The 142,585-nt window shown below is 37.1% G+C and overlaps 9 protein-coding genes across 11 annotated transcripts; 7 read left to right on the top strand and 2 right to left on the bottom strand.

Annotated features, from left to right (window-relative positions):
* Positions 1 to 15,269: 15,269 nt before the first annotated feature.
* LOC121727763 (fructose-bisphosphate aldolase) lies at positions 15,270 to 27,674 on the bottom strand. 2 transcript variants are annotated; one of them, XM_042115750.1, is made up of 9 exons: positions 27,544 to 27,674; positions 24,237 to 24,353; positions 23,413 to 23,504; positions 22,019 to 22,193; positions 18,519 to 18,722; positions 17,541 to 17,656; positions 17,142 to 17,241; positions 16,248 to 16,447; positions 15,270 to 15,794 (listed from the first exon to the last, which is right to left on the bottom strand). In XM_042115750.1, exons 2-9 carry the CDS (start codon positions 24,346 to 24,348, stop codon positions 15,699 to 15,701), a joined length of 1,095 nt encoding a protein of 364 aa, XP_041971684.1. In that variant the 5' UTR covers positions 24,349 to 24,353; positions 27,544 to 27,674; the 3' UTR covers positions 15,270 to 15,698. The 2 variants fall into 2 exon arrangements, with proteins under 2 accessions (XP_041971684.1, XP_041971683.1); XM_042115749.1 differs by lacking the exon at positions 27,544 to 27,674 and having other exon boundaries at positions 22,019 to 22,191; positions 23,411 to 23,504; positions 24,237 to 24,348.
* A 10,335-nt stretch (positions 27,675 to 38,009) lies between these two features.
* LOC121728135 lies at positions 38,010 to 38,965 on the top strand. The gene has a single exon (XM_042116249.1). The coding sequence runs from the start codon at positions 38,124 to 38,126 to the stop codon at positions 38,652 to 38,654; it is 531 nt and encodes a 176-aa protein (XP_041972183.1). The 5' UTR covers positions 38,010 to 38,123; the 3' UTR covers positions 38,655 to 38,965.
* A 3,924-nt stretch (positions 38,966 to 42,889) lies between these two features.
* On the top strand, positions 42,890 to 50,262 carry LOC121728130 (fructose-bisphosphate aldolase-like). The gene is made up of 9 exons (XM_042116243.1): positions 42,890 to 42,922; positions 44,267 to 44,382; positions 44,920 to 45,011; positions 45,291 to 45,462; positions 45,963 to 46,166; positions 46,671 to 46,786; positions 47,280 to 47,379; positions 48,076 to 48,275; positions 50,106 to 50,262. The coding sequence occupies exons 2-9, from the start codon at positions 44,271 to 44,273 to the stop codon at positions 50,199 to 50,201; spliced, it is 1,092 nt and encodes a 363-aa protein (XP_041972177.1). The 5' UTR covers positions 42,890 to 42,922; positions 44,267 to 44,270; the 3' UTR covers positions 50,202 to 50,262.
* Positions 50,263 to 51,955: 1,693 nt separating this feature from the next.
* Positions 51,956 to 66,552, bottom strand: LOC121728131 (alpha-tocopherol transfer protein-like). Of its 2 annotated transcripts, none has more exons than XM_042116245.1 (7): positions 66,262 to 66,552; positions 65,276 to 65,287; positions 60,212 to 60,368; positions 58,077 to 58,194; positions 56,199 to 56,333; positions 53,928 to 54,141; positions 51,956 to 52,158 (listed from the first exon to the last, which is right to left on the bottom strand). In XM_042116245.1, the coding sequence occupies exons 3-7, from the start codon at positions 60,322 to 60,324 to the stop codon at positions 52,004 to 52,006; spliced, it is 735 nt and encodes a 244-aa protein (XP_041972179.1). In that variant the 5' UTR covers positions 60,325 to 60,368; positions 65,276 to 65,287; positions 66,262 to 66,552; the 3' UTR covers positions 51,956 to 52,003. The 2 variants fall into 2 exon arrangements, with proteins under 2 accessions (XP_041972179.1, XP_041972178.1); XM_042116244.1 differs by lacking the exons at positions 65,276 to 65,287; positions 66,262 to 66,552 and adding exons at positions 61,296 to 61,476; positions 62,963 to 63,521.
* Positions 66,553 to 69,664: 3,112 nt separating this feature from the next.
* Positions 69,665 to 81,093, top strand: LOC121728233. Its single transcript, XM_042116374.1, has 6 exons — positions 69,665 to 69,815; positions 70,564 to 70,720; positions 71,453 to 71,570; positions 72,727 to 72,861; positions 76,740 to 76,953; positions 80,885 to 81,093. The coding sequence occupies exons 1-6, from the start codon at positions 69,665 to 69,667 to the stop codon at positions 81,037 to 81,039; spliced, it is 930 nt and encodes a 309-aa protein (XP_041972308.1). The 3' UTR covers positions 81,040 to 81,093.
* A 3,531-nt stretch (positions 81,094 to 84,624) lies between these two features.
* Positions 84,625 to 86,927, top strand: LOC121728232. Its single transcript, XM_042116373.1, has 4 exons — positions 84,625 to 84,775; positions 85,169 to 85,325; positions 85,869 to 85,986; positions 86,874 to 86,927. The coding sequence occupies exons 1-4, from the start codon at positions 84,625 to 84,627 to the stop codon at positions 86,925 to 86,927; spliced, it is 480 nt and encodes a 159-aa protein (XP_041972307.1).
* Positions 86,928 to 87,470: 543 nt separating this feature from the next.
* Positions 87,471 to 90,953, top strand: LOC121728136 (alpha-tocopherol transfer protein-like). Its single transcript, XM_042116251.1, has 3 exons — positions 87,471 to 87,595; positions 90,062 to 90,275; positions 90,797 to 90,953. Exons 1-3 carry the CDS (start codon positions 87,536 to 87,538, stop codon positions 90,949 to 90,951), a joined length of 429 nt encoding a protein of 142 aa, XP_041972185.1. The 5' UTR covers positions 87,471 to 87,535; the 3' UTR covers positions 90,952 to 90,953.
* Positions 90,954 to 99,913: 8,960 nt separating this feature from the next.
* LOC121728132 lies at positions 99,914 to 104,651 on the top strand. The gene is made up of 6 exons (XM_042116246.1): positions 99,914 to 100,232; positions 101,409 to 101,565; positions 102,708 to 102,825; positions 103,215 to 103,349; positions 103,827 to 104,040; positions 104,484 to 104,651. Exons 1-6 carry the CDS (start codon positions 100,079 to 100,081, stop codon positions 104,636 to 104,638), a joined length of 933 nt encoding a protein of 310 aa, XP_041972180.1. The 5' UTR covers positions 99,914 to 100,078; the 3' UTR covers positions 104,639 to 104,651.
* A 12,517-nt stretch (positions 104,652 to 117,168) lies between these two features.
* On the top strand, positions 117,169 to 138,016 carry LOC121728129 (odorant receptor coreceptor). The gene is made up of 11 exons (XM_042116241.1): positions 117,169 to 117,217; positions 118,270 to 118,369; positions 120,219 to 120,429; positions 126,610 to 126,746; positions 129,311 to 129,471; positions 130,504 to 130,690; positions 136,120 to 136,324; positions 136,701 to 136,800; positions 136,923 to 137,027; positions 137,427 to 137,582; positions 137,919 to 138,016. The coding sequence occupies exons 2-11, from the start codon at positions 118,270 to 118,272 to the stop codon at positions 137,967 to 137,969; spliced, it is 1,413 nt and encodes a 470-aa protein (XP_041972175.1). The 5' UTR covers positions 117,169 to 117,217; the 3' UTR covers positions 137,970 to 138,016.
* Positions 138,017 to 142,585: the final 4,569 nt, after the last annotated feature.

The raw sequence follows: 142,585 nt of genomic DNA, 5'->3' as shown, positions 1-142,585 counted from the left end.
CGCGCCACATTCGTGACTGCGCTCGATGCAGACTCAAATACGGCCCAATTGGGCCGTCTGTTGTTTACAGACGGCCCAATTGGGCTGTATTTGAAGCTTCACAACGCGCGCGGTAGTAACATATCTGGTTTGAGTATTTCATCATTGGCGTTTACGATAATCGCTTGCCATTTGTCTAGTAGGGTTGGGACTTGGGAGTACAGTGGACTCAAAGTATCTGTACCAAATTACAAAATCTACATCTGTTTAGCGCAGAGGTTTAAGAGGGATAGTCAGACACATTTTCGGATAAATAATTTTGTAAATGTTAGATTTCTGTAATATATGGTATGATTTATCTAGAGTCTACTTTATCTATGGATCTAGTAGAGTCCATTCGAATTTAATTCACCTCAAAGTTTCAATGAAAGTTATACATAATATCTTGTTGGAATATAAGGCCATATCAGAGGTAAATTAGTTCAAAACGAATGTGTATTTTATGTGATTAACTGATAAAGAACATGGACCTAAGGGGTAGCATCTTAAAAAGGTTAAAAAACATTGCAATAGTTAGATAATATTATTGTATGTACTATGTCGGTAAAAAACATATATTCGTGTACCTACATAGTACGTTCTTAACCTAAAACTAATAAACCTATTTTACATTCCTATTTAGGAATTAAGTATTAATTAAACGTTGCAGATGCAACTTGCAAGCCATTCCATGAAAAAATACTTGATTGGAATGTTGACGGGAGAAGAAGGATCCTACGTCATTTTCACCTGGCTCCAAAAACGCTCCAAGCCTCCACAAGTACTAGGCTCCCATGGGTTCATAGGAGACTCTCGCATTCCAACGCCTGCGCTATGTCCTTCGTAACGGATGCGCCAGCTGGCTACGATCAATGACCTGAGTGCGAGAGAGACAGAAACGGGACGCCCCTAAATACGAGACAATACCCCGATAAGGATAATATAGGCCTAAAATAGTAGACTGTAGAGTCCACTTTCGTGTAACCTCCACGCCGGCTGATCGTAAAATATTTAGAGGAGCCTGATTCTAACAGCTGATTATTACATATTTTAATCATTTTCAAAGCGCGTTGCATTATGGACTTTTTGCAGTATATCTTAGAGCTTAAACCGTTTCCTCCCAGCGGGTTTCTCTCCATAAAATAGGGAATGGAACCGTGAGAAATTCGGAAACTAACTTCTTCGGTGGAACCAGGGTCGCATAGATTGGGTGGAGTTGGAATTCCCACGTTCGTTGGTTCCACACATAAGTTAAAGCCGACTTCCTTCTTTTTCTTTGTAACCACAACACCAAAATAATTATGGTGAGAACTTTTAACTGACATTCCATCGTCAAAACTTGAAAGCAAAAATTGCTCGTTCGAAATCACAATTTGCTAATACACAGAAAATAATACTTAGCTTTATTTCCATTTCAAGTTTTTTCACTTTAATTTTTAACGTGATTGAAACAGTGTGTTGACTGTAAAAAATCGGCCAAATGCGAGTCGGACTCGCGCACGAAGGGTTCCGTACCGATACAGAGCAAAAATAGGCTAAAAAATGTGTTTTTTGTATGGGTGCCCCCCTTACATTTTTATTTTATTTTTATAAGTATTATAATTAATTATTAAAGTACACAATATGTACACAACAAAGAATGTGTGAAAAATTCAAGTGCCTACCTCTTGCAATTATTGATATAGAGCAAAAAAGGCAGAAAAAATCACGTTTGTTGTATGGGAGCCCCCCTTAAATATTAATTTTATTTTGTTTTCAGTATTTGTTGTTATAGCGGCACAATACACAATCTGTGAAAATTTCAGAAGTCTAGCTATAGCGGTTCTTGAGATACAGCCTGGAGGCAGACAGACGGACAGACAGACGGACAGACAGACGGACAGACAACGAAGTCTTAGTTATAGGGTCCCGTTTTTACCCTTTGGGTACGGAACCCTAAAAGCAAAATATGTCTTTTATTAAAACATATTTTGTTCGATATGCTAATAGTTTAAAATGTTTATTAATTATTTAGTTAGTTACTAGTAAATTACCTACTAATATTATTTACAGTCTACAGACAAAAAATTTAAATGCTAATTGATATTTAATTAGAATAGCATGTGGTTTAATAACATTGAAAATATGTAAACATTATGCGAACAATAAAACAAAATCGGACCCCTGGAACTAAAAAAAAATATTGGACTGTATTTTTAACTGACTTCAAAAAAAGAAGTTATTTTAATAACCACTTTTCAATCACCACAAAAAGCTAAATAGACTCTCTAATAACGCGTAACGGACAAACAGTAGGGGTGCGAATGGGCACACTTTGGGTTATTCGAATATTGGGAGGGTATTGGAAATTGCCGATAATAGAAAAAGTATCGGAAAGTACCAAGTTAACATGGGCTTGCAGGCGGTGGATCGAACCGTTCAATTTATTGATGGGTATTCCAACAGGTGTGAAGGGGCGCGTGCTAGAGATATCATTTTACTGGAATGTGGAACGGTAACATAAACCTCTATAATAGACTTACTACTTTTTTTTGTGTGTGCGGATAGGACAGTTGTTTATAATAATAATTAATTAATGTGAGAATTGCCAAAAAATTATGCTAAATTAAGGATCCACATAAAATTACAAGAATAAATTCTTAGTGCTAAATGCTAATCTTATATCTTTAAACGAGCAATTCTTGTATATATATACCTATATATACACAAATCTCGGAATCGGCTCCAACGATTTTCATGAAATTTAGTATATAGGGGGTTTCGGGGGCGATAAATCGATCTAGCTAGGAATCTTTTCAGAAAAAGACTTTTTATTCGTGTTTTATCGATAATCGATAAACTGAAAAATATGACTCTTCCTGACATCTATTGGCGAATAATAACTAACTAATTGTTTTAACGACCAGCAGATGGCGTTATTAAGTAACACGAAGTCAATGAGTGTTTGCTATACCGAGCAAAGCTCGGTCATCCAGGTACTAAGTTTTAATAGGATAACTCTACAAACGGAACTAAACAATAGTCTTGACTCTTGACTCCTGATTCTTGCATATTAGTTATTACAATATTATAATATTATTTCAAAGGCTAAATTCAAAATTCAAAGGCTAAATTGTGCTATTCTCTTTCTCTCTACCTCTATCTGTTACCTCTTTACGCCTAAACTAAAACTAAACTGAGAAGTAAATCTTTTGCCTCGGCAAGGACTTATTAGTTTAATTAACGTAACATTATTCTTCACGTGAAGTATTTCGGCACAACGCACAACATCTATAGAAATAAAAAATATTTTTGTTAGTCTCCCTACCTCCTAACTCGAGAACGGCTGAATCGATTTGGCTGATCTTAGTCTTGAAGTATTTGTGGAAGTCCAGGGAAGGTGGAGAGGGAGGAGAGTGATACGAAATTCACCGAGTCGTCTAGTCTAGAAATGACACGCGCAACTCTATTGCACCAAAATTCGTTTATCGCTGGGGAATCGTAAATTTTTCCGGGATAAAAAGTCCCCTTTGTCTTTTCCTGGGAATCAAAGTATCTCCATACCAAATTTCAGCTAAATCAGTTTAGCGGTTTGGGCGTGAAGAAGTAACAGACATACAAGACATAATTTCGCTAGCGCATGGATATAAGGTGTGTCGACAAAAGTAATTAAACGTTGTGACACAAATAGCTATTTCCTTACTAGATTTAGGCTGTGGGCTGTGGCTAACAACCTGTATCGGGAACTTGTATCGGGACCAATACTGACCCATCAATTACCTAAATGAGATTACTATCTTATTTGCAACTAGAGATACCATCAAAATTGATAAGATGGGATAGGACACTTCAGGTCTATCTCTTAAGAGCGGACACAGGCCCGGATTTATAAATAGGCTGTTATAGGCACAGCGTCCTAGGAGCGACAGCGTCCTAGCCCCTAGAGGACGACAGCGCCCTAGCCCCTAGGGGGCGACAACGCGTCCATAGAGGCCACAGATTTCGTATATTATGGGGCGGCGGAAATAAAGTGGCCTACTCTCATAAAAATATAAATCCGGCACTGGACAGAGTGGACGGGTACAATACTTTTTATCCCGGAAAATACATCTAAACTTTATGGCCTAGGATCTCTTCACCGAGATGGCTAATGGATGAAAAGTATTTTATATTCATTCACGTATGTCAACAAATTTATTGCAAGTGGGTTGCCTAAAAATTTTCATTCCAGAATTAAAAAAAATATATATTTTTTTAACATTTTGCTGGTTTGGTTAATAGACAAATTCTATACCAATCGAAAGTATGGAGCCCGTCGATTGAACGATCGTCACTCACTCAACATCCAACTATAATATAGCGGAGTGCGGACATGAAATCAGTCAGGTAATTGAACGTATTTCACTTTTTTCCACTGCAGCGCTAGTAGTCACTAAAACAAACATGGCGTCAAACAGCTCGCATAGCTGATAGCGCTGTGTTGATATTTTGTCGACCAGATTTACTTTAAAGTGCTTTATTTGTAATAAAATAATATGACAGCGTGGATTTACCTATTACTACCTCGTCAACGGCTACTTAAAACAAATTATAGCATTACATTTAACGACTTCACTGTATGACTTTTAGTCAAAACGTTAAACGTCACAGTCAACTTCTTGACGTTCCTTTAGTCGTTCAATTGAATGGTGTCAGTCAATGAATGCGCTAGTCATTCTATCGAATCGCAGATATAAACCAGATGACAGCGACATATAAAAGAAAGAACTGAAAGACCTGTCAGTATATTAACATAATATTTTAGCGATTACATAAAACTATTGTTCTATACGTTTTTTATCGCCTATTGTTTCGTAATAACGATTATTTAATATTATTAATATTCATTTTATAATACGCGTGTATCTTTGATTTCTAGAACAGCTGAGAACTTTACCTAAGATTTATAAAAGTGGCGGCCGCAACTCCGTTGCGGCAAAATTAATTTATCCCGGATGAATCGTACCTTTTTCTATGATAAAAAGTATCCTTTGTCCCTTCTCGCGACTCAAAGTATCTGCACAATTCAGCGTTGCCAGACGTCCCGATTTTGGCGGGACGTCCCGATTTTTTCATCAAAATTAAATGTCCCGCGCGGGACAGGCTCAGTCCCGCTTTTCGGGGAAAGCCCGAACGTACGTGTACGCTGAGAAAGGTGCGTAATGAAGATAAAAGTACGGGAGGTAGAGGAGTGGATTTTCTTTGGCTACTTTAGCTATTTTTTGTCACGTAAACGTTATTATAACGCAAATAAAAAGATAAAAAATAAAATAAAAAAAACTTTTGTTGTGTCCCGCTTTTGACTGAAGAATCCCGCTTTTTTTCTCAAAAAGTTTCAAAGTCCCGACTTGGTACAAAAAAAAATCTGGCAACGCTGCTGCACTCCAACAAAATCGGTTCAGCAGTTTTGATGGGTGTGCAGATATTTTGAGTTTTGAAGGTTTTTGCCAGACCCAAGAGGTTGTAGGTGTAATGGCCGGTTTACATTATTCCAATCCAATTCTGCACTGGATTACTATTGGAATACCGAATAATGTAACAGCGCTGGAAATTCGAGTGTACTGGAAATTGGAATGCAATTTTGCAAAAAAAATCTCTGGATTGGATCACTGGATTTGAATAATGTAAACCGGCCATTATTCGGAAAATCCCAAATAACCCAGAATCATTGTCTCAGTGCATTTCGGCCCAAAAGTAGAACAATTAGGTGACATACAAACATAATGCTATTGTGATTCTAGAGCAGCAGTGTTCAAGAAATGGGATTAGTAGGAAATATCAAATAACAAATAATATTATGCTCTTACCTACTTTAAATATTAAGGTTAAAATAACGAGATAATGTGCGAATACGAATAGTAAATACCTATTCTTTATTAAGACTTTTAAGCCGGCAACGCACTTGCAGCTCATCTAATGTTGCGAGCACGGGCGTATATATATAGCTTTGATAAGGGACCCTTAACCCTAACCTAACCTAACCTAACGTAAAAAAGCAGCCAAGTGCGAGTTGGACTCGCCCATGAAGGGTTCTGCAGCAGCCTAAATACCCACGCTCCACATTATATTCATTATTATTATATTGTAAATAGAAAAAAATACATGTACCTCGCCGATGAAAATCGGTGGGTATAATATATTGTCGATTGGGCAAGTAAGATGAGAGAGTGGTGGGGGGGCCCAGACCATGAACTAATTAGCTTCATGGTCCAGACCCCCAGGACCCCCCCCCCCCCCCCCCTTATATACGCCCATGGTTGCGAGTGTCCATAGGTGGCGGTAGTGGCTTTCAATCAGGTGATCTGTTTGCTCGTTTGTGCCCTTATTTTATAAAAAAGCCAAAAATATTGATTATTGAGATAAGTACCTACCTAGGTACCATCAGTTTAAATAGAAGTCTTTACCTGTTTACTTAATTTTTTTATGGACTAGCTTGGAGTTTGGACATTGCGCTTGGGAAAGTATCTTAATATAGGTATATAGTTACTTTACCCAAAATTATTTAGGCGATGGATTGCTAAATGCTAAGTTGCTAATAAGCTTGTTAAACTTATAGGTACCATGTATTCTGTGCTTGTACTTTATTAATATTATGTTTTAAGTTGTTGAGCTCATCCACAACTTAATAATAAAATAAATAACTCAGATAACTATTGTCCTTAGCGGTTAGCCACAACTAAGAACAAAAATCCAGTAGGCATCAGAATGGAATGGAAATTGTTTTAGGTACCTACGTTTGTCCTTTGCCACATAGACTACGAACAAAAAATCAGGTGAGCATTTGAAAAACGTAACACCTACACCTACCGTAAGATTATTTTAAGCCATGACAGATAATCACGAGTTACGATGTGGTGATATAATTTAACGATTTTAACGTTAATAACAAAACAACATCCGACGGTCCAACAACAACAAATACGAGAAGGTAGGAGGAATCGTAAAAAGGGAATGTAAAATCTAACCTACACGAAATGTGCAAAACATTGTCATTAAGCCCGGCCTCACATTATCCGGTGATCAGAAAAATTTGGACGCCCCGCCGCGCTTATACATTTTGACGTTCTAAAAATTGAATATTAAAACAAACAAATCTAATAAGTAATAATAAAAGACAAAATGTCATCAAAGTATCGTTTAACGGCCGTTCCCAATATTTGATCTATCTCTGGTTTTGCCCTACTAGAGATAGGAATAGCTCACAATTGACTTTAGAGACATATATTTTATGTCAATTGTGAGCTATTCCTATCTCTAGTAGGGCAAAACCAGAGATAGATCAAATATTGGGAACGGCCGTTAATGTTGCAACTTGCAAGTTGCAGCTAATAACTTTAATGGTCCAAGAGCCAGCGACAATCAGAATTTCGTTTAGGGTGTACTTATAAATAATAATAATATGGGTAGTTATTGGGTACCCAATATCGAGTTACTGTAAAAAAATCATTTTTTTTTCCACACGACGTATTTATTGCGCACTGAATGACGACGCGACGCGCGTTTCTGATGCGTCCGCGTCGTGTGGAAGGGCCCTAACTTTTAAACGTTTAAGTATAAGAAAACTCATGACGCTCGGGCGCTTGACCATACAAATCACAACTCTTTCAACGCTGCTTCTTTTACAGTGAACTGTATACAGTGTGTAACAAAAATAAGTGATAATACTTTAGGGTGTGTACGTGTTCCTTGTAGACTGTGAAAGTAGCATCGCTGAAAGACGATTTTTTTTTACTTTTGTATGGGCAAGGGTCCGAGCGTCACGACTAACGAGTTTCCCCATACAAAAGTAAAAAAAAAATTGGTCTTTCAGCGCTGCTACTTTCACAGTGAACTCTCTACAAGGAACACGTACACACCCTAAAGTATTTAATCACTTAGTTTTATCACACCCTGTATAAAGTTATGTCTGCCGTCTACGCACGACATGGACTAAAATATGCGCAAACTTTCCTCGGGATTCCCCGGCCACGTAACCAGGTTAAATTATGAATTCCGAGCGACAAATAAAATGCAAATTAGGTATGAAAGTTGAACGCACCCACATAATAATTTGTTTGGCTCCGGTACATTTCCGATGCGGAAAAATTGCACTACAAAAGGTTAGGATACCTAAGGTATATTATAATTTATTTACGTTCATCACACAGTATCGGGCGCCAGTCAAAAACTGTGGCATTTAAAGAAGTACCTTCTTGTGTAGAATATAAAGTACAATTTAGATTAGTTGATAGCTGTTTTTAAAAATGCTGTGCTGCGTTGCGTCTCCCGTGTTACAAGCTTCAGCTGATCTTAAGGCCTCTGCCTTAAATCTGGAGGGCGGCGGAGCGGCGAGAGCGACGCGGCGGCGACGCGGTTGCGCGAGCGTTATATTACTAGCTTTAGTTTATACCTATAGTTGTTCCCGTACATCGATTGAGTCGTTTACGCGCAAATTAGAAAAGTATATAGTGTGGGAACCGCACATTTTTCCGGGACAAAAAACATTCCTTGTCCCAGATTCAAATTAGTATCTCCAATCTCCATGCCAAATTTCATCAAAATAGATTGAACAGTTTAAGGCAATAATCATAAAAGTTTATTGTGTGGGAACCATACATTTTCCGGGACAAAATTAGTATTCCTTGTCCTTTGCCGAGACTCAAACGAAATCCATATCAAATTCCATCAAAATAGATTGAATAGTTTACGCGCAAATCATAAAAGTATATTGTGCAGTAACCGTACATTTTTCCACAAAAAATAGCCTATGATCCTTCACGTGGTCTACTTCTTATCTGTTCCATATAACAGAAAAATTGCTCCAGTAGAGATAATCCCTTTCAAATAATTTCCCCCGGTTTTTCCACATTTTCCTCTATTTCTTCTCTGCTATTAGCAGCTGCCCTTTTTATGCCTGCGTGGCCGTCGCCACCGCTGCCGCCTTGCCGCCTCCGCTCCGCTTTCCGCCTTGTTCAAGGTAGAGACCTTATGCTTTTTAGATAATAGACCACTCACAAGCTTACCACCATTTATCCTACTAATACGGTTGCCCATTCAAACACCATTACGTTTTTAGGCTGATGACTTTTACAATGGAGAATGTAAACAAACCCTGATGATAACGTGATCTACTTTTACACATAGCTTCGTCATCATGAGCTGTCCCGATCGAAAAACCTTTAAAAGTTACAATCTACAAGACTGAGTAGGTTTTTCTAGATGACACCGCTACAGCGTTTTTGATGAAATTTGGTATGGAGATCCTTTGAGTCCCTGGAAAGGACATCTAAGGATACTTCAATTCCGGAAAAGGTACCTTTTTATGTTTTTCGCCGATAAAATGCTATGCGGGGGATGTGGGTCCTGCCCGCAAGTATGTGGGTCTCTGCTGCGCCCGAAAGATGGTAGTGGACGTAGCCCCTACCCACTAAAAACTCGGCACTCCACTATTTGCCCTAGGCGGGCCGCGGAATCACATGAGCGAGCGAGTCCTTCTGTGTGGCACAAGGGCCTTCCACGGCCGAACAGAGGCCTCATGAGGCTTGCATAAGCCATAGCTATGCACAGGAGTACATTGAATTTAATGAATGAATGAATGAATATACTTTATTGTGCACACAGTTACAGTAACAACATACGACAAAAACACATAAAATGACGATTACACAAAGGCGGTCTTATTACTAAATAGCAATTTCTTCCAGACAACCTTTTTTTACATTGTGTATCACGACCAACTCGGGGGCTCGGTACGATGGATGACGGCGTCCCCACAACGCCACCCCGAACTCCCCTGCTCCGGAAAAGGATACAGTTTCCGCGCGTTAAACGAATATGAGTAGTGGTTTGAGTTGCGGGCGACATTTAGTATCTTTTAGTAGAGAAATTAAACTCGAAAATTGTTTGCAAAACTAATAAATAGTTATTAGAATCGAGTCACTAATATCTGATAGTCATAAATTATTACTTTGGTATATTACCCAAAATAGCAATAACGCTTATAATGGGTTTGTAATGTCGAGGTGGTTGAACTCCGAATGTATGAAGTTGGATGAAATACGCGATATTCACTGATGTTTACATCAAACTCATCACACACTCAGTGATTGTGATAATGACTATTAGTTATGGGTACATATCAAAGTTCAATGTTTTGGGCCCGAGAATTGCCAAACTAACAAATTGAATAAGTTATCTCCATACTTTGGTTATAAGCTGTTGAGTTGTGGTAAAACCATGAAGCTAATATTTAGCTTCATGGGTAAAACCCTCGAAAGTTTTTTAAGCGTGATTACTTCTAAAAAAATACTGAACACAATTTGATTTTCACATGATGATAGTTTAGCCTCGGTTATAGTGCCTACTACTACTAGCTAGTGGCTATAATGTGGCTATAATAATATTATTCTTGAAATCACAAGTGAACTCTAGTCTCTACAATGTAGAGTCTACGATATTGCGAACGCTATGTTTATAACAATATACTAGCTGTCCCGGCAAACGTTTCTTTGCCAATATAAAGTATTTCGCCCGTATTATTTTATTGAAGTGACTAAATAAGTATGTCACCATGGCAAGATCCATCGCTATCCCGTCGCACAAACAATGGTCGCCGTCAGTCTCGAGTTGTATTACTATTATTTATCCAACAAATGCACTTATCAATATAATAAGTACCCAGTAGCCGATTCTAAGACCCACTGAATATGCATATAACATTTGGTTAAAATCAGTAAAGCCGTTTTGGAGGAGTACGGGGCCTAACATTGTGACACGACAATTTTATATTATATACTAGCTGTTGCCCGCGACTTCGTCCGCGTGGACTTCAGTTTATAGCGCGCGATGTCAACAAAATTCGGAGTTTTGATACACCAGCTTCCATATCTCCTTGGATAAACGCCTGGTCTTCCTCATCCAAGATTAGGGCATCTTTATCATCACTGTTATCAGCCATAAGATACTCCTCCACATAATTATCGTTCGAGGATACTTTTTATTATAAAATAATTTGTATACTGATGACGCCCGCAACTCCGTTACGCCACAATTCGTTTATCGCGTGAGAACCGTACATTTTTCCGACATAAAAAGTCTATGTCATTTCCCGACAAAATACCTCTTCTATACGAAATTTTAGCAAAATCGGTATAGCGGTTTGGGCGTGAAAAGGTACCAGACGGACACAATTTCGCCTTTACATGGCCTAAAAGAATGAACATTAATATAAAATACGAATAACATTGAATAAATAAGCCATAAAATAATATCAGTAATAATATAGGAGTACGACCTTTTACGCATATTGGGACAGCAGTGTCCCTTGATGTAAATATCGTGTTTTAGTTACTTTATTTTCATAAAATCTAAAAAATAGTAGTAAATTCACAACTTTTACTTACCATTCTCATGAAATGTTGCACAAGAAGTTAGTAATTACCACAGAAAACATAAATAAAATCACTTCTGAAAAATATCAAAGAAGCGCGCCAAAACACCGAAAAGTAATAGGAAACAATTTAACTTTTTTTCGCGCAGAGCTACCAACTAATTAAAAACAACTAAAGGCACGTTCAAAAACTGTGATTTGGAAAGATTATTTTTTTCAATAAAGTTATTATTTGGATAAAAAATTACATTAAAAGTTGGGGACACCCATGTCCCTTATACGTCAAAGGGTTAAAGGTCAATGTATACGCCTTTACAATAAAATCCCAGAAAACGTTCAAAATCTTTCCATAAATAAATTTAAAAAAGTAGTCAAAGAGCGTTTGTGTGCCAAAGCTTATTATAAGGTCAATGATTTCATAGAAGATGGCACATCTTGGGAGTAGGATGGCTTCTTGCAAGGCTACTTCTACATTATTATATTATGACTTACAATTATGTATGTTGACATTGTATATAATATAAAGTTACAAAATTGTAAACTTTATTTTAAAAGAATAATTTTTCTCTCACTTTTTTGGTAAAAAGTGGAACCCGTGCTAGTTTCTTACGCCGGTTCTTCTCGCCGGGGTAGTTCCCGAACCGGTGGTAGGCATCAGGTAGACATTCTGAAAAAAAATTAATTCAAATTTACTCAGAAATAAAACATTTTTTATTTTTATTTTATAATAAGTAATATAATTAGATTATTTAGAAAATATGTATTTATGTAATAAGAAATTTTATTATTTTTCTTTAAATATCATATTATATTCATTCAGTGTTATTTAAAATGCTTTCATAGAAAGCAATTATTTTGTTTTTTATTCTAATCTACAACTTTTTTGCTAGCCCTACGGACATAAGCCCAAAAGTAATAAAAAATAATTACTTGGGACCAATCGCCAGATGAAAAAAATGTTAAAAATTCATATCTGGTAATTGGGCCCACTGGGCCCAAAAACCTTGGTTGGGACGAAACACCACAGTACTCGATCGGATGGCAGTTCATATGTTTCTGATCAGAAATTTCGGACAATTTGCGGCCGGCCTAAATCAGACGGTTCAGGCCCATAGCCCATAAGATACCTGCAATGATTTTCCATTTATCGTAAGAAAGATATAAAAAATATGCAACATTATATTCATTGAGGAAAGTTACCTTTTAATCAAAGTGTCGCCGTCATTTAAATGCAACGATACGATATCGTTAGCACAGAGGCGGATTTACAAATTTTCCGCCTGTAGGCTATTTAATTTTTGCCGCCCGGCCCCTATAACTAACCTTTGAAATTCAATACAATATTAGTTTAGTTCACAATCATATCCCACCAAAAACATTTTTTGAAAATTTTTGCTGAGACGAATATACAAGGTTTCACTGGCATGTAGAATTTGTTTAAGTTAGGGTCAGTAGAGTTAGGCCGTGTTTCAGGAGCTTGACTCTACATTAGATCTCATATCTTTTTCACAGGGTAAACCGTTAACCTTATATTGTGGTCGGCTCGGCAATATTTTACAAGAAATGTTTTTGGTGGGATTTTTTATTTCTGTAAGATAATAAAATGGGGCTAAATTTGCCGCCCCTCTAAATCTGCCGCCCAAGGCTCCAGCCTACTTAGCCTATTGGTAAATCCGCCACTGCGTTAGCACTTATGACAATTATTTCTTCAATGAACGCGTTGACTTATTAGGTTTATCACAGGTTAGGTAATTACATTTTAACGAAGAAAACTTGTATTTTTGTTATTACTTATAAATTATAATATTTTAATTTACCCACCTATAAAGCCCGGCAAACCTATTGTCTATCTCGTTATATCAATAATATTATATTATCTAAAATAGCAAAAATAAAAACAAGGCTACAACAAGACTACATAACTACATACAAGAATCAAGACCCTTCAAAACTGAAAATGCATGATCGTTCGCGTCGCGCCATACCATCTGCATCGCGCCATATTATCTTCAGAGATTTATTTAGACCGGCAATATACCTGCAGCTCTTCTAATGTTGTGAGTGCTGTCCATGGGCGACGGTAGTTGCTTTTCATCAGGTGATCCGTAACCCGTTTGCTTGTTTACCCCTTATTTTATAAAAAAATATCTCGAGACCCGCCATAATTATTATTATGGGATTATTGGGATCGTACAATGTAAACGTCCTTATATTTACATCGAGCTCATCGAAGACGCCACGCGGTCGGCGACATTGTATCGGAATTTGCATACTGTTCGCCGCGCTGGGTACTGTCTCGTCTCGTCTCCAGTCTAGTCTCATGGAAAATAATATTAGCATTCGTCTATCGTGTTATTGTTTACACGTTTACCGCAGTATGTTGCACTTGTACCATCAAATACTTCGATAATCGATCCATAGGCATGGCTTAATTTGGTGGTTGCTTTTTATACTAACAAACATAAGTAATATTGTTTACTAGATATAGTCAGGTCTGAGGTCGAGTAGCTAGAAAGAAATTCGTAGACCTATCTCTTTCATTCCCATACCAAAAAAAGCTATGCCATAGCGTGGAGACGAAGACATACAAGAGTTGAGTTTTGGCAACGGGTCAATGTAAACTAGGACGAGTCGGCGCATGAGTACCGAAAACTATTCCACCCACTGAGGTAGTAAGTATACGTAGTACATACTATGTCAGTGATTCCACCTCAATTTTTTTATGCGATCCTCTTCAAATTGCCCTCCTGATGATATAAATGCATGTTGCCAGGGCGCAACCCGGTGCCATATTGTTTAAACAAACATTGTTTAAACAATTGCAAGGAATTGCTATTTTTCAACCGAACAAAATTTTTATAAGTATATTCTTTATTGAAATAGCAATAAAAAGGTCCTATGACTTTTTACGATAAAGTTAATATTTTTAAAGATATGAATTTTTAAAGGTTCGATCACAAACCTCAAATTTAGGTACTTTCGACCGATGAAAAATATATTAAAATTTACCTTACGTTATACCACGATAGGTACTGTCTATTGTAGGTAAGCGTTTAAAGTTTAAACTCAACTTGGTCAGGGCTTGCCATGCTTGATCCCCTCTTATCTACGTAATATAGTGATAAGGGCAGTGTGGATAAGAGTTTCGTTTAAGAAAATTGTAGGCTCCTGTAACTATACAGCTCCAGGTTGTGGAAAATTAACACTACATTCATATTCCATACAAATATATTCATAAATGCGACAGTGTGTCTGTCTGTTACCTCTTCACGCCCAAACCGCTGAACCGATTTCGCTGAAATTTGGCATGGAGAAAGTTTGAGTCCGGGGAAAGGACATAGGATACTTTTTATCCCGGAAAAATGTACGGTTCCCGCGCGATAAACGAATTTTGGCGCAACGGAGTTGTGGGCGTCACCTAGTATTTTATATTTTTGCCATTGAACTAATGCAAAAATCGGACAAGTGCGAGTCGGACTCGTGCACGAAGGGTTCCGTACCGATACAAAGCAAAAATAGGCTAAAAATTGCGTTTTTTGTATGGGAGCCCCCTTTAAATATTTATTTTATTTTCAGTAAGTATTTGTTGTTATAGCGGCAACAGATATACACAATCTGTGAAAATTTCAGAAATCTAGCTATAGCGGTTCTAGAGATACAGCCTGGAGACCGACAGACGGACAGACAACGAAGTCTTAGTAATTATAGGGTCCCGTTTTTACCCTTTGGGTACGGAACCCTAATAAAAATTAAAACATTCTACATATTGAATGATTTCTATTGTCTCTATATTGAACTTTTTACAAGTGAATAGTGATAACTAAAATAACGTGGCATGGGGTTCCAAAATGAAACTACACGATTTATACAACACATTTCTTAATTATCAAAATAAATTTAATACCTAAAATAATAAAACATTTCATCTCATATAAATAGTGTAGGTATAGTATTTCTGATTCCATATAATTTCTTTACATGATGCACAAATAGATGAAGCTACATGCGTCTAATTTCAAAGTCAACACTTCTACAAAATTACATTCGAGAAAACATTTAAATATTGTAATTTAAATTTGTAACATAGACTGTGACGTAACGGGCACCCTCTTGTTTTGCGAGCGCGCCAATTTGTGGCTCTACGATATTTGTAGACTGTGACGTAACGGGCGCCATCTTGTTTTGCGAGCGCGCCAATTTGTGGCTCTACGATATTTGTGCTAATATTATCGTCAATGAAATAAACTTTCTTTTTTGTAATATATTGGAAATAAATATGTAACGAGTTCATAGTTTAGTAAGCGTGGTTGGCGACGAAGAGGCCGGCCTGTGCGCCGACTCCCGCTACGGAGCCAGCCACGTACTTGCCCTGGGCCGCTTGGCCGTTGGCCTGAAAAAAAGAAAACAAATCGTTATTTAGTTTCAAGTCACTGAAAACGGTAGCTGAAATTAAGCGGAATACATTTCAGAGCTGCCAGCTCCAAAATATTAGTCTACTTGATCTAATCGTATTAGAACATGGAACATTTTTAGTTAAAAATATATCATCTCTATCGTCTCGTAAATCTGCGTAGAGATGGCGCTTATGTTTTCTGCAAATTAGTTACGCAGCGGCGTAAAAACCATTGTAAGCTGTTTGCGCATCTCACCTAGGGATGGCGTTTACCTCTCTGCTTTTATTTGTCTCAAAATATTATATATTTTTTAATGTCAGTATTTTCCCACTGAGGTTCGCAGAAAGGCCTGCAATAGCAGCAGCAGCTGGCGTCAAGCGAGATTCACTCTTATTGCACAGTCCTCGTGACTGTGCAATACACTTTACCTCACTCAAATCACACTTTACCTTAGCACGCGCGATGAGCTCGTTCTGGCCAGCGGCCACATTGTCCTTCTTGCCGGCCCAGGCGCGGAGCACGGAGGCCTGGAGCGCGCGCCCATAGCTGAAGGTGAGGGCCCACGGCCGCTTGAGGTCCACAGAATTGATGGCGTTCAGGTGGACTGATGCCTCCTCCTCGGATTGCCCACCGGACAGGAATGTGATGCCTGTAACATATAATAGTTATTTATTTTATTTATTACCATTTACCACCATTTCATAGACGCTTTTCCTGTAGTGCGGGCTACACGCTCGCGGCCCGGAGCATCTTGTCTTGTATGTAGACTAAAACCGCGCGTGGGTGGCAACTGGCAGCACGCATAACAGGAAAAGCGCCACAATACGTATGACAATTTTATCACAACAAGCTTAGCGTAACCACCAAAGAAACGATTTATTTTTTTGAATAGACAATGACAGATGGATTTTATTATTGTTTGGTTTTCGTATTTAATATCATAAATACATAATTGTAATGTCCAGTGCCGAATTTATATTTTTTATGAGAGTAGGCCACTTATTTCCGGCGCCCTATGTATGTAATCTGTAGGGCCTCTATGAACGCTGTCGCCCCTCGGCCGTGGCCTATAACTGCCTTTTATAAATGCGGCTAGCTAAGGCTGCTATTAGACAATTCTAAGGCTGCGTTTCCACCAGAGCTGAGCGCAGCTGTGTTGCGAGGAATGTGTTTTTGACAACCAATAGAATCGCTTCATTGACATGACTTTGCCATGACATCGCTCAACGCGACGATGCTATTGGTTCTCAAAAACACATCCCTCGCAACACAGCTCCGCTCAGCTCTGGTGGAAACGTAGCCTTACAGGTTAGAGTTATTTGAACAGTGGTTTGAGCGCTCACCGGGCACGGCGGCGGGCACGGTGCGCAGGAGCGCGGTGACGGTGGCGCGCGCGACGTCCTGGGGTGTGTACTTCTTGGGGCAGCTCTGGCCGGCGGTCACCTGGAATTGATGAGGAAATGTTAGTTACTACACAATTACATATTTGACAATATGGTAGGTACTCGTACCTATAGATAACACATTTTACAATATGCAAAACCATAAACAGTAAGAGCCAGTCCACACTTCGCGTTGCGTTGTTTTACATACGAATAACCAAGGTGGTTTCATCGTACTAATTTGGTTCGAATCAAGATCCTGAATGACGAAAGACGTCTACTTCAGACGTATTTTCCCTGATCGAATGTGAAATCACACCCAAGGTCCTGGTATCAAGATACCAGGGCTGCAGCACTCACCATGTTGGGCTTGAGCAGCGTGCCCTCGAGGTATACGTGGTGGTCGTTGAGCGCCTTGTACACCGCCGCCAGCACCGTCTCCGTCACCTTCTGCGCGCGCTCCAGGTCGTGCTCACCTGGAGGCAGGTGGATAAACAAATTTGAAATTAGTATATGTGTATAAGAGTAGAGAAATTAGTGAATAATTCCCTAAGCCCGGGCGCGTACTAGCGGCCAGGTCGCGACGGCCATCGAGATAATCACCTTAGTATAAAACCGCCATAGACCACGCTCACCTGGCCGCACGGCGGCCAGTGGCCACACCATACTTTCGATGGCCGCCGCGACGTGGCTGCTAGTGCACGCCTGGCCTTACAGTTACACCTAGCTTGTAATAAAACTCTCGAAAACGCTGTGAGATCGATGGCGAATATATTATATTATCAAACAACAAGTCATCAGTGGGATGTAAGTGTATTCACAATCTGCTCTTACAAATGGAGCAGCAGCAATGGGGATTGTCCATTTTTTTTTTAATTTTGCTCATTACAAAAACATTTCGAGGAATAAGGTCAGTGATCGTTTTTCTGTATATAAACGAAAAAAATACCCATTAGTTACTTATATTTTTGAACAAATATGTTTAACCTTTGTTTGACCTTCAATGGCGTTAAATAAGCAATAAATTCGTCCAACATTACGTTTCGAACTTTTGGTAAGCTTCTCGTATCAGCTTTCACATAATGAGAACTTGCATTTGACGAACCAGCCATTATAAATAATATTGAAAGGAAAAAACATACTGCAGAGGTCAATTATTGGCCGCCGATGATGACGTCAGAGCGAAACTTTAAAAATTTATTGATAAAAAACTAGCCAATGAATTTCAAAATTATTTAATTTATATTCTTAAAATACCCTATTTTAACGAAAAAAAATATAAAAAGTACATGTGATTTTTTTTGGACAATGCCCATTGCTGACATCAGAAGTACTCACCATCAGGCAGCACCTCGGGCTCCACAATCGGCACGATGCGCTGGCTCTGGCAGATGGAGGCGTAGCGGGCCAGCACGTTGGCGTTCTCGAGGATGGCCTGGTACGAGGGGGTGTTCTTGCCGATCTTGAGCACGCAGCGCCACTTGGCGAAGTGGCAGCCGTCCTTCTTGTACTGGGCGCAGCGCTGGGCGAGGTCGTCGAGACCTAGAATGAGGAATAAAGGAATTTTAGTCGGTTCATAAAAAACGTAAAAAAAAAACTATCCTGTCTTTTTCTGGAAATCAAAGTATTTATCTCCATATTAAATCTAAATTGGTTCAGCGGTTTTTCCGGGATTCAAAGTATTTCAGTTTTTAAGGGTGAAGTGGCAACATATGGACAAACATTTATAACAAGGGACCTTAAGAGGAGTCCACACCGCCCTTTTTTCCATACAAACGTTGTCCCCTGTTTCCTCCCTGGATAATGCTAGTAGAGTTATAATTTTTTTCCTGAATATCTACGGCCACTAATACAATGTCCCTATGTTTTCTTTTTTTTCATAATTTAATTATTAAATAAGATATGAATGTTCAAAAACCCAAAAAAATGGCCAGATTTTCCGCTGTGTTCAAACGTCCAGAAAACAGATTTGGCTAGATTATACAAAAAAAGCAAAACATAGGAACACAGCTCAATCCTTTTTTTAATCTTTAATGAAAAAACTACTTAAATCGGTTAATTTTTGGAGAAGGAATCAGGGGACAACGAATCGTTGATTTTCTGGATTTTCTGCAGTTGTCTCTATCGCGTTCTGCGGTATAGGCTTGAGGTAAGGGAGACAGCTATAGATATTACACGTACTTTTTTTTCATTTCTCTAGCCCCTGGTGTATCCTCTTAATATGCTACGCCAGGCATGTAACGCATCGCACATTGAAGAAAATTTCCTATTTCAAGATAATTTAATGAGCATTACTTGTATGATGTTCCTCCGAAAATATTCCACAACTTAGCAACAATTTACCTACATCAAATTCTATTTAACTTAATGAATAGATAACTAATAGTGTACTTAGTTTAAGACGGTCAAAGTACAACACTTTGGTCTTTGAACGTCCGTTGACTGTTTATTGATAACTAATGAATCATTGATAACATTCAAGATAATTCAAATCGAGACGAATATAACTAAAACCCTTTATAACAACGAAAATTTATAAATACTTATTCTTAACAAAAATATTTAGGCGGCAAAAATCTATACAATAGGCCTGCTTGATTTTTTCTGGCGTATTGGTAACATCTCATGGCAGACAAAGCCGAAGAGCTGGCCTTTAATAGTTAAGTAAAAATTTTACTAGCATACCTAAGTGGAAGGGGCTTTAGTTCTATCACTTAAGAAAGTTATAACGACCATTAATTAGAAGTCATTACATGACCATAACATAATCCTATTTTGGTTCTAATATATTTTCACTATGTTACATCCAAGTTAGGTTTCTTGTTGCTGGGCTAATTTTATACCACTCAATGACTTGTGATATCCATATTTTTTTTCAGATAACATTGCAAAACATGTGCTTATCACAGAGCAGTGTTAATATAGTGTAGATAATGCTGCCGAGCCCCCAGTATCGTGATGATAAAAGGTCTTGAATAATGATGTAAGAATTTCGACATAATATAAACAATTAAATAATATTATAATATTCTACACATAATATTATGTTTCCAATAATTCATTCCCACGAGCGTGAAAATCAATATAATGTAAGCACGGCTTAGGAGCAACTGAAATTGGAAAGTGAAGAGGCAATACAATGCATTTTGAATGAGCCATTCAAATTCATAAGCCCAAAACAGCCTAAGTGGCAAGTTTGTAACTTTTATGTGTCTTCATTTGTGGTTAATAAAGTTTAGTATTAAGAGTCCGGGTGCCATCGAAATTCTCATACAAACGTAATACCAAGATTATTTCCTATACGAGAATATTTACCATATTTGAGTTATTATATTCAGCTTAAGATAGTAATTACCTAAGTAGTAAATATTCTCGTATGGGAAATGATCTTGGTATTACGTTTGTATGAGAATTTCGATGGCACCCGGACTCTTTAAATGGTTCATTTATATTGCTACTTGCTAAACAGTAAACATCTATATTGGACTTCATCACCGCGAATTTATTTGATCAATTTAGCCAGTATCAAAGTTCATATTATTTAACTTTGTACACTTGTTTGGTGTTAAAATGGCGAATACTATTCAGGTCAACGTAAACAACTATTTTTATCATGGTCAATGAATACAAGATCACTTTAAAAACATGTTTATTTCTCTCTAATAGGCAAAAATGTAGGTAAAGTATTATTTAAATTCAGTAGATTGTACCTATGCCTAGCACAGTGGAATAGTCAAATGTATAGACAAAGGAAAACAACAGATCCTAAGTACCTACCAGAATTTCACATTTTTATGGATTGTCAAAAATGAAAAATAGAATTTATAAATCCGGAGTTACTGTGAACAAGTTTATTTTGTACCTTATTGCTGAAATAGCAGTAGGGCATTGCTGGTATAGTAGTAATGGTACGTGTACCGCATTTGACAACGATTGGGAGAGATTACCAAATGTATCTTCCTCGATTATCTTTGCACACGATATTTACGTGTGCATATTATCTTGTCTTATTCACATAATAATATAATCTTTGGACTGTCATCATAAGGATAATGTCTTGATATTGTCACAATAAAATGCTTTTGATCCGTTGCAAGATGCCGACAACGTGGTACTGTGGTGGTCCGTTACAAATTACAATCTGTTAACAACTGTCAGCCATTCAAATAAAGCACTGACCTCCATTATACAAGTAGGTACGCTGGACTTATGATACCCATATATTTCCAAAGAGTGGCATAACACCACACAAACATAACTACTGACTTTATTTCACTGACCTCCATTATACAAGTACGCTGGACTTCGATACCCTTTGAAATGACTACTGTTTTTTGTGCCTATTTGAAGCGGAATCAGCGCCCCCAATGCGGGGGAAGAGAACTAAACCTGACTTAACTTGCAAATGGCCACTTAATCGCTATTGGTTGTAGAAACTAGTATTAGTTCCAAGTACTCCCACTACTGCTATCAGCGCCAATATGGCGACTATCAAACGTCACTTTTACGTCAACTACTCACTACATTGCCTTGAAATAAATATAATTAATATTTCATTTCATCAGTGGCGGTCCTATGAGGGTGGCAAACAAGGAAATCGCCAGGGGCCTCGCAAAGAATTGCCGCCCGGGGCCTCGCAAAGACCTGCAGCCCGGGGCCTCGCAAAGACCGGCAGCCAAGGGCCTCGCAAAGACCTGCCGCCCAGGCCCTCGCGCAAAGATTTGCTGCCCAGGGCCTCGCAATGACCTGCCGCCCATCAAGACCTTCCGCCCGAGGCCTCGCAATAAGTAAGGCGGCCACTGCATTTCATTACATGTTTCATTTCATCATCCACCCACCTTGTGTGGTGCACTCGTCCTCCGAGCCGAACAGCGGTACAACACCTTTGTCGACCTTGATGCCGGGGATGATGCCCTGCTTCTCCAGCAGCTTCACGAACGGTGTACCGTCGTCGGCCTTCTGGTACAGCGTCTCGTGGAACAGGATCACGCCGGAGATGTTCTCGGCTACGCACTGGGAAGAGAAGACAAGTTCAGAAGAAGTGAAAAAAGAAAATACGTGTGGCAGTTGGACTGCCGCGGTAAAGCTATTGTATAGAATTTTTTAACAACTTGTGCAATCAAAATTCGCATACCTACGTATAGTCGCACGCACGCAAACACCGGGGCGAAAGCTGGCAACGCCGCACCGACCGGCACAGCGGTGCGGCGTTGCCGCTTGGAACGCCGCTTGGTCGGAGTGGGGTGTGTTAGGATTTTTCGTTATGGAATTTCTTGATTCGGTCGCCGCGATCAAAGCCCGCCATTTAAAAAGCTATGCAATTTGCAACGCCGCAAAAAGGCGAGGGAAATTAAATTAAGTAACCATTAAAATATGTCCCTGAGTGCGGCCCACTGAGGTAGTAAGTACTACGTAGTACATACTATGTCAGTGGTGCGACAGGTATCTTTTATATTATACCAAAGTAGTACAAAACATTTCCATAATTCGTAATCTAATAATATTGTAGAGGGTTGTGAATACCAAATATTACAAGCCTTGCCAAACTATTTGAGGAAAAAAAACCACAAATTTTAAATGAAATGGACTAAGAATAGAATTCTAATTCATTTATTTTAGCTTGCAGCAAAATTATACGTAAGGATGAAAACGCAGCGTAGATATGTGACCTGTTAATTGCTATCAAGTAAATAAACAGTAATTCACTTCAATCTTTACAATAAATGTAGATTATTACGAAATAATACTTCAAAGTTATCAGAGGGTTATAGGATAATAAAGTTATACAATTAATATAAATTGTAGGACTAATATCATGAAAAAAACGTAATGGTAAATTTATAATACTGAATTTTGTAGTCCTGCACTTAATTGAAGCAAAAATAGTAGTAAAACAATATATTGTTAGGTCTGTTATCAGCTTAGCAAGTCTACCAAAACTTGTGCAATTTTAAAACCGCGCACTGTAGCTGAACGATAAAATTAGACGTATAATAACCGATTTCTGGGATTACTGAATTTTATCTATTGGCTAACCTGATGAAATCTAATCAAGAACACTGTTCAAGAGTGAAGACATAAACTCCTGTCAAAAATCCTCGGAAACCGGGCTTAAGTTTTACTTATGTAAGAAAGTTTTAATGTTCATTAGCTTCGAAAAGGCTCCAAACATACATACCCTGTTTTGAGGCACAATTGTTCAGACGCTAATATCTCGGTGTTCAACACTCACCGCATTGGCCGTGAAGAGCAGCTGGCGGTACTGGCGCCTGTTCTCCTCCGTGTTCTCAACACCGATGTCCGTCAGACGCTTGCCCATCGTAGCTGAACAAGTAAAACAAGGGTAAATATTGGCACCAAAACTGATCCTTGTAGTACACCCATAGACTGACCCACCATAGTAGCAAGATTCTCGATAAGATAGAATATAAAAAATAAACAAAATTGGCCCTAAAATTATCCCTTGTGGCACCCCCAATACGAAGAAAATAAAAAAATAAGATTTGAACAATTTTGGGGAACAACAGTCTAATATAATATTATTTTATCAAAATACAAACTAAAGATTTTACTTTCTTCTTCACTTGGACACTGTTGCGCACATAACTGTTTTTATTTCATTGTTATACTATTTTAAAATCAGCTGTGAGGCCCATATTATGTCAATGACCTTCTGTGCAATGAACATTGAAGTATTTTAGTTTGTGATTTTCCTTCCACATTCGTACTACCTCAAATTTAAACCTGATATAATGCAATAAGCTATAGAGCAGTGTTTCCCAACCTTTTTCCGCCACGGCCCCCTAGAAAATCAGGCAGTTTTCACGGACCCCCTTAATAAAATAAACAGCAAAAAAATTGGTTTATGTATGGTCTAGAGATAACACTTCGGATCCTCATAAAGAGGTCTGCGGACCACAAGTTGGGAAAAACTGATATAGAGCATCAAATAAAGCCAAGTTTTAGAACCTGGCTTATGGCATGGTATTAGTACCATGTCCATTCTGTGTATCAAAATCAGAAAGCCAAAGGATTCTGGATGATACTGGTACATACCAGTGGACTCATCAGCAGCGAGGATGCCCTTGCCCGGAGCCACGATCGCATTGGCGATCTTCTTCAGCTCCTCCTGTAGCTCGGGGGTGGGGTAGTTGAAGTAGGTGGTCATTGTGGCTGTAACACGAACGTGATTGTAAGAGATGTTACATTACTAATAATTATAACTCCCATACCGGTTTCGGTGATGGTGGCCGGTTGTATTGAAACCAGGCCAGTTACGCAGGAGTAATTTTATAGTGCCCAAGTGCGTGCGCAGTACACAAATTACAATAATTACTGTATGGTTGCCTGCTGTAAGTTGTAACAGTTAATAGACTGAAGTCTGAAGTTCTGTTTTGCCTTGTGCTTGTCTATATTAGCATACTATAGTTCCATAGTTTGACGACCTCTGTGGCTCAGTGGTGAGCGCGTCGGTAGCTCAAGCCGGGGGTCGCGGGTTCGAATCCCGCCGACGGAACAAAACGTTTTCAATGTTCCCGGGTCTGGATGTGTATTAAATATGTGTATGATATAATAAAAATCTTAAATATAATAATAATAATAATATATAGTATAATGTATAGTATAAAAATATTAAATATTTCCGTTGTCTGGTACCTGTAACACAAGTCCTTTAGGTACTTAGCACGGGGCCAGACTGACGTGGTGTGAAGCGTCCATAGATAAAAAAGAAAAAAAAAAAGATAGTTATTATTATTTCATAGACACCTACTTTTAGAATTGTCGGGCTGATAATGATAATAAATCTGACCTTTAGTATGTGCCCAAAACAAGATTTGGTGAAAAACACATTCTTGTTTTTGAAACAAATATGAACTTACATTTTAAATGTTAAGGATTTAAAAAATTTACAGTATTCAAACTGGTTTGAATATACTTTATTTGGTGGGTGTGTAACAATTTATTTATTAATGAAATTCAAGTTGCTGACGTAAACGGTAAAACAGACACACCTTTGTAGTTTTGTGAGATCAGTTATCGCCAAGAAAATTTACTACAAAGAATAAAATCTAAGGAAACGTAACTCCCATATTTCAACCGTTTTGAACACATTTTGTAAATTCGTGGAACAAATTTTTTGATGCAGTTACTCTTATTGATAGATAAAACCTTAATAATTTTAATAGTCAGTAAATTAAAAAAATATATATAATACTTATATTAAAGTAACACATTATGCTGATAGTTAAGTATGTAATAAATGGGAAAACTATGTCTTGGTAATTAGATTAATAATCATAATTATTGTGTTTATTAGACTACGAATAATAAAAACTAGAAAATCATAATCAATATGAATAGAAATATGAACGGAATGTTTACCATTCTAGTACAAATAGAAAATTATAGAAGCATTTTTTACCCCTTGTCCCAAAACCTGGCATCCATCCTGATTCTGCAGATTTTTTTGCCTTCTTTTTTCCTTTTGCCATTTTCACAGTTAATTTTGGTGCCTCTAATATTTTAGTCCTGACTTTACATATTTTTATGCATCTTTGTTATTTAATTATTGAAACATGTTTCTCAAAATTGTTAATTTTGGACTGTCAATTCTGTTTTCAACATTTGACAGGTAATTAATTTTCCATCAAAGTAGGTTTTATTCATGAATACTCATAGTAGAGGAGGGGAGGGTGCTATTTTTGTAGTCAGTTGAGCGTCATGGAGACTAAGTAGGTTTTGTACATTAGATAAAACTGATTAAAAAATAATAAGAGCATTTTTTATTGTAGTGGTGGGTTCAGAAACTGCAGCCATTTTAAAGTTTTGAAAAAGAAAATATATTCAGAAAATTGCTTATTTAAGTCAGTTATAAATAATATATTTTAGACAGCAAGGACTAAATCATTTAGTGTGGTGGAAAATATGAAGCTTTACCTACTTTTTTATATTTTAAAATGTAAATACAGGCTTACCAAACCTTTGAATCGTCAGTGGCTAATTGGCTAAGTATATATATGGAAGCTTCTTTGGGGTATACTAAACATCCAGTATCTTAATCTGACAGATCCAATGACATTCCAATGTAATAAAAAAAAAATTGAACCCACCACATGAGAAATCTGATTTCTATACCATGATAACTAGACACATGTCGGAAGCCTATACAAGCTTAATCTGACACGCTGGAGAGTGGAGCTACTCCCGAAATCCCCTCCCCAACTATCAGAAATATTGGTTTCAAGTCACGAGTCATGACCAACATTTGGATTGATTTAGTAAACTTAATTTTAAAGACAAGAAATTAAATGTACAATAATTTATTGCATTCTTATTTATAAATAATTAAAAATATTAGAAAAATGTGATAGCTATTTACTACATTTACTTCATTAATTTAATGATAATTATTTTGTTTTATTGCAACTGCAACCTAATACTGTTTTTGTCATTATTGCTTTGAATTTCATCATCTGAATTCGTCATCTTTGATTATTAAACAATCAAACTTCAAAGTTCATCATAATAATTATTTAAGAGATTGCTCTTAGGAAAAAAGTAATTTAGAAATTCCCCTTTTAAGTTAATACTTACATATATTACTTATATAATATCATGCTTGTAATAATACAAAAGGTGACAAAGTTAAGAACTTCAAGTAAATATTATTTCATTCAGAATACTACCCCTTCTTTATTTCATGAATTTATTGATAATAATTAGTACTAAGTTTTTTGGAATTAAATCCTAAACGGCAGACTATTTTTGTTTCTGAAAAGGTCACACTGACCTTGAAAGGTCACAAAAATACGCCGCAAAGAGATGAAGCACGTTTTACAGTGAATATAGTACAAACACATTATGAATTTAGCCTTGGAACACAACCAAGTTTCTATACTATAGTATAAAGAGACATTTGTAAAGTATTTACTCTATTAGCTTATCTATTCTAATAACTAATAATGATGTAAACATTTCTGCAATTAGATTTTTATGATATCACTGTAGGAACCTAAGTTTTGATTTCATGAACTTAACTTTTTATAGAAGAAACTATTAAAAATAACATTTTTATTCATTAGAATTTTCAAAGATTTCTTAGAATTTTCTAAATGTTTTCCATGTTTTTTTGGTGCAATAGAAAACAACACATGTAATATTGAAAGAATATTTAGCATTTTTGTTCATTTCTAAATACTACAGATATTATCACATAAAAGATCATAAAATAACATTTTTTATTATTACATCACCATACTCACATAAGCTTTAAAAACTTGAAAAAGCACAAAATAACACAGATTATTATCAATTATTAACATAAAAACACATAATTTTAATTAATTAAATACTTATTACTTACATTTATTATGTTTTTAATTATGAACTCTAATCACTCCTCTACTGCTCTACAGTGATAACTGTCAATTGTCAAAAGTATCGGGAAATTCTACTTGCACACGAGGAAAGGTCAAATGAAGGTCTTGTTAATCATTGATGACAGTTGACAGTGGGTATGACAATTATTGACAGCTACAATAGGCATTCCACTGACGTGATTCTACTCGTATAATCTATCTTTTTTATTGATTTAGTTAAAAAGTTTTAAGTAACAATAATTATTATTTTGTTTTTATTTAAGAGGTCCCAGTCTCTGATAACAATCAACATAAAATATAACTGCTACTGCCATCTAGCGGAGTAAACGTGAATCTTTGAACCAAGCGTAAATCTTAGATATTTAAAGAGATGTCGCTTTATTTATCGTAAAGCGCCATCTAGTATTGAATAGAATAACCATAATTTGTAGAGTTTACAGCTCAGAAAGATAGAGCATTCAAATCCTAAAAATCCCCATCCCCATGTGCGTGGTTTTTTAAAGAAAGACCGGAAGTTGCAGCGCCGTAGTTATATTTTTATGAGTGTAGAACAATTTTAGCTTGGCTGGGGCACTGCCGTGTCCCCAGATTTCCGCCGCCCCAATGTGCGACATCTGCCAGGTATGACGCTGCTAGTGCTGCCTATACGGCCTATTCATAAATCCAGGGCTGGAAATTTGTAACAAAATAAAAACATGTTTTATGTAAAACAAAATTTATTATACGGTACCAACATGGAGCTACGTACCTTTAATTTGTATCGATATAAGTACTACTTAATTACAGTGTAAACTCCATGTAACGTCACTCTATTTAACGACAAACTCTCTAAAGCGTCGAAATCAATTGACTTTGGTTGGTTTAGCTTGTCTACCATACAATGGCATCTCTACATAGCATCACCGTAAGTATATTGACGAAAAAGTATTGATTTTTCTTCTCTCCATTTAACGACAACTCCAATGTCATAAAATGCACGGTCCCTTCAGTGTCGTTATACAGAGTTTACAGTTTCGTTATTGTAATATAGCCCTCTATAATTATCACAATAATGATGACGTCAGTGGATGAAGCAGGTGAATAACAATTTAAAATTGCGTTTTTTTCGAATAAATGGAGGCTTTAGGACCGGGAACATGATTTAAAATAAAAAAATGTGGATTTTATGTAAAGCCAGATAATAATAATACTTAAGATAATAATTATATTATACCTGAGTAGGTAGATGATGAAGTAGGTAAGTTATAAGGTTTGATCAAATTATAAGAGAAAAAAAGCAATAGGTAATTGTTCGTACGTTAGTTGTTACAAAATGTTAGATATCTATTATCTGGTCTGACCGTCTTTAATTATTCTATAGAAAGCTTTATTGTGAGTTGTAACCTAAAATCTGTGGTTGTAACAATTACAACTATTCTGGATAATAAATATTAAATACCTACGTTTACATAGAAAAGTGTTGCGGCGTTATAATGTGATAAATTTTTAAATGAATCCCTCGAATCTGAACTTTATCTGCTACACAAGAAAACACATATTCGTCAGACTTGGAATTCTATATGGCATATTAATCCGGCGAGATGGCCTCCAGTGCGGTCCTCCGGTGCGGTCCTTCGGTGCGGTCCTCCGGTGCGGTCCTCCGGTGCGGTCCTCCGGTGCGGTCCTCCGGTGCGGTTCTCCGGTGCGGTCTTCCGGTGCGGTCCTCCGGTGCGGTCCTCCGGTGCGGTCCTCCGGTGCGGTCCTCCGGTGCGGTCCTCCGGTGCGGTCCTCCAGTGCGGCACCGCACCGTGTCGTGTGGCAAGGCTGGGATGTCAATTACTATCGTTTCCCTCATCTTCAAGTCTCCAACAATGTAATTAAATGTCGTATGTCCACCTGCCTCCTGTCAGTATTTTAACAACCTTTTAATAACACCATAATATCTTGATCACGTAGTTAAATACAAAAGGATCCTTTCCTCACTTTCCCAGCGGGACAGACGTTTGAACCGATGCCAGTCCTCAACAAATAATACCCAGGGACGAGACCAATTCTTGAATATAATATAGACCTCGATTTTCTAAGCGGGGGAGGCCAGCCTTTGAAGTATTGTATATCATTCGACGCTGGTAAATCATAATATACCAATCTTCGATCACTATTATCCACTGATGTATCTTTATTAACATATTCTGGCAAACTTTTTGGTCCTCTTTTAGTAGCACATTGTACGCATAACACAGCTGCGAGAAATAAGAATATGGCAGCTGACATGGTTACACTCGTTAAGGTGAGGATCACAACTGTTTTGGTTCACACAAAACTGGATTTTTATATGCTAATGTCGGTATAACTGCACCCACGTGACACGTCAGTCTATAGCAGTTAGAGGTTATATTGTGTAATACATACCCATAAAGCATCGATTTAAAAATATATCTCTTTGAGGCCTTCTTACACAGAATTGATATACTTAAGTTAAAGTAAGTAAACCAGTAAATCGAGGATGTATTAACAAGAATTAGGAAACTAAAGTGGAAGTGGACCGGTCACATAATAAGAGGCACTGAAAAGTAGACCAAAAACGTAGAGAAATAGAGGAAGGCAGTTCCAGAGGTGTCATTAAAAATGACAGCAGGAAAAACTTGGACAAGGACAGCGCTAAACAGAACAGAATGGAAAGAAATGGAGGAGGCCTTTGCCAAAGGGCAAACAGACCGAGTGGTACTACTGACCCGTTAAGAGTCAGCGGGTTAAGCTAAAAGAAAAATCCAACAAGTCTGAAAATAAAGCCTATAAATATAATAAGTATACTTAAGTAAACTTGGGTTAAAATATAATATCAGATTATGTCACAAATATTATAATTCTGAAAAACAAGAGCGACAACTGCATGATATTAAAACCAGGTTTTATTTTTACCTTTTTTTCACGGGGATATGTTTTATGTATCCTCGGCAGATTGGGGATATCGGCCGGGGTATGTGGGTCTCCCCTGGCGGTCTATCCACTAAAGCCCCATGGTGCTTTACTTACCGCTTAAGGGGAAGCTGAGGGTACGATAGAACCTACTGCAAGTCTACAAGCGGTTGTATTTTTAACCTAGATCCGTGCTAGTCGCCCCAAGGTCCACCTGAGCCATACTAGATTAATTTACATTAAATCGCCCAAATCGCCCGCCTCCATTAGCGTAATTTAAGAAAACTTGAAGTAGCAAAACAGTCATCCCGTAACGCGTGCTGAGCTAGTTTGATTAGGCGAAGCCAAACGAGCGTAATTTGTGAGTTGTGACTTGTGAGTCGCAGAATTTCGGCTGGCTGAAATTCTGCTGCATTCAGTTTCATACAAAAGTCCTATTTAATTCACACGAGCGCAATTTTGTGAGTCATGATTTGTATGCATGGGCGCCGGCAGAAATAATTTACAAGGGGTGCTGATTTTAGTTTTCTTTCTTTTCTTTTTACTTTTTACGAACAACAGTGACTGTCTATTTACGTCAACAGAATACATATTTTAGAAACTTGCCGAAAATTTACGAACTATCTTTGTACGGCATAGTAATAGGGTTTTATTTCAATAATTCCTGTTGATCCCGAGATTCCCAAGGGGTGCAAGTGCACCCCCCTGCCGGCGCCCATGTTTGTATGATAAGCTATTTATGCGACAGAAATCCTGCGACTCACGACTCACAAAATTACGCTCGTTTGGCTTCACCCTTAAAGGCTGACGCTACAGCAGCGGTTCTCTAAACTATTTTGGTAGCAAAACTCTTTTAAAAAGTGAACATTTGACGAACCCCAAAAATATTAGTTTTTTTTTTATTTGAATGAATTGTCTCCATGCTAAAGACATTTCTAACAACAGTTTATGTATCGCTAGCGGAGTCCGGGGGCTCCACGGAGCACACTTTGGGAATGGCTGGTCCACTGTACGATGTCAATTACGTTGGGGTATTATCATTTCGTAACATGTTGTGTCATCAGTCGCAACCAACTGGTGCAGTGGAATCCCCCAAGAGACGGACCAACGTCATTTAATTCAGTAAATAAAATAAATTTAAATGCAAATCTGTATATATAAAACTCAAAGGTGACTGACTGATTGACATAGTGATCTATCTACGCACAAAGCCCAAACCACTGGACGGATCGGGCTGAAAAATGGCATGCAGGTAAATGTTATAACGTAGGCATCCGCTAAGAAAGCATTTTGATAAATTCCAACAACAAGGGGTTCAAATAGGGGATTAAAGTTTGTATATAATAATACTTAACGCGAGCGAAGCCGCGGGCAAAAGCTCGTAATTATAATAATACTATATGATGCCCGCAACTCCGTTGCGCCAAAATTCGCGAGAACCGTACATTTTTTCGGGATAAAAAGTATCCTATGTCCTTTCCCGGGACTAAAAATATCTCCATACTAAATATCAGTAAAATCGGTCCAGCGACTTGGGCGTGAAGAGACCTTACAGTTGTTAGTAATACTAAGTGTTCGCGTGCGCGCTTACGAAATTGCTGGCCTTTCCTTGATGCATTTTCTGTTGCCTGATATTAATTCCAAAATCTACTTCTCTAAATACCTCGACGTATGTGAAAATAATAGTTTGCTGTTTGACAAGAAAGGAACGAGATAGAACAGGGAATGAGATGGAAAATTATCTAAAATTATTCATACGATTAGAGATTGGGCTTGCTTCCTTCTCAGGGTTTTAGTTAATAAGATTCCGGTTTGGTCCCGATTCCGGAAAATCGTAACAATTTAGATGCTACTGAGTCACAAAGATGAATCATACTTTCACAATGTTGTGATTATTTGTGATGACGCAGAGAACCTGTCGCAGTAACCCTATTCTGCCCACACCGGTTTCTGTGACGGTGGCCGGTTTCATCGGAACCATGCCAGTAACGCAGGAGTAATTTTATAATGCCTAAGTGTGCGCAGTACACTTTATCTCCTTTTACTCTCATAACGCAGCGGGACGGACGACCGAAACGACTGGCGAGAGATCAGTCACAGGACCGAATTTTTGCATGCTTTTCGTCGAAGAGGCATGGATTATTTTACTTAACCAGACAATCAGGTGATCAGCCCGCATTGTTGTAACCAAACTTGGAGATTATGTTTCCAACGCGGAAATCGAACCCACAAGCCACAATCTCTGGGTTAAGAGCTGTCCTCGAAACCACTGGACTACGGAGGCGTGTCTTCAGTGTGCACACTTTCCGTTTCGTCTGTATTTGCCCAACAAGGACCTACGTGAATCGCATTTGATGCAGCCTCGGAAAAATAAAAATAACTATGGACGTTTAACACCACGTCAGTCTGGACTCTGGCCAAGCATCGTTCAACACATTCTTATTGGCCGAAATGTTTAGCTTAAACAAATCCAATTTGATGTTTGACAAAATTCGGACTGGGCGTAAGATTGTTGGATTATGGTAGCAGAATCGCGGCGCTTGCAAGCCTACATTTTTACTCCCTATGACTCATAATATTTATTATGTGCCTGGTTCTAAGGATGTCTGCGAGTATAAATTAAAATGTCGGGTCGCACGACAAAGACAGTTTATAATATAAAACTAGATGAACTCGTTGAGCAGTAAATTTTCCGGGATAAACAGCTTATCCTATCTATGTCCTTTTCCGTGAGTCGTGACACAAAGCATCTCCATAATATCAAATATTAGCAAAATTGGTTAAACGGTTTGGGCGTGAATATTTAACAGACACATCTAGACAGTAGACAGACAGAGAGACAGAATATACACTTTCGTATTTATAATATTATTAAGCATGGTTATTGGTATCAGACTCTCATAGCTAATAGAGTAGCAATGTCTTACAAAAGATTCTCAGAAATGCGTAACCACTTTTTTGTTCAAAAGACAATGTCAAGTCATATATTCGTTATGTCATTATGTATGTGAGATATGCCTGCAGACATCTTCGAAGTGGCAACGCGTTGCTACCGTAAACTTCCAATCTAGTTACGTTAGTAACATAGAATATCATTGATAAATTATGCTTGAAAATGACGTGATATTAATATTTTAGTGTGGGGATTTGGGGAGTCTATATCAACTAATGGCTATATCAAATAATATATATTATTAAAAAAAAAAAATGGCGCATTTTTATTGGTCGTGGTATGCGTTTCAGAAATCTCCCACACCCCGCATGCGAGCCCTATCGACCAGTGAAAATGCGCCATCAAAGTGATAGATAGGCGATGTACTTATATACGAATTTAAAGAACATGTAAATGAAGCAATGAGCATTCTATAGCAAATTTGAACCAGAGTTTTGAAGGTAATGCATCCTACAATGACCCATAATGAACCAATACAAGTTTCACGACCGTTTAAGGAAACATATTCGTCTATGATTTCTCATGATTGTTGTCCATTGTGGATGCTACAGGCAGCTTCACAAACACGATAGGTAACAATCATAGTTTGCCATAATGGCAAACGTGAAGGACCCTCCTTAAGGGTATTTCTACTCACAATGATGTCCACTGCAGCGCTTGCACGAGGTACACATATCCTTGCGAGGACACGGCGATTTAGATGCCATAGCTAGAAACCACGCTAAAAAGATGCGAAACCGACACTGCTACCACGCTAAAACTATTCAATGATATTTTTTTTAACAATGTCACACAGTTTGATCTCTTGATTGAATCAATGATTGAACAAATATGTCACCATAATATGTCACGTTAGATCAAACCTTTTTTTTTCAAACTTAAAAAATTGCATTTGCAACGTACCTACAACGTGAAAGGAAAAATATATTTTGTTCATCAATAATTATTTATTATTGTTACTAGAGATCGCCCAATGGTCGAAATTCGACTTTAGTTCAACGACATTAGGACTTTATCATATATTTTTCAACTCTTGTCTCTGGGACTCAGCTGATCCCAGCTCCTGATACGTGGGAGAGCCATGCTTCGGCACGAATGGGCCGGCTCGACCGGAGAAATACCACGTTCTCACAGAAAACCGGCGTGAAACAGCGCTTTCGCTGTGTTTCGCTGAGTGAGTGAGTTTACCGGAGGCCCAATCCCCTAACCTATTCCCTTCCCCTCCCTACCTTCCCCTGTTCCCTTCCCTTCCCTCCCCTATTACCCCATTTCCCTCTTAAAAGGCCGGCAACGCACTTGCAGCTCTTCTGATGCTGCGAGTGTCCATGGGCGACGGATGTTGCTTTCCATCAGGTGACCCGTTTGCTCGTTTGCCCCCTTATTTCATTAAAAAAAAAAATCTCAGACTGACCGTGTAAGCACTTTCTAATAGTATTTAAGACTAGCTGTTGCCCGCGACTTCGTCCGCGTTAGCATAGTAGATGACATCCCAAGTATTATTTATTGTAAGTACAAAATATATTCAATATACAGAATTGACTTTCCTACGATTTTATTATATATAGATGTTCCGCGCGGCTTCGCTTGCGTAATTTAGGAATTTCACGCAACCGTACATTTTGCAGCAAAAATAGTCCCTTCACGTGGTCTATTCTTCATGTTTGCCAAATAACATAAAAATTGCTCCAGTAGTTCATAAGAAAATAAGCAATTCCATATAATTTCCCCCGTTTTTTCCAGATTTTCATCTATTTCTTCGCTCTTATTAGTTTTAGCGTAATAAAATATAGCCTATAGCCTTTCTCGATAAATGGGCTATCTAACATTGAAAGAATTTTCTAAATCGAACCAGTAGATCCTGAGATTAGCGCGTTCAGATAAGTCCTTTCAAATAATTTCCCCCCCGGTTTTTCCACATTTTCCTCTATTTCTTCGCTCCTATTATACTTAGCGTGATAAAATATAGCCTATAGCCTTCCTCGATAAATGGGCTTTCCAACAGTAAAAGAATTTTTCAAATCGGACCAGTAGTTCCTGAGATTAGCGTGTTCAAACAAACAAACAAACAAACTGTTCCCAATTATAATATTAGTATAGATTCAATAAAAAAAACTATAAGCCATTCTCAATTTGTTACCTTGTTGTCAACAGACTTCAACCATAAATAAAAGAGTATTTAAATTCGTATGTATAGGCTTGTCACTCAAAAACCTGTCATTTTCCTAGTGCGTGTGTAATGTTTTATTTATTACAAAAATGTATGATAAAAGCATAATTTCAAAATAATATTATGAAATAAAAAAAATTATATGATGCACTCCTTCACCATATAAACTATAACTGTGCAAAATTTCATTCACCTATGTTTCCCCATTTCTTCGTCAATCAAAAGGGTTACAAAGTTATAAGTATATATATATATATATATATATATATATATATATATATATATATATATATATATATATACTTATAACTTTGTAACCCTTTTGATTGACGACAGGCTATCGAACCATGCAAGTAACATGCGCGTAAGACTGGAAAATATTAAAAAAATGTTGAAACTCAAGAGTCGTAAAAGGTGATATTTAGAAAATCGCATTCAAACTTAACGTACACGTAATAATTTAACGACTAAAATCACACGAGCCGCGCCAGCTCGAGTGACGCATTTGTTTCACTCCCACTAGTGCCCGTGTGGGTATTAGAGCGGGCGAGAGAAATGCGTAGCTCGATTTTTATTCGGCGGTATCCGCTTTTCTGACATTTCACTAGATTAGTTTAGTGAAATGACATATCACTAGATTTGTTTAGTAAGAAGACGTAAGAAACAAGAATATTCGGTATCTACCGCGATTTCGTGATATCCCTAGGGATTTCGGGATATCCCTGATATCTTCTTTTCCCTGCGACATATATATATATATATAGAGATGATGTAGAATAGTAGATATATTTTATGGTTTTAACTTTCATAGTCAGGCCGCTCGTTGTTTTTGCTAATATTATCATAATATGCATAGTAAAAAGTTAACAACATTCTAAATAAGTACTTTAAATACTAGGTAATGTAATAACATTACCTAGTATTTAAAGTAGTAAATGGTATAACAACTTAAAGTACGAGACTACCAGACAATGGCCCAAGGCAAATAGTTTTTTCCCGTTTTCAATAACCACTATTGGTGTACCCTATAGTCTCATGTCATGTCCTTTACGATTTTACCATGATTTTACCAACTTTTATACTATGTTACCTAAATCCATAAGGTCTAAAAAATTATGTTACATAATATAAGTTTTGAAAAAATTTAGATAATATTTATCATCAAGAGATACAATGCCCCTAGAAGACGGCTAGAGGACACTCGGGGTAGGTGAAAACGGGCATAAGTCATAGGTGCATCATCCGTTTTTGTATGGGAGTGTAAAAAACACTTAAGTAAATCGTTGCTCTTGCCGTTGGAGAGGCGCTCAGATAACTGTGCAGTTTCATCATTACATGATGTTTACATAATATATTTAACACACCAGTTAAAGCTCTACCATTTATTATTATTATTATTGTTTTATTTATTATTATTATTATTAACTCTGCCATGAGTTCAAAGCTATAATATTTATCGATACTCGATACCGACTACCGTAAATTTTTAGTACCGTATGGCAAATTTTACAGCGCCTCTAGCGGTTACTTGCGGAACTAAAATCGCCATATTAAATAATTAATACGTAGTCAGTATTGAGTATCGATAAATACTATAGCTTTAAAGTCATGGTAGAGCTATAACAGTTATAGGGGAGATCAAAATACTATTCGTGCACATGTCAAAAAGATTAGGTAAGCTATAATTGACGAAGCGTTCCTTTATTTTGGTACAGGAAGTTCCTTTCATGGTAGACCGGCTGGTCGTGGACGGAGTCCTACCCCTCCATATACGGCTGATGGTAAATATTGCAGGTGGTTTTAGTGGGTATGCTCGGCGCTTCTCGTCGGCCAGACCCACATACAGCTGCTTCAGCTTAACTGGGGCACAGCCCCAACCCGTGGCACCCATAAAGGGTTTCCCCTCTCTTTAAATCTTCAGTGTATCCAAACTAAGGATTAAATTAAGGTGAAGTGGATACTTAAAATATTAATGAGTTTACTAACAAAACAACTTTAGTTTAATACAGCAACCAAAAGTCAGATTTTTTAAATTTAATAACGAGTGACCCGTGTGGGTCGCTTGTACTAGCTTAATCTGGTATGCTTGAGTAACTAGGAAAATCCTTTTGGGCCACTACCATAGACCAAGCCATAGCACCACCACCACCAAGCCGTGCAAAATACATAATTATGTAAGCCATTCCATTCTTACCACCAGACACAACATGCACAAAAAATTACAATGAATTCATCTCAAATTACCGAGAAAATTCCCAACGTATTGTATAATATTATGTAGTTTATTCATATTATAATTACAATATGCAAATTTTAGTCTGGGATTCCTCGCTGAGGATTAGTGTCATCGGTGTTATGACGTCATTTATACGAGTTCATTCATTCATAGTACAGCTTGATCAAAACGAGGAAATGTGAGGTATAAATTAACGGTGTACAGGAGTAACTGACACAATCTTCCAAGACTTTGAACCGGGCGGTCACACTCGGGACAATAGTTGAAGAATTTATAAATCGCGACGCAGCAGTTCTCTAAAAACCACACCATGTCTTTTAAGTGTCTAATTCTCACCGCCGTGGTGATCACTGCTCAGTGTTCAGTGATAAAAATACAGGAGATACCAATAAGTGACGACATGTTGATGAAGATCGTGATCAAGGAAGGATCGAGTGATCAGAGCCATAAAATCGCGTCAATCAAGATTGATTTGGAGAAGATAGAACCAGAGGGACCACCTAAATACACTAAATATGATCCAGAACAACCGATACACGACTCGCAACCGAGATCTGAAGATGAAGAGATAATTCCCCCGCCCAATCACCCCGGACTACATCTAGGTAACCCATTAAGTGAATCACCAAAACCTCAGGAATCTAAAGAAGTGCCACCAATAATAATTTCTGAAAGCAAAATTGTTACTCCTACGACTATAGTTACTGAAGACAGAGGAGAAGAAACGACGCCTAAAAAAGAAGTAGTTCCCAATTTCGAAAACAGATTTGGCATAGGAACCGATATATGTGGGAGTGGAAGAATAAGAAAGGGTCGCTTTTGTATTCCAGCTGGAAAATAAACAGCAGAAGACTAGATTGAAAAATCTATTGGGTGAATAGAAGAATTTGAAAAAATAATGAAAACTGGTATTTTCAAAAGAAAATATATGCTGTTAAAAATAGGGTTTTCTAATAATAGTCTAGGCAATGGCAAATCATTATTTTTAACGAATCATAGAAATGGGGTATAAAGTTGTCAGGTTGAATTTGACAAGAGCTTATGTATTCGCTATTGTCAAACGATCAACTGCTCTGTTGAATTATGAATAGATAAACTGCTGTCAAAATTTAAAAAAAAAACAAGGGTGAGACTTGCAGTAATACTCAAAGACAGTAATGATCATGTTGTAATGTATCAGTACTAATCATAGATCTATAATAATTAATGTGAATGTGTTGATCTACAGGGTGTAACAAAAATAACTGATAATACTTTAGGGTGTGTACGTGTTCCTTGTAGAGAGTTCACTGTGAAAGTAGCAGCGCTGAAAGACCAATTTTTTTTTCACTTTTGTATGGGGAAACTCGTGACGCTCGGGCCCTTGCCCATACAAAAGTGAAAAAAATGTTTCCTCTTTTAGCGCTGCCCCTTTCACAGTGAACTCTCTACAAGGAACACGTACACACCCTAAAGTATTATCACTTATTTTTGTTACACACTGTATAATTAATGTTATTGTGATATTAGGTAGGTTGTATTGATATTAATTGGGAATGAAGTTGGCTGCTTTAAATACTTTGTAAATAAATATTTAACTGTTTCCTGTTAAAAATATTTGTTAATAGGTTGAGCGCATGTAACATCACGGCGTATAGTTTAAGCAAATGTATATTGTAATTTGTATGGCATAAAAGTATTAAATAATATAAGTGTTATTTCCGTTGTCTAGTACCTGTAACACAAGTCCTTCGGGTACTTAAATATCTAAATGTTCTTAGATTTGAATTTAATAACACGACGTTCGCGTTGTAAGATTGAAGTTAAAATACTTTTTATTTTTTGTTTGTTTCAACAAAAGAAGTAAGTGGCTATGAAAATTTGAGTAGACCTTATAATTATGTATGACCTTATAATTATGTATGGTATTTATCATTAAAACTTGTTATATTATTTTAATTGTTGTATTTAAATAAATAACGGTAGTTACATAATATTTCGTATTTTACTGGCTTTCCTCTTAGAAATATTAATTTCATTTAAATATACTAAAATATTATTAAGACATAGTTTTGTTTAATAATTAATATATCTATACGATGTTTTAAATCCATATCTTCTGGAGTCATTAGTTTGAAATCACTTGACATTTAAAATTAAATTCAAATTTGTTAAAAATAAATTGAATTTCAAAAATACTTAGTAAATACATACAACTCATACTCATATAATGAGATTAGCTCCTCATATTAGAAGAGATGTCAAAGATAAATTCTATCGTTAAAGCGAGGAAAAGTCCCTTGGCAGGCATTAAGGGTACCTAACCTTTAAGATTAATTATTCATCAAGACCTGAGGACTTAGATGAAAATTGGTGAAAACTTTTTTGTCTTAAGGGGGCTATTTGCCTAACACTAGCACCATCCACAATTTAGTTCTATTTCTAGAAAACCAGACCATAATTAAAAAAAATCTAGTTAAATTTTTCCATTCAAAAAAGTTGGCCATTTTTCTTAACGTGAAATTGCGCATCCCCGGTTGATCGGCAACATCAGCCAGGGTATGTGGGACTCCCCGTAGGATCTACCCACTAAACCACAAGGTGCTCCACTCCCCGCTTAGACACAGTTTCTGGTACGATCAACCCACCGCAACTATACCAGCGTTTGCCCGCATTTCGCAGACTCATCATACGGTAAAGGCTTTTCTGGGCCCCTAGGAGTGGGGCGGTCTCTCTTCGTCGGTGTCCCCACACCCTGAGTATCCCAGCTAGGTTGACCTAGTATGGGACCTGAAAAACCGCTAAGGAAGACTTAGAGTAAGGGAGCGGTAGACAAAAACAGGCACTAGTCTTAAAAAAATGGTTAAAATCTTGTATTAGCAGTTTCGGAGTCAAAAATACCCAAGAAGTAATTATACCGGTATGTGGGTCGCGTGCGAGCATTGATGCGTCATTATATAAGTTTGGACAGGAAAACCCTTCGTAATAATTATTGTATCTACAGCTACAAGGCACAGGCCTTGGGGTTTTGAACGCGCGTTATAAGTGAAAATAAATTGTAAATAAACAGTAGACAAATTATATAATAATTAAAATAAATTCATATTATACACATTAGTCATTGCACATGGTACAGAAAACGAAACTTCACACTAAATAGGTAAGTATTGTGAATCTTCAGTAAAATCCATACTGTCCATACTAATATTATATATGTAAAGAATCTGTCTGTCTGTCAGACAGACACACTTTCATATTTATAACATTAAACCAAGTGATAGTACAGTATGGACCTATGAATTATGAACATTGAACAAATACATGATTTGTAAAAAATTTAACTAGCTATACAGGGTTCAATTAAACCTTCCGGCCAAATTGCGATACGTTGATCCTTGTTAAAAATAAAAATACCCTTTTTTTATTTTCTAATCACTCAGTACTAAAATGTTGAAAAATAGCTTCCGAAAGTTTTCCTAAATTGCTACTGTTTCTAGGGTAGGCAAGCCTTTATTCCCTAGTGTTTCTATGGTAGGCAAGTCCTTATTTGCTAGTGTTTCTATCGTAGGCAAGTCCGTATTTCCTAGTATTTCTATCGTGAGTAAGTCCTTATTCGCTAGTGTTTCTGTCGTGGGCAAGTCCTTATTCGCTAGTGTTTCTATCGTGGGCAAGTCCTTATTCGCTAGTGTTTCTATCGTAGGCAAGCTCTAACTTCCTAGTGTTACTATCGTGAGTAAGTCCTTATTCGCTTGTGTTTATATCGTGGGCAAGTCCTTATTCGCTAGTGTTTCTATCGTGGACAAGTTCTTATTCCCTAATGTTTCTATCGTAGGTAAGCCGTTTTTCCCTAGTGTTTCTATAGTAGGCAAGCCCTTATTCCCTAGTGTTTCTATCGTAGACAAGTCCTTATTCTCTAGTGTTTCTATCGTAGACAAGTCCTTATTCCCTAGTGTTTCTACCGTAGGCAAGTCCAGTTTTCGAAAATCTATTCCCTTATTATTATAACTGTCATCATTTACCGGTAGCTCTATATCATGCCCTGGTGGTTCTTATCTTATCACTGAGCAGTGCACCATCATTATCAACGCGGTCACGACCAAGGTCTTTAATGATGGCATGTTGAATAACAGTAGCGGCAATTTAGTTGCCGCTACTGTTATTCAACATGCCTATGTTTACTGTTATTCAACTGTAGAAAATTTGATGTGCGAAAAAACAACGAAAATCGATTGTTCGACGATGTTTCCCGATGCTTATGATGTCCTGACAATTCAAGTTAATGTGATCATTGTCGATTGAAATTATGGACCAAGCACCTGGCTTTTAAGTACCTATCGCTTAGCTCTTTACCTACTACTTAAAAGTTAAGAGATGATAGCAGCGTAATATGAATAAAGACCAGCAAGCATGTTTTGGCCCGTCAATAATATTGTCACGGAGTAGCAAATGTGAAGCAGCTATATCATTTTATTGTACGCCAACGATTATTATATTTGCGTTTTTCATTCGGACTATCACTTGCAAAACGATATTTAGATAATATTGACAGGAAAACCCTCTCAAGAGTCTCATGTGACGTTGTAACGCCTCTATGGTCCAGTGGCTTAGAGCGTAGCATTTGACGTGGGTTGTCTGTTCGATTCCCGCGTTAAGACCGTGTTATTACTTATTACTTACTTCCAAGTTCGTTTAGTACAATGCAGGCTGATCACCTGACAAGTAAAGTGATTTATGCGTCGGATGAGCGTAAAAAAATGGGCCTGCGCCTAGGCGCATGAGATCGCATTAGATCAGATAAATGAGAAATCAGTCTCTTGTCAGTCGTGTCGGTCGTCCTATCACTGGATTATGAGAGTAAAGGAATTGAATGTGCTCCTGGGTGCTACGCACACACGTGGGCACTATAAAATTATATGCGTAACTGGCCTGGTTTCAATTAAACCGGTCACGTTTACCGAAACCGGACGTGTGGGGGGTATTGTCACTAACAATAATGTGGTGGCGTTAATTACGATAGGCGCCAAAACAGCCTTGTTAGTCTGTAGATAACCTCCACATCTGTCAATTTAAACAAATATTCATATCAGAGAGATATTTGTATTCATAGTGTCACCGACTCTGCCACTTAGTGTAAGTGTTAAATAATCTGCTACAAACATTCGGCCATCTTAAACAAAGTTAAAGTCATTTATTTCATCAAAATGGGTTTTTACAATATTCTCATAATTCTTTCTGAGGTCAAAGTACAATTTTTTGCTTATCCATTTATCTTAAATGTTAACACAATTTATTATTCATCATGTGCTTTCAATAGGCAATTAGTGGTGGTCCTACTTTCTGGTCAGGCTACGTCAAACCTAGCGAATTGACCAAATTAATGTAGGTCAGTCAGCCTATAAATTAATTTTCTCTAAAATGTACTATAAGAGAAGTTGATTCCTAGGCAGATAGGTGACCTACGTAGTTTGCTCGCGTTATGTCAAACCCAGCCGACAGACCACAATTATTTAATTTACATCGAATTTACATGATCCAACCATATTATGATCAACTGCCTAGGAATCAATTTCTTTGGATATACATTATTTAAGTATTATCTTATTACCTATTTCATTAACTATTTCTGAGACAAGTAAAGCGCAGATTTAGATCACACCTATACATCTAGTTTGTCATTAGCAAGATCTCTTGTATCTTAAAAGTCACAACAGGCTTTAAAGAGTAAGAGCCAGCGACGGCTAGACTTTCGTAATTTTATAAAAGCTGAAAGTTTACTTGTATATAACCTCTATACCAACGATCCCTATACAGGTAAAAACGACCAGAAACTATGGAGTTTCAGTCGCGGTTACTTTAGGACTTCCAGTTCTGAAGGTCTACCTAGCTTTTGTAGTACAAAGCTCTATCTGGTTTGATTTTTCTTATTTTATTCGGGGTAACTATAGAAATCTGGTCTTCCAATTTTAGTTTGAACTTTGTATTATTACTTGTTAGTATAATTCTTGTGAATGAGCTGATATTTTACAATCACGTACCTATACGACCTGCAAACCTTCAAGAAAAGAGCGTATTCCCTCTTAAAAGGCCGGCAACGCACCTGCAGTTCTTCTGATGTTGCGAGTGTCCAATATCCATGGGCGACCATCTAGTTGCTTACCATCAGCTGACCCGTTTGCTCGTTTGCCCCCTTATTTAATAAAAAAAAAAAGGTTTGTAATTTTTTTAACCGGCTACCGAAAAGAGGAGATTTTATAATCGGCTGTGGACACTTTTGTATACTTTTGAATATTCGATACCTTTGCTGCTTGAAATGGTCTTAAGGCAGCAAAAGTATCAAATATACATTACATATTTCATATTTTTATAGTTGTTTATTAAATTATATCTCTCCCTTATCACGTAAATGCAAGAGATCATAAATTATGACTTTGGTGAAATAATTATTAAACACGACGAAGCAAACGTAATTTTCAGAATCATGGCCACCTACTTCTCGTATCCTGACGTGAGCTTGCAGGAGGAACTGAAGAGAACTGCCGAAGCCATTGTCACGCCTGGCAAGGGAATTCTGGCTGTTGACGAAACTAATGGTTTGTATATCTATATATATAAAACTCAAAGGTGACTGACTGACTGATTGACATAGTGATCTATCAACGCACAGCCCAAACCACTGGACGGATCAGGCTGAAATTTGGCATGCAGGTAAATGTTATGACGTAGGCATCCGCTAAAAAAGGATTTTGATAAATTCCAATCCCAAAGGGTTCAAATAGGGGATGAAAGTTTGTAAATTTTAATAATACTTCTTAACGCGAGCGAAGCCGCGGGCAAAACCTCGTTGTATATATTGTCCATGATATTGTAGGTTCTTAGTGGAAATTCGTATTTAACACTGATATAATACAATTTTCTTGAACTGTTTCAACCATAGCATTCAGTGATCAAATATTGAATGCCGAAGTGATGAAAAAAATAATGCCATAACTAAATCCGCATTTGTGCAATAAAGAGATGAAAATAATTTTAATAATAATTTTTTTTTTTTAATATTTTTTTTTTTTTTTTTTTTTTACATTTAGAGGTACCAGCATTGCTTGTTATTAAAAAATCAATCAAACTTTCAGATGGAATCGGCAAGCTGCTGGCCTCAGTGGGATTAAACAATAGCGATGAAAACCGCAGAAAATATAGACAACTCGTCTTCACTACTAACAACGTAAGTCATTTTTAAAATACTTTCAAAAAGAATGAGGCTTCTCAATTCGACCATATTATAATATATGTTACTTTTTGTATAGGGAAAGTGACAACGAAGATGCTGCTGAGTAGTTAATCTTTTTTAACGTTATCTATCTTGCTTAATCGCTCATTCTACCTTTCTTTAATGATAACAATAATTGGTCAAGGTTAAAGAATCACTCCTCGAGCAAAACAAACACAATTCTAATTTGGATTCAATAGTATATCCTTACTTACTTCCGAAATATTCTGTTAGCTTTCAGAACATGTATCAGCTGTGATACTATTTGATGAGACGGTGCACCAGAAGACTGATGATGGTAGAACCTTCGTAGAAGTTCTCCAGAAAAATAACATAATACCGGGAATAAAGGTTGATAGAGATGTAGTAGACCTGTTCCTGTCTGCAGACGAAGTGTCCACGCAAGGTACTTATAACACTAGTGTTATTTAAACAAAAGTATAGGCCGCACACAACTTTAAGATCATTTAGGAAAATTAGCGTATGCGAATGCGTATAATATCTACCAATAACGTATCACCTTCTAATCGCAATCTACCAATAGCAATTGAAGTTTTACCAATAGCATGTAATCGCGCACACTCTTTACTTGCGCTATCAAAGAGGCATAATGTTTGAAAGAGCATAATATGCCTTACCCTTCCATTTTTGCGCTAGGCAGAAAAATGATCTACTTAAAAGCTTACCGCGGACTGTACCCGGCAGTCCGACTTCCGAGCCATGCTTGGAGTTCGATAAAAGAAGAAACCTAAGCTAAGCTATATGTCGCAGACAACACAAACAAAAGTTGGTATTTAAAGTATATACTTAAATGTAATAATAATATTATGAGGGGGTGAAAATTCTGCCTAATAGTACCGCGTAATAATGCGGATAGGAACTTTATTTTTGTTGTTTTTCTTTCAGGCTTAGACGATCTTGCCAAACGCTGTTCCGACTACAAGAAGTTAGGTTGTAGATTCGCAAAATGGCGGTGCCCGTTGAAGATATCGGAGCACACGCCATCGGTCAGGGCTATCAATGACACTGCCCAGATCCTGGCGAGGTACGCCTCGGTATGCCAGAGCCAGGGTCTGGTGCCGATAGTGGAGCCAGACGTACTGTTAGATGGTAAGCATTTTGAGATTACTGGTGTCTATACGAATGCTAAGACTTTTCTGTTTGCCTTATTATCCCTTCATGCATGAACTGTAAGTCCCAGAGATACTTTAAGTCCCGAGGAAAGTCCGAGGATAGTTTTACCGGACGTACTGTTAGATGGTAAGCCTTTTGAGGTTACTGTTGTCTATTATTAATGCTTAACCCTTTCTGCCTCTCTTATTATCACTTAATGAATGAACTGTAAGTTCCAGAGATACTTTAAGTCCCGAGGAAAAACCAAGGATAGTTTTTATCTCTGTAAAATGTGCGATAAATAAATATCTTGACTTGCAAGTTGCGGCTAACATATTTTAGTATTACGTACTTAAGCTAAAGTGTTTATTTGTCTGTGCATTATCTCTTTACGCTAGAACTCATTTGTAAAATACAATTTTCTTGTACGTCCATGTGTCCAAAGATAATAAAGTGCTACGCATACTATAAAAATTTACTAACTTTCTTCTGTGGTACTAGGTGATCATGACATCGAGAGGACACAAAAAGTGACGGAGGTGGTTCTGGCCACCGTGTACAAGGCGCTGCTTGATCATCATGTATTTTTGGAAGGAACCCTCTTAAAGCCTAACATGGTGAGAAGAATTTTTTAAGAAACTGGTGGCACAAAAGATATAAAATCCTATAGTGACTATTATTATACAATTAAAATGCAACACTTATTTTCCTCTTCTGAGGTTAGGTCAGTTGCTATTATTGTCAGTTGTCAGGTCAATGGCTGACAAAATACACCTAGGAGTCCCTTAGTGAATCACTATAAAAATCCCAAAACAAACACGACATAGTTACTATGACTAACGTGTTTTGTAACATACATTCATACACTCACCGATGACCAATAGGTTACTAATAGGTCCATATACGGTAATGTTACAGAGGTTAAGGTCTCTATTATTCAGGTGCTCCTGTGCTTATAGATAATTCCAGATAGGTATATAGATATAAGTAGATAGTTCCAGGCGCTACATTATTTGAAGAGTTACTTACCTATAACTTCTCTCGGAGAATACTATAATAAATGTTCTACGACGGACGTTACGGCCCTAATTTTTTTTTCCTAAACCATAGGTGACCCCAGGCAAGGAATGCAAGAAGAGAAGCACCGCACAAGAAATCGCCGTAGCAACCGTCACTGCCTTCCGGAGAACCATCCCAGCTGCTGTACCAGGTCATTTTCAAGCCTAGAATTTGGCCCATTAATACGCCAGTCTAGCGTAACATTAATCGTTTCCCAAAATGTCATAATAATATAGAATTACTAGCTGTCCCAGCAAACGTTTTTTTGCCATATAGAGTATTTCGCATGAATTATTTTGTTGAAGTGACTAAATAAGTATGTCACCATGGCAACGTCTATCGCTATCCCGTCGCACAAACAATGTTCGCCGTCAGTCTCGAGTTGTAATAATTTACTATTATTTATTCAACAAATGCACTTATCAATATAAAAAGTACCCAGTAGCCGATTCACAGACCCACTGAATATGCATATAAAATTTGGTTAAAATCAGAAAAGATGTTTCGGAGGAGATTGTGAACAACATGAGAGAACATTGTGACACGAGAATTTTATATATAAGATGAAGAATGAGAGCTTAATTTAGCTACTCGGTCAATCCAAGTAGATAATTCTGCTAAGTTAGTCATAATTCTGTTTGTTTATGCTTTTGCAGATAAATTGATTTATAGACAGATGTCAGCCTACATAATATGGTCAGCTTACATCAAGTCCAGCAGATGGATTATAGCATAATCCGTCCAAATAAAATATGCCTAGCAATCTGCTTGAGAACTAACTCTGGTGAAGTACCAGAATCTGGTGTACAACAAGATACTATACCTAACCCATATCTTTACTTTTCAGGCATCGCCTTTCTATCTGGTGGCCAGTCAGAGGAAGAAGCTACTCTGAACCTCAACGCCATTAACCAGGTGAAGCTGTACAAGCCCTGGGCTCTGACCTTCAGCTACGGAAGGGCTCTCCAGGCGTCCGTCTGGAAGACCTGGGCTGGCAAACCGCAGAACGTACCTAAAGCCCAATTGGAACTGCTGAAAAGGGCAAAGGTATGGAATTATCATAAAGTTAATATAGCTAGCGGAATAGAGAAACAAAGGCCTGAGCAAGAGAGATGTCACTATTAGTAAAACTGCATGGTAAAAAGAGACGTGTGATACATGAAAGCATCACCCTTTTTTGACGTCCAGTCGGCACGTGCCGCACGTTGACAATTTTATCTCATAGAAATCATGTTCAATCATGCTTGTGTAAGTGTATGACGTATTACGTAAGTACACATATTTTTACACACAGATGAAACCAATTTCGGTTTCGTTTGACAGCTCGAGATTGTTGCTCTATTCCGCTAGGTATATTAACTTTATGGGAATTATAGATTAAATATTGTTCGAAAGTTTGTTGGCAAAGAAACTTGCTTAGGGTGCGGGAACTGTAAATGTTGTTGTGTGACAAACTATCGACGTCCTTTTTCGATACTCAAAAATTTCTATCTCTCTAAATCTCTCTCTCCGTGTGTTTGTTGTGAAGTGGTTTGAGCGTGAAGACGCAACAGACAGACATGAGTGATGAGATGACAAGACTTGAGAATCATCAGTATTTCATCAAGGACATTGAGTGAACATACAAATCAAACTAAGCCATTTTAACATTTATTGCAAAACTTGCGAACAAAATATTGAACATGAAAAATTTGCGCGCCTTGCTATGTATTTCGACACATGGTTCGCTGCTTTCAATGTTTAAAATCTGCTAGGCGCAATAAGGGTGAAGCCAAACGAGCGTAATTTGTGAGTTGTGAGTCGCAGAATTTCGGCTGGCAGAAATTCTGCTACATTCAGTTTCATACAAAAGTTCTGTTTGATTTACACATATTTACGCGACCGAAATTCTGCGACTCACAAACTCACAAATTACGCTCGTTTGGTTTCACCCTAACATTTGTACTATTGTACTATAATATTATAATAGTCAGATGGTTGACATACGTAATTTAGTTGAGTAGTATCCAATTGACATAACCCGACTAAATAACGTAGATAGCTTTTCTGCCTATGATTAATTATTTCTGACTGTCCGTTAACGAAATTATAATATATTTTCCTGTCTGATATAGTATTAACTGTAGCAAAATTATTATATTTACGTTACGTTTGCCTTGTACTAAATGTTTCCTTGTTTGTTCATAACAAAAATCATCATATTGCTATAAATAGCTACGTAAATAAAGCATTAACATATTATAATGATGACATATTGTCCTGTCTCTGTCCAACATAAGTCGTCCAAATTAGGAGTAACCCGGATTTCCCTCGGGGTTCATGCGTCAGTCCTCAGCATTCTGTACCAATAAGCTTGCCCAGTAAAATCCCTTGTGGCTAATATTTTTTCATCACAATCGGCTAAGTAATTCAAGGTACATGGATTGTATAAGTAGAAACCTATATTTTAAACAAGAAAGTGTGTATGTTCGTCTGTCACTTCTGCTTCAACTGCTGAACCGATTTTTATTTTGGGAACTGTGTTTATGAACGCTCTTCGCCATATTAGATAATATATTACTTACTTCTTCCATAAATTAATATTATGCAGATGTAAGATGATAAGAAGGACCTTATTTTGCTTAATGATACTATTGGAACTGTTTAACATGGCTTATAGGTAGTAAGAGTAACCTAGAAAAGAAATCATTTCCTTTATTATAATGGTTATCAAAACTAAGGTAAGACAAGTTTAGAACTCTAGTGCAGTTTTACCTTTATGGTTTTAGCTTAGGTCATCTGCTAAGGAATATTCATAAGTCATAACCTACTACCCTTTAATAATTAATATCAAGTATTACTCTGAGCCTTTCAATTAATTAAATCCTTTTTTTCCAGGCAAACGGTTTAGCCTCGCTGGGGAGGTACGAGGCGGGATCCATCACCACAGCAGCCGGTGACAAGTCCAACTTCAGTACAAACCACAAATACTAAAGCGATTAAACATTAAGTACCTGGATGACCGAGCTTCGCTCGGTATAGCAAACACTCATTGACTGTTGTTGTGCTGTTAAAGCAATTAGTAGCTCACAAAATAGTATTAGTATTCGCCAATAGATGTCGATGTTTTATTGATGTATGATTATCGATAAAACACGAATAAAATGACATTTTCTAAAAATGATTCCTAGCTAGATCGATTTATCGCCCCCGAAACCCCCTATATACTAAATTTCATGAAAATCGTTGGAGCAAATTCCGAGATTCCAATTATATATATTAAATTAAATTGCTCGTTTAAAGATATAAGATAAGATTATTCAGGTAAAAATCTACAAAAATGTATATTCAGAGAAATTGATTCTTAGGGAGTCAGTACATAATTTGGTCGCGTTACGTCAAAGCTAGCCGTCAGATTACAACTTGACATAATCCGACCAATATTATGACGTAGGTCCGTCAACTGCCTAGAAATCTATTTACAAACATATTGTTATCATAAAAGCTACAAAAACTAATGAAAATGAATTAATTTTCAAAGAAATGTTTCTATTTAATGTTATTGATTCGTAAAATAAACAACAGTTGTGACTGTACACCGAAATCAAATAAGGGACTGTTTCACCACTTCCTGATAAGGCTATCCACCAATTAACTTGACAGATCAAGTATGAAGAATCTGTCAAAAAAGTTGTGAATAGCCTATTAGGCACTTTATCAGAAAGTGGTGAAACAGGCCCTAAGTGTTGTTTTACTAACAAAGGTTTAAATAATCAAAATAATAGTCAAAATTAATATCTATATATTTTATTAAATAAGAACTTATTTTTAACATTCTGAAGGTACTGTTGAAAAGCTACATACGAGTACAACAATTTATTTACACTATTTAAAATACATGGCCTAGAGATAATGTATATTTTTCAATAAGAAAATTCAGTATCTGAAAGCCAAGAACAGCCTTTATTCATCTTATAGCATAGCAGGGGCAATCTAATTATATCCAAGCAGGTAAATATACATTTTAGATACCGATTAAAAAGTAGAGTATAGGCTTATTATAGAATCTTAAAATTCCTGAAAATTTAGCAAACCCATTACCCAACTCAAGTCCATCGGCAAATCACGTAGGTACTATGAAAAGCATCTACCCATGAGTCCATGTGGTGGGCCTTCGTAATTGGATAAACCACATCACGACTATTGAATTGTCATAACCCGACCGCATGATGTAGGTCCATCAATCAATTTCTAGGATGGTACAATGATATAAGGTAGGATATGACGCTTTTGTCTTCTTCTTTCAATGATGCTATCTCGTTCCTATAGTTTTAAAACGCTTGAACGAGAAAGTATTATTTTCATACATGATTAAAAGAGACAAGAGCGACTACAGAGATAGGTCAACGTTCAAATTTCTCAGTGATGGGCTCTTTCAAAAGTATCATCATTTATCACTTATCTAGCATAAAACCTTCTCCCTGGAATTCACCTTAATCCTCATGCCATGACCACGCCCACCGACTAAGCTACGGTGGCAAGACAATGCTCTCAGCCGAGCACTCGTTTAATATGGACATACTCGATCGAAGGCACTGTAATTAGAGCCTGTAGCCAAGACGTTTTCTTTATCGCTTCTCTATAGAATTGCTGATCAAAATGTATGGAATTGACATAAGACGAGTCGAACGTCAACGTCATATTGTCGAACGCATCTTATGTCAATTTCATACATTTTGATCGGCGAATCTATAAAGAAGCGATAAAGAAAAAGTATTGGCTAAATGGGTAGGCTCTTAATCGATATGCAGGTATTTGAAGGTACCGGGCATGCCGGCATAGTTCTGATTAAAGTCAGCCCTCAGCCGCAGCGCCTCGTTTGTCTTTGCCGTGTTCATCTCGCGGAGGTATTCCAGAAACTCCTGCTCCGATAACGCGTCCAGCCAGAGATCTGAAAATAAGTAAAGTTAAGCATTTGTGTATTAACTATTAACCCACATTTTTTTTTTGTTGAGTACTAATATATATTCTGTGGTTGAGTTATGAACGCAGTCTTGTTCTTAAATATATGGTTGTGTTGCACCAGAGGCGTGGTTAAAGTTAAAGTTATGGTCAAAGTTATGGTTATAGTTAAGGCTAATTTAACTTTAACCTTAACTTTGACCACAGAATTTGACAGAACACGTTGCTGGTCCGACAAGGCTTTATAAGAACGTGGGCGGGGGCGCTGCTGGTAAAGGAGAACTGTCAAATATGGCGTTTTTGTGTGATGACAGCGTGAGTTCCTTTTTCGCCACGTGCATTTAAAGCCTTGTCTCAAAAGCAACTCTATGGTGATGGTTAAATATAATAATATATCTTGATGGCGTCAATTTTTAACTTTAACCAAAGATTTGACATTTTGCATTGTAGTTAAAGTTATAGTTAAAGTAAGTTGGTACAACCCACCCTAAATGATCTAAAGAACACGACTACATTCATAACTCAATACGTAATTTTTTGTGGGATGATACACAAATAATTAACTGGTCCAATTATTATTAAATTTACTAAATAGTTTCTACATAAAATTTGCTAAAGATTATACAAGTCATATTTCAACGTTACAAGACGAGGTGATTTGTGGCTTTTCTGAGCGTAAAGATCATAATCAAATAGCAACGTGCAGACGCAGTGCGGTGTGTTTTTAAATGACCCATACAAAAGTGATAGCTAAACAAAATATGCATTTAGGACTAGAAGTTGTTCGCAACTTTCTTTTCGACAACATCGATCAAAGCATACCCATATAATACTTTATTAACAGCGGTTTAGCTGTGTTCAGTTTTTGCTAGGTGCGAAAAGTATGTTTCATGATTCTTTCAAACATTCCTTTAAGATTAACTTGTTAATTTAGTATAATTATACTTTTGTTTATAAATTCCAAAATATCAGGTATTTTATAATCGTTTTGTGTAAACAATGCAAAAGTTACGTTATTTAAAATGCATGAAACAAATAGTTACCCGAGCGTACCATTACAAGAATTACAATTAAATCTGCAGACAAAATTCCGATGGTGAAAAAGTATGCACTATGCAATCCCACCGACATAATATTTATGACGTTATATTACCAAGAACCTTATTGTACAAGTATATTGTATTTAAAATGGCTTTTGCTAATAAGTAATGACAAAAAAATATATATTTTTGAAGTGATATATATTTTTGAAGCACTCCCAAAGTTTAACTTGTTTCTACTTTCTTTTCACTTTGACTTTGCGTATTATTATGTCTCACGAAGGGTCACCTGTTTGGCTGGCTTATTTATTATGTCTGCAACAAAATGTGCTATCAAAACAACTATTTTAGCAACAAACGCCTCCGTGATCTAGCGGTTAAAGCGTTGCTCTTGACTCAGTCGTGGGCTCGATTCCCGCGTTGGAAACGTGTTATTTCTAAGTTTGGTTAGGACGTGGTTAGGACAATGCGGGCTGATCACCTGATTGTCTGACAAGTAAGATGATCCCTGCGTCGGATAGGCATGAAGAAAGTCGGTCCTGCGCCACACTGTCCCACTGGGTTATGAGAGCAAAAGGAATAGTCAATAGAGAGTGCTCGTGTACTGCGCGCGCACACACTTGGCCACTATAAAATTGCTCCAGCGTGACTGGCCTGGTTTCAATGAAACCGGCCACCGGCACCGAAACCGGTGTGAGGGTATTATATAGCAACAAACCTTGAATATCCCTGATGGACTCCTCTTTCCCGCCGTAGTCCATCGGCAGTATCTCCCTCGGCAGATGCTTGTGCAGCTCCTCGCAGCTCTTCACCACCTCCATCCGTGACGCCACCTTCTGCTTCACCGCCGACTTCATCAGCGTCATCAGGGTGCAGACCAGCTTGGACGCTGTTAGGACGTACACCTTCTGGGGCCGCATGCCGAAGCCGTCCTGAAAGGTCAACGCTTACATATCAAAGATCTTGCAATGATAGAATTTTGTACTGTCAGCGATCCTACGATGATGACCTACGTCATTTGGTCAAATTATATCAATCTGTTGGCTGAGTTTGACATAACGCGACCAAACTACGAAGGTCCCCCATCTGCCTATGAATCAACTTCTCTGATAGTACATTTATAACAGGTTTTTCAGTGACGGTTTCAAGTCTTTCTATAAAATTTTGTGAGGACGGGAGAGGGGTTTCTTTCGAAGACGACATATTCTTGCTAGGTCTTACTCTTAGGACGGGGCGGTTTTGTGGGGCCACCGCCGCCCATTGCACCGAGTCCTAGAGAGAGAGCCGTGATGCTCAAGGTGTTCCTGCGCATCGCGGCCCCCCAAGTAGCGGGGTGGTTTCAGGTCTGTAGATGATCGCTGGTAGAATTGCGGTAGGTTCTATCGTACCCGAAACTCTGCCTTAAGCGATGAGTGAACTACTTGACCGATTGAAATAAAATTTGACACAGATATAGAATAAGCCACGGAAAAGGACACAGGCTACTTTTTATAACGGGAAAGTGTACGGGTCTTGCAGGATTTCACTTTGCCCGAACAGAGTTTCGAGAAACGACCAGCACAAAGTTTTAACTTATCGTTCTTCAAATTACTAGACTTCACCTTCAGGAGGACTATAATAGTTAATTCTTTGCGACGATTGCGGAATCTTATGGTCTACTTTTATAAAAATTCCACATTGTTTCATGCAATACTACCTATATATTACATACATATCTGATTTATACATTGCGAATTCGAAAGTATCATGTCCTCGGAAAAGAAATCGCGTTTGTTAAGTAATTGCGCTCATATTATGAGCAGATTAGAGGTATTTCATAAGTTATTCTAGTATAGTTTTAATTAAGTTTACGAAAAATTTAGGCAACATTTTTTGTAATTCTAATTTACTAATCTTTCGCATTTGACCGCACGTCTTTAGATGTTGCTACGTAAAGGAGAACCACGCTGAAACTCTACATGCTGACCGAAATTAATGTAGCCTATGTCTATGGTCTACCTTAACTAGGCCTTTACATCCGTTGTGGATGATCTATACAGTATTTTTCAGAGCGAAGTAACCACTCCTCAAATAATTGCCTGGGACAAGATTTTTAAATGTCCGTATGGTTGCCCAAGCGCATACGGCATTCTCGCATCATAGTCGGTCTAGTCCAGAGGAAAGAACTAGTCAATACGTCTGGGACCAACTATGTGCGGGTTTCCTCACGATGTTTTCCTTCACCGTACGAGCGTCCGTATTATGTACTTGAAATCAGAAAATGTCTCATTGGTACACGCCTCCACCCGGGTTCTAACCTGCACCCTCTAGGAGTGCGAACGGAAGGTCTACCCATTAGGCCACGGACGCTCCGTGAGCGTCCGTGGTCTACCTTATGACTAGCCTAAATTTGATACAAGTAATTTTTCGATAAAACTCTCGACTGCATGGCTTCTAGTTTCACATGTAAATTATTTCATTCACGAATGCAGTCATTGTTACTTTGTGTTTAAATATATCATCCGTAGTGAATACGCGGTGTGTTCGAATGTTGAAACAAGGAAATGATTAATTATTAACTTTATCGATATTTTATACCCTTACTAATATTATAAATGCGTTAGCGTGTCTACTTGTCTGTGTTTGTATGTGTAACCGTCAATAGACTGTACACAAACTTTTCATCGATTTTGATAAAATTCGGTATGGACGTACTTTGAGTTCCAGAAAAGAACAAAGGATATTTCTTATTTAGTAAAATACTCGCGGGCAACATCCCTACTATAATAATATTGTAAACGCGAAAGTGTATCTGACTGTCTGTCTATCTGTTACCACTTCACGCTTAAACCACTGAACCGCTTTTGATTCTTTAAATTCCGGGAAAGGACATAGGATCCTTTTTATCCCAAAAAAGTGTACGCTTCCCCGCGATGAACGATTTATTGTGCCACATAGTTGCGGTTGCGGACATCAATTAGTCCAGTATCTTTATTTTTCATCAACTCACCATGATGATGGAGGAGTGTCTTTTGATGTCCACCACGTCTATACCCCCGATGAGGTCAGACAGGTTGGCGTCCATGAGGTCCACGATTACGATGGCCTTGCTGAGGTAGTCGTTGAGTTTCACGTAGTCTGCTAGCTGGAAATAGGAAGAATTTCCGAAATTAGAAAGTATAAGATCATTAAGAATACTAGATGAAGTCTGGAACTCCGTTACGCTAAATTATTTTATAATAAAATAATTTAGCGGGATATACAGGGATAAAAAGTATCCTATGTCCTTTTTTTAGGCTTGAAGTGGTAACAAACAATAACATACAGCTGATAGACACTTTTACATATTTTATAATAATATTTGTATGGAATAATATTGTACCATAGAGGAAATTGATTCCTAGGCAGTTGACAGACCAACGTCATTTGGTCGGATCATGTCAATTTAATGTTAATACTTAAGGTACGCGCAGTTTATCGGCGCGTGCCGGGGCGTGTCGGGGCGGATCGGGGCTCAGCGCAGCGCAAAATGCGCTATAGCCTATAGCACACCATTGCCGGGCCGGGTCGCATCGCATTGACGGATTTTGAGTATTCACTCGATATATCAAAAACGTTGCTATATTCTAGTAAAATCTACTAGACCGTGTTTTAGCTTCTACCGAAAATCTACGTTTATTAATCAATGTATTCTACGTGGTTAAAACTAAAATAAAACTAAAATGTTTATATTATGTACTGTCTTCATTATGCATTTTAAATTTTTATATTATTTGTTATATAATATCGATCTTCTATTAAAATTTACAAAAAATTTTGGACTACTAAATCGACATTCATTCATTTGACCTCAAATCTACCAAAAAGTGGAAATCTATGTGAAGTGTGGTCACACTGTTGCCGGGGCGTAGCGGGTTTGTCGGGCCAGGCCGGGCCTTGTCGCAATGACGAAAATCCGCTGCGCCCCGACACAGTGTGCGATACGCGCATCTGCTTCCATATAAATTGTATAATAATAATAATATATAATATCTATGGACGCTTCACACCACGTCAGTCTGGCCCCGTGCTAAGTACCTAAAGGACTTGTGTTACAGGTACCAGACAACGGAAATATATTTAATACTTTTATACTATACATATATTTAAGATTTTTATTATATCATACACATATTTAATACACATCCAGACCCGGGAACTTTGAAAACTCTTTGTTCCGTCGGCGGGATTCGAGCTTGAGCTACCGACGCGCTCACCACTGAGCCACAGAGGTCGTCAAATGGAGGCGGATTTTTGCGATGAGCCCCGCTGAGGTGAGTGCCGGGGGCACGGCCCGTCTCAATATGCTCACTCCTTTAATTGTCATCTGTCGGTTGGGTTTGACGTAACGCGACCAAACTATGTAGGTTCCTCATCTGCCTAGGAACAAACTTCTCTGATAGGACATACCAAAGGCCACACATTTGTAATCGACCGTTATGGTCGTCAACGATCTGTCCTAATTCGTAGCTTGAAAATTCATACCCACTTTATATTCAAACTAGTCATAGTACTATCAGAAATAGATTCATAATAACATGTAGATGGTGGACCGACATTATCTGGTAAGATTACGTCAGCTGACAGACCACCATTGCCTTGACATAAGTCGACCAAATAACGTAGGTCCACCATCAGTCCATGAATCAATCACTGATAGTACCATCGAAGAATTTGTTTCATAGGCAGTTGACGGACCTACGTCATTTGATCGGACTGTCAATTCCATGATAATAGTGATCTGTCGGGTGGGTTTGACATAAATCTACCAAATAACGTAGGTCTGCCATGTGCTCGTGAATCAACCTTTCTGATAGTACATACAAAAGTAGCCTATGTTAAAACTCACAATGGTAAGATATCGGAGGGCGTTCATGGCGTGTTTCTTCATGGAGCCATTGTCGTAGATCTTGCAGACGTACACGCGGCAGAGATCCGCAGTCGGCTTTGGCAGGAGGACTGTGACACTGTAGATAATGAAAGTTTAAATTATAACATCTTTAAGTACTTACAAAAGTTTGAAAATGCAAAGGCTTTTTTTAATTTGCTTACAAAAAGATTTGCAGTGCATAATGTGTTTACAGACGTTTGGTCCTTGTCTGACGCGTTAGAAATTAGACTTTAAACCGGGAAAAAATTTAAGAACTATGACGCCGAGTATACATAATTGTTGTGTAACTTTTTATTAGTAAGGGTGCAAGACTACCCACACTAGCCTAGGGATAATATTATAACGAACAGATTGAATGAAGATGTCATTAAAATCGGATCAGTAGCTTCAGTAGTACGGTAGAACATAAATGATAATGTCACAAAACTAGAATGAGTAAAATATATAAATAAAATTAATAATATTAATATTTTGCTTGGCGGTTTTAGACATAAGTAATTAAAAAATTATCTTATAAATTGTAATTTCATCAGATGGTAAAGAATATCTCAATTTTAGTGCCTAGATTTTTAACTGATAAGTTAAAAATCTAGGCACTAAAATTAACTATTTAAGTATCGGATTTTATTGATCTTTGCAGTTGGCTTTGGAGTAGTATTTTTCCTGATGACCTCAACCTGCTACCTAACCTAAGCAATAAATTATGGAACCTAAAACTCAAGTTATTTTTATTGCTTATCCCACGGTAGCATATTATTTGTAAAATTATTGATGTTAGTATAACAACCGCTAAAATCATATTAAAATTTGACTAGTAACTACTGTTAGAAACTGTATGTTAGCTTTCATCAAAATAAAATGCAAGTATCAGAAAAATTGCTTCATAGGCAAATGGAGAACTTACGTTATTTGGTCGGGTTATGTCAACCCATATTTCAATATCATCTAACAGATCACGACTAGCACTGACTTGACATATTAAGTCCACCGAATTACCTTGGTACGCCATCAGTCTATAAATCAATTTCCTGACGGTATACCGTACGAAATAAAATGTCTATAGTATGTGAAGTGCCTTTGCTTCCATCATATTACTAGCTAAAAGCCGAGCTGGACTTTGTGAGGAATCGAGTCGTCACACCTTGACTGACTGATAATAACACATCTACATAAATATAAAAAAACCTTGACTGACTGATGATACAACATCTACATATAAATAAAAATTACTATGTTAAGCACAAATCAATAGGCGTGATAGTTTTTCCGTAAAGTGTACCACAAAATGTACAGGTTGTGGCTCGCTTCGCTTGCCCTGTCAATTCAGTAAAACCTTGCAAAATAAACTTTATGAAATCGATGTAGCAACAGTAACAGCTAGTAAATACAGCCAATGGCGTATTGATTGCTCTGATCCGTGCAAAATTATAGGAAATACGTCTATCCAAATTACAGCAATTATTCGAGAGCGTTTTAAGGCGGTATCTTTACAACTTCCGCCGAATTGCATACATCTATTAAGCTTTTAGATAAATTAAACCAAGGTAGACGCCTGGGATAGACGATTATCTTTCTTTATAGAAAAGAAGGCATTTATAGACATTTATTTTGTCCATCTCTATTTAGGCGGCGTCATTTGCTATGCGTTTAAATACTACTATACTAAAAATACTTAGATCAATACTTGATTTATATTGAGAAAGTATAACCACAGAAAAATCAGACACTGCTGTACCTCTGGTTCGTGCTAGTAAGAATAATTTAATTTATTTAGATTTTCAAACACAGATTAAAACTTCTACTAAATAATGTTTGTTGATCACAAACTTTTTGAATTACTGTTTTAAAAAAACTACCGCGTTTATCACAAAAGGACAAACAAACGGGGATCCTTAGAGTTACCTCGAACAAAAATCAACTCACAACCTCTCACAACAGGAATAATCGTCAGAAGAAGTCGGTTTCAATTGGAAAGGAAAGAACTATGGTTCCTTGGAAAAACTTAAAACAGGATCAGTCGTCAGGAGAAATCGGTTTCAACGGGACAGGGGAAAATTATGGTTCCTTGGAGTTACCACGAAAAAAAAACTCACAAATAATCTCTCAGCCCGGGGAAGTCCCTCTTCACGTCGTACTCCCCAAAGAACTCCGGCACCAGGGTCCTCATGGTGCAGATCTTGTCCAGCATCGCCTTTGACCGCTCCATGGAGCCCTTGCACGTGATCAGCGTCGTCTCCAGGTAGTGACGAGCTACAAGCAGAGGATGATGGTTTAAAACAAGGAAGGGCTAAAACCAGGACATTTAGGGAGTGATGGGTTAAAATCGGAGAAAAATTTAAACTGAAGATACAGTTTTAAAAATTAAAGCAGTCAGAGGCGAGCTCTGTCCACACTATGCGCTTTCGTCTTCAATTTTCGTCATCTTCTTTCATTCACCTTTCATTTCGTTTTGGCGCATTCAATAATTGAATGCGTCAACGAACGCAATGCCAACATTGTCATTTTTGTTTTTTGGATACAGTCAGAGGGCATGCATCGCGGGCATGAACAGAAAAAGGCACAGTGTGGACAAAGCTAATCAGATTTAAATATGAAGCTTCTTTCAAGCAAAAATCAATTCTTTGCTATTTTCCAAGTTACGGTTCCCTCGAGGTAAACTCAAAGAACAAACATAAAATTTTTGCGAGTACGTAATAGAGGGATAGATAAGATATTTAAGGGCTCTACCAGCCCTTAAATATCTGATCTATCCATAATGTTATGAGGCGAGCTAGAGGCGAGGCATATGCACTGACGATAGCACAATTTGGTAAGTATTAGAAGAAATGAGTGTCACGCAACTAACATTACGACTTTGTTTACATAACAATGAATGTGCTGTGGTCACGAGAGCCGGTTTCAATGGAACCAGGCTGCTAGTAAAATATTAAATAGGTACCGTAGATTTCCATTGAACTTAAAAATATAAGTGAAATCACTGAAAACCACTCAAAACATAATATGACTATATAAATAGTAATTAGAAACAGAAAATTACTGCAGTAATTAGGTATTCCTAATGAAAAAGAAGTTAAATATTTATAGTAGGTTCTGGATACTTTAAGATATGACCAAGATCATATCCTAAACTATATCAAAACTACCAGGCACCCATAAATAATAAGCATCAAAACTTACGAATATCATGTTTAGTAAAGTGTCTCTGCTTCTGCACCCATTCTTCTAGCAGGTCTACTGCTGCCTCCATCCTCCCTGGTCCTTCCAGGTTAAACGTCTTCCGAACCTCATGTATCATGTTCGGTTTGAATAACAGCAGCTTCTTTTGACCCATTTTGATTCGAGAGGTGCGGCAGCTTGACTAAAGCGTTTAAACAAATTTTATATTTTGTTGCAAACGTGTTTTACTTAAAGAAGGGCTAAGAAAAATATTTTATCTGCTTGTATGTTAAATTTTTTATATCATTTTTCATCTTGAGTAATTTCTCCTAAATCTATTAAAAAACTTAAATCATATCAAACTCATATTGTATGTTGTTAAGAAAAAATAATCATAATTTTTTAGAGAACTCACCCAGACAAATAGCAGACGCACTATGCAGTAATTCCTAAGTAACTAAGACTTCATAAAAATAACACAATTATTCTTGTTTCGCGAAAACCGTACGTGTAGTCTCGGCAAAAATTTTAAAGATACAAATTCGTAGCGTTCTTTATGTTGTATAATAGCACAAATAAATAATATTTTAATAATATATAATAAATAATAAATTATACACAATATTTACACACCAAATATAAAAAAATACTAAAGCTTGATTCACAAAAACGGTGAAAGGATTTGAAAGTTTTTCGGTGGCGGGGAGAGGGACCGAACTTTAATTTTGAGTTGAACTTCGCAATGTGCGATGGAATCTTTTTATTACAAAATGAAATAATTATAAGAAAATATATAAACTTCGTTAATTTTAATTGCTATTAATATTAATGAACAATAATATTCTGTTCATATTAGAACAGAATATTAATTAGAAAATATTACGACTCTACAAACAACAGAAAGCGGTTGCTTTTTGATCTAGGTCAAAAAGCAACTTTAATCACTTATTAATACATAATATTATATAAGTAGTTATTATCTAACATCTATTCCATGTTTGGTTATAATCATACTATTATTATTGAGTGATACCGAATAGGTTTAAAATATTTCATTTTTAGCAAGTGACCGTTTTTTTCATAGAAAGTTCTTTCCTTTACCATTGCATGAATCGAATTACCAGATAGGCAGGTGCATTCCCGGTTTTTTTTAATGAAATAAGGGGGCACACTAGCTCACGGGTCACCTGATGGAAAGCAACTTCCGTCGCCCATGGACACTCATAATTCATGATTCATTTATTTCATACCATTTTACATTATCAGACTTAGTTTCTACTTTGGTCCTACACTAGGCACAGCCTGTCTTGCAGGTCCCCAATATTTACGGTTACGTAATATATTATTTTACTTATGAACATACATGAATTAATAATTTACAAAAAAAATGAACTCGCAGCATCAGAAGAGCTGCAGGTGTGTTGCCGGCCTTTTAAGAGGGAATAGGGTAATAGGGGAGGGTAGGGATGGGAAGGAATTAGGGGAGGGTAGGGAAGGGAATAGGGTAGGGGATTGGGCCTCCGGTAAACTCACTCACTTGGCGAAACACAGCGCTAGCGCTGTTTCACGCCGGTTTTCTGTGAGAACGTGGTATTTCTCCGGTCGAGCCGGCCCATTCGTGCCGAAGCATGGCTCTCCCACGTATAAAGTGTGTTTATCCTAGGCAGCGAATTACGTACATTACTTACCTCTCCGCAAAACGTCACTGCGAATTGTATCAGGCAACTTGGCTCCTTTTAGGTTTCATTGTTTGTAGAATTTGAATAAAAATATCGATCGCTATATTTTTTCCTGACGAGAGAAACGTAAGTAAGTCAATATTACTGTTTCATGGCCTACCGTTTTAGCCTACTTTACACTACACACGTGCTTAGACGAGTGCGATAATATGAGATAAATACACCCCAAATAAATACACCAAAATGGAATTTCACTAAATTTTATACAGGTGTAAATGTATTCTTTTGATTTTGTATAAATATTTTTGTTATGTTGTCTCCTCACAAGACACGGCGGTTTTTAAGACGGCTTCGCACTGTGCCAGTTTGTCGTTTGTTATAGTGAGAGTAGAGACTCTCGACCTCAGGGTCGTGATTTCGACCCCCGTCGAGTACAATGATTGATTGATCACATTCTTATTAGATAGATCATCTATCTCGAGTCATGATGAATGGAAACGTATGTTGGCGGGTTTTTACGTTATCGGTCAAAGATATTATAATACGTAACATTGATACGCAGACTCTCTCGAATAGGCATGATGACAATTTTTTTTTCTTATCGGTAATTGAAGGACACTTAAAAAATAGAAACATCGTTGAAAGAATGACTCTGATAGCTTAAAAATTCATAAAGATATGACAATTCAAATATCTCATAAAAAAGATCTGCCCGAAACGCTCCATACAAAGTGCTACGAAAGACTGACGTCAGTCTTTCGTAGTTTGTACGCATCGGGTGACAACTTTGTTCGATAGGTATATTAAATATTGCGTTTATGAAAGTGGTTTCATATCAAAAGTTGCTTTTAATTGCATAAGTTATCGAATTGTATACAAATATTAAGAAATTTAATTGAGACAAAAATCCACTTGAATATCCAACTTTAAAGGCGCATAACAAAAAAAATACAAATGCTATCAAGCTGAAATTTTGGGAACACTTACTTTTTACCGTGATTTCTTTATTTTATTAACAAAATTCGCTAATCTTTGACCTTGTCATCATCCCTATTGTCGTTAGCTACTGTCACATAAGTTTTAAAATATTCATGAAGAAGTTATTGTATTGATGATGATACAAGCACAGCATCTACCGTAGCATTGTGTTTTGCTTACACAAGAAGATACTGACAGTTTTAGCGACAATATTTTAGAGTTTTTTTTTTTGTTATAAGTAGACTGTATGTTATATAATTTTGTCTTTTCTCCTTAAAAATTAGCAATTTCTTTGTTATTCATACAGATATAAGCTCTACATAGTTTATGAAATTCTACAAGGATACGGAACCAAAATATCCAAGTTTACGTTTTTGACCTTATGCTCTGGCGCAGTGTAAACGCACTTTAGTAGGTGTTGCAACAGAAACTTGACGCAAGCCGGACAGTGGACACTGGTTAGGAAATATTGGCCAACGCTGCAGGTGCTATAATATCGAAATTAATGTGATTTACCTACTAAAGTACACCGGTAGATTATTATATTGATTACTAGCTGTTGCCCGCGACTTCGTCCGCCTTAACATAATAATATAATATAATAACAATGTTCGATAATTTTCCCCTTTTTGTGGTTCCTACAAAGGTTAAAACGGGACCCTATTTAAGCAAACGTCAAACGCAAACGTCAATAAACTTTCATGTTTCTAACTCAAGAAATGACGGACTTTCATTGAAATTTTCTACGCCAATTTCACCCCTTGGGGGTAGAATTACCAGAAACGCTTAAATACGTATCCATTCATTTTTAATCAGTAGCACAAAAATAAAGTTTCATGTTTCTAACTCAAGAAATGACGGACTTTCATTCAAACTTTCAACCCCAATTTCACCCCCTTGGGGGTAGAATTTCCAAAAAAGCTTCAATACCTATCCATTCATTTTTAATCAGCAGTCCAAAAATAAACTTTCATATTTCTAACTTAAGAAATGACGGACTTTCATTTAAACTTTCAACCCCTATTTCACCCCCTCGGGGTAGAATTACCAGAAACGCCTAAACACGTATCCAATCATTTTTAATCAGTAGCCCAAACATAAAATTTCATTTTTCTAACTCAAGAAATGACGGACTTTCATTCAAACTTTCAACCCCTATTTCACCCCCTTCGGGGTAAAATTTTCAAAATTCCTTCCTTAGTGGGTGTCTACTTAATAAAACAACCCTACTCACCAAATTTCGTGGCTGTAACTTTAACAGTTTTTGCTCAGCGATGATGAATCAGTCAGTCAGTCAGTCAGGACATGTAATTTTATATATTGATTATATACTAAAGAGTTTATGAAATTATTGTATTACAATTTACACTGTAGATCTGTGCTTGTTGCTACGTTTATCAAGAGCCATACATTTTTCCGAGATGAAAAAGGCCTTTGGCGAGACTTAAAGTATCTATTTCATACCAAATTTAATTAAAATTGATTGTGTCTTTATTGTGAAGAGGCAACAGACATGCATACATACTATTACATTCATAATATTAGTTTAGATATAAATAAAATAAACTATTTCGAATCAAGGCACTCTGTAGGAAGTAATAGTATTGTATTCAATTACTATTATAGGCCCTTTATGTTACTTTTTAATTTACCTTTCATATTTGAAGTGCCACAAGGGTTAGTCTTCGTGTTCCTGTGTTCCTGTTATTGTATTTTTTCTTAAGATACCCAAAGTACTCGAAAAGTTATATAGAGACGTGAGTTTGCACGGAACGTAGTATAGAAATTATTTTATTTCAGGCGCTTTTTTTTTATGAAATAAGGGGCCAAACGAGCAAACGGGTCACCTGATGGAAAGCAACTTCCGTCGCCCATGGACACTCGCAGCATCAGAAGAGCTGCGGGTGCGTTGCCGGCCTTTTAAGAGGGAATAGGGTAATAGGGGAGGGTAGGGATGGGAAGGGGAGGGAATAGGGGAGGGTAGGGAAGGAAATAGGGTAGGGGATTGGGCCTCCGGTAAACTCACTCACTCGGCGAAACACAGCGCAAGCGCTGTTTCACGCCGGTTTTCTGTGAGAACGTGGTATTCCTCCGGTCGAGCCGGCCCATTCGTGCCGAAGCATGGCTCTCCCACGTTACAAAACGCTTGTTGTTATATTTGGAAAAGTTTTATGGTGTATACGCCTTCTGTAGTTACAACTTACAAATAATACGACATACATTATATAGAAGATAACTATTATAACTCGACACATATTAATATTTATGACAGTCGCAGTCGCAGACACAAGTAAAACACCAAAGAGTTCAAGGCTTTGTCATAGTTTTATTAGATTTATTCTTCTTCACTTCGATTGATTTTAATACACATATTTCCAACTCTTCTGTACCCATCTGGACATCTTCCATAGCCAATAACGCATTCAGTATCATTCTGTTTCTTCGCCATTATCACTTCTTCTACGACTTCTTGTTTCGTATTTTCTGCAACTGTATTTTTACCATCTTCTTCTCTTTTTTCTTCTTCTGTATCCATTATTATGAACTGTATTTCACTTTAGTACTGACGCTTATCTAATTTCTATTATACTACAGTCTTTAGAGTAATCTAATGAACTGAATCACAAGACGTCTTTATTTTCAGTGTTGCTACGTCATGAGTTAAAAATATATTGGGCATACTGGTCACATCAATACATTTTTGCTCGTGTGTGATATAAACTGTGGATATAAAGGAAATCCCACGGACACCTTTTCCTACTAGTGTCTATATGATGATATAAGGTACTGTGCTATGGATGACGACGACGACGTCGGGCGCAGTTGCAGATAAAAACTTTGGTGATAATCACGGATATTACACATGCACACATGCATACCCAAGTCGAAATAAATTTCTTAAAGGTTTTGACTTTTGCGGGTTCCTGGAACTCGAAAGTATCACCATATTTTTCATCTATGTAAATCGGCTAAGTGGCTTATGTGTGAAGAATGAAGATATTGAATACATGACAGACATATTATCGAATTTATTTTATACGGTTAACGACCTTTAGCCCGCGGCTTCGCTCGCGTGAAAAAGTATTATTATATACAAGCTTTCATCCCCTAGTTTTAACCCCTTGGGGGTAGAATTGATCAAAATCCTTTCTTAACGAATGCCTACGTCATAACATCTACCTGAAGGAGGACCACCGAGGTATATGGGACTCCCCGGGGCGGACGGAAGACGCACCCGGGACTACCCACTAAAACCCAACGGAGTTCCTGCTCCTAAAGGTGGGACTACGGGAAACGCGTGATATACCACCGCAGCCCCACCACCTCTGCCTCTTCAGGCTCAACTCGTGGACACCATTCTACATTACTCCGCGACGATGCGCTGGAACACCTAGCGCATCGTGGCCTACCCGGGACTCGATGTCATGGGCGACGGCAGCCCCATGTTGACGCCCCGAGCTCCCCTGCCAAGGTGGGACGTCGTGACCATGTCTGGCACTTGGTCTCCGCCTCGGCCTTCTCCGAGGATCGAGCGCCTCCGCCTCTCGCCTGCGATCCGCCTCCTCTTTCGACGACATTACCACTTCGGCGAATGTCTCAACTGCCCTCCAAGAGTGTTGGCTGTCCAGCGTCGCACGAACGATGGCTGGTAGCGTGATGTCTGGTCCAAAAGTGGCCTGTAGGGCCGCTCTTTGTCTGCTCCAAGCGGGACAGACTGGGACAGACGAGCAACGTGTGCTGCGCCGTATCCCGGTCGTCACTGCAGTGATGGCAAGCAGTGTTTTGCTCGCGTCTGGTCATGTCGCACAGGATACAGATGGTACGACAATGCACCGTTGTTTCTGATATTATTAATTTTGTATCGGTTCTTTGGGGTACGAACCTTTGTGGCATAGGCAATCTTGTTTTTTTTTTTCAAAATTTCCGAACACGATAAAAGTAGTATATTTGGATAGAGTACACTTATACAAACAGAAAATGTTATATAACATGGTATCCTAATGTGTCACGTTTCCGAGATATTTAGAAGTAAATATCGCCATATAAGTCCAAAAGACACAAATGCCGATCTTTACTTCCAAATATCTCGGAAACGTGACACTTTGCGATATCATGTTATATAACATTTTTTGTTTGTATAAGTGTCCTATATCCAATTATAGCACTTTTATCGTGCTCGGAAATTTTGAAAGAAAAATCAAAATGGCCGGCGGCTAGGTATGCCAGGCTCCATACAAAAATGTTCGAACCCCTTTGGTCTATTGCATTTTTTGCCGGTTTTCAACGTTTTATAAAGTAATTATTTCACAGTGCCTTTAAACCTGACAACACCTTAACCCTAGCCGATATGCTCGCTAAGATTCACTAAAAATTAGTCGAGCCGCTTCAGAGGAGTTCAATTACGCACACCGTAACACGAGAATTTTATATATTAGATTATAGTGAAAAATCATTCCTAACCAGGGTTCAAGTTAAACAATCCGCCAAGTGCGAGTCGGGCTTGCGCACGTAGAGTTCCGTACCACTATTAAACAAAATATATAGGAAAAATAATCTGTTTTTTTGCTACGAATAATAAAAACTAAGGAAAAGTAACTCCGTCAAAAAACATGCTCTACAATACTTGTCAAAAATGTGTACCAGGTACACATGTCAATACATTTGCGATATTTAAGGTGGCCTTGAGTGGTATCAGGCTGACGTTACATGACAGTTCGAAAGTGAGTTACGTTTCCTTAGTTTTTATTATTCGTAGGTTTTTTGTGTGAGTTTCGAACAAGAAGTTTACACCCTTTCGAACCCATCAATGACAAAAATAATAGAAGTAAAAATAATTCGTCAATAAACAAGATTATTTTTTTATAACTGATGATAAGCATTTTAATATGACGTTATTTCATCAAAATACAACTGGAGTTCTAAATAAGATTGATATCTTGCAACTAGTTCTAGGTACTACACTTAAGCCAAACCTTGGTGGTATTCGAATAATATGCCTAACCGAAACATTCATGAAAAAAAATTAGAAGGCAATATAAGGATATATGATTGTAAACTTACAACTTGCTTCTCACGCCATGCGCAAAAACGGGTGGATCATAAAATTGTATTCTCCTAAGAAAATATTTAAATTACAAATAACACATTTAAATAACAAAACTGACAAGAAAATAATTGCATGCGGTGATTGGAACGTAAATATATTAAAGGAATGAAATAAATATAAAGATAAATAATAATAATAACTTACCTATACTCTTGGTGTTTCCTCTATAGACCAAATAGCAAGTAACATTAACATAAATATTATGACTTAATAATATACTACAGGTATAATATTATAAAATGACATTAGTAATAATTGATAAGGTAGAACCAAATGACTAAAATAATTTTAAGGAAGCTGTGTGATTATTTTAAATTAATTGTATTATTTGATTAACTGAAATGATTAAATTTCTATTATAAATTAATAGTAAGTCCTGATTCCACACATCATTGAGGTAGAAATTGTAAAAACATAAACCTGAGAACATAATTGTATCAATTTCTTGGAAATAAAGGATATAAATATGAATATATGAATATAAAAATGAGCAAAAAAATTACAAGCACACCAGCGGAAACATAAATAAGGTGTTCTCAGAGTTTAAAATATTTAGTTGTAGATATTCTGACAAAATATGTAACAAGCAGTTCAGTCTAGGACTTACACGGAGTTAGTTATTAGTCATGGAGGACGGTCTGGTGGAGTTGAAGCCACATACCCTGGAGAAGCTGAGAAGAGAAGTGGACCTAGATGACCCTGATAGAAGAAGAGAGGCGATAGATATTCTGCGAGAGTGGATAAAGAAGCAGGATCACTTTTTAGTGAAGGATTTTAGTAAGTCATGTATAAAACATTTTTAGGTTACTATAATGTGTATTATCCATATAAAATAAATTAGATAACATGCCTGTCTGTATTTAATATCTTCATTCTTTACACATAAGCGGATTTACCTCTTTATGGTAGATTTCTGGAAAAAGTAAGTCTTCTTAAGACAGCTGTCCACTTTGGGCCTGAAATGGGCATTCCCCTTTGGTATGAAGAAATCAAGATAACGTCTCCTGGGAAAGGACATAGGATACTTTTATTTTTTAATAAACGGTACGAACTTACACGGAGTTAGTTATTACTTTATACGTGGAGATAGAGAGAGCGTTAGTTAGGTTTATACGTGGGAGAGCCATGCTTCGGCACGAATGGGCCGGCTCGACCGGATAAATACCACGTTCTCACAGAAAACCGGCGTGAAACAGCGCTTGCGCTGTGTTTCGCCGAGTGAGTGAGTTTACCGGAGGCCCAATCCCCTAACCCCTACCCTATTCCCTTCCCTACCCTCAACTATTCCCTTCCCTTCCCTACCCTCCTCTATTACCCTATTCCCTCTTAAAAGGCCGGCAACGCACTTGCAGCTCTTCTGATGCTGCGAGTGTCCATGGGCGATGGAAGTTGCTTTCCATCAGGTGACCCGTTTGCTCGTTTGCCCCCTTATTTCATAAAAAAAAAAGAACTAATTTCTGCGACAACGAATTTTCGGATGTAATTCAGTTACATAAACACAGACATTTAAACCAGTTGTTTTCAGGTGACTATTACTTGGAATGGAGGCTGCTGACCAACGGAGGTTCTATAGAGAAGTCCAAGATTGTGATAGACCGGCTGTGCACATTAAGGACCCTCAACCCTCACCTGTTCGGTGTTTATAATGTGAAGGAGGACTTCGCGCATGTGTTCGACAACGGGTAACTTACATCCATGCTAATATTCAAACTCGAAAGGGTGTCCGTCTGTTACCTCTTCACGCTTAAGCCGACCGATGTTGATTAAAGTTATGCAAATACTTTGGGTCCCGGGAAAGGACATATTATAATAGTGCCGGTTGTCAGCGGGCGACATGAAGCAACCGCAGACGACGTGTCGTCGCGACACTACTATGCCCTCTTAGCCCGGGCGCGCACTAGCGGCCAGGCCGCGGCGGCCATCGAAAGTATGGTGTGGCCGCTTGCCAGCGTGCGTCCAGGTGCGCGTGGTCTATGGCGGTTTCATACTAAGGTACCTATCTCGATGGCCGCAGCGGCCTCACCGCCGCGGCTTGGCCGCTAGTGCGCGCCCGGGCTTAGACAAAGTATCTTTCGTTAAAAACGATGACGAAATTCGTTATCAAAATGACATAATTCATCGCTAAATGACATTTTGCTTGCGAAGACCAATGTCAAATCCCACGAATAATAAAAACTAGTCAAATCCCATACATTTTGATAACGAATTTCGTCATCTATTTTAACGAAAGGGACTCTGGCTACGGCCTCTGGTTTGTATGTATTTCTATGAAATACCCTCCGCAGCTAGCGACACAGCTTGCGACATTTTTCATACAAATACATAGAAACCAGTAGTGTCGCGACGACACGACTGCTGCCGCTTCGTGTAGCCGGCATCCAACTTGTACCTTTAATTACACATCCTCATTTCAGAATATGCTTTGCATTGCCGAAGGTCATGGAAGAGGACATCCGAGTCAGTTTCATCAAGTTCTTCAAGAAGGATCACATCAAGACATATTTCGTGGACTTCCTACGATACATAGTCGTTGTAAGTTTTAAATGGGCCGGCTCGACCGGAGAAATACCACGTTCTCACAGAAAACCGGCGTGGAATAGCGCTTGCGCTGTGTTTCGCCGAGTGAGTGAGTTTACCAATCCCCTACTCTATTCCCTTTCCTTCCCATCCCTACCCTCCCCTATTACCCTATTCCCTCTTAAAAGGCCGGCAACGCACCTGCAGCACTTTTGATGCTGCGAGTGTCCATGGGCGACGAAAGTTTTTCGCAAGTCATCATCATCATCATCATTAGCCTAAAGGTGATCGTAGATCTTCCCCTACGGGCGCTTTCTATCCTGATCTTGTGCATCCCTTATCCAGCCGTGGTGTCCAGCTTTTTTAACGACTTCAGAAATTATTAACAGACCTCAAAAAAGGAGGTTATCAATTCGACCCCGTATGTATGTAATACTCGTATTTCCATAACTGCCCAATATTCGTATATATTAGTGTATATCAGCGTCTAAACAAATGTGCTAAATTTCAAAAATGTATGTATGTATGCTTTTATTTTTGTGTTCGCATAATTATCTCCAAAACTGCATGTCCGATTTAAGTGATTCTTTTTTTGTTGTTCTAAGTATTGTTCAACTTATCCTAAGTTAATGCTGCAAGTTATATCAAAATTGGTTCAGTAGTTTTTGAAATCGGGAATTTTGATTGTCCTACATACAATTTTGAAGTCAGTTTTATCTTTTTAAAATACTATTTTTAAATATATATATATAGTACTAGCTATTGCCCGCGACTTCGTCCGCGTCAGCAAAATGTGATAAAAAAAGAAAATGAATAAAAAATTCCCACGAAAGTTACGCGTGGAACCATTTTTGTAGAATCACTCAGAACCTGTTTACGCGGCAAAATAAAATAATGGTAAACCGAATAATTCGGCCGAATATTCGGTTCGGTAAAGGCTAAACCGAATAATATTCGGTATTCGGTTATTCAGCTAAATCACTATTCGGCGCATCTCTAGTATAGATGTATAGATGTACAGCTTTGTATTATGTTGTGTAAATTAACTTAAATCTATCAGTAAACTAGTGTCAAAACACCTCAGAATCCGGCCACTAAATCCAAACGGCACAAAACTCTACGAAAATCCGTGCCGAGTCTCATCATTTTGATAGTCTCTTTATGTCATCAGATGGCAGAGTACATGACGTACCACGACTACTTGCACAAGACGGTGTTGGTGTTCGACTTCCTCGACGTCAACCTCAACAGCTTCGTCACTGACATGGACTTCATGGAGTTGAAGCGGCATTCCACCGTCTTGCTGGTAAGTGCAAAGGCTGTTCAATCAGTATGTCATGATGTCGAGTCATTTATAAATGTGTGATCCTTGAGAGAAGAGAGGTAGCTCAAACTATTTGGTACTGCTAGATATTAGGGCCAACCCACACGTACCACAACCACACTACGTCGACGCGACAAAATGCCTTCAAGCAGTGGTTACGGTAGTTATGTGTATATGACTTACATATGGCTGCTGTTAAGCATTGGTGTTTCATCCCACATAAAATCGGGTTTTGAGTTAATAATGCAGTTTTGTTCTTTATAACATAAGGTTTACGACAGTGAAATCAATTTTTTTTAAAACCAACTGTAGCATATTCTAGAGTAGAAAAATGGTTAATGCTTATTCCTGTACGTGATGTTTTGTATATAGCATTTATGTACTATGTTTCTAAAATGATTTGCGCTTAAACCGCTGAACCGATTTTGATAAAATTTTGTATGCAGATACTTTGAATCAATTAAAATGACATTAGATACTTTTTTCCGGAAAATGTACGGTTCCAGTCAACAAAAATGAATTTGGCTTATGATATCGATATAGAGTACATGTAGATATTACGTAAGGTTTTGGAGAAGGACATAGGAAAATATTTTTTATCATGGAAAATGTTCGGTTTTCACGCAATAAACTTTATTAATTTGCGTTTAAACTGCTGAATCGATTTTGATTAAATTTAGTTAATGTAGAAATAATAAGTTTATCACGTGCAGAGTTGGGTAAAAAGTAATTAGTAATTTTAATCAGATTACAAATTAATCAGATTGATGAAGTAATTGTTGTGCATCTGAAATTACCCGTAAGTTAATTAATTAATAATATGTATAAAATGTATTCTAATTTTAGTTTGCAATTAGATTAATAATTTAATTAGACTAACGAGTATTTCAATAATTATGCCCAATGTCCAATGCTGGTAATTATAATAAATAAAAACCGGCCAAGTGCGAGTTGGACTCGCCCATGAACGGTCCCGCAGCAGCAATAAGGTTAATTTCTATGAAATAAAAAGGTTTTTGATTTATTTTTATATTTCAGTTCATTTAATGAAAGGTTTACCATTTATGACCTATAAATAAAACTACTTGCTAGATCTCGTTCAAACCTTGCTAGATTTCGTTGGAAGTTTTTATAGTAATGTACATCATATATTTTTTTTTAGAATTATCATTACTTTAGAAGTTAGGGGGACACACATTTTACCACTTTGGAAAAGTCTCTCTCGCAAACTATTCAGGTTACAAAGAAATTGTATTAGAAACCTCAATATGATTTTTGAAGACCTATCCATAGAAACCCCACACGAATAGGTAAGACAAAAAAAAAATTGTTTAAGTTGTACCTAGGGGAATCCCTAAAATTTTTGATCATTTTTAAATTTTTGTATCAAAATCTTAATGCGACACACATTCACAGTTCACAGACTACATCTACTTACCAAGTTTCAATAGTATAGCCCTTATAGTTTCGGTGAAAAGTGGCTGTGACATACGGACAGACAGACAGACAGACATGACGAATCTATAAGGGTTCCGTTTTTTGCCATTTGACTACGGAACTCTAATAACTCCCACACTGGTTTCGGTGGCGGTAGCTGGTTTCAATAAAACCAGGCCAGTTACGCAGGAGTAATATCATAGTGCCCAAGTGTGTGCGCAATACATAGGAGCAATCTGCGGGAAGGGAAGAAGCAGCGGGAACTCTCTGTCTTTTCCCGAGACAGAACGTATATCTGCATACCAAATATCATCAAAATACCGCTACAAAGTAGCGGTATAAGCAGAAATCATTTTATTTAACGCGTGGGAACCGTACATTTTTCCGAGATAAAAAGGATCCTATGGCCTTTTCCGGGACTCAAAGTATCTCCATACCAAGTTTCTCTGTTCAGCGGCTTAGGCGCAAAATAGGAAACTTTATAACGCAGTAACCGTACATTTTTCAAGACAATAATTATTTTATGCCCTTTCACGAGAGTCAAAGTATGTGCACACCAATTTTCATCAAAATCGGTTCAGCGGTTTAGGCGCAAATCAGTTTTGTTTATCATACGGGTACCGTACCTTTTCCCCGGATGTAAAGTATCCTATGTCCTTTCCCGACACATAACGTACCAAATATCATTGAAATCCATGTAGCGGTATAAGCAGAAATCATTTTTATTGAATATCTGGGAACCGTACATTTTTTCGGAATAAAAAGGATTCTATGTCCTTTTTAGGGACTCAAAGTATCTCCATACCAAATTTTGGAAAAATCGGTTCAGCGGTGGCCGGTGTGGGCGTGACGAGGTAATTTTATATAATAGGACATTAATGTTATATGTAATAAGCCCTATAGCAATATAGCATTAACCATTTTTATACTTTTTCTCTTAAAAACGAATGTAAAATTAATTTCTTTTTTCATAATCATAATCTACGCATTTCAACAAAAAAAAAATGATACCGCAAAATAACATTTTTTTGCTTAAAATAAGCAGAAAATAAAGATTATTCCAAAAAAACTTAAAACGCCGATTACTCAAAACTAGTCCGATGTGGGATGACACACCAATGCATAACAGCATCCATTATTATTATGTCTGATGTATCATACTAGGAAAGAAATTTATTTATAGGCAGGCACATAATTTGGTTGGCCTATGTCAGTCGATTTCTCTGATTCTACATTCATTAGAAAAATTGATGTACATACAGAGTTGGCGGACCTACGCTATTTGTTTGGGTTATGTCAAATCAAGGTTAGTCGAGAATCATGAGTCATCGAGTGAGTGTTTGAGGGTCGTGACCTCCCCCCCTTTTTTTTTTTTTTTTTTGTGCGCAGGGGAAACCCATCATGGGTGCCCCGGGTTGGGGATGTGCCTCAGTTAGCTGAAGCACCCCGGGGGTATGTGGGACTCTTACCCACTAAAACCACCTGTGATTTGCCTTCAGCCATATACGGAGGGATATCCTGGATCTGTCTAACACAGGACTCCCTCCATGACCGGCCGGTCTGCCTCAAAAGAGACCGGACTTCCACCAAAGTAAGGGAACACTCCGGCAAACTGAAGCGTTCCCCTCCGCGTCGTGACCTCCCCCTTCCATGACCTTCTTTATAATGGTCTTACGCCAGCTGTTCCTATCCTCGGCCACTCAAAGAGCGTCGTAGACGGTGGACTCAAGTGTGGTGCGGATTTGATCGGACCAACGCATGGGACTGCGACCTCGTGGTCTTTTTCCCTCAATCTTGCCAGTTACCATCAGTTTTTCAAGATTGTCTCCTTTTTTTTTTCTGGCTGTGTGTTTTTTTTTTTTTAGAAAGAAGGGGGCAAACGAGCAAACGGGTCACCTGATGGAAAGCAACTTCCGTCGCCCATGGACACTCGCAGCATCAGAAGAGCTGCAGGTGCGTTGCCGGCCTTTTAAGAGGGAATAGGGTAATAGGGGAGGGTAGGGATGGGAAAGGAAGGAAATAGGGGAGTATAGGGAAGGGAATTGGGCCTCCGGTAAACTCACTCACTCGGCGAAACACAGCGCAAGTGCTGTTTCACGCCGGTTTTCTGTGAGAACGTGGTATTTCTCCGATCGAGCCGGCCCATTCGTGCCGAAGCATGGCTCTCCCACGTATAAAATATTTAGCATATTTCGGAATACGTTTGAGGCAGACGGTAGAGAGCCTTGTTTTTATATTTAGTTGAGCCAGAATGGATGCGTTGGTTCTGAATGCAGTTCATGGGATTCGGAGCATTTTTCTCCAGCACCACATCTCGAAGGCGTCGATACGTCTGCGGCTTGACATAAGCCAAACAAATTACGTAGGTGCTGCTTATGAACAAATTCTTCAACATTAGAAATATCAGTCTCCCAATTCCATAGGAAGGCTTCAGAATGAAACCGCAGAAGATACTGCTGATGACTGAATCTAATCTGGCGGCAACTCTGCTGACGATACTGAAGACCCTCCTCAAACCGAAGATCATACAGAGGATACAGGTGATCAGGAACCACGAGGAGCTGAGCGAGATCGTCCCACGAGAGATCCTGCCGAAGGACTATGGTGGTGATGAAATAGCTTTCAAGGATCTAAAAGGTATATTTGAATTTAGGCTACTGTTTTGTCAGAGAAATTGATTCATAAGTTATCTGGTGGATACTAGGTGGATATCTATGTTTGGTCGCGTTATTTCAAGGCAATGTCAGTCGTGATCTGTCGGTTGGGCTTAACATGTCCCAACCGCATGCCTTAGATCCACCAACTATGCTTTTATATAGTCATGTTTCTAATTGGCATAGATATTTAAAATATCGATATAAAATTTATTTCTGAAACATGTAACTCCCACTCTACCTACCGAGTAAATTGGTGAGACAGTGCCCTCGACGAAGACGAGCACGTCCATACTAAACGCGCCGAATGATGGGCCGAGGCCACTGTCTCGACTCTCGATACTCTACAGCAGGGGTCACCAAATGGCGGATCGCGATCCGCATCCGGACCGCCGACCCATTATGTGCGGACCAAGCATGTTCGAAGATGAACTTCAAGCTAAAAATAAATGTAGGTCTCGACTTACTGATCTCCAGGACTTAATGTCAATAGCTTGCACCAATTTCACTCCAAACAAAGCAACGAAAAACCGACTCTTTTCTCATTGATATGTAAACTAGCTGTTGCCCGCGACTTCATCCACGTTAACATAGTATAATAACAAAGATGGATAGTTATCTCCTTTTTGTTTTTTTGGTTCCTTATACAAAGGGTAAAAACGGATCCTATTTAAGCAAACGTCAAACGCAAACGTCAATAAACTTTCATGTTTCTAACTTTCAACCATTATTTCACCCCCTTCGGGGTAGAATTTTCAAAATTCCTTCCTTAGTGGGTGTCTACTTAATAAAACAACCCTACTCACCAAATTTCGTGGCTGTAACTTTTACAGTTTTTGCTCAGCGTTGATGAATCAGTCAGTCAGTCAGTCAGTATGTAATTAATTAAAATTAAATAAAAAAATATATCATCATGTAATTTTATAAGTATAGATAAATATCTTTGTAATTCCTGTAATTTCATTGTTTTTTTTTTCATGTGCGGACCGTTAAGGTCATTTTATTTCCCCCGACCCCGAGCCTAACTAATTGGTGACCGCTGCTCTATAGTCTACTCGGTAGGTGTAGTCAAGCCCTTTGAGATCGGGTTTCTTCATTAGGGCTGTTTGTAAACTTGCTTCAAACTAGTCTAGTCTAGGCTCGTGTAAATATTCTGTAAATGTTTGAGATTTACTTGGTTAATTGAGAAAATTTGAATCTTTCCTTGGCCAATGGTTACTAATGTCTACAGTGCCTACAAATATTTAACGGCAACGTCTTGAGAGCGCAATTTACAAAATTTTCGTATCCCCGGTATCGAAACCGATATGTTGATTGTGTTTAAGTTATATTTTGTGCTTATTAAATATTTAATCATACCCAAAATAACGATAAATCAGACTACTTAATTAGCAAACAATCCTGAATAATTGTATTGTCGAATTTTTGTCTGAAAGATGGAGGTTCTCCAAAGAGTTGTCCTTACAAAGTCTGAAATAACAACTCCTCACTCGGTCAGAAGATCTTCCTTCCTGTCGAGTATATTATTCCCACAACGTATGTCAAAACAATGTTGCAGGGTCAAGTTGTGGATATGTAAAATGATACCAATAAAATGGTCTGTTTCCTACCAAAGTTAAATGAAATGACTGCACCGGTAAATGCATTTAATGTAATTACGTGTATCTGTTAAAAGACACAATATAATATTAAGTAAATGTTAATATTGTGGCGTGTGCAGCGAAAATGTGGGCACAGTAAAATAAACGTGAACATTTTTGCAAAATTTTATTGAAATAACATAATGTTGATGGCTGGCCTAAATATTTACAGAAGAGCCTGTTTGTGATCAATAAGATAAATGACTAAATGACGCCCGCAACTCCGTTGCGCCAAAATTCGTTTGTTATGCAGGAACCGCACCTTTCTCTGGGTTTAACAGTATCCTATTCCCTTTCCTGGGACTCAAAGGATCTCCATACCAAATTTCAGCAAAATTGGTTTAGTGGTTTGAGCGTGAAAAGGTGTTACATTTTCACTCACAAGTCACTAAACCGATTTACACCACACTTTACAAACTTTCACATTTATTAACCCCCGACAAAAAAGAGGGGTGTTATAAGTTTGACGTGTCTGTCTGTCGGTCTGTCTGTCTGTCTGTCTGTCTGTCTGTCTGTCTGTCTGTCTGTCTGTCTGTCTGTCTGTCTGTCTGTGGCATCGTAGCATCCAAACGGGTGGACCGATTTTGATCTAGTTTTTTTTGTTTGAAAGCTGACTTAATTGAGAGTGTTCTTAGCTATAGTTCATCATCATCAGCCTGTTCCGTGCTGAAAAATCGCGGTTCATCTGGTTCGTGAAGGGCCGATTAGAATCTTGCAGTCGTTTGGTGGGCTTTATTGCATTCTAGGTCGTGACATTCATGAATTACACATTAATGGAAAGTTGACCTGGTGCTGCAGCATCACCTGGTAATCAATAGGATACCCAACTCCTCACCAATTTAGAGCAATGGTTTCGTGTTTGGGCTCATTTTAATTGCGACAACTAGTAAGACGTAGATAACAAATAAATTTTTGCATGCTGCTGCTGGGTTCTATAGGAGCCGAGCTCCATATGAACCCAAAGTGGAGGTTTTATGTTTCGACTCATATTGACGCGTGACTGCCTCATCCAAAAGGACATTCCTAGATGGTATTCATTGGGATATAATATGATCCTGTTGATAGGAATCATTTTGCACTATAACCAACACAAGTTTAAAAAGCATGAAATAAAATTAAATTAAGAAATTAAAAAAAACCCCAGCCAAACAATTTTTAAAAGTAATGAAATAATTCCAATATTAATTTAGCTATACCTACTGTGGCCCCCATCTCCTGTCCACGCCAAGCGGTCTTCAAAAAAAGGATTTTCAAAACTATAAGTATCTGAGGTTCAAGTCTCCTGGGTCTTTGATGTAAATTAACAATTACGTGTGTAATATAGATCCAACTAAAATAGTCGTAGATGGTTGTTCAATTTTCTAAATCTCGATTTTGATAACATACATTCACGCGGACGATGTTGCGGGCAACAGCTAGTAATATATAAAAATGTATTTTCAATTGTGTTAGTAACGCTAAAACTGCTGAACGGATGAAAACGGCTGAACGGATTGGGCTAATTTTAGTCTCAAAATATTCGTAGAAGTCCAGGGAAGGTTTTAAAGTGACACGAAGTTCACCGGGACAGCTAGTAGGTATGATATAAATATTAATACTTATTTAATTATGATAAAATACAATAGTAAGGCCTCTTAGAAGTACGACTTCTAAGAGGCCTTACTATTGCCAACTTGAATCTTTGTTGGTTAAAACTTAAAGTTAACCCGTAATCGAATATCAAGTCTCAAGCTGCAATTATTATCAAAGAAGCCATGATAGTATTTTAACTTGAGAATAGCAAAACCCAGATTGGAGCAAGTTATTCTAAATTCTAGACGTATGCGAATTATGCAGAGACCAAAGTTAATATACCTAGCGGAATTATAGAGCAACAATCTCGAGCTGTCAAACGAAACTAAAATTGGTTTTCATCTGTGTGAAGAATATGTGTACGTATACACTTACACAAGCATGATTGAACATGAATTTTATGAGATTAAATTGTCAACGTGCGGCACGTGCCGACTGGACGTCAAAAAAAGAGTGCTGCTGTCATGTATCACACGTCTCTTTTTACCACGCAGTGATACTGATAGTGACATCTCTCTTGCTAGGCCAGGCCTTTGTTTCTCTATTCCGCTAGGTATATTAACTTTATGGCAGACGCCGATATCTATTTCTTATGTCAAGAAATTATGTTTGGATAAGTTGATAAAAATGCTATCATAATGCAATAGCTTTTTACTTTAAAATTGTTATCAGTAATTTTTAATTAATATTTTCTGATTCCAGAAAAATGGTTGAACGAGCTATCATCACCGAAGATGATGGAGATGTTGAAGCAGAGGAGCAAGGAGAGGACGGACGAGTCACTGCGGCCGATGTGCCAGTTCAGCGAGCACTACGCCGGCATGGAGGGCACATTCCGGTTCCTGAGGGTGGATTAGGGGAGAGGGAGAAAGAGAGGGGGGAGGGAGAATGAGAAGAGAGAAAAATAATGTTTGAAATGGAGCGGCTTTATACCAGAAAGTTTTTGTGTTCATAAAGGTTTAAGATAGCAAATACGTTTTTATACGTGGGATTTTATACGTGGGAGAGCCATGCTTGCGCACGAATGGGCCGGCTCGACCGGAGAAATACCACGTTCTCACAGAAAACCGGCGTGAAACAGCGCTTGCGCTGTGTTTCGCCGAGTGAGTGAGTTTACCGGAGGCCCAATCCCCTACCCTATTCCCTTTCCTACCCTCCCCTATTCCCTTCCCTTCCCATCCCTACCCTCCCCTATTACCCTATTCCCTCTTCAAAGGCCGGCAACGCACCTGCAGCTCTTCTGATGCTGCGAGTGTCCATGGGCGACGGAAGTTGCTTTCCATCAGGTGACCCGTCTGCTCGTTTGCCCCCTTATTTCACAAAATAAAAAAAAAATACAAAAAGAAATACATTCTACCTACTCTAAATGCACTGAAATGCAGGATAAATGTTTAAGATTAGTTACTTACTTTAATGTTAATTGAAAATTAATGAGGTAGAACCTATTTCTAAATGACGCCTTGACTAAATAATACAAACCAAACTTTTAAAAGGAAAATAAAAATTCCTTAACGAAGAAAATACTTCAGTCTTCACCGTCATTCAACTTATAGTTAGGGAGGCGAGGTAGCTAAATGGCGTAATTCAACGGTGCCGTCGAGACCTATCAAAATCGAAAGATAAAATAATTTCGAAAAGAAAAGCTCGTATGGTAAAAACCATTTTAGCGGTGGGTTTGGCGTGTACGGTTTTTCAAAAATGTTAAAAAAAAAACAGTTACTAGGGCATTCTCGAGCGCGTCAGATATTCATACTACGTATGCCCCAAGTGCCTCTGATAATATCGGTATACTAATCTGCCGGTTTGCGTGGTGGCATATAAAGTAGTCAAAAATGCAAAAAAAAAATTTACTCGAGCGCATCAGATTTTCGGAAGGGGTGTTAAGTAGGCCCCAGGAAGCTCCTTTTAAAAAAACTGACGATTTCGGCGTGACGATAAGTTACGATGAATTTTTAAAAATGCAAAAAAAAAGTTTTTTTGAAATACTCGAGTGCGTCAGATTTTCATAGGGGAGGTTTATCTCGGTATCCTGAAAGCATATTTTCTTAATCGGACAAAAATGTTGGTGGGTTCTCTTAATCTGACCGGAAAGGTTTTTGGTTTCTTTTTTTTCCTTTCTTTCTCCTTGATAAAACGGGGAATTTAAAAATGACAATAAAGCGATAGATACAACCAACGTAAATGTAGATGAAATTTAGTATGAATTACAATTCATACTACATTTCATTGCCCCCAAGGATAGGATGCAAAAAACGACGTCATCCCATCCCAGTCTGCTGACTTGTAGTGCCACACACGACGGTATTTAACAGCACACTGTCTTAACGCCGTCGTAAGTGGCATAGAACTCCTAACAAGGCAATGATCCGATGAACCAAGTGGTGCGGTTACGGATATTTGGTAGCCGTCAGGATTTGAAGTCAGCAGGAGGTCCAACAAGGAAGGATTCTGACCATCAACATCTGGGATTCGCGTAGGCGTAGTAACCAGTTGTGTCAAGTCGTTCGCAAGGGCAAAGTTGCAGACAGATCTCCCCGCATGATCAGTTTTACTGGAATTGAGCCATTCGGCGTGGTGGGCATTAAAGTCGCCAAGTATTATGATCTCTGCGGATGGGATCTGCCGCTGTACAAAATCTGAAGCAGCTTGCAGGTGCTCCAAGAGTCGGTCCGTCTCGGGGTCACCACTATGGGACCTATATAGGCACGCATAGACGCGAGGGTGGTCGTCGAAATCTATGCGGAGCCATAAGTTTGACAGGTCTATGACCTCAAGATTGCTGAGGCGACGAGAGCTGATATCATCTCTGATATACACACACACTCCAGCTTTGGGTAGAAAGGAGTGCTCGAGATAATACCCTGGGTGGGAAAGGTATGATGTGTCACTCGGAGATGATATCTGCATCTCGGTTAAAAAGAGCAAAGCCGGCTTTGCCGTCTAAAGGTCGTAATGGACGGCATTAAGGTTGCATTAATACATGCCGCGCCGCGCCTCGCCTCGCCTCGTCGCGTTCCGGTCAGAATTGACCCACGAAACAAAATAATGTAGCTCCGTCACAGCCGCTACCTTTAAATCAATTTCTTTGATGGTACATTGACTACCATCATAATAATTATTATAATTTCTTTTGAAAGCCAGGTATTTTCATGAGCTTCTTGTATGTGAACTCTTTAAAGCTGCTCTTTGCACTAAAACTGGCTACATATTATACTTATATTTTACTTTTGAGTTCTGTAGATACTTCAACTCTTATTAATACCTATTTATTCATGGAAGTTTCAACTTCATGTATTATATTAAGTAGGTATAACTTATTTTAACATTATTTCGTTTTTTTTTTCAAATAAAATAATAGTATGTGATAGTCCGTCAAGAAAGTGAAGAAATTAAAAAGTGGCAACATTGTAGTGTAATCCCTTTTTTCTTAGATTGATTTGAAAGGGATGACACTACGATGTTGCCACTTTTTAATTTTTTCACTTTCTTGACAGACTATAAGTAACACAAAAATTACGCAGTAGGCTTAACATAAGATGAATAATGAATATGTTTATTGTGCTATTATAATAAATAGTGAATAAAAAAATCAGGTATTTTATTGTAATGATGGTATAATATTTTAAATCAAGTTTTTTTCTGGTTCCATTAGGTATCCAGCTGCATAGTTTGGCTTTGTCCAAATTCGTGAAGGTCATGACTTTGATTCATGCTATTATTTATTATTATAATCTCCCCTTTTTGGAAGTCAGTAAAAAATATGAAATCATATTTTTTGGACTGATCGCCTGATTTTTAGATTGATAACTAATAAGGGACATGCTCGGTTTACAATAATTTTGAATTCAGAAAAAAGTTGCATTTAGAAAAAAAATCGATTTTTTTTCTAAATGTAACTTTTAAGATTAGAATAATAATCCTCTTTTTCTTGCGCCTGATTTGTCTGTCCTTATTACTTCAATCAATAATATGTCTGTTTGTGGGCCACTTTGACTCGCTTTTTTCGTGCTTAAGATAATATTATGCTCATAATTAATTAATTACTCATTCGTATAGTAATAGTAGCAAAAACACTATAAAAAACAAACAAAACAAAGCAAGCTTTATAATTTTTAGTTTATAATAATTAAAATAGTCCTTTTAGTAAAAGTTCAATATGTTGACCCTTTTTACGTCATTTGATATGAATTATGCAAAAATTTGGCTATTAAGGATACAGAGACCAGTTTTTTGGTTGGAATAATAATTTCACATTTTATTTTTATAAATTCGTAATAAAGTTAGTTCTTGTCAGCCTTTTCATTACAACATAAGCTTAACAAATTGTCCGTAAAATCTTGTAAAAAATATTTTTTTACTCTACTACCCAAAACCGAAAAAAAGTGATAAGGCTAAATCTGAAAGTCCTGACTCCCGACGTTATATGTGAAAAGTGGAAAAAAATGAATAACAATCTGATAGAACTAACAACTGAGACCCTGGAGGCGATACGTAAGTCTCACAACCTTGACGATCCTGACAGAAGAAAAGAAGCCGTGGATGCTCTGAGGGAGTGGGTGATGAAGCAGGAACATTTACTGAAGAAGGATTTTAGTAAGTACATATCTAGTAGGTAATAGTACACCAAATAAATAAATAAATTATTTATTTTTGGGGCTTAGACTACAAAAGAAAGGAGTTTGATCAAAGTCAAATTTTAAAGTAAGAAACTTTTTGGCAAGTAGACATCCGAATTTTAAGAATCTTCTCCCCTAAAGGGGAAAAACAGGGGTTAAAGGTTGGTTTGAAAGTCGCGTGATATTGACGTATGATTTTTTACACGGGTAAAGCTTAAAAATAAAAGCTAATATAAAAGCTAAATAAAAGCTACTAATACTAAGGAAAGCTGTTGCTTATTTTTGACCGACTTCCAAAAATAAGGAGTCTGAAATATAATATTATATTTTGTCTGTATGTGGTTAATAAATATTATGCCTTATTTTCTAGCTGATCGGTATCTGGAATGGAGAATTTTGACAAGAAAAGGTTCAGTGGAACGAGCTAAGCACATGATTGACAAAATCTGCACCCTCAGGACTCTGTACCCGCATTTCTTCGGTGTTTTTAATGTAAAGAAGGATTTAAAGAATATAGAAGGCAATATGTACGTATGTACCTACGTAAACCTGTTTGATAATTTAGTGCAGCTTCAGTTTGTGAATACAAGTAGTTTGGTTCTCTTTCCTGGTCTAGATTTAATAAAAAAAAATTTGATAATAGTTTCTTATGTCAATGGAGTAATATTGTGTTAAAATTTAAATAATGATTAATTGCGGTTCAGGGTCATTGACAGACTTCAATTGCGTCAGACGTCTTGCAAATCTGTCAAATCAGTACAAATTTAGGAGTACATAATATCTACGCGTTGCGCTGCGGTCTGAATTGACCCTTAGGTGGCTTTCAGATCTTTGCCGCAAGCGACCGCGACCGACGAAAATTCAAACGAAATGCCACTTTACGATGAGGGCTATAATTAGGTATGGAGATACTTAGAGTCTCGTGCAGGGACATTAGATACTTTTACCCCGGAAAATGTACCGTTCCCGTGCGATAAACGAACTTTGGTGCAACGGAGTTGCGTGCGAGATGCGTCGTCTAGTAACTTACAATTTATTATTAATCTGTAATCAATATGTTTTTATTTTAGAGTATGTTTCGCGTTGCCTGAAGTGATCAACACCGACGTTCGAGTGTACATCGTGAAGTTCTACAACAGGGAGCCGATAAGTTCCTACTTTACGAACTTTCTGAGATACGTACTACTTGTAAGTTTAAAAAAAAAATTGGTAGAGTTTCCGAATCTCAATTTACACCGCCGTGGAATGGAACGGAGTGGAAGCGTCAATTTTGCCTTATGCGAAGGAATTGGCACCGGAGAATTCTCGAGAATTCCGCGGAAGGAATTTCTTGGCTCGTATTTAATTAGTGTGTTATACTGTTGACATAAAGTTCATTATTGATATTATACAGTACAGTTTCGTAGCAAAAAGTCGCTTCCATTCCATTCCGCGCTGCCGGTATAATTAGAGCCTAAGACTTCAGTAGAAGAAACTAACAACAAATTTTACATTGGCTCTTACAGCAATTACAACCTTGTCACGGGCATTGTAGTTGCTCCTTTTATATTTTGAGAGGACTACAGATGGGCTATGATTGCCAACATGCTTTATGATGATATACTATAGAGCATACACAATCGACGTCTATCATTCATGAAATAATGGTTGAAAATTGTAATTTTAATAAAAATAGTAATTGTATTAAAAAACTTAAAAAAATATATTTTTTAGTTTTCATTTTCAAAAATTATAACAAAAAGTTTTGAATAATTAGACTACTGGAGATAGTTAAAATCGTGTTCAAAGATTCTATTACAATATACAATACAGCCCAAGCTAATAAAAACGTGTTAAAATAATCGGCCAAGTGCGAGTTGGACGCGCACGAAGGGTTCCGTACCGATAAAGAGCAAAATTAGGTCAAAATTGTGTTTTTTGTATGGGAGCCATTAAATTTTTACTTTATTTTAATGTTACTATTAATTATTGAAGTTTAGTCACAAAAGCCTTAATTAATAAATACAAATACAAAAGTCTTTATTCACCATGATAATTTTACAAACATTTTAACAAATAACGGTCCCCCAAACTAGGCGAGGCCTGTCCTATGGGGGAGTTTCATTGAGTACAGTAAGTATTGCGGCTAGAACAACAGAAACATAAAGAAAACAAACAAAAAAACATCCTTAACAACAAATCATCCTTATTCTTAAAAAATATATATATTTATAAATATTATAAATAAATGTTATTATAATAAATGTTATTGTTAATATTATTATAATTATATGTTAATTAAGGCTTTTGTGAAAAAATCTAGTACCTAACTGTTGTCATTATTGATATCGAGCAAAAAAGGCCAAAAAAACACGTTTGTTGTATGGGAGCCCCCTTTAAATATTGACTTTATTTGTTTTCAGTACCTATTTGTTGTTATAGCAGCAACAGAAATACACAATTTGTGAAAATTTCAGAAGTCTAGCTATAGCGGTTCTTGAGATACAGCATGGAGACAGACAGACAGACAGACGGACAGACATCGAAGTCTCTGTAATAGGGTCCCGTTTTTACCCTTTGGTTACGGAACCCTAAAAAGGTGAAACTAAACCGAAATTACAGTAAGTAATTAATAATTTATCTTCATATTTATTGTAAATATTATTGTGTTTTTTTTTTACAGATGACAGAATACATTTCAGCTTACGATTACATACAAAAGATTATTTTAGTGGTGGATTTTCGGGACGCGGATCTCATGGGTTTCATCACGGGTGTTAATTTCATGGAACTGGGGAATAATTTGGCGGTATTGCTGGTAAGTATAGTCACTTGTTTAAAGCCGGCTCCACACTCGCGGCGCGAAAGCCCGCGAAGGCCGCGAACCGCGAGTGTTCATAATTCATTCATAATTCATAATTCGTTTATTGCCAGAATGAAGTACAGGTTAGTCTTAATTCTATATGAATCGATGATTTCTAAAACAACGTAACTAACATTTTTGCCGAAATCGAGTTTATAGCGATTTTGGATTTAGTCTATGGCCATTAATAAATTGTGCATTAAAACAACACAATTGCTTTGCGTGTTCTATGTAAATTGAACTACTGAAAATACCGCTTAGTGTTAGAACAACATAACTGACTGACATTTCTCTTCGGTGATTGTTAGAACAACACAAGTGCATACAATGGGGATTGTCCATTTTTTTTAATTTTGCTCATTACAAAAACATTTCGAGGAATAAGGTCAGTGATCGTTTTTCTGTATATAAACGAAAAAAATACCCATTAGTTACTTATATTTTTGAACAAATACGTTTAACCTTTGTTTGACCTTCAATGGCGTAAATTAGCAATAAATTCGACCAACATTACGTTTCGAACTTTTGGTACCGATAAATATAAAAAAATTGAAGATATCAAAAAGTTAATTTCTTATGTTCCTGATACCTTTAAAGACTTCTATGATGAAATTTTGGAGTGGCCAACCACAACAGTAGAAACTGTAGATGAAGTGGGAGATGATGCATACCTATAAAAGTAGGCATAGGCAATAGCAACATTATGTTATGATTTTAAGATTAATAAAGTGGACTAAATATGAGTATTTGAGTTATTATTTTATGTTACAGTAGTTTCTTGGGTATCAAAACAACACAAGTAACAGATTTAATGTCAAAAGCACATAAGTGAAAAACTTTATTATCCATTTATTTATACTAAAATAAAATTAAAAGATGTATAAAAATACATTATTAGGAGCTATATATACAGAAATATAAAATATAATATACATAATTATAAATTACTTGCATTATCAAAAATTATCCAGGTTTTTGTGTCTCCTGAAAATTTTACTTTTAGTTACTTATGTTGTTTTAGAAATCATTGATTCATATATTATACAATTGAATCTTTCATTCTACCACATTAAAATGGTGTGCAATACAAAATTTAGTTCTTATTAATAATATCTATCAATATTAAATTAACAACCAATGCATTCTTTAAATAACGAGACAATAACAGTTATAATTAAAAGTAAATCATTTTAATACATCGTAATAATGATTTATAGGTAATAATAAAATTTCTCATGCTTTTTGTCGTATTTGCGCTTCGCGGCTTCGTGTTTGTTCGAATCGTGTTCACGGCGCGAATCGCGGCCGCAATTCGCGCCGCGAGTGTAGAGCCCGCATAAAAAGTATATAGTCAAACACACATAGATGAAGTATTATAGTATAGATGTAACCTTAGCCCGTCATCGCGTGGAAATTTTGTGCTTATTTTCATACAAGTAGTGTGCGTTTATTTTCTTGAATATTTCTATTCGTCGATCATTTCGAAGCACATTACAATCCAGAAAAGAAAGTAATTCAGTTTATGTACTATAAACTATAGTTCAAGACGTAATGATAAACACATGTAAAAAGCTATGCAATGTTTGTAGCCAAATTATTAATTGATGTGACATTTTTAGCACTAATGCCTTATATAGCACGAATTAGGGATTATTAAACTTATAAATTATCTTTTTAGCTTACAAAAATACCGATTGAAAAGCCCAAAAAACGTTGTTCTAAACTTACGTATTTAATGTTAAATCCACGTTTTTGAAGCACTCTTTGGCCATTCTTACGGTTTATTATTTAGCGGAACCACAAAACTCAACAATATCTAGCATAAAATGCTCACTAAAAACATTTATTAACACTTTTATTACATGAAATATGCAGACCGACTCCTTTGTTATGTCCTAGTAAGTAGGACATAACATTACACGCTTTTGAAGCTTATACACCGATATGCTCTCTCCTATTAATAGTATCTCAATGCAAACACAACTTTAAGATCGAGTGGAGTAACAGAAAGGGCAATTAGCGCATAATAATTTAATATGTACCTAATAAGTTCGGATCACCTTCATAAAGTGTCACCAGAGTAGACAGAACTAAGGAGTACCTCGACTTCAAACTAACGGGCGAATCTACGCGAGTTGGGCGAGGGTACTACCCAAGAAGTTTACACGTAAACTTCTTGGTACTACCACTTTCGACATTGTCATGAATCATGTCATGATCTACCAATAACGACACTTCTGAGGACTCATACAAAGAGAATATAATCACTATGGACTCATAAACCAATAGGTCCTTCATGTGCGCAGTATGCACCCGCCGCGCCGCGCTCAATCTCGCCTCTTCATAGAGATCTATCAAACATTGTTTTCTGCATGTTTCCGTTAATTTTATTACCTACTCCATCCATGAAATATTTTTCAGGAAGGCTACGGAGTCCGCCCACAAAATATATTCCTGATCAGTGATTCCAAGCTCATTGCCACATTGATGGGGATATTGAAGACAATATTAAAGCCTAAGATAATCCAGAGGATCCAGGTGATCAGGAGCCACGAGGAGCTGCATGATGCTGTGCCGAGGGAGATGCTGCCGAAAGATTACGGCGGGGAGGCGTCAACGTTGAAAGAACACCAAGGTATATCCATACTTCCATACTACTAATAATATCATAAATGCGAAAGTGTGTCTGTCGGTCTGTCGGTCTGTCTGTTACCTCTTCACGCCCAAACCACTGAACCGATTTATCTGAAATTTGGTTTGGAGATACTTTGAGTCCCGGGAAAGGACATTGGATACTTTTTATCCCGAAAAAATGTACGGTTCTCACGCGAGTAACGAATTTTCATCTAGTTGACTATAAAAAGTTCATGCATATTATGATTTATGGCATGTTAGTATGAATGGATATGCTGACACAACTGATAGGAGACCAAGCGCAAGTTCAACTTAACCGTTTGTCTGGATTGTCTTTCTTGTCAGAGAATCAGGTGAACTTGCATTATCATAACTTAAAAATTGAACATTTTAAGTTACTCTGGGTCTGACACAAATGAGACAACGATCTCCGAGTCAAGAACAAAGCTCTATGCTGCAGTTTTTTAGTGCGTGCAAACTTTATTTTTATCCCTTTTGTATAATTTACGCTGTCGTTTCCAGAGAAATGGATAGAGGCGCTGTCGTCAGAAGACTGCGTGTCAGTGCTGCGAACGATGGATGACTGTCGCACGGACGAGGCGCGTCGCACCGCGGGGCAGTTCAGCGAACACTACGCTGGACTCACTGGCACCTTCAGATATCTGAACGTCGATTAGTATAAGCACGGTAAAACCTTTACCATAGTAAAAGGAAGGGAAGTAAGTTATCTTCATACAAAGGCACCGCGCGCGGCTTGTATGTGTGCGCCATAGTATAAATGCGTCGCCACGTACGGCACACAACAAAATCTCGGCCAGTTTAGCTTCGTGGGTACCGCCGAGATTTTGTCGTGTGCGCTATGGCGCACACATACAAGTCGCGCGCGGTGCCTTTGTATGAAGATAACTTACTTCCCCTCCTTTTACTATGCCTTTACCGTGGTTGCTCGTGGTTGGTTGTGGTGGCTCTCGCTCACAAATTCCCGGTTTCAGAGGATTATGACTAAATAGATAAACTCCTGTCAAAATACCTCAGAAATTGCGAGCTAGACTCTCACACACGACATTCGAACATACTTTTACAATACAAAACATTTGTTTATGTCTGTGCATTTCCATGTGATCTTTACTGCTAGTGTGTCAGTCGTGTCTCTAGTGGGCTAAAAATCTAAAAATCCTGTATTATTTGTTCTCCAAAAATCTTTAAATAAGACCTCGTTTTTCGATATTGATGTATGTTTAATAATTACAGAGTAAGTTACGCAAAACTGCTTTGAAGTTTTATTCAATTACCGTATACCCCAGGTTCGTTCAAAGTTATTCTATCTTTTTAACACGACTTCTATATTATTATTATATCATAATATTCTTATAGTAACTTGGGAGTAAAATTGCTCTGAAAATACTATAGTCCGAAAGTAGAGTAATGTAATGTACGAATTATAATATTATAGTGTACCGTTGACAGCGCAATAATCGTCTCTTGGCGGACTGAGTTGTGGCCTGTGGGCATCATCTAGCATGGGCGTAGGGGCCGTAGCCACACTGGGGCCAGCTGGGGCGCTTGTCCCACCCTGGCTCTGACCTATAAGGTGCCTAATTAAAAAAAAAAATACTAACGACAATCATAATATTAGGGTATCCAAATAATATCCGTAAGAAAGTTACACAAAAATTTGTCGACATAAAAAAGTGCGATCAAAACAAAAAGCGGTCTTTTGAAAGCGAGCCGTATTAATTACCGTAGATAAATAGTGCTTATAGTAGGCGCAGAGCCCAAAAACGGCTCAAGTTACAAAAAAAATACTGGGGGGAGGGGGATGGTAGGTTGACTGCTGCCCCACCCTGAGCCCAAGGCTGGCTACCCCCATGTCATCTAGTAAATTTTCCTAATTACGCAGAAGCATAGATAGTCAATTTATTTAAGTATTTTGGCTAAAAAGTCCCATCTCGAAGATTCATAACAAGATCGACATAATATAAGGGGGAAATTATTGTAATAAGTATACTTTCATTAGGTCTGAATGGTTATTGTGATACTAACTTAAACTTTGACAAATAATGATGTAAACTTAAATTAGTTAATATGAATATTTTGATATATAAATAGGTAGATAATTATGTAAAAACTAACGAACTAACTGTAAGTAAATTCTAATAACTTGACTAACATTTATTTAACATTTTGCACGTCGAAAAATCGACAAAATATGTGAAACACTGCTTGAATTGTATCACCCTCTGTACCATATTTTTGCAAATAAAAATTATTATTATTATATTTAAATGAATTTTTGTCTCGGCAAATATGCCGGTGAATGATTCAGGTACGGGCATGTGCCAAGTATCTGATTCAATTTGTATGAGGGAAGAGTCATGATTGTGAAGTAGTAAAGGATGACGATGGATTTAGAAAGCGACGAACGATGGAGCAGGTGTCAATTACGATGGATTTTTGTAAGTGGATGTATAAGTTTTTGTTTAGATCGAGTGATTTCAAAGCAGCAATGAGGGTTTTGGGGATGACGCCAGTTGAGGAGATGACGATGGGTATGATTTTTACGGTATCCTGGCGCCACATTTGCTTTATTTCGTCTGCGAGAGGTATGTATTTTTGGATTTTTTCATTATGTTTTTGTTTCAGGTTATTGGTATTCGGCACAGCTATATCTATGAGGTAAGTGACTTTTTGAGATTTTATTGTTAGGCATATATCAGGTCTATTACTTAGTATGGTTCGGTCGGTGATTACATCTCGATCCCAGTAGAGCTTAGCGGTACTATTTTCCAGGACGTTGCAGGGTTTATATTTGTAATAAGGTGTGTGTGTGTCAATTAGTTTATATTTCAGAGCTAGCAATTGATGGATATGTTTGGCTACGTTGTTATGACGGTGCGTGTATTCTTTATTGGCGAGTGAGCTACATCCTCCTGTAATGTGGTCTATCGTTTCGGTGGTTTGGTGGCATAATCTACATTTATCAGTTTCTATGTTTTCTTTGAGTATATATTTGGAGTAGTTGCGAGTTTTAATCACTTGGTCCTGGATTGCTACTAGGAAGCCTTCTGTCTCACTGTATATATTGCCTCTTGTTAGCCAACTAAACGATGCGGTTTGATCTATATGGTCCTGTTCTAACTGATGAGGGAATTTACCGTGTAGCGCTTTACCTTTCCATTTAGCTATCTTATCGCAATCGTTTGTTATTTTATATTTCGGATTAAAATTACTATTGTTTAGCTGCAGAGGAGTTCCAGAGTTTGTAAGTTGTGTTAAGGCTTTGTGTAGGTGACTAGTTTGAGCTTTAACTTTAAAATATGTTCTTAAATTTTCTATTTGGCTGTAGCATAGGTTTTTTATGTCGATGCAACCTCGGCCTCCTAGTTTTCTCTTAAGAGTGAATCGTTCGACTGCGGAGTGTATATGATGGATATTATGTTTGTAGCTTGCGGTACGGGTTGCGGTATTAAGTGCTTCGAGTTCTGTATCTGACCATTTTATAATTCCAAACGAGTAAGTTAATATAGGTATTGCGTACGTGTTAATTGCTTTTACTTTATTTCGACCTGATAATTGAGTGGATAATATTTTATTTAATCTTAGTTTGTATTTCGCTTTTAGAGTGTTTTTAATATCCTTGTGATTAATTGCGGTATTTTGTATGTAACCCAAATATTTGTAAGTATCGTGTGCTTGCATGCTATCTATAATGTCCTCTTGTAGCTCTAGGTTATGCGGGTTTATTTCTTGATGTTGGCCCTTTATTACACAGTTAATTCTACACTTATCGATGCCGAATGCCATTTTAATGTCTATACTAAATCTTTCAGTAAGTTTAAGGAGATAATCTAGTTGTTGTCTGTCGGTTGCGTATATTTTGATATCGTCCATATATTATAACAGGTGGGTAAGTTTTATATTATTAGTTCTTTCGATGGTATACCCATAGGAAGATTTATTAAGAATTTTGGATAATGGGTTGAGGGCTAAACAAAACCATAATGGGCTGAGGGAATCGCCTTGAAAAATACCTCGTTTTATTTTAATTGGGGGTGTGGAGAGTTGGGCATTGGTTGTTCTTAAAAAAAGTTGGGTGGACCAGGTAGACATAAGATACTGAAGTAGCTGTATTAATTTGTTATTTACTTGATAAATCTTTAAAACTTTAATTAACCATGAATGCGGAATACTGTCAAAGGCTTTTTGATAATCAATGTATGCGAAGTAAAGGTTATTACGGTTTTGTTTAGCATTGTTGTGTATTTCGGCATCGATTACCAGCTGTTCTTTGCAACCCATAGACCCCTTCGCGCATCCCTTTTGCTCCTCAGGTATGATCTTATTTTGTGTGATATGTGCATTAAGCTTCTGCGTTATGATTGATGTAAATAATTTGTAAACGGTGGGTAGACAAGTGATCGGGCGGTATTTTGTTGGATTTGCAGTATCGTCTTTGTCTTTGGGCTTGAGATACGTGATTCCCTGTGTAAAAAATAAGGGTATGGTTTCCGGAGTATGTATAAATGAATTAAATATGTTTGCAATGTGGCGATGCGTCGATGTGAAATACTTTAACCAGTAGTTTTGTATCTTATCAGGTCCGGGGGCCTTCCAATTCAAAGTTTTCTTGATAGCGCGAGTTACATCATCTCTATCCACTGTAATGTCCGGCATTTGGTTTATGTTTTGGTAATCCTGTTCTTCGGACTCGATCCATGAGCAATCGCTATTATGTTGGACTGGTATAGACCACAAGTTTTCCCAATATTCTTGAACATCGTTTATATCGGGTGACTGCGTGACTTTAATGGTTTCGGAATTAAGGTTTTGATAAAACATTTTTTGGTTGTTATTAAATTGTATATTGTCTTTTCTTCTAGCGTTACTAATTTTTAGCCGACGTAGACGTTTGGATTGTGCTTTTAGTTTTTGTTTTAAATTATCTAGGTGATCGGTTAATTGATTTTCAGGGAGACTTTTTGGGTTTATTTTCTGTTGTTTTCTGGGGTTGATATTTCCTTTTAAATATTGTGTTAACTGTCCTATTTCTTTACGTAGCTGTTTGATTCTATTTTCTATTCGTATCTGCCATTTTGGATTAACAGTGTCTATTGTATTTATTTTTTCTTTTTCTTTGTAATTAACAGTTTTAGTATGCAAGCTTGCTGTGGTCATAGCACCACAATATATAATGCTGTGAACTTCCTCCAAATTGGGTTCTTCTTTTTCTTCCAAATATTTTCCGATAGCATGGTTTAGTACGTTTACTGTTTTAATTACATTGTGGGTAATCTGGAGTTTAGGTATCATAGGTCTTAGATTTGGGTCCATAGCATTGTATTTTATCAACATTTCTTGAAAAACATTTTCAATCTTTTCAGTTTCTATAGGGTTGATATTTGTCGGTGATCTCGGGGTTGCGTTTATTTGCGTTTCTATAGTCTGGGATGAGTTCGGCGGGATAATTGGTTCGTGTGATGATAACATAGAACGATGTGGCGGTATGATGTTGGTGATAAATTGATCATCAGTTTGTAGGTTACTTGAGCAGGTGCTTAGTTGTAGATCTGCATCATTTTGGCCATTGGATTCTGCAAAGGTTTCGGTTATTTCGGCTACAGATTTTTTTATTTGTTCTCTTATATGTGGTGCTATTCTATTATTACGATGGATTACTCGGATTTGATCGGCAAGTCTTTGTTCTGATAAGTGGCTCAGTTCCGGGAAATTGTCAATGAATTTTTGATGAAGTAATGGTCTGAAAGCTGTGAGGTTTGATTCGCATGATGTGACTATGTAGTAACAACGGAGAAGTTCTCTGTTAATTTCATCAGTCCATTTCATCCGTTGTCTACATTTTCCAGCTAGAGTGGTTGGAGGAAGCATTTCCTGCAAAACACTTCTAGTTGCTGTATTGGTGAGATGTGATTGTGAGGTATTATGGTCTACGGGATGTCGTTCATTAGTTTGCAATGTACTCGTAGACTGCGTGTTGTCAACGATGGGCACAGGGTAATAAGCAGTTGCTTCCCGTGTAACAACGTATGACATTGGTGACTGTGAAGTAGAACGGGATGATGACGATGATTTATCGAACATGTATGATCTCGGCGATGAGTGAGGAGATGGAAACAGGCTGATGGATGAAGTAGGTGATGTAGAGTGCGAGTGTGTGTTGCTCGTAGTTGGCACGATGTTCTCTGCAGCAGTACTAGCCTGGGCAGAATGAAGCGATACGTTGCCCCCCCCAGAATACGAGGGACTGCCCGGGCCCGAGGGCCCGGGGCGGGATTCTCCATTGCGTTTGGCGCCGGTACCCGCCTGGGGTATATATCTATTACGTAGTCGCATATCATTATTATTATTATTATTATTATTATTATTGATCTAAAAGTTCACGAGCAAAATATAGTTTAATAATCACCAGATAAAACTCGTATACTTAGTTAAAAAACGAGTTTAAAGACACTGCAGTGATCACTGATCAGTCTTTAGTATAAGTGTGCAGTGTTGGTGATAGTCAGATTAAGATAAATAATTTATTAAAAAAAATGACGAAAGAAAAAAAAATTACGACGTTAAATTAACTTAATTTACCGATATCCAAAAAGGGTTATATTGTGGACAGCTCGAAGAATAGGATATATTACTGCAATATGTTTTCGCGCTTAGGGCAGAACCAGCAAAGACGGTAAATATTTGTTTGAGGTTTGTGAACGTTTCTGTCAATATTCTGATATGACGTGTGCAACATGTCGGGTTTTGGTCGGATTGTTTACTGTATGTGCGTGCTAGTAGCGCCCCCTGATGTTTCCTATTACGCTATATTTCCTGTTACGCAAAGGTCGGTTACGTAAATGTTTTATAAACATTTGTTTTAATCAGAGCACGGCCTCTCATAATAAACGTGCCGAAACAGCCTTGTGTCTGAACAATGGAATATTTTAAGCAAAAAATAATGATGGTAAAAGATTTTGCATCGACCCGGCTATTTTTTTCTTTGTAATCATAATAATATGATACTATAATTACCGTATCTGAATTTTGTTAAGGTTCAACAACCCTTGGAAGGTTTTGTAGCAGTAACAAGACTTACGGCCGTTCCCAATATTTGATCTATCTCTGGTTTTGCCCTACTAGAGATAGGAATAGCTCACATTAGACATTAGAGACATATACTCGTATTTTATGTCAATTGTGAGCTATTCCTATCTCTAGTAGGGCAAAACCAGAGATAGATCAAATATTGGGAACGGCCGTAAGTGATAATATTTTAGGGTGTGTATGTGTTTCTTATTCACTGCGAAAGTAGCAGCGCTGAAAGACAATTTTTTTCACTTTTGTATGGGGTAACTCATCATAATATTTAATACCTACACATCCATGACCCAGGAACTTAGAAAACTTTTTGTTCCGTCGGCGGGATTCGAACCCGCGACCACCGGCTTGAGTTAACAGCCCACCAACTGAGCCACAGAGGTCGTCAATGTTGCAATAATGCTATGTCCTATTGAAACGGACGTCTACTTTCTTCCAAATCATTATTTTACTACTGATATTATGTTTTAAAATAATTGTTATCAGTTTTAGCTCTTTATCGGAACCATTTCCTATTGATCTTTACTCATTAGTATCCCTGGGGCGTTTGGGTTAAATTTTATCTTACAATTTAAGACATGAGTAGATTAAGTCGGTAACTAACATTTTACAACTTAAGAGCAATTACTATTTTTTCCTTATAATTTAAACAAACCTTGTAACTTATCTACTTCACCATCTGGCTAATATAATATGAGCTATAAATACAATTTTTTTTTATTTCAAACAATTTTCCCGGTCCTAGAGCCTCTATTTAGGCAAAAAAATAATCGGCCAAGTGCGAGACGGACTCGCGCATTAAGGGTTCCGTACCGTTATAGAGGAAAAATACCCTAAAAATTGTGTTTAAATTTTTGTTTTATTTAAATATTATTATTAATTATTAAAGTAGACATATAAATAAGGCTTTTATAAAAAATTGTCTTTATAAAGTGCCTAGCTGTAGCCATTATTGATTACGAGCAAAAAAGGCCAAAAAAATAACGTTTATTGTATAGGAGCCCTCCATTTAAGGAGATTTTATTTTGTTTTTAGTATTTTTTATTATAGCGGCAACAGAAATATACAATCTGTGAAATTTTCAGAAGTCTAGCTCTAGCGATTCTTGAGTTACAGCCTGGAGGCAGACATAATAATGATAATAATAATTATATTATAATAACTCCCGCACCGGTTTCGGTGACGGTGGCCGGTTTCATTGAATACCAGGCCAGCTACGCAGGAGTAATTTTATAGTCCCCAAGTGTGTGCGCAGTACACAAGAGCACTCTCTATTTCTTTTACTCTCATAACCCAGTGGGACGGAAGACCGACACGACTGGCGAGAGATCAGGCGCAGGACCGACTTTTTTACATGCCCATCCGACGCATGTATCATCTTACTTGTCAGACAATCAGGTGATCAGCCTGCATTATCCTAACCAAACTTGGAAATAACATGTTTCCAACGCGGGAATCGAACCCACGACCTACGAGTCAAGAGCCACGCTCTAAACCACTTGACCACGGAGGCGTCAGACAGACAGACAGACAGACGGACAGACATCAAAGTCTCAGTAATAGGTCCCTATTACTGAGACTTTGATGTCTGTCCGTCTGTCTGTCTGTCTGTTTTTACCCTTCGGGTACTGAACCCTTTTTTTGTTGTTTTTGTTAGGAACATTTTTTGTTACCCACTTCTTCCACTCATGTCTACAATTATTACATAGTACGTTGGGTTGAAGTCCATAATCAAAGCACAATGTAAATAACATACAGTAAACAACATAGTCTGGCTCACGCACATTTTTAGCGTGAATACGAATAATAAAAAAATCGGCCAAGTGCGAGGCGTACTCGCGCACGAAGGGTTCCGTACCGTTATAGAGCAAAAATAGACCAAAAATCGTGTGTTTATATGGGAGTCCCCCTTAAATTTTTATTTTATTTAATTTAAGGGGAACTCCCTTTTTGGGGGAATTTTTATTTATTGAAGAACATCCATATTATGCCTATAGCCTTTGTGAAAATTTCAAGTGCCTACCTGTTGCCATTATTAATATAGAGCAATTAGCAAAGAAGGCCAAAAACTCACGTTTGTTGTATCTAAGGATCCATTAAATATTATTATTATGTTGTTTTTAGTATTTGTTGTTATAGCGGCAACAGATATACACAATCTGTGAAAATTTCAGAAGTCTAACTATAGCGGTTCTTGAGATACAGCCTGGCGACATACAGACAGACAGATAGACAGACAGACGGACAGATGGACAGACGGACAGACAACGAAGTCTTAGTAATAGGGTCCCGTTTTTACCCTTCGGGTATGGAACCCTTAAAACTAGTGAATACAGATAATTTGAAGTAGCAAAACAATGTACACATCCCATGCGCGTAAATCTGGTATATCTGTTGAGCGAGATTGTATTTCAAATTTACAGCTCAGTTACTCTACTGTATGTAGTATTTATATTGTGACCCAAGTATCAAAGTATCATGTTTTTTCATTTTGGTAGAGTTAGCTGTTTGATTAACAAGAACAATTAATTTAAAATTTAACTCCGAAGGAAATATAAATTAAAATACTTAATGAAAAATCGTATTTGCTTGTATTTAAGACATCATTAGTTATACGTTACACATACACACTCAAGTCAAAAAAGAAAATAAAGTGAAGATAGAAATAAAGTAAAAAACAAAATAAAGTGAAAAATCAAAAATTAAATGGAAAAACACAAGCTGATAGACCTAAACGAGGATACGTTGGAGAAGATAAGAAAGTCGTATAATATGGACGATAAGAAGAGAAGAGAAGAAGCAATAGGAGCTTTGAGGAGCTGGGTGCAGAAACAGGACCATCTCATCAAGAAGAATTATAGTAAGTTCCTTTTATGTTTGCCCAAAAATACTTACTAATATCATAATTAATGCGAAAGTATAATATGTCTGTTACCGATTTTAATGGTAGCGGAATTACTTTGAGAGGAAAAAAACGAAGGATAACGTTTTTTTGGCACTTTAAAGATTTATTATTTTTATTTATTTAGATATTTAAATAGTATAATAATAAAAAAATATTCTCGCCTTATCAAAATTTTAAAGAAATAATTGTATTTAATTAAGCTGAGAGTGCTGAGACTGTGGCTGAGAGGCTGAGCAGGAACAGGCTCCTTGGTCGCCACGAATACTCACCCACAGAGGAAATTCGTGCCACCAACCCCAACCGTATCGTTCAATTTATGAGCAGTATTGGGTTGGGGACGATTCTCTAGTGCGAAGGAGTCACAATAGATCCTTATGGGTCGCAGTGACGTCAGGGCTACAGCGACCTGCCTTCTTAAAAAAAAAAGTGGCTGAGACTAATAATATTGCTGGCCGTACAAAATATTTTCTGAGTTTAATTTGATACTGAATACCTTGTGCTGTTGTTAATTAGTCCTTAAAATAAAAATAAGTTTTTCTTGCGGAAAAATTTAGGGTTCTCGCGAGATAAACAAATTTGAATTTGTTTATCGAGCGGGAATGATGATATTTAAAGTATCTTTTTCATAAATACGGAATAATATTAATCGTAGCTACTTTGTAATCAAAGCGATAAATATTAGTATCGTTCGCTGAACCGTATGAAAATAAACAATAAATAAAACTAAATTTTAGTTTTTCAGTAAAAATGTCCGGCTAAACTCGATTGGATTCGAATAAAGCTACAAAAATATTTAGGAATCTAAAGGCCTGTTATCTCTCAATACCAAACTTAGCTGATACGCTCTCAGCGTCTTAAGATGCTTATTATTATAAGCAGTTTGATATCAAGAGCGTGTACTACTTAGTTCAAGGTTTGAACAAACTTAAGAACAGTCTCTCAAGTAACGAATTGACAACTGCCGAGTTTCATTTAAGAATACTTTAAAACACTCAGATGATACAACTTAGTCTATACATAAGTAGCATCCCAAGAATGTTCTTAAGCCTTATCTAAGCGGTAAGGCTTATTAATCATTACGAGCCTAAGAAACCGATGTAAGACACGTTAAAATATTTATTACCATTTCAGCTGATCGCTACCTGGAATGGAGGATTCTGACAAGCAAGGGTTCCGTGGAGCGAGCGAAGACGATGATCGACAAGATATGCACGTTCAGGACTTTGTACCCGCAGCTGTTCGGCGTGTACAACGTGAAGGAGGACTTCGGGAACCTTAGCGATAATGTGTAAGTGACATTTATAATAATATATATTTTTTTTATGAAATAAGGGGGCAAACGAGCAAACGGGTCACCTGATGGAAAGCACCTTCCATCGCCCATGGACACTCGCAACATCAGAAGAGCTGCAGGTGCGTTGCCGGCCCTTTAAGAGGGAAAAGGGGAGGGTAGGAAAGGGAATAGGGTAGGGGATTGGGCCTCCGGTAAACTCACTCGGCGAAACACAGCGCAAGCGCTGTTTCACGCTGGCTTTCTGTGAGAACGTGGTATTTCTCCGGTCGAGCCGGCCCATTCGTGCCGAAGCATGGCTCTCCCACGTATAATTCTATCAGATCCAGGATATACTGTTTTGCTTGCGGTTTGAGAATATGCTCAAGAGCCTCAATGGACGACCTTCGGACCAAGCGAGCTTAGGATTTTATTTCGGGTATGAAAAATATTAATTAACGTTATCTGTTCCTAAGTACACATAAACCGACTTCCAACGTAAAAATAATAACAATGTAAACTAAAAAGTATTAAATAATTCTTACTCTTTAGTAGTGCCTTTTCCAGAATTCTTCAAAATCCCAACTATTTCGGTACTTTATTATTACCGAAATAGCTGTTATAGTCTTCACTATTTTGAAGTTGAAACCAGCTAATTTAATCATGAGTTCAATCAATGTCAGAATATCTGAAATTTTTGGGACTGGTACCGACTTCAAAGTAATGAAGACTGTAAGATGTATGATCACAGCCATTAAGTATGGCTCTATATCTATAAATATAGAGCCATACTTAATGGCTGTGATGCATGGTGTAATGGTAGTGAATTGCACAGTAGCATATGCTTTCTGTTCTTAAAACAATGCCGTCCAAATTACTTAAATCGGACTTGTAGTTTCTGAGATATTATGTGAACACAAACATAAAAACATACATACATAAATACATATTAGGTATACTTTTAAAATTTGGCACATTTGTTCAGAATCTGATTTAGACTAACATAATATACGAAAACTGGACAGTTCTGAAAATATTAGATTCGCCCCGTATGGGCGAATCTACGTCGAATTGATAACCTCCTTTTTTAATTCGGTTAATAAAAGTAGTAGCAGCGTGTAAGGTATTGTATTAAATAACAGTTTTTTTTCTTTTTTCAGAATAGTTTTTGCGCTACCAAAAGTACTTAATGAAGACATCAGAGTTTACGTGGTAAAATTTTTCGACAAAGAGCCAATTAGCAAATTCTTTATGAACTACCTCCGATATATTCTAGTGGTGAGTTTGTTTTAATTTATTTACAGAATGTTTACAACAGCTATTTGAATTACAACAGCTAAAATAAACCATTTACAGAGAACAAGAATAGGTACAAAACTGCAAATTATAAAATTAAGTATTTAAATTTGATTTAAATGGGATACTCACTAAAATATAATTGTGAGAAATAAAAGAGAAAAATAGGACTAATAAAACTAGAAACCTTTAAATAAAAGAAATCCACTTGGTCGTTTACATCAGGCAGAGTATTTAAAAGGCTCAATGAGTTTCCTCGTTAGATGGTGATACTCACTCTTTGAGCCAGTAAGGTGCCGGCCCTGAGATTGCCTGTGGTCTTGACGAGTTCTTTGAACATTTTTCTAAAAAGTTTGAGGCAATTGTTTCAGATGTGCGAGTACCTGGCAGCACACGACTACCTGGAGAAGGTGTGTGTTATCTACGATCTGCGGGAGGCGAACCTCGCCAGTTTCGTCTCCGACATGGACTTCATAGAGATGAAACGGGAAATAACCGCGCTACTTGTAAGTAAAATTAAATGTCCATTACAATTCAAAATAGCTAAAGAGAGACCGCTCATGACAGCTAGAAACAACATAATAATATTATTACAAAAACAAAGTACCTGTATTTTTTATGTTTCTCTTAACTTCACAGATACTTATACAGAATAAGTACCTGTGAAGAAGAAACATAAAAAAATATGATTGTGATGTATTTCAAATTCTATAATCTGCAGTGACTGTAGAGTGTAGACAATTCAGAAGATTTATTTCTAGCCCCCCTTATAATTAACCACGATGACGCTATCTGTGTCACTGACATCGTCCGATATGTTGGAACTTTGAATATTACACCTGACTGATATACAAACAGTAATTAATTAACAAAAAACTAGCGGCTAGCCACCTTTTCCAGCAGACTCTTAACAAAGTTTTATTTAACTCAAAATATACATACAAGTAGATATATCTAAACAATACCTAACTATTTGTTAACAGGAAGGCTACGGAGTTAGACCACAGAATATCCTGATAATGACGAAGTCCAAGGTGGTCGAGACGCTGTTATCCATCGTCAAAACGTTCCTGAAGCCGAAGATAATTCAGAGGATCCAGGTGATCAAGAGCCATGAGGAGCTGCACGAGTTTGTACCGCGCGAGATGTTGCCAGAAGATTATGGAGGCAAGGAGCCTTCGTTGAACGAGACACAAGGTAGATGGGACTTAAAAACTTCCAAAGCAGCACAACAGAAGCAAATGACACTTTCATACTTATAAATGATTGTGTGTCCGTCTGTTTCTCAGCCTATCTGTTATTTTTTTGCTCATTTTGTCACTGAAGTTGCTTATGAGCTGTTGAAATGAATTGCTATTGCTATTGAAATAATATACGGTTCCCGTTCGACACACGAATTTCTGTCACTTCTAAGCAAATAAAATCTACGTTCATCACAATTTGGGAAATTAAAAAATGTACTATAATTGGTCGCTGATTTTGTGTACTGACTCACAATTTTTTTTGTTACCTAAATTTTGAATGCAGTCTTGTTCTACATGATCAAAAGAACATGACTGCATTCACAATTCAATCCGTCATTTTCTTGTGGGATAAATGCTTAACAGCGTCCAATTATTCTTGCTATACTTCTCCCTCAGACTTATGGACTAGAGTCCTCTCCTCCGAGTACACCATGGACATCTTGCGGGCCGCGTACGAGGCTCGTACGGACGAGACGCGACGTCGCACGGGGCAGTTCAGCGAGCAGTACGCCGGCGTCGCGGGAACCTTCCGATATCTTAATGTCGATTGAACTGTTCCTGATGTTTTTTATTGATGCGTTTTTTTTTATTTTTATTTTATTACATTTTTTAAACCCTAATACTTGAGAGCTTTCTTCTATTTTTTGGTATCCCAACAAAGCTTATGTGATTTAAACAAGCTTTATTAGATAAGTATCCAGTAAAACCTATCCCACCAAAAACATCTCATGTAAAATGTTGCCAAGAATACCACATAAGGTTTGCCCTGTGAAAAAGATATCAGATCTCATGTAGAGCCATGCAAATTTTTTTTTCACTTTTGTATGGGAAACTCGTGACGCTCGGGCCCATGCCCACACAAAAGTGAAAAAAAAATTTCGTCTTTCAGCGCTGCTACTTTCACAGTGAACTCTCTACGAGGAACACGTACACACCGTAAAGTATTATCACTTATTTTTGTTACACACTGTATAATCTATACGAGTACTTATAAAATTAAATGTCCTGACTGACTGATTCATCATCGCTGAGCAAAAACTGTAAAAGTTACAGCCACGAAATTTGGTGAGTAGGGTTGTTTTATTAAGTAGACACCCACTAAGGAAGGAATTTTGAAAATTTTACCCCGAAGGGGGTGAAATAAGGGTTGAAAGTTTTAATGAAAGTCCGTCATTTCTTGAGTTAGAAACATGAAAATTTATTTTTGGGTTAATGATTAAAAATGAATGGATAAGTATTTAAGCGTTTTTGGAAATTCTACCTCCAAGGGGGTGAAATTGGGGTTGAAAGTTTGAATGAAACTCCGTTATTTCTTGAGTTAGAAACATGAAATTTTATGTTTGGGTTACTGATTAAAAATGATTGGATACGTGTTTAAGCGTTTCTGAAAATTCTACCCCCAAGGGGGTAAAATAGGGGTTGAAAGTTTAAATGAAAGTCCGTCATTTCTTAAGTTAGAAACATGAAAGTTTATTTTTGGACTGCTGATTAAAAATGAATGGATAGGTATTTAAGCGTTTTTAGAAATTCTACCCCCAAGGGGGTGAAATTGGAGTTGAAAATTTGAATGAAAGTCCGTCATTTCTTGAGTTAGAAACATGAAACTTTATTTTTGTGCTACTGATTAAAAATGAATGGATACGTATTTAAGTGTTTCTGGTAATTCTACCCCCAAGGGGGTGAAATTGGGATAGAAAGTTTCAATGAAAGTCCGTCATTGCTTGAGTTAGAAACATGAAAGTTTATTGACGTTTGCGTTTGACGTTTGCTTAAATAAGGTCCGTTTTTACCCATTGTATAAGGAACCACAAAAACAAAAAGGAGAAAACTATCCATCTTTGTTATTATACTATGTTGACGCGGATGAAGTCGCGGGCAACAGCTAGTAATATTATACGGCCTAACTCTACCGACCCTAACTTCAACAAATTCTACTCAGTAAATGTATGGCTTCGCGGTGTCGCTACCGTCGTGGAGGGTGGAGGTGATGCTAGTAATCAGTTTCTGATCTAATATAAGTACCTAACGATTTAATCTATTTTTGACATCATATTCGGACAATATGATGAATCTGGTAAATCGGAAACCAACTTTATGTGGGATTAAATTATTTTTAACAAAAAATTAAAACCGACTTCCAAGGTAAAAACAATAATAATATGAACTAAAAAGTATTAAATAACTCTTACTCTATAATAGTGCCTTTTTCAGAATTCGTCTAAAACTCAACTATTTCTGTACATACAACAGTCTTCATTACTTTGAAGTCGGTACCAGCTAATTTTATCGTGAGTTCAGTCAATGTCAGAATATCTGAAGCTTTTGGGACTGGTACCGACTTCAAAGTAATGAAGACTGTTGTATGTACAGAAATAGTTGAGATTTAGAGGAATTCTGAAAAGGCACTATAATAGAGTAAGAGTTATTTAATACTTTTTAGTTCATATTATTATTGTTTTTACCTTGGAAGTCGGTTTTAATTTTTTGTTAAAAATAGTAATTTCACTCTTTTTAGTTATCTACAAGATAAAGCTTTATGCGTAAATAACCACTACGAATGTTAACTATTCACATTATGTTACTGTAAGCGAAATTGTGGTAAATGCTTGCAGTTATCTAAGCGTTGCTGCAATTTAAACACATTCATCTTTAAAGGTTCAGGAATTCTGTTCAGTGCCTTTGGACCAAGAGACACCTTCGTATGAACTTTGTCTTATTCGTAACATATGTTTAAGTTACTAGAAACAACATTTTAACCACTATGAGATTTCCCTCGATTGCTCATAGATCCCATCATCAGCTCACCACTTTCGTAATTATTATACAAAATCAAGATTATATCCTATACAACAACACAAGAATTTTGAAAATGGGTCCACAAACAGCGAAATAATCATCAAAAACATCTGCTTCGATGCAAAATATCACGAAAAGCATCAATAATTGGGTCATAATGTGATGACCCATGGCATAATTATGATTGTGATGATGATGATCAATTAAATTGATGTGTTGGCTTATGCTTTCAATTGTTTAAACAACGCCAAAATCCCCGAATCTGTATCTATAAGGATTCAAAAGTTCTGTTGGGTACCCTCGGATCCAGGGTATAACCTAGTGCGAAAACTTACTTTTTGGTAGCATTTACCTCAAATGCTTCAGAAAAAATCAAAATCACTATATGTTTCCATACAAATTTCAAGGAGTCCCCTCGATTCCTCCAGGATCTCATCATCAGATCACCATTTTTGTGAACATGGTACCAAATTCGAGTGAAACCCTATACAAAACAAAAAGAATTTTGAAAATCGGATTACAACCGGCTGAGTTATCGTGGAACATACAAAAAAAAAAAGATACATACAGCCGAACGTATAACCTCCTCCTTTTTGGAAGTCGGTAAAAAGGGTAGTATTTAATCGAGTGACTGTAAATTACAGTTTTAAGTGTCAAAATTACTAAATTTGGGTTATAGAATTACTATTTGAGCGACTGACTGTGAGTGACGAGAAATTAACAGAACAGCAACGTACAAATTCTTTATTTGAGTTACTTAACATTCAAAATGAGCAGCTCCATAATATTTGAGAGACCTAATATTTGTTTGAGTGTGAACATTACGTCCTGCATTTTTTTTCAATATTTGGCAAATGTATTTTTTATAATGAGCGGCATTTTATCTTAAATTAAGTGTTTCGAATACAAAAACCACTTCGAAAAATACTTTAATGAGCAGAGTATAATGAGCTCACATTAAAACAAAAAAAAAATAATATTAAATAACTATTTGATGAAACACTTTTTATCAGGGATCCCTAAAACAATTTTTTTTATTACTATCCAGCAAATTTTTTGTGAGCTAGCTAGTGAGTTAGTTTCATTTGGATAAGAGGAACAACAATTTTATATGTGAAAAAAGTGGTAGCTAACAGAGATAGAAAGGATACTTTGATTTGATGATCCCAAAATATGTATTGTTCTATTTGTAGGAACTTAAATTATATAACGGTAAAGGCGGGAGCTTCGCTGCGCTGCGCTCCCGGCCGCATTAGCCATCTAACCTAACCCAAAAAAATCGTATTGGTCCGCAGCCCAACTCACGGGCCTCACCTGACTGCAACGATTCGTCGCCCCGCCCTATTCGAATTCGCACGCATTTAACAATATTATAAATTAATATTAGTCGTTAGTGTAGTTTAATTTTCGCTTAGTCAAATTAATACCGCTCATGTTATTAAAACAGTATGTTCATCATCAGTCGCAAAGTATTTTTTTATTCGCTCGTTTTATTATTTCCCATTAAAAAACGACGTAACTCTTCGAGAAAAGGTAGGTAGTGCCCTTGCGCTTCACATGGCTCGTCTTGGCACTACCATGCCCACAGATATAACATACTAGCTGTCCCGGCAAACGTTGTTTTGTCATAAAATGATTTTCCCTTTTTTCCTGCTTTTCTCTTGAAGTTTTTTCTGTTTTTTTTTCTATAGACCTCACGGAGCCCGAGACCTTACGAACGAATGCAAAACCATGGAAATCGGTTCGTGCGTTCTGGAGTTATAGCGTCAGGAAGGGAAACCCAACATATATTTTTATTAGATTTCAGCAAAATGGTTCCAGCCGTTAACGCGTGATGTCGTGACCACGCGAAATATAACTTTCCGCGCAGCTTCGCCCGCGTAAATTAGATATATCACAGTCAAATGAGTCCACAAAAAATAGCCTATGATCCTTCACGTGGTCTACTTCTTATCTGTGCCAAATAACAGAAAAATTGCTCTAGTAGTTCGTGAGATAAGCCCTTTCAAATAATTTCCCCCATTTTTCTCCACATTTTCCTCTATTTCTTCGCTCCTATTAGTCTTAGCGTGATAAAATATAGCCTATAGCCTTCCTCGATAATTGGGCTATCTAACACTGAAATAATTTTTCAAATCGGACCAGTAGTTCCTGAGATTAGCGCGTTCAAATAAGCCCTTTTAAATAATTTCCCCCGTTTTTTCCACACTTTCCTCTATTTCTTCGCTCCTTTTAATCTTAGCGTGATAAAATATAGCCTATGGCCTTTCTCGATAAATGGGCTATCTAAAACTGAAAGATTTTTTCAAATCGGAACAGTAGTTTTTTTTTTCACTTTCCTCTATTTCTTCGCTCCTATTAGTCTTAGCGTGATAAAATATAACTTATGGACTTTCTCGATAAATGGGCTTATCTAACACTGAAAGATTTTTTCAAATCGGACTAGTAGTTTTTGAGATTAGCGCGTTCAAATAAGCCATTTCAAATAATTTCTCCCGTTTTTTCCACAATTTCCTCTATTTATTCGCTCCTATTAGTCTTAACGCGATAAAATATAGCCCATAACCTTTTTAGATAAATAGGCTATCTAACACTGAAAGAATTTTTCAAATCTGGTCGGATTTAGTAGTTCCTGAGATTAGCGCGTTCAAATAAGCCCTTTCAAATAATTTCCCCCCGTTTTTTCCACACTTTCCTCTATTTCTTCGCTCCTATTAGTATTAGCGTGATAAAATATAGCCTATAGCCTTCCTTGATAAATGGGCTATATTATAACACTGAAATAATTTTTCAAATCGGGCCAGAAGTTCCTGAGATTAGCGCGTTCAAACAAACAAACAAACAAACTCTTCCCAATTATAATATTATAAGTACTTATAGATTTTAATACAGAATAGGTTTTACTAGGTATTTGAGAATTTTTACGACCTGCGTCGTTTGCAAATCATTAAAAAGTTTGATTGAATAGGCAGTTATTTTTTCTTCAGAATAAGCTATTTAAATAGCATATAATAAGAATAAACAAAATATCGATTGTAGAGGCAAAAAAGGATTTTAGAAGTAAGAGATACGAGTATGTTATAGAGCTTGTCACATGTCGCCAAATCCTGTCCATCTGGGCACAAATTGTCAGTCGTATGTCAACCACTCCACGGCAAACACGTTTTCACTATGCCGTAAATTACGAACAAAATGCTGACTTGTGCTATAATTACCTACAAAAATTGCAGCGATACTGTGAATTTCAAAAATAGCGGGATCACCTATCACAGCCAACTGTAATTTATACGACTTTTTAATTTAAAAATCAATTATTCTTCACGAAAAATTTCTTCACGAAAAATGTTCCGTGAACTATCAAACTAAGGCACTAGTGATGTGGTGTGATGCAGATTTTGGTATCGATATTTTTATCGACATTTTTTATGCGGTTGCGTTATTATATCTACATTAATATTATAAAGCTGAAGAGTTTGTTTGTTTGAACGCGCTAATCTCAGGAACTACTAGTCCGATTTGAAATTTTGAAGTATTCTTTCAGAGTTAGATAGCTCATAGCCAAGAAACAGAGGAAAATGTGGAATAAACGGGGAAAATTATTTGAAAGGACTTATTTCACGCACCATCCAGCAATTTTTATGTTATTTGGCATAAATAAAAAGTAGACGACATGATGTCATAGGCTATTTTTGTGGGCTCATTTGTCTTTGAAATTCCTAATTTACGGGGGTGAAGCTGCGCGGAAGGTCTAAATTTATTATAAATATGCGGAAGTTTTATTTTATAGTCGAAAGAAGTGGTGCTTAATGCTTACTCATAATATAATCCTACTAATATTATAAAGGCGAAAGTTTCTTTGGATGTATGGATGTTTGTTACTCTTTCACGCAAAAACTACTGAACGGATTTTAATGAAACTTTACAATAATATAGCTTATACATCAGAATAACACATAGGCTACATATTTAACCGACTTTCAAAATGGGGGAGGTGTTATGTTTGTTTTCTTATGTTCAACGATTACTCCGCCGTTTGTTAACCGATTTTCAAAATTTTTCTTTTGGTATATAGGGTATCATCCCAATTTGGTATTATATTCACAAAAGTGGTGATCTGATGAAGGATGCATAAGTAATCGAGGGAACTCCTCAAAATTTATAGGGAAACATGTGGTGACTTCGGTTTCGTGAGAAGTACTCTAAGCATATGCTACCAACAAGTAAGATTTTGCACCAAGGTATACCTGGTATACCGTGGTTCGGAAGGTGCTGAGAGAACTCCTGATTCTTTATAGATACAAGTTTGGGAGTTTCGGCCTTGTTTTAAGAACGGAAAGCATATGCTACTATGCAAATTACATTCATCATCATCATCTTCATCACTACCATATTATACCATACATCGTCCCATGGTTATGACTTATGAGCCTATAATGACCCTGTTATTGGTACTTTTCATTGTCTTTTAGATCGAGACTCGAGTTTGTCAAGCGATAATTGAAAAAAATCTATACTTAATACATATTATAAACCTGAAGAGTATGTTTGCTTGAATGCGCTAATCTCAGGAACTACTGGTCCGATTTAAAAACTTGTTTCAGTGTTAGATAGCTAATTTATCGAGTAAGACTATAGGCTATATATTATCACGCTAAGACTAATACGACCGAAGAAACTCAGGAAAATGTGGGAAAAACAGGGGAAATATTAGAAATTACGAAATACTGGAGCAATTTTTATGGCAATATTTGGCACAGATATAGAGTAAATCAAGTGAAGGGAGTAGGGACATAAAAGCAATTTTTTATGGGAAAATGTACGGTTTCCGTAAAATTCCTAATTTACGCGGGCGAAGCCGCGCGGGACATCTAGTAACTTACAATAATTAGTGCATCTTTGAAGAATGATTACCTTCATCGCTTTTAGTCCTATTTCAGTTTTCCCAAAGACGCAAAATTCAAAGAGAAATGTATGAAAAAATCGGCCAAGTGCGAGTTGGTCTCATGCACGAAAGGTTCCTTATCATAATAGAGCAAAATTAGGCAAATAATGTTTTTGTACGTATCCTTAATTATTTAGTTTATTTTAATTTTACTATTAATTGTTAAAGTATAAATACAATGGAGTATTTTGTACTTTTCAAATGCCTACCTAGTACCTGTTGCCATTATTGATATCGAGCAAAAAATAGCAAAAAAATCACGTTTGTTGTGTGGGATTTAAATATTAAATTTAATTTATTTTAGTATCTGTTATTTTATCGGTAACAGACATACACAATCTGTGAAAACTTCAGAAGAGTAGCGGTTATTGAGATATACAGCCGAGACAGACAATAAGACATCGAAGTAGTGTCCGACCGAAGGTCTAATTTTGGCCGAAGCCAAAGCCGAAGCCGATTAATCGGCAATCGCCACAACCTTCGGCCGAAGCCGAAGCCGAAGGTTTATAATCTTAATCTCGACTCTCAGTAATTAATTTTGTTCAAAATTTTCTATAAGCTACAATGAATATTAAAATTATTTCAAAACTTCAATATTGACAATATTGGTTTACCTCTATATTGACTGTTTCATATAGAAGTTGATTTAGAGATAGTAATAAAAGTTTACGATTTTGTGATTTATTTATTAATTATTTGTAGTCGTTGAGTGCGTGAGCGGGAACCGAAGCGATTTCTACTGGAACTTATTCAGGGTGCTTAGGGACAAAACATACCAAAGGTCCTGACGTCTAGGAGGTGAGCCGGAGGGAAGGGAGGGTGACAAAAGTCTCAATTTTTAGTTTTTGGCTAATACCTTAAAAACGATGCGTTGTGGCAATAAAGTTCTATTACGAAATAAAAGCTTATTCAATTCTCTATAACTATGATTCTATAATATAGTTTTTCCAAATTCTCATCCGTTTTTTTAACTACACGCGCTGGAAGTTTCGGAATTGCTCTCAGGCATCTACATTAGCCGCTGCTACAATTTCTGGTACAGTGACAAAATATATTATTGTTTTAGTGAAGCCTCAGGCGCTGGTAAGTCGCCGATTGTCCTTGGCGTCAAGAAATTACCTACATTTTCCACCCGCACTCTTGAGCGGTCAGCCCATTCCCGAATGTTTTTATATACATTTAACTAAGCAGGCTAACAATTAGTGTATGTTCCAACTGATGGAAGCTGGTTACCGTAATGCCTTGCGTCGTCTGCAACACCAGGGGTGCTACTGGTGCGTTGCCGCGTCAAGGGGTGTAATGAGGGGATGGGGGGATGTGCTTACAGGCCTCTCACTTATTGAACGAAGCATAGAAGCGGTAAAGCTACTATTCAAACAGAATTAGAAAGGAATATTTAAAAACTAGCTGTTGCCTGCGACTTCGTCCGCGTTAGTATAGTAGACTGTAGATCACGTCCCAAGAATACTTGAATATTTTTGTACCATAAATAATAATTTATTGTACAAAAATATTCAATGTACAGAATTGACTTTCCTACGATTTTATTATATATAGATGTTCCGCGCGGCTTCGCTTACGTAATTTAGGAATTTCACGCGACCGTACATTTTTCCGCAAAAAAATAGCCTGGTCTATTCTTCTTTATGTTTGCCAAATAACATAAAAATTACTCCAGTAGTTCTTAAGAATCTTAAGATAATAAGCAATTTCATATAATTTCCCCCGTTTTTTCCACATTTTCCTCAATTTCTTCGCTTTTATTAGCCTTAGCGTGATAAAATATAACCTATAGCCTTCCTCGACCAATGGGCTATCTAACACTGAAAAAATTTTTTAAATCGAACCAGTAGTTCCTGAGATTAGCGCGTTCAAATAAGTCCTTTCAAATAATTTCCCCCCGTTTTTTCCACATTTTTCTCTATTTCTTCGCTTCTATTAGTTTTAGCGTAATAAAATATAGCCTATAGCCTTTCTCGATAAATGAGCTACCTAACACTGAAAGAATTTTTCAAATCGGACCAGTAGTTCCTGATATTAGCGCGTTCAAACAAACAAACTAACTAACTCTGCAGAATTATAATATTAGTATAGATAGATGCGCGGCTTCGCTTGCGTAATTTAGGAGTTTCACGCAACCGTACATTTTGCGGAAAAAAATAGCCTTTGTCCCTTCACGTGGTCTATTCTTCATGTTTGCCAAATAACATAAAAAATTCTCCAGTAGTTCATCAGATAATAAGCAATTCCATATAATTTCCCCCGTTTTTTCAACATTTTCATCAATTTCTTCGCTCTTATTAGTCTTAGCATGATAAAATATAGCTTAAAGCATTCCTCGATAAATGGGCTATTTAACACTGAAAGAAATTTTTAAATCGGACCAGTAGTTCTTGAGATTAGCGCGTTCAAATAAGCCCTTTCAGAATATAATTTCCCACGTTTTCTCCACATTTTCCTCTATTTCTTAGTTCCGTTTAGACTAATGTCTTAGCGTGATAAAATATAGCTTATAGCCTACCTCGATGAATGGGCTATCGAACATTGAAAGAGTTTTTAAAATCGGATAAGTAGTAGTTCCTGAGATTATCGCGTTCAAATAGGCGCTTTCATATAATTTTCCCCGTTTTTTTCACATTTTCCTCTATTTCTTCGCTCCTAATTAGTCTTAGAGTAATAAAATATAACTTATAACCTTCCTCGATAAATGAGCTATCTAACACTGAAAGAATTTTTCAAATCGGACCAGTAGTTCCTGAGATTAGCGCGTTCAAACAAACTAACAAACTCTGTAGAATTATAATATTAGTATAGATAAAACACTTTTTTTTTCACTTTTTCTGAGCGTGTAGTTCGAAAAAGGATGAGAATACAGAAAATGTGTGTAGAATCAAAATTATAGAGAATTTAATAAGTTTTTTTTCATTGTAGAACATTTTTGCTACAACGCATCGTATTTTAGTTATTAGCCAAAAAAACAAAAATTTAGACTTTTGTCACCCCCCCCCCCCTCACTCCTGCTCACCTCCTAGACTTAAGGACTTTTGCTCGGACCTTCGGCAAAGCTTCGGCTTCGGCCGGGTTTTAGGCCGAAGCCGAAGGTTTCGCCGAAGGTGGTTTATTTGGCCGAAGGCTTCGGCCGCCGAAGCCGAAGCCGAAGCCGAAGCGGTCCCTTTTTTTCCTTCTTAAAGATATTCAAAAAACAATAAGCGAGGGATGTTACTACATCGCTATAGAAGCCAAAACTGTGGCTAGTTTTTTGTTTCTGTCTGTATGTTTGTTCCAGCATCACACAAAAACTACTGATCCGATAATCGATCGTCGTAATCTATATATTAATACGTGAGAGAAAAATTTTGTAACCCTTTTTACGAAAAATGGGGAAACGTAGGTGCATGAAATTTCGCACAGTTATAGTTTATATAGTGAAGGAGTGCATCGAGCTAATATTATTTTAAAATTATGCTTTTATCATATATATTTTTAACAAATAAAACGTTACACACACTACGACACTACTACTAGGAAAAATGACAGATTTTTGAGTGACAAGCCTATACGAATTATACTTTTTTATTTATGGTTGAAGTCTGTTGACAACAAGTTGACAAATTGAAAATGGATTATTGTTTTTTTTATTTAATTTTAGATACTATTAGACAATGCTTAAACGGCCAGTCTGAGATCAGCTGAGTCCTAGAGACAAGAATTGAAAAAAACTATGATGAAGTCAATATTTTTTTTAAATATAGGTAGTAGTCCTATTGTCATTGCAAGTAAGGTCGAATTTCGACCATTGGGCGATCTCTAGTAATAATTAATCGACACCGTAGATAGACCGGACATCACTAGACCGTGTACCGTTGACACTATTCTGACAATATAGTGTCATTGAAGTCGGCGACATAGGTTTCCATATAAACGGCGCTACATAACACTTCTCCTTATTTCCCTGTTCTGAGGTGGTAACAGTTGTATACGAAGGGCCTCTGTCCCTTGTCTAGCAGACACTAGACAGAATGACGGCAGTTCGTGAACGAGATAATACTTGCAAATAGACACACTTTAACATAAATGGCGTCATATATTCTTGGCCATTCGCGCCAGTCTGGGTTATTGCTTATCGTTTGTCAAAATATGCCTTTTCTCTGTAGACAACAATATTTGATATTCTACAAGATTTGGATTGCTGTTTCTTTATCTTGGGGGTTACGTTCTCTTAGTTTCATTAATGGTTCCCTTACTTAATAATACTCAACTAGCTAGTGCAAACGTATTGTTGTTCTATGAGCTTTAATTCTGTGTTATTATAATATTATGGCGTAGTCTAAACAAAGCTTTAAAAATATTTTGAAAATTGCTTGCAATAAGTCTCAATGAACATCGATTTTCCTTTCAAATTGACTACACAATTGTAGATCACAATTCTGTTCATTTTTCGATTCTCAACAATGCTCAGGGGTCGACGTCGACCCACATCACCACTTAATCTTGTATTGTAACCCACGATTGTTCTGCCGGTGACGGGCCACGCTTGCAAAATTATGAAATGTTCCCTTTGTCGTAAAACCCGGTTAATATTTGGACAAATAGTTGGGGTCCGAACAAGATACAAATTTTTTGTTGATGCAGAAATATATTTTGATTTTTATAAGTCCGTCTTGTTTTCATACATATTTTATACATTATAATAGTTATATTATTACAGAATGATAGAAAAATGTTATTTTTATCTACTACAATATACAATTTTTAAATTGTCTAGCAATGAGCAAGCTGATTGTGATAAATTATAGCTAACGATAAATCAAGACAATTATCAAATAAAAAATCTAGATTAGGTTATTAATCGATATGCAATCATACACAGACAGTTAGATTAACATATTATATCTATTTAAAACACTTTCGTTATCGTCGGGGGTTGAAAATAATAATAAATGATGATAATGATAATAACTTCAAAATAAAATGTCTCGTTAAAACTTAACGCCTGGAATGATTTGGTTTATTTTGGTATAAATGTAGTTCAGCAAAGATTCAAACATTAGGAAATTTTGGGAAAACTGCGAAAAACATGCAACAGAACAATATGATCGTCGTGACATACATCAAATATTTAGGATGTAATAGTGAATTGGACAATAAAAGCGAAGTCAGCAAATAAGCTAATATTGACCACATCGACCTGGTAATGAATTTGTGAGGTGCAAACAATCAATAACCACAGGGACTGCTAGAAATGACTCCTCCATTATTAAACAGTTGTGTGTGGATTCACACGAGCCAGCTGCACCTTCCCATGGCTTTGACCACGTCAGCGAACTTCGCAGAGGACCATTTGATCGATGTAGGCCGATAGAACACGACAGTGTTAAAATAATCAGTCAAGGTAATAAAATATTAGATATTTTAAAATTATCTCCAGACGTTTTGGGCGATTATCTATTTCTTATCTTAGGCGATTAGATATAAAAACAATAATTACCTATCATCAGCTCATGAGCATAACTCATCTAATATATAAAAAGAAGTCGTGTTTTTCTTCCTGACACTGTAACTCCAGAACGCACGAACCGATTTCTCGCCTCCGTGAGGTCTATAGAAAAAAAAACAGAAAAAACTTCAAGAGAAAAGCAGGAAAAATCATTTTATGGCAAAACAACGTTGCCGGGACAGCTAGTGAGCTGATGATACCCGCTCAATGCACACTGTATAAAAGAGATTTTTTTTCCGAAAATAATTTTTTTCCTAAACATCTTTATTCCAGCAGTAGGCTTTGAACACACTTAATATTCTATCTGAATCATTTGTTTTGTGTTTGCACTAAGTCAATCGAAGCACTGAAGCCTCCAATTTGTATAAATTCATATAGTACGAATTTTAGATGATTTTGAAAAGAATAAAGAGTATAATATTATATTATATAGGTAGGTATACTATATTATAGGTCTACCAGGATCTGAGGGGTTAGTGCGAGTTTTATTCGATCATACGCATCGAGCGCGTAAACGCGAATTTATATGGGATCAAAGCGCCATCTACTGGCTAACGTGGATACTGCTTTGATCCCATATAAATTCGCGTTTACGCGCTCGATGCGTATGATCGAATAAAACTCGCACTAACCCCTCAGATGGCAAAAGTGAGAAAAGAAATTGGCTCTAGCAATACCGGGGTAATTAAAATAACACATTTTGATTGTTTTTCCTGATAGCGGCTGGTTTTGCGTGTGAAACATGCAAATTTATAAAAAAATATCGAATGATCGAGGATATTTTTTGAAAATCTGCTATCCAAAGCCATCAGATTTTGGTAGACCTTTACTATCTATTTAGATAAATGCTCATTGCTCAAAATAACTGTATATAATTTTTGACACTTTTACTTATAATGATGAAAATACAAAAATGGATTGTGTAATTGAAAAGGTTATCTTTGTAGATGATGACGAAACAGAAGACGCAGGGCCTCGTGTCCGATTTGATGCCGAACATCAAGTTGATGCAACTGTTTGGACATTTCCTGTTCAATTATCATGCAGGTAAAAGTTTTATTAAAATCGATTCAATAATATTGAATCGATTTTAATAAATAATTAATAATTAATATAAATATTATTTATATTAATTATTAATTTTGTTCAATTATAATAATAATAGCTCCCACACCGGTTTCGGTGACGGTGGCCGGTTTCATTGAAACCAGACCAGGTACGCAGGAGTAATTTTATAGTGCCCAAGTGTGTGCGCAGTACACAAGAGCACTTCCTATTCCTTTACTCTCATAACCCAGTGGGACGGAAGACCGACACGACTGGCGAGAGATCAGGCGCAGGACCGACTTTTTACATGCCCATCCGACGCATGGATCATCTTACTTGTCAGACAATCAGGTGATCAGCTTGCATTGTCCTAACCAAACTTGGAAATAACATTTTTCTAACGCGGGATTCGAACCCACGACCTCCGAGTCTAGAGCGCTCTATACCACTAGATCATAGAGGCATTATTTGTTCAATTATCATGCAGATAAAAGTTTTATCACAATCGATTCAATATATGTATATAAATTGATTTTAAGAAAATTAAGACTTTTAACTTCAAAAAGCTATGTTGGCAATGTATTCAAAATATATTTATTAATCCAGTCTTTGGTCAAATTGCTGCTAATTTCAGTAATTGCTAGATTTACATAATTCAAAACTTGGTTAAGTTGCTACGTCTAAATATTATACGAGTATTATTACCTATATGAAAACGATGGTCAAATGTCGTAGTGATGAACGAAAGTAGACAAACAAAAAGCGCTTATAATATTATGAAAGTGAAAATATAATTACTTTTCCTTAAAGAAGGCACTTTGCATGGAAAATTCTTGAAACACTTAAGTGTTATTAAGTGATCCTTGCAAATGTGAAGGTATTTCATTGAAGTTGAACTTGTGAGGGTACGCCAATGCCGTGGTCAAGAACGTCGTGAGAACCAGTCATCAATACTTTATTAGTCTTTAAGGATATTTGGCATTGTTTGATTTTTTAAAAGCTTTTATTTAACTTTCTCTGTATCTAAGTATGTATGTTGCGGTGGAATTTTCGAACTCAATTTTGAATTAGATATATTTAACTGATTGATCTGAAATTTTGCATACGCGTTTAGTTTGGATGATAATGCACGATATGGTATGTGACATTACTTTAAATCCAATATGGCCGACCATGCAGGATTTTGAAATAATTATTTTCTATGCAGTCGTACAACATGGATATTAAATCAAAGGGCTTTTGAAAGTAACTCGAAAACGAATGTAATTTCATTCTACATCCAACATGGCGGCTCATCCCATGCAATATGGGTTATCAAATGTAAGGGCTCATTGAAAGTAACTCGAAAACGTGTAACGTCATTCTATATCCAATATGGCAGCTTATCCAAGATAGGAGAATATTTTAAAGCACTTCTGCAATATGGGTACCAAATAAAAGGGCTCTTCGAGAGTACATTGAAAAGTAATAGTCAAGTCGCGTCGTGTCGTGTCGTGACTCGTGACGTTACGCGACGTGAAGTGACGTGACGTTACGTGTAGTGTCGTGTCGTTACTTTACGTGACGTGAAATGAAATGACGTGACGTGACTTCAAGTCAAATCCAACCGGGTTTCAGAAAATGCCCGGTTGAATCCGGTCACTTTTGTTAAATAAAATTTAACTTTTAGTCATGCAGAAATAAACGGAATACTTATAACAACTCGCTAAATATTGATTTTTGAAATTTTCAACTATTAAGTTATAATCCTCAATTGCATGATATTATTTACATATAATACAATTTGCATGATAATTAAAAACATCATTAATCATTTCATTCTAACTCACAAGGATCATTCTAACTCTAGACAATGCGGGCATGTCCCTCCTTCTCCGCAAGATCTACGCGAGCGTCCACGCGTTCCTCATCGTGGTGCAGTTCGTGCTGATGGGCATCAACATGGCCAAGTACTCGGAGGAGGTCAACGAGCTCACGGCCAACACCATCACCGTGCTGTTCTTCGCACATACTCTCATTAAGCTGCTGTTCTTCGGTGTGACCTCGAAGAACTTCTATCGGTAAGTCAAGTGTTGATTGTAACTTTGCAGGAGAAAAATTCTAGCCCGATATAGATAGCGTTGTATTGCGTAGCCACAGTAGAAATGCGAAAGTAAGTATAGAAATACTGCGGAGATAAACTGCGGGGCTAAAATGGTCGCTTTGGAGAATCATATTATTATGAATCATAAAATAATTCATTTTTTAAAATCGCAAAATGCAATTCTGCTTGTAATCCATGTCTAATAATTTGTACTAATTTGACATATTTTGTCAGTTTGAAAGTTTTGACAATTCATTTGCTGAATTGATTGAGAGAAATTGCTAAATGCGACCATTTTAGCCCCACTGAAGGTACCGTTCTCCGATCTTTACCGCGGCTAACCGCGACCGACAAAAATTAAAATAAAATGACACTTTATGACATATACTATATTATAGTATATACTTAATACTCTATGCCATAAAGTGGCATTTTATTTGAATTTTAGACTATACCTAGTCTATGACATAAAGTGGCATTTTATTTGATTTTTTGTTGGTCGCGGTTAGCCGCGATAAAGATCGGAACGGTACCTTCAGTTTATCTTCGCCACGTGTTTCTATACTTTCGTATTTCTACTGTGGCCATGCTAGGGCTACTGTTATTTCGTTAAATAACTTCTGTCGACGCTTCCGGAGTGGTATGAAAATACTTTGGGTTAGAGGACATAGGATCGTTAAACGGTTTCCGAATCCGCGTGATTTCGGCGCAATTTCGGCACATTTACATATTTATAATTATTAATTATTATGTTTTTGTGGTATGTGCAGTTTTATGTTACTAATTATAGTTTAGCAAGATTGAGCCATTTTTTTAATTACAACATAATATTAACAGTAATAATATACACTTTTCATGCACTTTTTCCACTTTTATTAATTAACAATTATGTTTCACACGACTGGTTTCAATAAAATCATCATCAGGTGTAGTGATTTTATCGAAACCGGTCGTGTGAAACATAATTGTTAATTAATAAAAGTGGAAAAAGTGCATGAAAAGTGTATATTATTACTGTGAAACATGAATTTCCACCAAGAAGTTACGGTACATTAAATATCATACATAATATTAAATCGATACTCATAATTAAAATGACGTAATTACACAGTATAAACGTCGATATAATTTCGGTTAAAAAACTTTTAATAGTCCCACTATCGACTGTACCTATTCGGTGAATTGTAATTTATAATTCATGCAACTATCTACTTATTTACAGAGGGGTATGTTTTCCGTCCTTGGATGAGTTATAATACTTGCGACAATATGACACAAGTTCTTATAACTATTCTTGCTTTTACTGGCGACTTTGTCTGCATGCAATACTTAGTTTGTTTCGTCTATTTCAGAATATTATATACCTAGAGTAAAAATATTTGTCTTAAAACTTTTATTTACCTACATCCACATTAGTAAATCGAAATTTTGAAATAAAAACAGTTTTTTTATTTTGATCCCAAATTACATTATTTTTACGTTTACAATATAGTAGGTCGGTTCTACTAAACAATCGTATTATAAAAATGTTTGGATGCAGTCTCGGTGTATGATAAAAGCAGTAAATGATAGTCTCTCTAGTATTTATGACAAAACAATATCAAGACAATTCGTTTTTAATTCAATGACTGCAATTATTAGACAGTCTAAACACGGAGTGATATTTTGTTTCATAGGGATGGCATAGTCGGTCACCTACAAAACCCCTATAATAAATAGATAAAAAACAAAAAAAAGAAATTGGCACTCTGAGAAAACACAGAAAAATACGAACAAGCATTTCGCTCGATAGACAGCTTTTTCGTGGAGTCCACGCAACACAAACAACATAAAATATTAATTTTCAGCGCCTGACAGTTTATGAGAACAAAATGTTTGTGTATACCGTTCAGCCATTGTATTATCATACAGTAGATTAACTCATCCCTGTAATTAAGTTATATCGAAATTGAGATAAGCTACACAGTGTGTTAGTGTAAACACCGTTATCCTTGAAACCATCAAATGAGCCCGTCAAAATGAACAACTTTTTCTATGACAACAATGCTGGGAACTGAAAAAAAAATGCCGTCTTCATACCCATACGGATGCCCGGATCGGCCGGATCCGTCGTCATACCCATAGTATGACGACGGATCTTTTACAGTCAGCTATTCGCATTGCAAATTGCAATATGACGAGGTTATGCGACTCGTTTTAAATATCGTTTCGTTTTAAAAATCATTCAAAATCGGAACAGGCACCAATACTGAGGGTAAAGGCGGCAAGTGTATTAAAGTTTAGTTTTTAAACCTTAATTTAAAAATTAAAGTAACATTAACATACGGTTGAATTAAGAAAACTCCTCTTTTTTAAAAGTCGGTAAATAAATGCATCACAAATCACAATTCACATCGCAACGCTTAGTAACTCTATTAGAATTTAAAACTACTTTAAGTTCCCTGAAATCACGCTTATGTGTGTGTCTACTGAGTACTGTGAATAATATAATACTAATATAATACTGAATACTGTGAAATGAGGAGGTGCGATGAGGAGGCCTTCATACTGGTGGAGAGAAGGAAGAAGAAGCCCGCCGCCCGCAACCATCGCGGCACCGCGCCATATGTACCTGAGCTGCGTCTGCGAAGCGAGGTCCCCGCGACGCCCCTGTACATATCCCGCCTGCACTGGTCCATGGAGGTCGAAGACGTCGTGGACTACATCAGTAAGAAGACATCCCTCCACTTGAGGGTCGAGCGTCTGCAGTCTCGCCACAAGGTCAACTTAGTTGTGAGAGTACCGACGCATCTTCTCCCGACCTTTGAAGCGAAGGAATTCCGGCCGACTGATGTGGTTTACCGAAGGTTCCGGGGGAGACTCCGGAATGAAGCGCGCGTCACGTCGCCGTTAATTCGTGATAATGTGTAATTGTTAAGTTTATATAATTTTTATGTATGATAGTCATTAAGGTATATATTGTATGGGCCTACGCAGCCTGATTTAAATAAATAAATAAAATATGGTCTACTATATGTTATTTATATTGTGATTCAGTTTTTCCTTGGAGTAGGAAAATATTTCTTATGTCGTTGACATAAAGGTGCTATGAGAGGTAAAATATCCCTGAATAGCTTTGGCGTTTTTAATCTCCGAAGTGTTGTCTGGTTTGTGTCACTCCCGTGACATGAATAATAATGTAATCCCAATTTTGGGTTAGGTCAGGGGTTCCCAATCTTTTTCAGCCTGCGGCGCAGTTACCCGTCGCAATATTTTGTCACGGCGCCATACTCTACCTGGCTATAAGAAAGATATTATACTGATTACAGTTAGGTTAAGCAGGTATAATTGATAATTAAAAAAATATTTGATTATAATATCTATCTGCATTACATAATTAGTAGTCAAATTTAATTTTGTAATATTTGTGGTTTCGGATAATGATGGAGAATGGACTCACGGCGCCCCTGTTGCCTTTCCACGGCGCACCAGGGCGCCGCGCATCGGTGCACAGTTTGGGAACCCCTGGGTTAGGTTATTATTAAAGCAGGAAATCGGAAATTTTTTATCACCCAATTTGTCCCAGTCATTGATCCCTGTGGTGAAATTATCTGAGAATTAGCAGTTTGGCCTACTTTTTTATACATCCACAATATTTTAAACTTATATGTATTTGTGTTACTTTTAGTTTTGGCGAATTTGCCTAAGAATTTTATAGTGGCAAAATATCAATCAATCAATCAAATATTTTTTATTGCGCACACATTAAAGAGAGAATATAAACAAGATATTACATAGGTGTCACAAGGGCGGCCTTATTACTAGATAGCAATGCACTGAATAAATACTTTAAAATTACTGTTATACTTTCTTAACAAATTATAGCCTAAAAAGTTTCTTTTAAGTGATGATTATTAAAATAGTTTCGTTAGAGCTTAGTATTATAATAATAAAAAATAAAAATAAAATCAAAATAAAATAAAATCAAATAAAATCATTTATTTCAGGCTTCTGCGACCCATAACATTACATTTAAAATTTTTTTTTAAATTTTCGTTACATTACATTATAGTTATTACATTAAAGTATTATAGAACATCGAAAAAATAGAAACGCCCAGAGCTCTTGAGATCTTTGTGTGAATACAATTCAAATTAAAAAAGAAAAAGAGATGAAAATAGACAACGAAATCGTGTGAGGTAATAAACAATTTAACGCTAAGAGCTGTGGAAATTCATTTCCACATAATTTCCATTTATTACGCCAACACAAAAGGAAAACTCAGAGAAGGCGTATTTTCTTTTATCCTTGTGCCTTTAAAGGCATTGATATACCTGCGAGTACGCATAAGTGAATCAATAGCTTTGCACATTGTGCTTTTGTTCATCAAGGGCATGCGTTATAGCGCAGTCAACAGCGAACGTGAGGCATGCCCGCGACGCTATGACACTTTTCTTTCTAACGCGGCGGTGGTTATTTTAAGTTAGTCAAGCCCTAAAAAGATTGATTATGACGTGGCCGCTTTGTTGTGAATTTCTTACTAAATAAAATAAGGGGACAAACGAAGACCAAAAACAGGTCATCTGATGGAAAGAAAGTATCGTCGCCCAGGGACACTTGCAACATCGCAAGAGCTGCAGCCTGCAGGGACGTTGCCGGCCTTTTAGGAATAGAAACATAATTAATATGCTATATCCTTTCCCGCGACTCAAAGAATCGTCATAGCCAATTTCAAAAGTATAGATATTATGTCTAATGTCGCAGAAAACTGGTTAAAATAGCCGTTCGATCAAACAGCCCTTTGACTGAACAATTTGTGTTCGAATTTTAAATTAATTTTCCTGGAAGTCTACTATTGAAAATTTAGGAAATAGGGTCATATTCTAGTAACCGATAATTATTTTACATCAGCATCTTTTGGAAAATGTTTACTGAAATGGAAAATTTTAAGGTTTATTTCTGTATCGCCCGTGACTCAGAGCCTTAAATCTTGCCAACTACCTAATAAACGAAGCGTGATAAATCGCGAAATAATAATGTTTTATACTCACAAATTAATGGTAATACAGTATAATTAATTCATGATTACATAATCTTATATCTTTAAACGAGCAATTCTTATCTCTCTATATATATATATAGAATACTTCTTTATAGAATCGTCGATCAAAATGTGTGGGAATTGACATTAGACGAGTCGAACGTCAACGTCTTAATATTAACGAACTCTTATGTCAATTTCATATATTTTTATCGGTGATTCTATAAAGAAGCGATAAAGAAAAAGGTTCGTGTTCATAAATAATTATTCTCAGTCCTACAATTGAGTAGGGCAGGACTATACAAAACAACACCAATCTTGGTTAATTTTCTCAACGTCTTTCTAAGATGATCATTAAATTATGAACATGTATCACTTTAGTCAAGGTTTGTCGACACTCATGAAACAGCCTTTCAAGTTTGACGGGATAGTTGAGTGTCCGGTTACGTTTTGTAATAATACGTTCGAACTTAATCGATATGCCATACTATTACTTAAATATTATGTACTAATCATTTTATCGATACGCCACATAATTATGCGTCACTTACGTATGTTAATCTAATTCCCAAGACTAACTAAACTAACCATTATCTTAGCGATAAGAGCGCTTCATTATTATACGTGGGAGAGCCATGCTTCGGCACGAATGGGCCGGCTCGACCGGAGAAATACCACGTTCTCACAGAAAACCGGCGTGAAACAGCGCTTGCGCTGTGTTTCGCTGAGTGAGTGAGTGAGTTTACCGGAGGCCAAATTCCCTTTCCTCCCCTATTCCTTTCCCTTCCCATCCCTACCCTCCCCTATTACCCTATTCCCTCTTAAAAGGCCGGCAACGCACCTGCAGCTCTTCTGATGCTGCGAGTGTCCATGGGTGACGGAAGTTGCTTTCCATCAGGTGACCCGTTTGCTCGTTTGCCCCCTTCTTTCATTAAAAAAAAAATATGCCTAAGTTTAGAAATATCAATAGTCTGGTGGTCGCCCAGAACCCCAAATATTCTGATTTTCGAATAAGTTTCAGTATGATTTTTGGACCAATCACAGCCCGCTTATTGGTTTGACAATAACATGAATATCCAATCACAGCGCTTCTGTTGTTTAGACAATCACTTGAATACAATTGCTGTTTCTTTCCAGGACGCTGGCAGTATGGAACCAATCGAACAGCCACCCTCTGTTCACGGAGTCCAACGCCAGGTACTGCCAGATCGCGCTGACCAAGATGAGGAGGCTCCTCTACTTCATCATGGGCATGACCGTCTTCTCCGTTATATGTAAGTACTAGAAGATAAGAAGCTCGGATGGTAAGGTAATGGCAGACTACGTTATTTGGTTGGATTATGTCAAGTCAATGTTAATTGTGATCTGTTGAGCTTGGCCAAGTTATGTAGATTGGCCGAGTTACAATTGTCTTAGATGAATCAATTTCTCTGATAGTAATATGTTAAATGTTTGTTCATGTAGATTGTAGCATCTTAAAACTATCTACAGGGTGTAACAAAACTAAGTGATAAATGATAATATTTTAGGGTGTGTACGTGTTCCTCGTAGAGACGTACCAATTTTTTTCACTTTTGTAGGAGAAAACTCGTGACGCTTGGGCGCTTGCCCAAACAAAAGTGAAAAAAATTTGGTCTTTCAGCGCTGCTACTTACACAGTGAACTCTACAAGGAATACATACACACCCTAAAGTATTATCACTTAGTTTTTTTACACCTTGTATAGTAGATAATAATATTATATTGACAATGCCAATAGGTTTGTCACAATGCTAAGACTTGAACTACCATATGCGTTTACTGACTTAACTTTTGTTTATTATTATATCGTTTGTTTAAAAACAGAGTTTATCCCCGAAATATAAAATATAAACCTTGTCCGACGTCCGACAGGGTTGTAGAATCTGGGTTTAAACACATATATTTTACCTTCCATCTTTTATTCTTTATCATTCTTTTAAAAGAAGTAATCCCGTTATATTGTTTTTTCATAAAAACAACTTCAGCTGAAAGCCGTTAATCTCAGTTTAATGACACTTTCCTTGTTTTTAATTGAAGGAGAAAGGAGCGGGGAATCTCGTCATTTTCATAAAAAACTTCAGCTCCTCGATCCTTTTACGAGTTCTTATGATTGACAACAATAAACTCTATCAAACTCGAGCGACGGTTAAACCGAGCGAATATGGAAAGTTTTAACGACTTAACTTCTGCTTCGTAGTTACTTTGTGATCTTTTTAATGGGGTAACACTTAGATGAGCTACACTGCAGAGTTAAAAATATTTGCCTTAAAAGTTTTATTTATCTTCTAGATGACGCGCGCAACTCCGTTGCGCCAAAATTAGTTTATCATGCGGGAACCTTCTATTTTCCGGGATAAAAAGTATCTTATGTCCTTTCCCGGGACTTAAAGTATCTCTATACCAAATTCCAGCAAAATCGGTTCCGTGGTTAAGACGTGAAGAGGTAACAGACAGACATAATATTTTCATTATATTATTATATCAAAATAGCCCTTGAAGATAAGGAAAATAAAATTGTATGTAGTGGTATTTTTTTTTATGAAACAAGGGGGCAAACGAGCAAACGGGTCACCTGATGGAAAGCTACTTCTGTCGCCCATGGACACTCGCAGCATCAGAAGAGCTGCAGGTGCGTTGCCGGCCTTTTAAGAGGGAAAAGGGTAATAGGGGAGGGTAGGGAAGGGAATAGGGTAGGGGATTGGGCCTCCGGTAAACTCACTCACTCGGCGAAACACAGCGCAAGCGCTGTTTCATGCCGGTTATCTGTGAGAACGTGGTATTTCTCCGGTCGAGCCGGCCCATTCGTGCCAAAGCATGGCTTTAAAATATGTTTGGACGCGCTATATACTTTCTGAAGCTTTTCTCCACTGTTCCATATAATATTATGACCATTATCATCCTTATCAACTTTTTAAGAAGCAGTCCACCGTGCACCTTACCTAAAGTCTTATGATGTAGACAATGCTTAAGAAAAAACTAGGGTTGCCACCTTTATTTTTTGCAAATAAAGTACATTGGCAACTTTAGGTGAGAAAAAAAACACTACACAGTATCAAAATAAAGTACAATTTATAAAATTATCTGTATAAATAAAAATGAATTCTGTACTTTGTTAGTTTCTTTAAAACTCGAGAGATAGGTGATACGAGGTTCATCGGGTCATCTAGTTTGAAATAAAGTATTTTTGCGTACTTTATTATTTTCGTGAAGTACAAAGTACAATTGCCTGAAATAACGTACAATACTTTATAATAAAGTACGGGTGGCAACCCTAGAAAAAACTGTACGGTTTTGCGGATTATTACGACTTGCCAACCTTTACGAGCTTTTCTCTCTTAAAAGCCATCAAATCCTCGGGTGTTTTGAGTGCCCATTGGCAATACTTATACCATTTATATTCATGTCTTCTATACACTGCCATTAATATAATAGCTATAACCACATGAGTAATGATATAACTACCCATTATTCCTATTTAGGGTTGATTCAGTCCGCAACGCGACGCGTAGATGCATTTCTAAATAAATTTATATGGATTTGACAGATTGGCAAGACGTCTCACGCAATTGAAATCTGTCAAATCCATTTATAAATTTATGCCGCGCCTCGTCGCGTCGCGGTCTGAATTGGCCGCTAACAAAAAAGAAGCAGGTTTCTCAATTCCACCGCTTTTTATGTTATTTTGCGAATAACTTCGTCATTTAGGAAAGGATTTTGTAAAATAAAGTTAATTAATCGTCGGAAAGAAAATTTCAAAGGTTTCCCTCGAGGTAATACTGTATGAAGTTAATTGTTCAAATTATGCCACACTTCTCAGCATGGGTGACGATCACGTTTTTCGACGAGTCAGTCCGGTACCTGGTGGACAAGGAGACTAACGGGACCTACACGGAGCCGGTACCACGCCTGCCAGTGAAGGCCTGGTACCCGTTCGACGCGTTCCATGGACCGATGTACATCTTCGCGTTTGTTTTTCAGGTCAGTTAATAAGAATAAGAATAAGAACATTTTTATTTTGTCACCACACAACACAATATGTAAAACACAATACATACATAATATTGTGTGATGTCAAAATTGAATATTGAATAATTTCATATTATTCAATATTCAATTTTGACATATTGACTCCAGTGTCAGATGTTGTGCAACATCTTTCGGTAATATCTCTAGTTTTTCTTGGTAATTGGTAGTGCCTTACCATGATTCGGTATGTAAAAATAATCGGCCAAGGGCGAGTTGGAATCGCGCACGTAAAAGATGTGGTTTTTTGTATGGCAGCCCCCCTTAATTATTTATTTTATTGAAATTTTATTATTAATTATTAAAGTACAAATATAATTAAGAATATTGTGAGAATTCCAAGTGCCAATCTACTCCCATTATTGATTACGAGCCAAAAACAGGTTTGTTGTATGGGATCCCCCTTTAATATTTATTTTATTTTGTTTTTAGTATTTTTTGTTATAGCGGCAACAGATATACACAACCTGTGAAAATTTCAGAAGTCTAGCTATGGCGGTCCTTGAGATACAGCCTGTAGACAGTCAGACGGACGGACAGACGGACAGACATACATCGAAGTCTTAGTAATAGGGTTCCGCTTTTACCCTTTGGGTACGGAAGCCTAAAAACGAAGATCATAATATATTAGCTGTTCACATTTTTTAAAGATCTACTAAACTTAATAAAGTTTAGTTTTGTTAATAAACAAAACTAGAAGATACATTAAGTTTATTGCTCCTTGTGCTATCGGGCTGCATTTTCCGAATGTCTATTAAAATGCATTGCAACACCACGGAACTTTGCAAACTGCTCCTTAGCCGGCAACGCACCTGCGTCTCTTCTAATGTTGCGAGTGTCCATGGGCGACGGTAGTTGCTTTCCATCAGGTGACCCGTTCGCTCGTTTGCCCCCATATTTGGTTTCTAACAGCAATCAGTACAAATTTCCGCTTTGTTACTCAAAATCTGCTTCATCTTATACTCTCCTGCGTCTTTTCTTCTGCAGGTGTACTGGCTCCTGTTCTCCATGTCGATAGCGAACCTCCTGGACCTCATGTTCTCCTCGTGGCTGATCTTCGCGTGCGAGCAGCTGCAGCACCTCAAGGCCATCATGAAGCCGCTCATGGAGATAAGCGCCTCCCTGGACACGTACAGACCGAATACCGCTGAGCTGTTCCGGATTTCCTCGGCAGGTATGTTGAAAAGTCGGCATGGAATTACGCCTCCGTGCTCTAGTGGTATAGAATGCGGCTCTTGACTCGGAGGTCGTGGGTTCGATTCCCGCGTTGAATACATTTCCAAGTTTGGTTAGGACAATGCAGGCTGATCACCTGATTGTCTGACAAGTAAGATGATACATGCGTCGGATGGGTATGTAAAAAGTCGGTCCTGCGCCTGATCTCTCGGCGGTCGTGTCGATCTTCCGTCCCACTGGGTTATTTGAGTAAAGGAATAGAGAGTGCTCTTGTATACTGCGCACACACTTGGGCACTATAAAATTACTTCTGCGTAGCTGGCCTGGTTTCAGTGAAACCGGCCACCGTCACCGAAACCGGTGTGGGAGCTATTATATGATGGAATTACGCCGAGATGTGGCGTCAATCTGCATCCTTTATCGGTTGTATCACGGGGAGTGTTCCGAGGTTTGGAATCATACCTCCTGCAACTTTCCGCCATCGTTCCACGCGAAAAATATACCATACTTATCACCTTGATGAATGGCAGTCATTCACCGTGCGTTTTTCGAGCAATTTTCTGTCACGCACCGTAAAACTCTGGAATCAACTTTCACCAGCAGTATTTCCGGACCACAACGACCTGCAAACCTTCAAGAAAAGAGTGTATTCCCTCTTAAACGGCCGGCAACGCACCTGCAACTCTTCTGATGTTGCAAGTGGCCAAGGGCCGATAGTAGTTGCTTTCCATCAGGTGACCTGTTAGCTCGTTTGCCCCCTAATTTTCTTTAAAAAAATAACTTTCAGAGTAGGTCTACTTAACCCTTAATTCGACCCTAAATAGCGGGCTATACGTTTACTTTAAAAAATTCTAGCTCAAAAATTATTCCATATTTTAATGAGGTTTCTGTATTACCTATACTATTAAAAAACTATTCTAAATTTAATAAAAAAAAACTATTTTATATGTTTCAAAGAAAAATAATATAAAAAATCGAAAAATGGAAACCAAAGTCGATCATTTGTTTTTAAATAATGTCATTTAAGATATTTATAATGATCTAAGTTACACTTTAGCAATAGTTATTTATTGTTAACTATCTGAATCATGCGACTCAATAATAATTTGGACAATACTGCTTTCATATTGTACCTATAATTATGCCTAATGTATACGTTTAGCCGGTTATACATTGCCGCATTCTCTGAAATCACACTACTAAATTCAATGTATAGCGGGTTTCACTTCGTCGAATTAAAGGTGAAGTAGGTAATACCATCCTGGACCTTTTGTTAACTGCTGTAGCTGGAGCTGTTGGATTAACTGGACCTATACTTCGTCCGTGGTCTTCATTATACTTAATATTTCGATATTTGTCTCATATTTGATAATATTTATATGAAAATGGTTCGGCCCCTTTAGTCTTAGCTTACTTTTGTACTGTTCTTTGAGAGTTTTTTTGGTTATTACAGGAATGTTATATTTCTACCCTCTCTAAGCTTTTACAAAAGCTTTCTTTTCCTCATTGAGTAAGATGTAGCTTACTGAAAAAAAGTTTTTCTGATATTCATAATTATGTAAAAATTGGTAAATTGCTAGTTTGAGGCTTATCTTTTTAGATATCAATGATTTTTTTAAACAAAAATACGTAAAAGGCCTATTAAAGGCCCAAAAGTATAACTGCACACAATAATTAACGTATTTTTACAAGTGAAATTTAACTAATTGACCTTTACTGCCTAGATGAAAAATTTTCACCAACCATCTTGACTAAAGCACTTTTAGTAGGCACTTAGATAGCTATTAAATTGGTTTTTGATATTATATTATCTTTTCCAACGCTTATACTAAGGCTCTCTAGGTATATGACTCTATTATAGGTCATGAAACATTTTGTTAGAGCTTTCATAGTTTCTGTCATTACTGCGCTTTTACCAACCAGCCATAAGTAAGTTATATAGCTGTATTTTATTGAAATTTCAATTTTTTACAGATCAGAACCTTAAAAGCATCTTCTCAATGATTTTTGAAATCAGCCAGTTGATACATACTTTTACTCGAAGCTTCAAAAGCTTTCATCTGCGAATGCTCTTAGTAGGCAAATTTTGATTCATTTTCAAATCCTTAAAGAAAACCTCCAATTTGTAGAATATTACGTTTGATATTAAGTCTATAATGTAGCTACTACTCTCTGTGGACATTTAACATCTTAAAAAAGGACATTTATAATTATCTTTTGCAGAAACTTATAACTACCCGTATGTTTCATCCCCAATAAATGTCACTGTTTCATCAAATAGATATAACAGGCTAAAGAAACAGCTATTATTTGTCCTAACTTGGCCTAGAAACCAATTATTTCTTCTTAATTTATTTTATTACAAAAAAAAAATGTAATGTGCTCTGAATCAGAGTTGCAAAGCGGGCTATACGTATATATTGGAAGTATGTTTTCTAGGAACCCGGCAATGTATAATATACTATACTATCATTGTCTCGAAAATTGTCAAATAGGGATTTTTTTAAATATTTTTCTGTACATCTTTAGACACCAAAGGAAAGGTATATGTAAGAATAACCTTTATATTCTATAATATCTATGCTTACATATTATAAAACAAAGTCGCTTTTTTTTCCCTCATGTCCCTTTGTTCCCTTTAATCTTTAAAACTACGCAACGGATTTTGATGATTCTTTCAGTGTTAGATAGCCCATTTATTGAGGAAGGCTATAGGTTATATTTTATCACGCTAAGACTAATAGGAAAATGTGGAAAAAAACGGGGGAAATTATTTGAAAGGGCTTATCTCGCGAACTACAGGATCATTTTTTATGGTATTTGGCACAGATAAGAAGTAGACCACGTGAGGGATCATAGGCTATCGATATTAATCATTTTTTCAGTGGCTATATATTTTATACCCGTGCGACGCCGGGGCGGGTCACTAGTACATAATATTATGCAAATAACTATGAAACTAAATGCGAAAGGGCTAAACCGATTTAGGTGATTCTCGTTATGAAATTCTTTGAAAGATGGGAAAGGACAAAGTATTTTTGTCGCGGAAAATGTACAGTTCCAATGCGATAAATTTCGTGAGCTAAATAACGAATAATATTGGCAATAATAATAATTACTGTCCTAAAAGCAGATAGTAAAAAATACTCATTTTTAATGAGTGTGTGTGTATTTATAATGTAACTTGCAATAACTAAGAACATATTATTTCCTCTCATAAAATTGATAACATTATGATCTCATAAAATAGTTGCCAAGATCGTGTATAAATAAGTGCATCTGTCCTCAGCACGTGAGTTCATAATATTATGCACTTGATAGTATGACATTAGATTATTTCACATATCACAACATATATTTCTATGTTCTAATATTTGATTCCCCCGTTAGAAACATATTCTCCAAGTTTGGTTAGGACAAGGCAGGCTGATCACCCAATCGATTGTCTGACAAGTAAGATGATCCATGCGTCGGATGGGCATGTAAAAAGTCGGTCCTGCGCCTGATCTCTCGCCAGTCGTGTTGGTCGTCCGTCCCACTAGCCACTGGGTTATGAGAGTAAAGGATAGAGAGTACTCTTGTTTACTGCGCACACACTTGGGCACTATAAAATTAAATTACTCCCGCGTAACTGGCCTGGTTTCAATGAAACGGGCCACCGTCACCGAAATCGGTGTGGGAGGTATTATTATGTTCCAATCAGCAGGCTGTAACTCTCCTTACATAAAAAGAATACATTAAAATCCATTTTATTGTATCAAGTAAGTATCTCAAACATCGTACCTAGTATATTCTAAAATATACAATGTTTTAAAATTACAATGAGCCTGCAGCTTTGTGCTATGTTTACAACTGAAGCTACGGTAATTAAAAAATATTTTAACAAAACATTTTTTAATTACCGTAGCTTCAGCTTGCGGAATCATCTTCAAACACCAAAGAGTATTTACTCTTTATGTATATTTATACAATGTCTGATTAAATTGAGAAATTTCGAATCATGTAACAGCTTTTATTATCAGACGTTATCTTACAATTATTTGAAGACATGAGTGGATGAAGTGGGTAACTAAAATTTTATAACATATGGACAATTACTCAACACGCCTTGTAACAATTACCTTACTTACTTCTTCATGGGGATAATATTATATCTGGCTATATACATAAAATCTTCATTTTTCTGATTCCAAACCATTTTTCGGCCCTTTATTCAAAAAACGTCAATTTTCAAATTGTTAGTTACCCACCTCTGCATCCACTCATGTCTTCATTTGTGAGGCACTATTTGCAATATGTCTGACAACGTAAATCAATCTAAAACATATGTTATCATATAATATATATGATAACATATGTATACATAACATTGTATTCATATTTGAACAGTCAACACCTTAGCAAATAATAATGTTGATTGTTGGCAGAGCGTAATGACTGTAATGTATCCAATATTATCTATTCATAAATCAAAAAGGTGTATATTAAGAGTGCTATCAGCTGTAGGTGTATGTTTTTCAATTTTTTTTTTTAATGAAATAAGGGGGCAAACGAGCAAACGGGTCACCTGATGGAAAGCAACTTCCGTCGCCCATGGACACTCGCAGCATCAGAAGAGCTGCAGGTGCGTTGCCGGCCTTTTAAGAGGGAATAGGGTAATAGGGGAGGGTAGGGATGGGAAGGGAATTGGGGAGGGTAGGGAAAGGAATAGGGTAGGGGATTGGGCCTCCGGTAAACCTCACTCGGCGAAACACAGCGCTAGCGCTGTTTCACGCCGGTTTTCTGTGAGAACGTGGTATTTCTCCGGTCGAGCCGACCCATTCGTGCCGAAGCATGGCTCTCCCACATATAAATTATCATTGTTCCAAATATTGTGAATATAATAAATGATCAAACGAACTTACCAAGTGAAGTTCGATCATTATTATAATATGAGTCGCTTCATTCAAAAATTTATAATTAACGTCCAACTCATCCGTTAGGCAATCGCGTTTTTTTTAAATTCTAATCGAAGTTTAAAAAGTCGAAGCTTTCAGTTATCAATGTAATATACGCATCAAACAATCTACTCATTCCAAAATCCAAACTACAACGGGTTTTGAAAGTTTGCGAAACACACGCGTGAGAAGCTTTTCTGCCAAGTTTATGTTTCGTGCTTTTGAAATTGACTGACTGAGTCTAGCTCCAATTGCAGCATAAGTGTCTTTAGCGCAAGCAAAAATATTGTCAACTTTCGACCACACAAAATAACCACATACCGTAATTTTTTTTTGGTAGATTAGATACTACTTTTGGTCTGCTGAAGTCGACAATGCAAATGGTGGGCAACGTAGAATAAGTAGACAATATCATGCGGGCTTTGCTCCTACAAATTTTTTGGACTATGACATACCATTAGAGGCCAATCTTGACGACTCCTTGTTCTAGACAAATCCGAGAAGATCCCTGATTCAACTGACATGGACATCCGAGGGATCTACGCGACGCAGCAGGACTTCGGCATGATGCCGCGCATGGGCAGACTCCAGACCTTCGGCAACAACAACAACCCCAACGGCTTGTCACAGAAGCAGGAGATCCTCGCCAGATCTGCCATCAAGTACTGGGTGGAACGACATAAGCACGTCGTCAGGTAGTTCTGATATTACTTTAAGAGTATCATCAATTAATGCTTCCCTCCAAAGCGATTCACGATTCCCGTTCGACACGGATTCGGAAACTTTACAGTGCGGTCATTGGCCAATGCCTAGCACGGCGAGCGTTTACAGGTTGACGCGCGATGAAGTTTCCGAATCCGAGTCTTTGGCATTGTGAATCAGGTCCTGATCTTCGATTGTTTTAGAGTTGGAGTAATTGAAATTTAGATTATTACTATTCGTATATATTTTTTCATAACCGATGTCGATAGTACAATGCTTTTCTAATTTAGTTCTATTAATAGTAATTTTAACTTCGGAGTTGAGATCCATGGCATTACACTTATATACTTTTGTTACACTTTTCCTAAGACTGGTCACCTCTATCGGCGACACGTACGGTACGGCGCTGCTTTTCCACATGTTGGTATCAACTATCACCCTGACCCTGCTCGCTTATCAAGCTACAAAGGTAAACAAATAATGATCTTGGAAGAGCTGTTCTCACTTTCTGTTTCTCATATCTTTATACTTAACTATCTTTCTTTTAGTATTTCGCGTTACATGTTTACACGTCATCTATTTCGATTTTAGATAAACGGCATCAACGTGTACGCCTTCAGCACTCTGGGCTACTTGTGCTACACCTTGGGACAGGTGTTCCACTTCTGCATCTTCGGCAACCGGCTTATTGAAGAGGTAATATTGTAAAACCGTATACCACACAAATAAACTTGTTATATGTTTATTGTTATTCTTCTAGAAATATATACCCAACTGCGCTAGAAGAAATGTTATGTTAACTGCTTTCTACTTAACGCCTGACAAGTATGCATTTACATTCTAATAAGTATTTAGAGTGACACTATCAGATATGAAGAAATTGATTGATTGGAAGAAAGCGGACCTCCAAATTTTCCGATCTTGTCAAACACATGTAATAGACCAGGGCTAACTTTAATTCTGCATATCATGGATCTACCCCGACCAAATGACGGAGGTTTGCCTTCTGCTGAATTTTTCCGATGGTACATAAAAACTATCGGATTTTAATTTTATTTAAAAACTGGTTCGGTTGTTCTTTTCATTTCATAACAGAGCTCGTCCGTGATGGAGGCAGCTTACTCGTGCCAATGGTATGACGGCTCGGAGGAGGCCAAGACGTTCGTGCAGATCGTCTGCCAGCAGTGCCAGAAGGCTATGAGCATCTCCGGAGCTAAGTTCTTCACGGTGTCCCTGGATCTGTTCGCTTCTGTAAGTATTTGCCTTTGATTCGTGCTTCACTTCGGCGCGTGTTTCACTATAGTGTATTTTGGTTCGGCCTGTATTTTTGCTTCGGCCTGTGTTTTGCTTTGGCCTGTGTTTTGCTTCGGCCTGTATTTTGCTTCGGCCTGTGTTTTGCTTTACTCTGTACTTTGCTTCGACCAGTTTTACGCGATAGCCTCTCCTGCTTCAGCGAATGTTTCACTTCAGCATGTCTGCCTTAACCTGTGTTATGCCTCGGCAAGTGTTTCGCTTTGGCTTTTAACAAAGTAACTATTTTAGCCACCCCAGCCAGACTTGATTAATATTTATGTTATTTTTCTACAGGTACTTGGAGCTGTTGTTACTTACTTCATGGTGTTGGTGCAACTCAAATAAACAAAAAAAAACACTGGTATTATATTACATAATTAATGATCTCTACATTTGCTAGTCAATTCTAAAGTAAGTATTTTTGAATAAAGAATCATGCATAATATCGTTATAGTACCTGAAAATCTTACTTAGGGAATGAAAGTTCAAATTAGCTACTTTGAATGTTTTAAACCTTTTTTTAATATATTTCACTAAGACAAGCCGTGTTTAAATATATTACGTAAATGAATCAGTTAACACTGAAACAAAAGGAAGCGAAGGACAACAAAGCAATGCATTTAAAACCGACTAAACGACATTTCAATTTTCTGTTTTATTATTACTTCTACGTATCGGTATGGAATAAGTTTAAAATAGTAGGATTATTTTCTTATATTTTTTTAAACATTTAACTAATGTGTAATTGTAAGTTTTTCCTTGTACCTTTAGTATAAGTGCTATTTGGAATAGGTTTACCTAGCAGCTAGCTGTAATAAATAAAATGTATTTCTATTTATAAAATAAAATATAGCAGTTCCTTTACTTGATTTTTATTTTTAAAAAATTTGAATCATTTCAATATTCCTACTATTCCAGGAATTTTATATTATTGTTGATTTACAAAGCGACTATAGGTATTTGTTCCTAAAAATAAAGAAGCCTATAGGTACAGGCAGATAATATTAATAATAATATTTTTTCACGCAACTCACTGAGATAAAGTTACAGAAAATATAACAAAGATATTTAAGCGTGTGAACTGGAGCCTAAGCTAGGGAACCCTGTTTTTCAGGACTCCATGGTTCCACCCAAAGATTGGAGGAGAACATAAGGGTTTTTTAAGAAGTGCGTGTGAGCGTGAGTGCGTGCGTGCGTGCATTCGTGCGTGCGTTCGTTCGTGCGTGCGTGCGTGCGAGCGTGTGAGCGTGCGTGCGCGCATAAGTAGCAGACGCGTAGGTCTTATGTCCTGAAATAACGTTTCCTTTTTTCGGCTAGATCATGTTCGACTGATGATCAAGAGTAACTTGACATAACCCGAATAAATGACGTAGATCCGTCATCTGCATATAAATCAATTTATTTGATAGTACAAAGCGTGTGTTAAACCACCAATTTAAAGAGCGCGACTAACCCCAAAAATCAAACATTGTCCTCTCTTCACACTCACGCCCATCTTTCATATGCCAGGGAAAAAGAACGACGCGGATTCATCGCCAAATTAGTTTTTTCTCTATAACTCGATAAATATACAACATTTTAAAAATCCGCTAGGTCGATCTCTCAATGATAGAATTTTATACAATGTGTTAAAATATTAACTTAGTTCAATGCACGGTTATGGCAATAAATGAAAAATTCGTGAAAATTAGATGCATCTTTGTGATTTTTTTTCTATCGAGAACGTTTTAAGATATCGTGTTTTTGCTCAAATCGAATTCTCGAAAATATATTGTAGTATCTAATTTTAGAAAATGAAACAATTCGGGGCTTATTTTCAAGTATAAAAATGAATTATAAAATCGACACTTTAAGGTTAGTCGCCCCCATGTGACAAATAAACCGCGAAAAGAAATTACATCAAAGGAGCTAGAATTACAAATAAATTAAGTCATAACTCATAACCCAATATTTTTTATAAAATTGGATCGAATATTGAAATAAGTAATTGAATCCCTAGTTATTGATATTTATGAAACATGATGGATTTATGAGATCCTATCAAAATATTATAATAACTAGATCGAAACTTGTAATGTTATCATGTGAACAGAAATTGCTTTTATCCATTCATATTTTGGATTATTTGGATGTTCCGTTATCCAATTACAGTAATTAGCCCGGATTATTTGAGACTCCATTTGATAGATCTATATGCGATAAATTCAATTATGAAATACAATGAAAATTGCACCTTTATCTGAGATATTAAAGTTTGTAATTGATTGACGGCGAAAAGAAGAATATCAATGACCACATAATAACCGGAGTCAGATATGATTTTATGATTGGATTTAAAATATTTCAGATTATCAGATAAATCATGATATTAATTTCCAACATTCACAAAAGGAAAATGGCGACTGAATCTCATTTTATTGTTGTCACCGTAAAATTGTAAATACCGTTAAATTGCAACGTAGCGGTACCCAACTAGCGCCACAACCCTGTTTCCAACGCGGGAATCGAACCAACGACCTCCGAGTCAATTAGAGCCGCGCTCTATACCACCAGACCACGGAGGCGTTCAAATCAAAATTAATGTCTTGTCTGACGTCTTAATGTACTCCTGTGATAACGATTTACGTGATCGTAAATTAGGTGGTCCGTATTCCATTTTCATAAAGCTAAGGATTGACACAAATTAAATCTACTTACGAAGATTGATTATGTACTTACTAGAATTGCAATTTCGTTGTATTGAAATTCGTTTTATTTATTTATCACATTGAAATTAAAAATATTTTTGCAGGAAAAACTATCCTATATTAAAGCGTAATTTTTCCAGGAATAAAAAATTGTGGGACAGTAAAGAGATAACAGAAATACAGTTAATCAAAAACACTTTTGTATTTATAAGATAACTATGAATGTAGAGTCAAGAGGAGGTATGTGCTGTTAGAAGGAAAAAATTTTAACCTCCTTTAAAATTCGGTTTAAAAATTTTAATTCTTTACTTCCTCAAGAGGTTTTTCCGACCCACAATGATGCATTTAAAGAGGCAAAACTGAATAAACCTAGAATTAACCAGGGGTAATGCCGTAAAGGGTAGAAAATTTATTTAACCCTCACTTGAGGGTCAGATCAGAGGAGCAAAGATCTTACGAATTCGTCCTCTTGAGACTTCTCAAGAGGACGAATTCGTAAGATCTTTGCTTACAAACACCAAAACATGCCTTTCTTACAAAAAATGTAAATTATTTTTTATAAATCTCTTATTCAGGAAATGTTAGTCCAATTTCCATCGCAAGTCGAACCTTGTTTTTTTTTTTTGGTTTGAATTACTTAATTTATTTAGTATTTGTTTGTTACCTCTTCACGCCGATTATGCTGCAACGTGGGAGAGCCATGCTTCGGCACGAATGGGCCGGCTCGACCGGATAAATACCACGTTCTCACAGAAAACCGGCGTGAAACAGCGCTTGCGCTGTGTTTCGCCGAGTGAGTGAGTTTACCGGAGGCCCAATCCCCTAACCCCTACCCTATTTCCTTCCCTACCCTCAACTATTCCCTTCCCTTCCCTTCCCTACCCTCCCCTATTACCCTATTCCCTCTTAAAAGGCCGGCAACGCACTTGCAGCTATTCTGATGCTGCGAGTGTCCATGGGCGACGGAAGTTGCTTTCCATCAGGTGACCCGTTTGCTCGTTTGCCCCCTTATTTCATAAAAAAAAAAAAAACTTGAAAGATATGGAGATGCTTTAAGTCCCGGGAAAGACATAGGATACTTTTTATCCCGGAAAAAATTATGGTTCTCGTGCGATAAACGACTTTAGGTGCAACTGAGTTGCGGCTGTTTTTGTTTTTTGAGACATCTTCTATACATCTAATATACATCTAATATATAAAATTCTCGTGTCACACTTGTACTGCGACCGCGAGTCAATAAACGTACAATGTGTTGGGACTGCGAGTCTTTATACACAATCTAAAATATTATGTATGCTTTATCTGTTCTATAAGTAGAATTATAGAACTATATGTTTGACGGATTGGGGGAAACAACTGCAGGCGATAACTGCAATTATTTAATTAACCGGCATGTACTGCGACTGTGAGTCAATAAGTACAGTGTGTTTGGACCGCGAGTCCTTTTACACAATCTATATTCTATATGCATCGGAATTGATTGCGGATCTCTGACGATGTTTTACCTATTCTATAAATAGAACTATACGTTTGCCCGATTGGGGGAAATAACTGCAAGTTAATTACCACAAGTGTTTAAATATATTAAGTTATTTTATAAACCGCCATAATGTGTGGATTGACCGCGAGTCTCTAAACACAATTTATATGCATCAGAATTGACTGCGAGTCTCTGACGATGTTTTATCTGTTCTATAAATATAACTATATAAAAGCGAGTTATTTTATAAACCGCCATAATGTGTGGATTGACTGCGAGTCTCTAAAGTCTAAACACAATCCTTATGCATCGGAATTATAATATGTTGGCTGTTACATCGCAATCGTATAAATCAGTGTACTATTCGTGAGCTAGCTCAACTGATAGGTGTTTTGACACCTTCATATCCTGATTCCTGACTCCCATCGCGGAATGTAACTGGTTTTCAGCGATTAAAATATTATTTAATACTAAATAAAATATGAAATGATAAATACGATAACAGAATCACACTTATTCTTAAATAATAATTGTTAAAATATTCAGCTTGGTGGATCGAGAACACAATATTCTCGACTTTTAATCATATTAATATGCAATAATCACATTATCAACGACCACAGAGCCGGACCCAGTTAAAGCAGTAGACTCCTTAAAATTTATTCTAAAATACTTTATTTCGACTTAGATTTTAGATAAATGCTCTCTTCAATCTTATTAGTTAATAGATTTATTACAGAGATCTTCGTCCGCTCCATCAGAACCTTAGCCAAACAGTTTGGCAATGGCTGTAA

This window comes from Aricia agestis, chromosome 6, assembly GCF_905147365.1.
Source record: "Aricia agestis chromosome 6, ilAriAges1.1, whole genome shotgun sequence".
Classification (NCBI taxonomy): domain Eukaryota; kingdom Metazoa; phylum Arthropoda; class Insecta; order Lepidoptera; family Lycaenidae; genus Aricia; species Aricia agestis.
This window is presented reverse-complemented; position numbering and strand designations above follow the sequence as displayed.

Excerpts from the sequence above, each read along its gene's own strand:
- LOC121727763 (XM_042115750.1), bottom strand. The coding sequence starts at position 24,348 with ATGACCACCTACTTCAACTACCCCACCCCCGAGCTACAGGAGGAGCTG. Across the intron at positions 16,448-17,141 it reads CGTGCCCGCCGCCGTGCCCG|GCATCACATTCCTGTCCGGT; the intron begins GTGAGCGCTCAA and ends TATATGTTACAG. Across the intron at positions 15,795-16,247 it reads AGCTCATCGCGCGTGCTAAG|GCCAACGGCCAAGCGGCCCA; the intron begins GTAAAGTGTGAT and ends TCTTTTTTTCAG.
- LOC121728135 (XM_042116249.1), top strand. The coding sequence starts at position 38,124 with ATGTCTTTTAAGTGTCTAATTCTCACCGCCGTGGTGATCACTGCTCAG.
- LOC121728130 (XM_042116243.1), top strand. The coding sequence starts at position 44,271 with ATGGCCACCTACTTCTCGTATCCTGACGTGAGCTTGCAGGAGGAACTG. Across the intron at positions 45,012-45,290 it reads TCGTCTTCACTACTAACAAC|CTTTCAGAACATGTATCAGC; the intron begins GTAAGTCATTTT and ends ATATTCTGTTAG. Across the intron at positions 47,380-48,075 it reads CATCCCAGCTGCTGTACCAG|GCATCGCCTTTCTATCTGGT; the intron begins GTCATTTTCAAG and ends TTTACTTTTCAG.
- LOC121728131 (XM_042116244.1), bottom strand. The coding sequence starts at position 61,449 with ATGGGTCAAAAGAAGCTGCTGTTATTCAAACCGAACATGATACATGAG. Across the intron at positions 58,195-60,211 it reads CCCGGGCTGAGAGATTATTT|TGTCACAGTCCTCCTGCCAA; the intron begins GTGAGTTTTTTT and ends CATTATCTACAG. Across the intron at positions 56,334-58,076 it reads CCCTCCGATATCTTACCATT|CTAGCAGACTACGTGAAACT; the intron begins GTGAGTTTTAAC and ends TCCTATTTCCAG.
- LOC121728233 (XM_042116374.1), top strand. The coding sequence starts at position 69,665 with ATGGAGGACGGTCTGGTGGAGTTGAAGCCACATACCCTGGAGAAGCTG. Across the intron at positions 70,721-71,452 it reads GCGCATGTGTTCGACAACGG|AATATGCTTTGCATTGCCGA; the intron begins GTAACTTACATC and ends TCCTCATTTCAG. Across the intron at positions 76,954-80,884 it reads AGCTTTCAAGGATCTAAAAG|AAAAATGGTTGAACGAGCTA; the intron begins GTATATTTGAAT and ends TTCTGATTCCAG.
- LOC121728232 (XM_042116373.1), top strand. The coding sequence starts at position 84,625 with ATGAATAACAATCTGATAGAACTAACAACTGAGACCCTGGAGGCGATA. Across the intron at positions 84,776-85,168 it reads TTTACTGAAGAAGGATTTTA|CTGATCGGTATCTGGAATGG; the intron begins GTAAGTACATAT and ends CTTATTTTCTAG. Across the intron at positions 85,987-86,873 it reads TTCTGAGATACGTACTACTT|GCGAGGCCTGTCCTATGGGG; the intron begins GTAAGTTTAAAA and ends CCCCCAAACTAG.
- LOC121728136 (XM_042116251.1), top strand. The coding sequence starts at position 87,536 with ATGGGTTTCATCACGGGTGTTAATTTCATGGAACTGGGGAATAATTTG. Across the intron at positions 87,596-90,061 it reads ATAATTTGGCGGTATTGCTG|GAAGGCTACGGAGTCCGCCC; the intron begins GTAAGTATAGTC and ends AATATTTTTCAG. Across the intron at positions 90,276-90,796 it reads AACGTTGAAAGAACACCAAG|AGAAATGGATAGAGGCGCTG; the intron begins GTATATCCATAC and ends TGTCGTTTCCAG.
- LOC121728132 (XM_042116246.1), top strand. The coding sequence starts at position 100,079 with ATGGAAAAACACAAGCTGATAGACCTAAACGAGGATACGTTGGAGAAG. Across the intron at positions 100,233-101,408 it reads TCTCATCAAGAAGAATTATA|CTGATCGCTACCTGGAATGG; the intron begins GTAAGTTCCTTT and ends TTACCATTTCAG. Across the intron at positions 102,826-103,214 it reads ACCTCCGATATATTCTAGTG|ATGTGCGAGTACCTGGCAGC; the intron begins GTGAGTTTGTTT and ends CAATTGTTTCAG.
- LOC121728129 (XM_042116241.1), top strand. The coding sequence starts at position 118,270 with ATGATGACGAAACAGAAGACGCAGGGCCTCGTGTCCGATTTGATGCCG. Across the intron at positions 118,370-120,218 it reads CCTGTTCAATTATCATGCAG|ACAATGCGGGCATGTCCCTC; the intron begins GTAAAAGTTTTA and ends TTCTAACTCTAG. Across the intron at positions 136,325-136,700 it reads CGACATAAGCACGTCGTCAG|ACTGGTCACCTCTATCGGCG; the intron begins GTAGTTCTGATA and ends ACTTTTCCTAAG.